The 140,093-nt window shown below is 42.9% G+C and overlaps 2 protein-coding genes and 1 long non-coding RNA gene across 8 annotated transcripts; 2 read left to right on the top strand and 1 right to left on the bottom strand.

Moving 5' to 3' along the window:
• Nucleotides 1–9,250: 9,250 nt before the first annotated feature.
• Nucleotides 9,251–14,755, bottom strand: RPS14 (ribosomal protein S14). The gene is made up of 5 exons (XM_020964257.2): nt 14,663–14,755; nt 11,301–11,451; nt 11,032–11,193; nt 9,729–9,805; nt 9,251–9,369 (listed from the first exon to the last, which is right to left on the bottom strand). Exons 2-5 carry the CDS (start codon nt 11,447–11,449, stop codon nt 9,302–9,304), a joined length of 456 nt encoding a protein of 151 aa, XP_020819916.1. The 5' UTR covers nt 11,450–11,451; nt 14,663–14,755; the 3' UTR covers nt 9,251–9,301.
• Nucleotides 14,756–14,873: 118 nt separating this feature from the next.
• LOC110192855 (uncharacterized) lies at nt 14,874–26,590 on the top strand. Of its 2 annotated transcripts, none has more exons than XR_002320281.2 (4): nt 14,874–15,162; nt 20,350–20,561; nt 22,228–22,473; nt 24,768–26,590. It is a non-coding gene; the product is annotated as an uncharacterized LOC110192855 (long non-coding RNA). The 2 variants fall into 2 exon arrangements; XR_002320280.2 differs by having other exon boundaries at nt 24,771–26,590.
• A 10,403-nt stretch (nt 26,591–36,993) lies between these two features.
• On the top strand, nt 36,994–99,659 carry NDST1 (N-deacetylase and N-sulfotransferase 1). Of its 5 annotated transcripts, XM_020964318.2 has the most exons (17): nt 36,995–37,207; nt 42,344–42,542; nt 54,949–55,144; nt 62,983–63,885; nt 69,096–69,578; nt 70,338–70,425; nt 75,229–75,383; nt 77,303–77,488; nt 77,965–78,093; nt 79,887–80,069; nt 81,085–81,181; nt 82,495–82,618; nt 83,449–83,623; nt 83,936–84,106; nt 87,214–87,323; nt 88,802–88,904; nt 92,096–99,659. In XM_020964318.2, exons 4-17 carry the CDS (start codon nt 63,373–63,375, stop codon nt 92,213–92,215), a joined length of 2,637 nt encoding a protein of 878 aa, XP_020819977.1. In that variant the 5' UTR covers nt 36,995–37,207; nt 42,344–42,542; nt 54,949–55,144; nt 62,983–63,372; the 3' UTR covers nt 92,216–99,659. The 5 variants fall into 5 exon arrangements, with proteins under 5 accessions (XP_020819980.1, XP_020819977.1, XP_020819976.1 ...); XM_020964317.2 differs by lacking the exon at nt 42,344–42,542 and having other exon boundaries at nt 36,995–37,693; XM_020964316.2 differs by lacking the exon at nt 42,344–42,542.
• The last annotated feature ends 40,434 nt before the right edge of the window (nt 99,660–140,093 follow it).

The following is a 140,093-nucleotide window of genomic DNA, read 5'->3' on the forward strand; positions in this document are numbered from 1 at the left end:
CTCCTTATCATCCTGGTCTATTCTCCACTGAACACTCCAGCTTCTTTAATGTCCGTCCTAAGGTTGTCAGAACCTATAGATGTGGTCTGATCAGGACAGGGGCAAGCAAAAGTATCACCTCCCTCATTCTGAGCACTTTTCCTTTTTTAAGGCTAAGAAGGAGCTAAGTGACATAGTAGAGATAGTGCCAGAACTGAAGTCAAAAAGGCCTGATTTCAAATCTGACCTAAGACAATTACTAGCTGTGTGATGCTGGGCAAGTCACTTAGCCCTGTCTGCCTTAGTTTTATCATCTGTAAAATGAGCTGGAGAAGGAAATGGCAAACTATTTCGGTATCTTTGCCAAGAAAACCCCCAGTGGCGTCACAAAGAGCTGGATACGACTGATTGATTACCAATGTTGATGCATGTTGACCTTGCAGCCCACCCACTAAAAACCTCGAGGTGTCTTCGATACGAGCTGTTGTCCAGCCAGACCTCCCCTATTCTGTACTTGTGAAGTTGGATATCTAAACCCATGCAGAGAACTTTACATTTATGTTTAATCACTTTCATTTTATTAATCTCCCCTTATAGCCTATCTGGATCTTTTTGGGTTCCTGTCATCTAGTACAATAGTTATTCCTCCTAGTTTTGTATCATCTAGCTAGGTGGTACAGTAGATAGAGCCTGGGCAGCCTGGAGTCAGGGCAACCTCAGTTCAAATTCAGCCTCAGACATTTACCATGTAACCCTGGGCAAATCTGGTTTTTGCCTCAATTTCCTCATTTGTAAAATGGGGATTATAATAGCCCCTTCCTCCCAAGGTAGTTGTGAGGATCTAATAAAATAACACTTGTAAAGCCCCTGCCATGTAGTAAGCACTATAGAAATGTTGACTTATTATTATCTACAAATTATGACTCCAAGTCAGCATCAACGGATTAACAACTCCTTTTGGGGTCTGGCCTTTCAACAAGTTCAGAATCCTATATTGGAAACTTTATAAAATGTATTACGGAAATCTAACTTACTATGTCTACCCTTGATCTACCATTTTAGTTACTCTGTCCAAAAAAAAAATTTTTTTTGATGTGACATAAAAGATCTATTCTTGATGAAGTCATTTTGTTTTAGTGAGTGCCACTTCCTTCGGAAACCATCCCTTCAATATTATATTCTGAAATTTTGCAAGGAACTGAAATCAAGCTCACTGGTGTAGTCTGCAGATTTCACACTTCCCTATTTTGAAGAACTGGCAACGTTTGCTTTTCCCTAGCCTAGTACTAAGCACCTCTCACCAGGGGGTTCACCCAAGACATTCCTGAACTTAATGAAGGGCACTTATGTGTTCTTCGCATTTTTCAGTTCCTGGCTACCATTTTTCTTCTATCTTTCCTCAATTCATAGAACATTTTCCTTGGAAAACAGAAGCAAAATTAATTTCATTTCTCCTTTTCGTTGTTGTTTATCATCCTCAGTCCTAGGCCCACCAAGTAAGAGCCCCGTGCCTTGTCTTGTCTGGTTTTCTTCTTGCCCCTAACATCAATAAAACCAACAAAAAAAACCCCTTTTTATCATCCTTAACTTTCATCTCCAACCTCGGCTTATTCTTGCCTTTAACGTTACTAGAGGACCTCATAGCTGTTGTGGTTCAATCAGGTCTGACTCTTCATGACCCCATTAGGGGTTTTCTTGGCAAAGATACTGGAGTGGTTTGCCATTTCCTTCTCAGCTTGTTTTACTGATGATAAAATGGAGGCAAACAGGGTGAAGTGGCTTGCCTAGGGTCACCCAGCAAGTAAGTGTCTGAAGTCAAATTTGAATTGAGGAAGATGTCTTCCTGACTTCAGGCCTAATATTCTATCCACTGCACCACCTAGCTGCCTCTCTTTTAAAAAATGCTAGCTATATATAAATGCTAGCTATTAGCATCATCTATTAGATGGCAGTGGATAGAGTGCTAGGCCTGGAGGCAGGAAGACTCATCTTCCTCAATTCACATATGACCTCAGACACTTAGTAGGTATGTGAGCCTGGGCAAGCCACTTAACCCTGTTTTCCTCAGTTTCCTCAACTGTAAAGTGAGCTGGAGAAGGAAAAGGCAAACCACTCCAGTATCTCTGCCAAGAAAACCCCAAATGAGGTCACAAAGAGTTGGACGGGACTAAACCGATTCAATAACAATACTTTTTTAAAGGCTTGCAAAGCACCTTACAAATTTTATCTCATTTTGTCTTCATAACACTGGAAATTGGTGGCATTATTATTTCCATTTTACAGATAAGGAAACTGAGGTAACTTACGCAGGGCCACACAGCTAGTGTCTGAGACCAGATCTGAACTACCTAACTCCAAGTCCAGAGCTCTACCCACTGTACCACCTCGATACTGTTGTTTTATATCTTAAGAATTTCTTTCCTGAAAGCTTCCTATCACTCCTGGGCTAACTTCCCCTGCAGAATTTTAGGCCCCTGGATTCTCTCTAACCCTTTATGGAACACTTTGAAGTCCATTCTCCAAAAATTTAGGCTGCATGTCGGATTATACCCAACTTTCCTCTTTATCACAAATTCTCAAATGGGAAAAGAGAGAGATCCCTTTTCCTCAAAGTCCTCCATCCTTTAATCCTGTCTTCTTCCTTATACTTTGGGGCTGGGTAATAGTGTATTTAAATATGTGAAGATTTTGTCTTCCTGCAGTAGAAAAGTTGGCTTCTCTGTACCCCGTGTTCACTCCAGGAACTCCTGCCTTGGAACCAGGCAGCAATGATGGGTAAGTCAGTTGCTTTAGTCACTCACTAGACTCTTACTCCGACTATGATCTAATTCACCAGCTTTGAGATTTCCTCACCAGATGTCAGACCACCTAGTCCAGAAAGCAAGCAAGGGCAGTACTTAACCCTTTCATGCCTGGGCATCCCAGCCACCCGGAGGCAGCTACTGTGATGATTGGTGATTGCCTTAGTTATCCTTTTTTTCCACCAGCTGCCAGTGCAGCCCCAGACACCTCTCCCCTTTCCATTTTTGGAATCTTATACAATAACACCAAAACTGGAAAAACTATAAAAGCTGTAGTCAATACAATGATGGTTCACGATTCCAGAGGATAATCCAGAGACACATAATTTGTTTTGCATCACTATGAATTGTTACAAGAAATTCCCTCTCTTTTTAGTATGGTTGGGAGGGGAAATAGATTACTGGTCGTTTAAAAAACAGGGTGGAAGGGTTGGGGGGGTGGTTTGCTACAAACATAAAATATTGCACATTTTGTACTAGGTCACTGTATTAATATAACATATTAATATATAACAATATAATAAAATATATTTATAATATAATTTTAATTGGGGGACAGTGCCTTATTTCTTTGCCTAGGTAAGTTCCATCAACAAGATTGTCACCATTCTCCTTCTCTCTCCCAATCCTAGTTGAATTTAGGTGAGGCTGAGAGAATAAATAGGTTCCCATGGGTACCTTTAAATCGGGGGAAAGTGTCATTTCTTTGCCTAGGTAACTTCCGTCAACAAGATTGCCAGCATTCTTCCCTCCCAATCCTAGTTGAAATATTAATTAATTTATTTCAAACAAGATGAGGTGATGGGGTTTGGTGGTGGGAAGCGCACAATTTGGCATCAGCCAGCTTGGATTTGAGTGGCTCCACCACTGCCTTCCCTCTGGCACTCTGGCCAAATTATTTAACCTCTTTGGCCTCAGTTTCCTTATCTGTAAAATGAGGATGTTATAGATGACCTGTAAATTACTTCCCGGCTCTAAAGCTATGGTCTTGTGATCCAAATCTAAACACCGTTCCATCATACAAGGCCCCCTAAATTCTGGCTTCCACTTGTATCTCCCCAAAATCCTGTACATGCTTTTCTTGTGTGCTAGTCAGACTATTTTCCTCACTAGGACCTGAGCAGAATGTAAACCATTCTTCCTATAGCCTAGTAAAACATTTTTTAACTTTTTTTTTTTTGCAAAATATGTGTTAGTAAAGGTATGCAATGTCACTTGATCTTTTTATCCACCTGCTTAGGTTCAGAACACAATCTCTAGGGAGTCAGAGAAGATTTTTCTAGCTTGACTTCTAATCCAGCTTCCTTCCTTTTTCTACCCCTCCCCCCCAATCTTCCAAATCCTCCCCACCCACACCACATCCCCCACCTCCACTTCCCAGAAAACCCAGACTACAGAACCCCAATAACCAATGAACATTAGATTGATTAGTGATGTCATAAATCGTTAGGTAGAACCATTTCTGAAAGGCTCCTGATTTCACAGATGATCTCAGAATGAACAGAGCAAACCTGCATTTTAGGTTTAAAAATTTTTTTCCAAAAAAAATGTGCAATGTCTTCTCTAGACTTTAATTTATAACTGATAGATCATGTTATAATTAATATGTAGATCATATAAATTAAATTAGGTCTTATGAATCTGAGTGTTCACACTATAATTAGTTTTGAGCCCAGGCTTGGGATTTAGCACACCTAAGTAATGCAGTCCTTTCCCCTCTCTGGGTCTCAGTTTCCCTTATGAAAAATGAAATTGTGGTGTCCAAGGACCCTCACAGCTCTGGTTCCATCATTTTTTTTTTAGTATAGTAAGTGGCGGATGGGTTTTTTTTCTAAATGTTATGTAACCTATTCCCTTCTTTAAGCAAACATTTATGCAATAAAAAGAAACCCTTTAAAAATCTATTTTTTCCAATTCTCATATTCATAGGACATAAACAATGTATACGCCCCTTACTTATCCCTTGGTTTTTTTTTAAGTCTTTAGCAGTTGGTAGATTAAAAATGGGTGAAGATGGTTTGAGGCTGGACACAGATAGGAGGAAAGCTGGTCATATATTGAGCCTGGAACGGACTTAAGGAGTCACCCTGGTAACCGTGGTATTCCAGCGATCTCCTTTCTGTATGCAGGCTCAAAATCATGGGGGACTTGCACAGATCGTGACTTCAGCTGTCTGTCTGGTTATTTGGTAGAGACTCAACCTTCTGAGCTTCCCAAGCACACCAACTCTTTCGGCTTCTCCAAAACCCCCCATCTGCCTGGCTACAGCTGACGTCATACCTATCGAACTCTCTGATTGACTAGCCACAGAAACAGATTATTTGGGGGGGTTACTGTCTAAAAGCGCTAGCTTGCAGGCGGGGGTGAGGGTGGGGATTCTGTTTCCTTTGCCTTACCTCCTAAAAAGGTCAACAGTACTTTTGTGTGGGGTTGGAAGAATCCAAGGCTCCACTCACCATCCTCTTATTTCCCAAACCAAGTGATCACTGCCTGGCTACCAAGCTCCAATAGAGGAAAGTTTCCTCTTTAGAACGTGAACTCCTTCAGGGCAAGAACTGTCTCAGCTTTTGTATTCGTAACCTCAGCACTTACCACAGCACAGGCAACCTAGTAAACTCTTAGAAAGTGCTTTGTAATTCATTTGTACTTTCCCAGTTCCTAGCACAAAACCTTGCACTTGGTAGGCTTAAGAAACATTTGTTGGATTGAATTTAATTGAATCAGGCATAGACCATCAGTTCCTCTCACCAGTTAGAAAATGAAATGATCATTAAAACAAGGATTTCTTTGCACTGTTATGGCTGAGGGCCATCAGTACAAGTTATCCTTATCCTCCTCCGACCACCCCATCACACTACTCTCCGGCCCAGCCTTAACCACCAGATGGGTGTTGCCTCAGTCAAACTGAGACTTGTTAAAGACCTTAGCTTAAAAAGGCCAAGATCAAGAAATTCCACTAGATCCGGGACCCTGCTCAGTCCTCTTGAGCTATATTTCACCACTGGACCCAGATGGCTCCAGAGGAGAAAGTAAGACTGGTGATTTGGTACAGTCCTCTCTCACTACAATCCAATTCACTTGCATCACCCTGATGTCGTGTCTTCTTCGAGAAGGGAGGACAAACAACTGTCATTCGTCCACACCAGGTGTGTGATATTTCCCAAACTCATCATTTATTTGCCTTCTCTCCCAGGGGGGCTCTAGCAATGGCCTCCAAAGTGGAGTACACGCATCCCAAGAGCTGGTACAAACACTTTGTTAAATGCACAAGACGATCCACTGGGGTACAGAAAGAAAACAGAACTATTTTATTTTTTAACCTAAAAGTAATGTTCTTATCAATACTTAATATACAGATTGTCTCTGGAGCACTCATTTAACTCATATTCCTGCAGCCCTCACTTAGTCCCTATCTCACGTTATGTTTCCCTGGGAAGAGGGTGAATTGCACAACCTAAGAGGGAGGGGTTGACGCTATGCCTTCACTTGTTCATTCCCTTTCATTGTATTGTAGTTCACATGTGCCTGACTATGTGGATTTTCAGATATCACTTTGTTTTAACTAAACTATCCCTTGCAAAATGAGTTAAGTGGCTGAAAAAGATTCCTGCAAAGAAACTGTGGATTGAAGCACAAGTAAACCAGAAAATGGCAGAGCTGACATTGTACTCCAAGTATAAGCATTGTCAGCCAAATTACAAAGTAAAATTAATGACAAGATCTAACAAGTAGGCCAAAGCCACCCCCTCAAAATCATCTGGAAAATACATTTACATATTTCATACATTTAACAACAAATCTTGCACTAACAGCATATTGCACTTTGAGATATTAGCTAATAATATCAGCTATGGGATGAAACCATAATTAGCAAGACACTTAAAAACTATGCTTTTGGTTCATTTGTTTTCAGTGAGGCAATGGGGTTAAGTGACTTGCCCAGGGTCACACAGCTAGTATCATGTGTCTAAGGCCATATTTGAACTCGGGTCCTCCTGACTCTAGGGCTAGTGCTCTATCCACTGTGCCCCCTAGCTGCCCCAAAATTATGCTCGTTACCAAAGATGTTACCTAATTCTCGCTGGGAAAGGGAACAAGCATTTTACTAAGCACTATGTATTAAATACTTTATAAATATTATCTGCTTTGATATCTGTGCACCTGAGGAATCTAGAAATAGAATTTTGTAAACTGTTTTTAAAATCTTCCAATTTTAGTGGGTTTTTGAAACTATTTGTTTAAAAAAAAAAGCAGCTTGGTTACATAGTAAACAGTGCCGAAGTCAGGGAATTCTGAATTCAAACCCTGTCTCAGATGCTTGCTCAGATCCAGGGCAAGTCTAAAAAACCTTTTAGTTTTTTACTAGCTGTGCGACCGTGGGCAAGTCACTTAACCCCAATTGCCTACGGAAAAAACCTTTTAGTTTTATATATATATATATAAATATGTATAATACATACATTTCTAATAAGATCAGAAACAATGAAAATGATATTGCTACTAATAGCTGACATGGAGATAGGGCTTGAAGGTTTACAAAGTGCTTTATACATTCTTAGCCGAATGATGAAATTGAAAAAAAGTACTAGGATTTAAATTTGGAACCAAACCTTCAAAAATCACTGTATGAGTGTTAAATGCAGCATTATACTGCTCTTAAATTTTCTTTTCTAGTTTATAAAACTTAAAAATTGTTTAATCTACATCCCTTTCTTTATGTCTATAGCACGTGCATATGGTTTATTTACACAAGGGGATGATGTCGCATGATGGACAAATGTTTACTGACAGGGTATACAAAAGCTGAGAATGCAGTTACTGTTCTGCTTCCACAATCATTTCTGTATCTGTTGGTCTTCAGCCAAGTGCTACCCAACACGTAATTCCCAGATTTCCTCATTACCTTTAAAGAGACAGCAAATTACCATGGTAAGAACACTGGAATTGGTGTCAGGAGACCTGGATCCAAATTCTGTCTTTGACACTAGTTACGTGACCATGAGAAAATCACTGAGCTTCATTTCCCCACCTGTAAACTAGAATCGTCAGCTTCACTGGGTTCTTGCACCAAATGAGAATTTGTCTTGCAAACCTTCCAAGTGCTACATAAACACCGGCTATTGCTACCTATTCTGGCCCTCATGAATATATTTCCAGAGCCATATCCCAAGCAATAGTCTCGTCTCTAAGTTTCAGTGATACCTGAGATCAACTGTATGTACCTTCTTACTTTAAAATATCAAGTTCACCTCAGGAGTTACCCAATCTTTGTGAATAGTTTGCATTAACTACATGAGCTTCTCTTCTTTGACACCCTTAAGCTAGTTTCCTTCCATGGGAAAAGAACAAAGCTAATCAGCCCACACGATGATTAAACCAATGTAGACCTTGTTCTGACCACCTGATTTTAAAAGTTAATGAGCATTTATTAAGTGCCTACTACATTCAATGAATTGGGGACCCTAAGAAAAGGTAAGTCTCTGCTTTTATGGAGTTTACAGTATAAATTTAATGTGGATCATGTACCTGTGACATTTCATAAAACATTCTGATCCTTGCTGTTGGTCTACCTCTCCCTTCACCCTCAAAATGAGCTCTCGAAGTGCCTCAATATTCTTCAGCGTCCCACACCTCAAACTGTGAGCTCCCTTCTAAAGCCGGTCCAGAGTTCCCTGCAAGCAGGACCCGAGTCTGCTCCACTTTGGTAACTTACCGACAATATATAAATTACTGCCTACAGTGTGGGATGGCAGTAGTGCAATCCCTGCCACTTGATCTCTACCACCCCTCTTCAATCCCACCTCTATTTATAGGGTTAAGGTGAAAAGGTGAGAAGAGTGCTTTCTTCTCTGGACATTAGTTTCCAAAACAATAAAAGGACTAATAAGCTACTCGAATTTTGCATTTTAAAACTGCAAGGAACCTTAAAATATAACATTTCTCTAGTGTTTCAAGGATTAAGTAAGATTCCCATTTCATCCCTTATAACAAACCTTTATATAGGTTTCGAGACCTTTTGGATCATTTAATCCAATACTCATTTAGAGATGGGCCAGTTGAAGCCAACAGGAAACACGTTACCATGGTCACAATAAATCTTCATAGGAATTTATTCTGGTTTGCTGGGGTATAAAATACTCACAGCCTAACATAAGAACAGCATAAAAATGTTGGGCAATGTAAAGATCAACTTTCAGATTACGATATTCAGCAATGCAGAATATAATTTAGGGATTAATCCAATAGGTAGAAAGTACTACTAAAGCACTGATTTCAGTCAAGCAATCCTGACTGCTCAGGTCTTTATTTGACCTTATATTCGTGACACTACTGCTAAGCCTCTTTCCCTAATAACACGCCCAGGACACGGCCCCTAAGCCACAAATAGAATCCTTGTGAGACAAAAAAGGGCACACACGTGAAAGCATACAGCCTCAGGGAGAGTATGCCATTTGAGAACACCAGAGGCAAACAGACCAACGGGACACTTTTATTGACAAAAATAACCCAGCAGACAATATTCACAGACGGCGACCACGGCGACCACCCTTTCTTCGAGTACTGTCAGAGGGGATTGGAGTGACATCCTCTGTGGAAAGGGAGAAAGAAAACATCATGTTCCTGGGACCTCATAGTACTAGGAAGTTTTCAAATACATAATGACACAGTATTAGAGCTGTAAGACACTTCAGAACCCTCCAAAATCGGTTCTACCACAGAGCAGAGAATAGCAGAACTAGGTCAGGCAAAAAACAAACAGAAGCCTGCTGAGAAAAGGGGGCAAAACGATTATAGTGATGAAATGTCACGTGATACTCCTTGGTAGGGACTGTCTGATCAGAAACCAGCACCTTCAACAGCTATTCACCTCTCTTTGAACAGAACTACAGGTAATCTAATCAAGTTCCCTCTGCCTTCACTGTAAGCTAGAAGAAAGAAATAACTCACCAATCCGCCCAATCTTCATTCCAGAACGTGCCAGTGCTCTCAGGGCGGACTGTGCGCCAGGGCCAGGGGTCTTAGTCCTGGAAAAAGAGTCATCAAGTCAGAAAGAGTTCCTTGATTTGTCCCTGGACTAAAAAAAAATAAGACTTAAAACACTTATCACCGTGGGCTCCAGTTGTATGTGCAACATTACAGAGCATTTCAATTAGAAGGGACCGTACATACATTGTCTTTGCTCCTCACAACAACCCAGTAAAATAGGCGATTGTTACAAGGGAGAGTCTGATCCCTATTCTATGGATGAGAAGGTGAAGTGCTGAGCTTTACACTAATAAGCTACATGGTCTTAAGCATATTGGACTTCCTGTTCCCTGCTTTCTTCACCTGTAAAATAGAAATCATAAAGCCTATCCTTGTTTCCCTCAAGGATCTGTTATAAGGATCCATTGAGGTGACCGTAAAAATGACCTGAAAAATCCAAATCCCTACACAGCTTCACAAGATGATTGATCTTCTACCAGCTTTCCTCTGATGCCTTTTGGTAGCACAGAAGTAAAACAAGGTTCTGAGGAAAAATCAAAGGAGCCACATACGTCAAGCTGGAATAGTGTTGACTCTATGTCTCCACTAAGTCAAGTGCTGAACTTTCTTATTTACCACCATTCTAATGGAAAACCACACACAACTTTAAAGGTGGGAAGGTGCCTAAGCCTTCAGCTACAGAAAGCACTTGTGCCAACGCCCAATAGGCCCAGCACACCTGCTGGAGAGGCTCTTCTCCCAGGCCTCCAGAGCAATGCTAGATCAGCTCTCCAGGGCTGACCTGAAAGCCAGAAGGAAGAACAGAAGCCTCTCCCACCCAGTGCTTTCCTTCCTTCCGGGATCTTCGTCTACCATCCCCAGGGCCAGAGTCCTTTCTTAATATACATTTTAGAAGACCCAGCCTCATGCTTCCTTAGTATTAACCAAACTAGCTGCATCTCCAACACAGCTCTGAAAACCAGCTGAGGCACCATGCAGGACTGTCTGGGCAAAGGTTTGTCCCAACGGAAGCTTAAGTAGAGACATTTCCCCTACACCATGGTGCAGAAAATAAACCTGGCCTGGACGTATATCAAGGGGACCAAAGTTTGAACCCTAGGTCTTTTGCTTGCTACCTATATAGCATGGAGCAATTCACTAGCAAGTCACAATGAAATTAGTGGGAAACTTACCAGCAGTGGTGTGACTTTTTTTTTTTTAAGTTTTCAAGATGGCCCTCTTTCTATGGGAGCACGCCATCTCACCAATACCAGGGAACACATACCTATTTCCCCCCGTGGCCCGAAGTTTGATGTGAAGGGCAGTGATGCCGAGCTCTTTACATCTCTGGGCGACATCCTGAGCGGCCAACATCGCAGCATAGGGAGAAGATTCGTCTCTGTCAGCCTTGACCTTCATCCCACCAGTTACTCGGCAGATGGTTTCTCTGTGGACAAAGACGCCACCGATCATTAATCCAAACAGAAACTCATGGTTTCATGTAAGGTGGGAGACAGCCGAGATTCTCAGTAGGACCTTTATCTAAATACTCACTTGCCAGAGAGATCAGTCACATGGACAAAGGTGTCATTGAAGGAAGCAAAGATATGGCAGACACCAAACACGTTCTCCCCCTCTGCAACTTGAGGTCCGAGGCTGATGACCTGTTCTTCCTTCTTTTCCTTCCCCTTGCGAGGTGCCATTTCTGAACAAGAAAGATACATTTTCAAACATGCAAAATACAGGCCAGGTTTATACTTGTAGTTCCATAGACTATAGGGTTTCTTCCCCTAGGACTAGTTGATGATTGAACATTTTCACTTATTTCAAAAACATACCAGATTGAGGCAATGCACATTTAAACTACACGCTAAAAGGGAAATCAGGTTGTGGTTGACCCTCCACACAAAAGCTAACAGGTCAAAAAATGAAATGCTCATTTTAAAGTGGCTATATATACACCAGCCCTTTCATATAGTGGGGGCACACACTTCTGAGTAATGAAGTGTAGAAAACTTAAGATTCCTAGACTGAGTAAGCACAAGACCTGAGTCTGAATCTTGGCTGTCACTAGTCACAGGACCTTTTAAACGGTCACTTCATGTCTGATTTTCAGTGTCTACTTACTCCATTGGAAAAAAAGAGATGATGTCTTACATACTTGTGAACTATTAACTATTAATAAATTGCTGGCAAAATTCTTTACAAAGTTGCTTATTTCACCTAGGTGAAAAATATAAAATCAATGATGTTTTTAAAAAGCTTCTAATTTGCAATCCTTCTTCCAAAAGAATGAAGTAAATAGCAGTAAAAGAAAAAAAAATCTATATAAGTCTGGAAAACACCCGAGACTTCTATTTTATAACTGGAGAGATTGAGGCCCAAGGAAAAGCTGTGATCTTACAGGTCATGAGCACCTAGGTATCTTTACCAGACAACTGCTTAATAAAAGAATTCCCCCCTTCCTTAGTTGTTCCCACCCTCAGTACCAGCTGCCATGACAGTGGCCCAATTCTTCAACAAGAGTCCCTGCCCTCAATATGCTCACATTTTTAAAATAAGATATTTAGATAATTATCACCGTCTACAATTCACAGCACTGGGTCAGGAAACAAGCACAGAACAACAGCTCATGATTAAATGCCTTTGGCTGCCATAAGAGTTCAATTCCAAGAAGTGGTGGGTAGTAAAAAGATTAGACTCAGGCCCACTTCTGAACCTGCCTCCCTGAAGGGGAGCTGATATAGTCTTACATAAAAGGTGAACCAGTATTATCTGCTAGACTGGGAGCTTCCCAAAGGCAGAAACTGTCTTATTCATTTTCTCCATATCCCAGACTAGGAAAGCACACAGGCTCATCAAGTTGCAAAGGATCTAAGAGATCACCTAGTCTACCCTAGTAATTTTACAGATGGAAGCTAAGGCCCACAGTTTAAGTGATTTACCCAAATATGCACAGGTAGTGACAAGTCTGCATCTTCAATCCTCTGAATCCAAATCTAGTGGGTTTTTTCTACTTTATTTAGCTTTCCTCCTTTCACAGAGGTGCAAGGAGTAATTTTCCACAGCACCTCCAAAACCCTAATAGTTTGATCAGCATACTGCTATTTTTGCAGAGCAGCTTGTCTAAGAAGGGATAGAGCACCCCACTCCAGGTCTGAGTGGTTTTGCACTTCAAACTGAAGTACTAAGTTCTTGCTGGTCCATAATAAAATCCAACCATAAACCACAGAATGATTGCTAGTATCTGAACTCCTAGGGAAAACACAGCAGCTGCCACTTAGCGTTGTGCTGTCTTTCCTCATTACCTGAGGTAGGTAGTACAAATATTATCTGTGTGTTTCAAATGCAGGAACAAAGTAGGGCTTAGAGGCTCAGTCCTCAGCCAGTCAGTGGGAGAAAGAGATCTCTATTTAAAAAGTTGGAAAAAACAGATCCAAATGTATATGCCATTTCTCAACTGATAAATGGTTCAAAGATAGATAGTTCTCTGAAACCCAAGCTTTTTTTAACAATGAGAAAAAATACTCTAAATCACCACTAATTAGAGAAACACAAATTAAAGCAATTCCGATTCCACTTCATACTCATCCAGAGCAGCAAACATGACAAATAAGAAAAACAATAAATTCTGGAAGGGCTGTAGGAAAAAAGATACTGCGCTGCACTGTCGGTGGGCCTATTAATAGGTCCTGAAAAACCTGGAAAACAATTCGGCACTTGACACAAAAAATTACTAAGCAATGACCCAGCTACACCACTGCTAGGCCTACACAAAAATGAGAACCAAAAAAAGAAAAACAACTCAAAAGCATGTGGAAGTGACAGCTGATAAATCAAAATAAATTAATAAAATTTTTTTTTAAAAAGGTCCTTTATGGACAAAAATTTATGGCAGCTCTTTCTGTAGTGGCAAAAACCTTAAAACTAAGGGATGCTGCTCAATCAAGGGAATGGCTGGAAAACCAGTATGAGCGTGATGGAATGATTGTGTAGAAACAGATGCTTTCAAAAAGACAAGGAAAGACTCAGGTGAACTGATGCTGAATGAAGTAAGCAAAAGCAGAACAATTTATGATATTATCATCAATGTTATAAAAAGGAACAATTTGGAGACATTTACAAACTGATTACAAATGAAATGAGCAGAACCAGGAGAATAAGTTAATACAGTAACACCAATACTGGAAAAACTGTGAAAGCTGTAGTCAATACAACGACCATTCATGATTCCAGAGAATAATCCTGAGACTCATTAATTTGTTTTGCTTAACTATGAGTTGTTACAAGAATTTCCCTCTTCTTTCCAATAGGGTGGGGAGGGAAAATAAGATTTCTGGTCATTTAAAAAACCGAGGGGGTTGCTTCAAAGGGGAAATGTTGCACATTTCGCACAGGGTCACTGTATTAGTAGTTTTGCTTTGTTACAAGAACCCTCTCAGGAAGAGTAATAAGTGTGTGTAATGTAAAACGCACACAGACGTAAGTTGGGCTTTACTCAGATTTCTTCCAGCACTGATATTGAGTACAAAAATCCCCCTTTCCACGTGTTATCCAGAGAACTAAGTCGCGCCGCCTCTGCTCCCCGCCCCCGGGTTGCCCCACACGGTCCAACAGCCCTGAAGGTCTCCCTGAGCCAGGGTCCCACGTCCCCCAACATCGGAGCCGGAGACCTCCCCTCCCCGCCTGACCCCAGACTCCCTACCCGCACCCCCCCGCTTCCCCGGTCGCTCTCCTCCCCGGCCCCAAGGCCCTCCTTCCCTGCCCGTCCTCGGACCCCTCGCCCTCCTCCCCAGAAGAGCGCGGCGGCGGTGAAAGGGCACAGCCCCAGCTTCTCTCCTAAGAGGCCCCCGGGCCCAACCAAGGCTCCTAATCAAAGGATGGGGACCGATGGTGAACAGGCCGCAGCTCCTTACCTGCTCCTCCGCCTGGGCCGCCAACACCGGAAAGGGAAAGCAGACAGTCACGGGGTCCGGGGTCACCTGCGATCACCCGGAAGTTGTACCTCGGAGAAAAGGAAGTGAATGGAAGAGCTGAATTTTTCGCATTTCCTGAAGACGAAAGTAAAACTTACATTCTAAAGGGACAAGAATAATTTGTCGGACTTCGGGAAAAGGTGAAATTTTAAAAGATTTGTCGATGTTGTTTTATAACGTCATGGGGAAGAGGAAGAGGCGTGTCTCAAAATGGCGGCGTCCAAAGGACGACATCGAGACCGTTTTTCAAGATGGCCGCTTCCGTGCCTAAACTGGTTCTTCCGTACATCTCCCCACCTCCCCCAACTAGAGGGGAGCTAGCGTGTTTAAAACCTAAAGCAATAGAGGGGGAAATTGTGATTATTATAGCTAACAAAAATAACTCTTTTGTATAATTTCTTAATGTCTACAAAACAATTTCTTCCCAGCAAACCTCTGAAGTAAGTAAATTTTTTCTTATTATATCCATTTTGCAGAGGAGGCCACTTGAAGCCCAGGTGGAGAAATTAGCTGCCCAAGGTCACACAGCTAACAAGAGTTAGAGTCAAGATTGCAACTTAACTATACATATCTGCATTGGTAAAGGAGGTTTTCTCATAGAGCCTTCCCTCTACCAATGAAATCACGTGTCTGGGCCAAAAAAGGGATTAAGGAGGAAACTTCTAAATAACAATTGGTGAGGAGGGCAGGACCGACCTCACTGGGGGTAATAGTCTGGGAGCAAGGTTAGGGGGAGGGGGAAAGGGGAATAACCAATCAATAATCAATCAATAAGCATTTACTGATCACCTACCAAGTGTCTGGCACCGTGCTAAGCGCTTCACAAATGTTACCTCAATCAGTGAACATTCATTGAGCCCCAGAACTAGTAAATACTCTGTTATAGTGGGAAGAGCCACAGACTGGGGGTAGGGGGGGTGTGGCAAGGTCAGATGACCTAAATTGTAGTTCTTGCTCTGCAATTAACTTTCTCTGTAAGGTTGGACAAATTATTAATCGTCTTCTGGCCTCAGTTCTTAAATAAGTGAGGCATCCTAGATCATCCCTTAGGTGCTTCCAGCCTGGCGTTTTGTACACTAAGGGACTTTTCAGTGTCCTGTACTAAAAACTGTGAGGGAAACTGGGAACTCACATCCTAGGGCCATATTTGAAAAGTATGTTTCCTTTCTGCCCCAGGATTGTCTAACCATAATGCCTGTCCTTGGTCCTGCATCCAGAATCACACAATTCCCAGAAAGAACAGTCACCATTCTCTTCTCTCTTTTTAATCCTTTCCACTTCTCCCCTCTCCCCCCCTCACCTCCCCCTCAAGCCAATGTCAATTCTACTCCCCCAACCCTTTCTTCGTCTCTCCTCTGTCCCAGGCCCTTTGCCTTTACCTCCTTCCCCATTAGCTGAAACCCCTCCTTCCTTCTTTTTTCAGACTTTCAGTGGCCCCTGGCTTTATTAACCATTTCTATGGCACCTTTGTCCCTCAGTCTTCAGCCTCATTAATCTCTGAGAAAGGGCCACTGGATGTAATGGCTGTGGGGCCTTGTGATCCCAGAGTCCATCAGTGTGATTTGACCAGGATAAGAAACTGGGTTCCTGCTGCAGCTCCTGGCTCCCCTAATGCACAATGAGGAGCTTTTGTTGTCTCTTTATCATTTTCCCACTCTTAAATAGGGACATTCCCTAAGGCTTTGTCCTCTGCCCTCTTTTCTTTCTACTCCCTCCTCTCTTCTCCTGTGGTTTCAGCTGTCACCTCTGTCTAAGACTTACAACTCTTTATCTCCAGCTACAACCTTTCCCCCAAACTTCAATCCCCTATTTCCATCTGACCACTGGCATCACCAGGCCTTTCAAACCTAGTATGCTACAAACAGTTGTACAGCTTCTTGCATATACTAGCCTCATCTTTTAATTTCCCTGCTTCTGTTAAGGGCATTACCATCCATCCCATCCTTCCACAGTTTCCCAGGTGTAGAACTTCTGAGTTATCCTTAATTCTTCATTTTTCTGTTAGCCTCTATATCCAACTGGCTGCCAGGTCTTATCTCTCCCAGCTTCACATCTTTTGTACTCATCCCTTCTTCACTTACACACACTAGTTAAGACCTTTCGTTACCTCTCACCTGGATGATTGCAATAACTTCCTAATTGGACTTTCCCCTTAAAGATCTCCCCTTTCTAATTTATCTTCCATACAGCTGCAAACTTGGGAGAGCAATGGTAAGGCACAGGTCTAACCATGTCACTTCCCTGCTGCTAGGCAATCCTACTATACCTGCCTTATCAACTCACTAGCCTACTGTGCACTGTGATTTTTCCAGACTTTTTCATCCAACCCTCAAACCTCCGATTATTCCTCCTCTCACTCTTACTCAAGTGCCCTCTGTCACTTTTTTCTCCTTTACTTCTTCATGGAAAAGTGGCCTTACTCCTTACCAAGGCTAACCCTTATATTTGTACAAGTAATCCATTCCATCATGTTTCCCCCAACAGATTAATCCCTCTGTCCATCCCCACTCAGTTATTTCCAGTTTCTCCTAATTCACCGACTCACTGGCTCATTCCCTACTGCCTATAAGCATGCCTCTGTTTCCCTATCCTTAAAAAAAAAACCCTCACTTTATCCTTCCATCCCTACTAATTGTCATTCTATATCCCATCTGCCCTTTGCAGCTAAACTCTTCGAAAAAGCCATCTACAAGAGGTGTCTCTACTTTCTCTTTCCACTGAAACTCCTCTCTCCAAAGTTACCAATGATTTTTTAGTTGCCAGATTCAATGATCTTTTCTCAATCCTCATTGTCCTTGACCTCTCTGGGGTCTTTGACACTGTTGATCACTCCTCCTTGGTACTCTTCTTCTCCCTAGGTTTCAGGGACTCCACTCTCTCCTTGGGTCTCCCTCTATTTTTACAATTGTTCCTTCTTTCTCCTTTGTTGGATCTTCTTCTAGTTTATGCCCTCTAACCTAAGGTGTCCTTGAAGGTTCTCTTTTGGGCCTGCTTTTTTTCCTCTTTACCACTTCACTTGGTGAACTCACCAGCTCCCATGGATTTAATTACCATCTCTATGCTGACGGTTCTCAAATCTACCCGTCCTGCTCCAATTTCTTTGCTCAGCCCCCATTTGCATTTCCAACTTCCATTCAGGTATCTTGAGTTATATGTTCAGTAGACATCTTAAACTCAAGATGTCCAAAGTGGAGCTCATCTTTCCCCGAAAAGCTCCCCCACCCCCTGCCACCTTCCCTATTACTGTAGAGGACATCACCATCCCAACCTAGAAGGCATCCTCAATTCTTTGCTCTTACCCCCAATATCCAATCTGTTGCCAATGCCTGCCAATTTCACCTTTGCAACATTTCTCAAGTACTCCCCCCACCCCCTTTCTCTCCTCTGACACCGTGTAGTGCAGGTCCTTATCACCCCATACTTGGACTATTGCAAGAGCTTGCTGGTAGTCTGCCTTCCTCAAGCCTCTCCTCACTCCAAACCATTCTCCATTCAGCCCACAAAGTGGTTTTCCTAAAAAGAAGGTCCAACCATGTTTCTCTCTCTCTCTCTCTCTCTCTCTCTCTCTCTCTCTCTCTCTCTCTCTCTCTCTCTCACACACACACACACACACACACACACACACACACACACACACACACACACTCCACCACCACCACTCAGTACACTCCTATGGCTCTCTATTGCCTTTAGCATCAAATACAAAATCATTTAGTTGGCACTCAGAGCCCTTCCTAACCTAGCCCTTCCTACCTTCCCAGTCTTCTTATACCTTACTCCCAGCTAGGTACTCTTCAATCCAATGATCCTGGCCTCCTGGCTGCTCCACAAACATTTGACTCCTCAGAGTTCCAGGCATTCTCTCTGGCTGTCTCCTGGGCCTGGAATATTCTTCCTCCTCTGCTCCAATGACTGACCTCCCTGACTTCCTTTAAGTTCCAGCTCAAATCTCTTCTCCTATAGGAGACCTTTCTCAACCCCTCTTAATTCCAAGCCCTTCCCTCTCTTCATTCCTATTTATCCTATGTATATCTGGTTTGTACATATTTGTTGGTTGTCTCCCGATTAGATTGGGAGCTCCTTGAGGGTAGAGACTATCTTTTGCCTCTTTTTGTATCCCCAATGCCTAATAGGGTGACTGGTAAATAGTAGGCACTTAATAAAGGACAGCTGGGTGGCAAAGTGGATGGAGCACGGGGCTTGGAAACAGGAAAACTTATCTTCATGAGTTCAAATCCATCCTTAGACACTGGTGTTGACCCTGGCAAGTCACTTGAATGCTGTTTGCCTCAGTTCCTCGTCTATAAAATGAGCTGGAGGAGGAAATGGCAAAGCACTCTAGTATTTTTGCCCAGAAAAACCCCAAATGGAGTCATGAAGAGTCAGACATGACTGAAAATGGCTGAACAAAGGTGCTTAATAAATATTTATTGATTGATTGATTTAAGATGCAGCTTAGGTACCATCTTCATCAAGAAGCCTTTCCTGGACCACTTTCAGGGCCACTAGATGGCGCAGTGGAAAGAAAGCTGGGCCTGGAGTCAGGAAGAACTGAGTTCAGATGTGACCTCAGATACTAGCTGCGTGATCCTGTGTGAACCTCTGTTTGACTCAGTTTTCTCATCTGTAAAATGGAGATAATAACAGCACCCACCTCACAGGGTTGCTGTGAGAATCAAATGAGATGATATTTGAAAAGTGCCTGGCACCTGGTAGGTGCTTTATAAATGCTTATTTCCTTCTCTTCCCCTTCCACTTCCAAATGAGTGTTTTCCCTGAAAGTTGTCACTTTTACAGGACACACACGTATTCCATTAGTGCACGCAGTGCTCTACACGTTGTTAGAATAACGCTGGGACTCTCGGAATGACCATTAAGACAAATCTTGAGGCAAAGAAGGGAGGAGACTGGGGAGGGAGGTGATGAAGTCACTGAGCGAAGTCGAGCTGTCATCCGCTTCACTGAGAATACTGCCAGACTGTAGAGCAAGGGTATGCGAGAAGCCACCAGACTGGAGACGCCCCGGCAAGGCTTCCGGACATGTCCCTTGATGCCAATTTACTATTTACTGCCCGAGGACTCTGGCTTTAGTCTTTTCCCTTATCCTCACACCAGCAAAGCAAACTTGACACATACTGAATAACAAAACGACAACTTCTTGATGTTGTTCAAAAACATCTATTTAAGGAGATAAAGAACAGCAAAGATAAGATGATTAAGAGACATATCTTACCCTCTCTGGACATCAGTGTCAAATAAGGAGGTCAGACCACATGGTCTGTAGTGACCTTGAAAGCTTTAAGACCTAAAATCCTATAAGTCTATTTATTAGAATACATTATATAAACTTAAAAAGAAAGAGAGAGAGAATTGGGGAATTCCAGGGAGGCATATTTCAGGTCAGTGTAAGGAAGAGCTTCCTAGCATTCAGCTCTCCAACAATGGCAGAGGTTGCCTCATGAGATAGTGAGCTTCCTGACATTGAAACTCTTCCGAGGCTACATGAAGGATACTGTAAAGGGGACTCTTGCTCAGGTATAGGTTAGAGAAGATGCTTGAGGTCCCTGCTAATCAAAATTCTTTAACTCTAAAGGTTTCTCGTGTGTTATTCCTGTCTCTTCATCTAGGAAGGAAAGGATGATAGAAAATAAGTAGTGCCGTAAACATCTATTTCATTTCTACTTTTGCTACCAAGGAGGATGATCTTTAGAATGCGAAAGATGGAAGAAAGCTGGCTTTGAGGACATCGGAACCTAAGGTATATGAGGAGACGATGAGAACACACCTAACTGCCCACGGTGAATTCAGGCGGCTAAGCCTGGATGTATTCCATCCCAAGGTGAGGAGGACCCAAGTGATTGGTTAATATGATTGCTGGACGGTGATCTTTGAGAAATCATAGAGAGGAGGAGAGGTGCTGGGAGATAGAAGAAGGATAACTTTTATCTTACTTGATCCTCACCGCAACTCTGTGAGGCAGATGCTAGTATTATGCCTACTGTACAGATGAAAAAACTGAGGCACAGAGGCAGTAAATAACTTGTTCAGTTTGAAATAGCCAATTGTAATTGGTGATATAGGACTGAACCTGGGTGGGTGGGGGAAAGATGGGATTAGGGAGTCATCTGTCCATAGGAGTTGATGGAGTTACTGAGAGAGAACATAGAGGAATAAAAGAAGAGGGCCCACGAAAGAACCTTAGGGTAAACCCACAGTTAGGGGACTTAATGTGGATGACGAGCTGGTAAAGGGGATTAGTCAGACCAATCAGGAGCTATACCAGGAAAGACTGGTATGAAGAAAACCTAGGGGGAAGAAAGTATCCAGGGGAGAAGGTGGTCAGTAGTGTCAAAAAGAGGTCAAGAAATATTATGGTTGAGAAAAGTCCTAATTTCCATCAGATTCGGCAGTTAAGGTTGAGCATTGGTACCTTGGAGAGAGCACTTTCAGTCGAGTGATGACAAAAGATTGATTGCAAAGGATTGAAGAGTGAGTGAAGGTGAACGGTGCATGTAAACAACTTATTTTCTAGGAGAAAGGGGGGATATATGCTGAATGTCCTTTCCTTGCCCTCCTTCAAGAATTCACATTTAACAGACACTTCATACCACTTACTGTGTATAAGCCCCTATTGATGCAAAATAGAAATGGCATCACCTGTCAAGGTAGTGGAGTTGGAACGCTCTTTGTTCCCCATTGCTACTTACAACCTCTCTGGCACCAACACTCAGTAACCTCTTCTCAATCCATATTTACCACCCAGTCAAGATGCTCGTAGCTGCTATCTACTGACCATGAGGACATTCTCCTTAATGAGTTCCCTGCCTGGCTCATGCTTTCTCCCCTCCTTCCCAGTTACTGCTCTCCTACTAGGGGACTCCAACATACGTGTTAATACTCCCTCAGACACTCTAATCTCCCAGTTCTTCAACTTAGGTATTTCCTGCAACTTACTTCTTTACCCTACCTCGGCTACATGCAGAGATGGTCATACTCTTGCCATCACCTAGAAATGCTCCATTTCCATGTTTATGTACTTTGAAACTCCCTTATCTGATCACAGCCTGTTGCCATTCCATTTCTCCCTTTGCCTCTACACCCTGCTTTTTGTCTTTGCCCTGCCCTTTATTGTGACCTCCCATCTCTCAAGTGATGAGTTTTTCCCCATGCCTGCACTAGCTACAGTCTCCTTTCTTCCCCAGTCTTCACATTTGCTAAACTACAGCTGTCCCTTCCACCTCTCGACTTTCCCCATTGTGGTTTCCATATGTGGTGGGTTAGCATAAGAAGTTAAATGGGAATTTTGGGGGAGTTTTGCAGAAGCCACAGATGACATACAAAGGCCAGTAGATGATGATACAGATCAGCAGATGCACAAAAGTTTAGAAACTCAGAAATGTATAAAATATGTGTATGATATTATATAATATCAACATATTTTATCCCTTAGTACCATAATTCTCTGGTATGAAGGGAGGGCCAAAAATTTTATGCGGGTTTTTCAGATCGCCAGGGCATCATGCCCCTAACTCCCTCAATGTGGAAGGGAGAACTGTCGTTCAGCTCCTCACTGTGCTCTTCCCTCGAGATCATGCCCTGCCAAACCTTAGACTTGGATGAATCCTAGCATCTGATGCCTTCATCCCTACATGTGCTGCTGAACAGAGTTGACGAGAATCACAAAACCATGCTGACTGGGTCCAGTACAAATTTACATTACATAATTTCAATTGGATGCTCATTGCAGCAAGGTAAACTTTATACGTCTCTAATTGATTCACTATCCCACTTACCACATACCTTTTCTAAACCTTTCCGTTTTTCCTCAAACCCTACCCTCTCAGTGAGAATCTTATCTCATATTTCACTGAAAATATAGAGGCCATTAGCAGAGAGTACCCTTATGTACTCTCCTCATCTCACATCACTGAGATGCTGCCACTTCTCTTTTGCCCATCTCACATGAAGACCTTGCCCTTCTCATTGCCAAGTCTAATCCCTTTTAATGTGATCCCATTCTACCCCCTTCTCCAGGATATTGCTCTCTCTATCATTCTCACTCTCTCAATAATCTTAAACCTTTTCCTATCTATTGATTGCTTTCCTACAGCCTACAGATACACCCATGTCTCCTCCATCTTCAGAAAGCCCTCATTTGAGCTATCCATCCCCAGTAATCATAGTCTCATATTTGTCTTCCATTTTATAGCTAGACTCCTTTTGGGCATTTATAAGTGCCTCTACTTTCCTCATACTCTCTTCATAGTCTCATATTTGTCTTCCATTTTATAGCTAGACTCCTTTTGGGCATTTATAAGTATCTCTACTTTCCCTCCTCATACTCTCTTCTTAAATCTCTGTAATCTAGCTTCCAAACATGTCATTTGAATTGAAACCACTCTCTCCAAAGTTACCAATGATCTCTTAATCACCTAAGCTAGTCGCCCTTTCTCAATCCTCATCCTTCTTGATCTCTTTATAGCCTTTGACATTTTCTATGACCCCCTTCTTAATACTCTCCTCTCTTTAGGTTTTCATGACTCTGCTCTCTCAGTTCTTCTCCTGCCTCTCAGACTTTGTCTTCTTAGTTTCTTTTACTGAATCTTCTTCCAAGTTCTACTAATTAACCATGGATATCTTCCAAGGCTGTGTCCTGTATCTCTTTTCTTTTCCCTTTCTACTTTTTTAATTGGTGATCTCATCACTCTCATAGACTCAACTTTTCAACCATAATCTCTGTGCTTATGATTCCTAGATCTACTTGTCTAATCCAAACTTCTTTCTTGGCCTCCTGTCTCTCCAACTTCCAACTGGACATCTTGAACTGGATATCCTATAGACATCTTAAACTCAACATGTTCAAAACTGAACTTGTTATTATTATTTACCAAAAAACCCTTCCATTTTCCCAATTTTCCTCTTCCTGACAAGGGCACTGCCATCTTCCCAATCTGCCATCCTCAGCTCCCCACTCTTACCCTGTTCTATATTCCTGTCAGTTCTACTGTCATAGTATATGCCCCTTCTGTCCCCTGACATTACTGCTGATCTAGTGCTGGTTGGAGAGAATTCCAAAGCCAGAGATAGGAAAAATCATAAATAAAGGATGGCACAGTGGATGACGCAGGGATGGAGAGAAGTCTAGTTTGCTGAAACAGACAGCAGGTAAAAAGGAACAGTGTGAGATGAGGAAGAAGGGAACAATCATTTATGAAGCACGTGTTATGTGCCAGATACTGTGCTAAGAGCTTTTACAAATATTATCTAATTTAATCTTGACAACAGCCCTAGGAGGTAGGTGCTATTAATATTCAACTGAGGCAGACAGAGGTTATGCAACTTCCCCAGGGTCACTTAAGTTAAGTGTCTGAGGCCAGATTTGAGCTCAGGTCTTCCTGACTCAAGGCCCAGCACTCCACCCATTGTCATTTAGCTACCTCATAAGATGAGGCTGGAAAGATAGGCTGTGGTCTGATTATAGAGGACCTTAAATTTTAGGCTGAGGAGTTTGACCTTTCCAGTACCAAATTGATGATCCTTTAGGAAATATAGAGGCCTGGGGGGGGGTGTAAGAATAGGGGTGATATTATGAGATGTATGTATCAAGGTGATGTCTGTGGGAAAGATGGGAAAGATAGATTGGAGATTAGAGATAGAACGACTGGTTAGGAGTCAATTATAGTATGTGAGGGAAGAAGTAATGAGGACCTAAACTGAGGTGATGGCAGTAGGAGTAGAAAGGAGGGGCCAGATATAGGAAATTGTGGTAGTAGGATCAAGAGGACTAAACCAATTTATTGGGTTAGCCTGATCAGGGACAGTTTACATGTTGTATGATTCCCTGGGGGCTGCCTCCAGTATCTTAAACTACTATATTAATGCATAAAAGGGAGTTTTATTTCTAAGAAGCATGTCTAGAAGTAGGTTTCTATGCATAACGTCAAATCTGTCATTATTTACAAAGGCAATTTGAATTCACAATATAATATTCAGTTCTAATAATTTAAGACAACCCTGTTCTCTTTCTCTGCTCTTTACTCCCTAGTAGAACATAACCTCCCTGAGGGAAGAGGCTGTATAATTTTTTATTCTTGTGTGGAGGCCTGGTACATGTGCACACTACCTTCTATAGGATCTCTCTGCCCTGTTCCCAGGAGCAATCCCAGGAGAATCACTGTGTCACATGAGGGACAAGTGCCTTGGAGAGACTAGAGCATCTGTAGCTGACTGAGATCAAATAACTGTATGTGAAGGAGCAGGCTGTTTGGCTTCAGCTTGTCAAAAGACCTGTCATTGAAGGGTGTGAACAAGCAGTTCTCAAGAGAAGACGTGCAAAGAATTCACAACCACATAAAAGATGCTCCAAATCACTAATCGTAAGAGAAACATAAACCAGAACAATTCTGACGCTTTGCCTCACGCTCTGCAAATTGGTAAGAATGACCCAAAATGGCAACGGTCAATGTTGGAGGAGTTGTGGGGAGAGAGGCACCTTCATCCATTGTTGGCAGAGCTATGAAACCTTTTGGAAAGCAATTTGGAATTATGGAAATCAAGTGACTAAAATGTCTATACCCTTTGAACCAGAGACTCCATTACAAGGAAACCACTGATAAGAAAAAAGTTCCTATGTGCTCCAAAATATTTATAGCAGGCCTTTTTGTGGTAGCTAAGCATCGGAAACAAAGTAGATGCCCATCAACTGGGGATTGGCTGAACAAATCATGGTATATGAACATAATGGAATATTACTATGCTGTAAGAAATTATGTGTGTCAAAATGACTAACATGGAAATGTGTTTTACATGATTGCACATGTATAACCTGTATTATTAGACTGCTTACTGTTTCAGGGAGGTAGAGGAGAAAGAGGGAGGGAGAGAATTTGGAACTCAAAATTTTTATAAAAAAGAATGTTAAAAATTGTTTTTACATATAATTGGGGGAAATAAAATATTATTCAAAAAAAAAAAGAAATCACATGTGTGGTAAGAAGCAGAGAAGCGTAGAAAGATCTATATGAATTGGTACAAACTGAAGTAAGCAAGGCCAAGAAAACAGTATACACAGTAACTACAACAATTTAAATGTTAAGAATGACACACCAAAAAATTAAAAAGTAAATAACAAAATTATAAAGATAAAGTGGGTACTCGAAGAGATATGAGAAGACACCCAATCTACTTCTTCACGGAGGTGGGAGGTCCACAGATGTTACACATTGCACATGTTTGTGGACTTTCTCAATGCTGACTTTGTGCTGACTTTTTTTTTCTCTCTCTCAAAAAAAATTGCTATTTGTCGTATTGAATGACTCTGTGAAGGGGATTATGATTTTCATTTTCAAGGAAAAAGACTGAGATGGGGAGGAATACATGTGATAGTATGTGATGTAAGAAACAGAAAATATCAGCAAACATAAAAAGACCTGTTAGTTTCAGCTACAGTATCTTTGCCTCATTTGACTCTGGGGCATCTCAGTTCCTTCTTCATTCATGGTGTCAAGTGAAGGGAATGGGGTCTCTGACTTTGAGAGTTTTGAAAGGTAAGGAGAACAAGCTATAGGATTCCAGGACTTTGAAGCCCAAGCCAAATGTTTCCGCCAGCCTCTCATCAATGTCCAGAAAGGCAAGGAGCAATCTTCCAAAGTGACATTCTGGACACATACCAGCAAAAGCTGAAATGAGGACTAATCCAGAAGAGATCCTGCCTTTGTACATGAGCTTGGTGGAACCAATGTGCTGTAGGAACTGAGTTAAGTTTAGGCGAATGTGGCATAGAGAAGAGTCTGCCCCCAGATATCTGGTTGGAAAATGTGCTTTGTTCTTGCTATATCTCTGAAGTAAATATCCCTTTGTAAAAGCTAATTGATGTTAAATGGAATTTTGTTGGGAATCACTGTCTCTTAATAGTAAGGGGAATAGAGCTGGTGGGAACTCCAGCAAGTGACCATAGAGAAGAGATACCCTGTCCCCCCCCACGAGGCCTGAGGGGAGATGTAGTTGGGTAGGCCCTGAGAAAATGGGGCCAGACAACTTTATGGCATTCATGTCCTCACAGAGGCATAAAACAGAAAGACATGCATTTGCTGAAGGTATTTGTCACTGTAAGGAGATTCAGCGTAAGTTAAAGTCAAAGAGAGGCTCCTTTCATATTGTGAAGTCTTCCAGCTATGCCTGTTTGCAGATCTCTTTGTGTTGATTGCTTCAATCAATAGATCGATCAAACAATCACTGGAATTTATTAATTGCTTGTTATGTTCCAGAGCCTGGAAATACAAATAGAGGAGCTAGAGAGTCCTTGACCTCAAGGGGCTTATGGGATATAACACGTTCACAGAGAAGTAAATATAGGATGTGTACAAAATAAATATGGAGTGATTGGAGGAAGGTTGGGGTCAGGGGAAAAACAACTGTGAGCATCAGCAAAGGCTTGTTGAAAGAAATGGGACTTGAGCTAATTCTCGAAGACAGTTAAAGATTCTCCAAGGTGGTGGTAAGGAGAGAGAGCAATGCAAGCATGGGGATGGCGGGGAGGCAAGAGAGGCAACATCTTGTACTGGAAATAGTTAATTGATCAGTTCGATTAGATTGGAAAAAGACTATGTTGACAGCTGGAAAGATAGACTGGAGTCAGACTGTGAAGGACTTTAAATCATGAATACGGTAGAAGAGTTTGTATTTTATTCCAGAGGTTATAGGGAACCAATAAAGCTTCTTCCATAGGCAAGTAACTTGATCAGTGACTTTTCTTTAGGAACATAAATTTGGCAGCCATGTGGAGGATGCTGTATGGACAACAGATTAGAGAGGTGAAAGCCTAGAAGCAGGGAGACCACCTGAGTGGCTATTACAATAGTCCAAGTGAAAGGTGCTGAGGGGTTGAACTAGGATGATTATGGTGTGAGTGGAAAGAAGAGGGTGTATGCAAGAGAAGTAGAGAAGAAAGAATGGGAAAAAAAACCATGACAACTTGGGCATCAATACCCAGAATGTTATAGAGGCTCCTAATGAGATATATAATCATTCAAGAGTGTCTGGCTTAACCATCCACCTGGGAAAAACTAAGTGGATAAAGATGGTGCCTATTGTGAAAACAACACTTTAAGACTTCAGAACTCTGATCAATGAGTGACCGATCATGACTTCAGAAGATTAGTGAACTATTTCTCCTGCCTCCTGATCAGTCAATAAGTAAATAAACACTTACTGAGCACCTGCTATGTGCCAGGCACTGTGCTAAGTGCTGGGAATACAAAGAAGAGCGACAGACAATCTCTGCTGTCAAGTTGCTCCCAATCCAGTGCCTCACTGCAGCATGTGTTGATTTGTTTAGCTGTATATGCTATAATTGGGGACTTCACTGTGTGTGTATGTGGCGTTAGTAATAGTGATGTGAGAAAAAGAAAAGAACATCAGTAAAACTCTGAAGTGTATCGATTGTCTTGTTGTCCAGATATTGATACGTAATCGATTGGAAATCAGAATATGTATCAGAAAATCACAGAACTTCTGAGCTGGAAGGAACCTCAGAGGCTATCTAATCCAGTTCCTTCATTTTACAGATGAGATAACTGAGGCTCAGAAAATTTAAGTAACTTGCCCAAGACTTTGCAGGTAATAAATACCAGAGGGAGGATTCAAATCCAGATCCTCTGACTCCATTACCAGTGCAGTTTCTGCCATACTACATTGGTCCATACACAAAAAAGAATCCCCACAGTAACACAAGTGGTCATCCAGTCTTCTATCTATTTTCTTCCCTTTGTGACTAATGATGTGCATCTTTGTAAGATTGTTGGCCAGGCTCAAGGCAAGGGAGAGTGAGGAATCCATTTGTGTGGCTGAGGTTCTGTGCAGGTTGTTGTTGGAGAACCTATCTATGACTTTTGCTTTACTCGTCCCCATGCTCTGCATAGAGATAGATCTATCGGTGTCCAGGGTTCCAGAAAGGACTAACATTCCCAAGCTTCTGGTCCTGTTGGCAGACTGTGGAGGGCAAATGTGTAGGAAGACGGGGAAACAAGCCTCTGGGCAGTGGTCACAACTTGCTGGAGAGGCAACAAGTGTGCAGTGAGGTGGTGTATAGAGTGCTGGGCTTGGAGTCAGGAAGACCCGAGTTCAAATTTGACTTCAGATACTCGCCAGCCGTGTGACCCTGGATAAGTCACTTAGCCTATGTTTGCCTCAGTTTCCTTATCTATAAAAAGGAGATAATAATAGTACCTCCCTCCCAGTTTGCTGTGAGGATCAAATGAGATAATATTCATGAAAGAGCTTAGCACAATGCCTGGCACATAGTAAGCGCTATATAAACATTAACTATCATCATCATTATTATTAAATTACTACTGCAATAAAATTCTGGGTTCCAGTCCCAGTTCTAACTCTGTGACCTTGAGAGGAGCTTCAGTTAGAGAGAGGTATATGGTCACACAGTATGGGCAGGTTGGGATGAGTTATGAATTGGATTTAAATGAGACAGAGTTTCACACAGTTGTCAGCTTCACTCTCTCTTCCTGAATCATCAAAATCCAGTGGCAAGACAAAAATCAAAATGACTGGTGATGGCCCAGGATGCAGCAGATCGAAGACCTTGGTGTCGCCGATGTTTGACCCAGCTCTAAGCTCTCCAAGTGCCTGCTTCAGCCTGCTTCGTGGCTGGTGGAACAAATTGTTCTCATCCACCTGTTCTGCTGGGGAAAGTTTTCATATGCTTGGGGTAGACACTCCCCTAACTCAATGACAGGCCTGTCAGTTACCCTCAACCTTGTTTAGCCCTTCTGCCAAGACACTTTACCTAGGAGGTTTCAATCGGAGTGGGGAGGAGTTGGCGAATTGTAATAGTGATGAGAAACAGAAGAAATGAAAGAAAGGAGTAACAATGAAATGTTAAAAAACAACAGAAGAGAGCCGAAAGAAGTTCAGAAGGGGATTGAGAAGCAGAATTTTTTTTTATTATGTTAAATTTAATATGCAAACTATGCAACAGAAGTTCACATTTTCATATGCAATCTTCTTTGTATATTCAAATCTTGATGTTGCAGTTCATAATAAAAAATTTTAAAAATTTAAGTTACTTTATATTCACCTTACAGATACTTTGCTTGTATGCACATACATTATTCCCTTTATAGAAGGTAAACTTCTTGAGTCCAAAAACTGTTTTTTAAAAAATTTTTACTTTTACCCCCATTGGCTAACACAGTACCTGGCATATGTTAGGAACTTAATAAGTACTTGGTTGATTTGATTAGAAGTTTTCAAAAGAAGAATTGCAGAGTATAAATAACCATTTGAAAACATGCTCCAAATCATTAGTGGTAAGAGAAATGGCAATTAAAGCATTTCTGAGGTTTTCCCTCACATTGTTACATGTCTTGTTTTGTCTTTTTTTGTGAATGTTGGGAAGACAAGAACACTAACAAATTATTGGTGGAGCTGTAAACTGGTCCAACCATTCTGGTTATCAGTTTGGAATTATGCTAAGAAAGTAACTGAACCATTCATATCTTTTGGCCCATTGCTGAACATATAACTTAAAGAAGTAAAAGACAGAAGCAAAGGTCTAATATATAAAAAATAATTTAAGCAGCACTCTTTGTAATAGCAAGAATTAGAAACAAAATGGATGCCTGGCAATTGGAGAATGACTGAAAAAAATTTGACATAAGAAATGTAATGGAATATTATTGTACAATAACAATGTTTAATTAGCCTTTAAAGTTCACAAAGTGCTTTACCAATATTAGCTTATTTTAGCCTTGGAACAACCCTATGAGATAGGTGCTATTATTATCTTCATTTTACACATGAAGCAAATAAGACAGATGGTAAAGTTACTTGCCCAAGGTCACATAGAAATGACAAGGAAAACAATATACATAACGATGGAAATAATGCAAATGGAAAGAACAGCCACCACGAAACAAGTGAAACTAAATGTTGCAATAGTATGAAGAATAAGATTGGTCCCAAAAAAGAAATATGAGAAAATAATTTCCCCCACTCCTTTGCAGAGGTTGAGGTCCATCTGCAATATGGACTAATGGATATGGCATAGTGCCTATAATGTCATATTTTAGAAATGTATTGATTCATTTTGCTAACTCTAAAAAAAATTGTTATAAGTAGCAGGAAAGTTATTGGAACCAATCACCCCACCCTTCGTATGAGGTATAGTGGAGCAAGAAGGATCCTGAGAGAATTTAGAGAAACGTGGGAAAATTTGTAGGAACTGATGTACTTAAACCGAAGAACAACGTATGAGATGACTGCAACGATGCGAATGAAAAAATGACTAAAAGTGAGCCAAACCCTGAGGGATTTAAAAACCACTGATGACCAAGATTTCAGAGGAATCACTATGGAACATGCTGCTCATCTACTGACGGAGAGGTGATGGACTCAGAATGCAGAATAAGACTTCTGTTTTTGTTTTTTGGACGTGGCCAATACAGGAATTTGTTTTGCTGGAATATACATGCTTATAGCCGGGATTTTGTTTCTCTTCCTCAGTTGGAGGGGAGAAGGTGGGAGGGAGATAAGAAGGATTTTCTGTGATGGAAAAAAAATTAATTAAAACAATTATGATCCCCAAGAACAGATAATAAAATATGTTTCTGTCTTCACTATAGTCAGTCAATAAGCATTTATTAAGTACCTACTATTTTCCAAGCTGAAAAAGGGACAGGACTTACCAGGACAAAATATTGTATACTACATTGTATACTATTATCATATATGTTTATATCTTCTCGGCCCTTTGAGGCTAAGATCATGTGTAGTATATCAGATGTGTTCATTGTATTTAGGTGGTGCAGAAGATGGAATCTGGAATTGTAGTCAAGAAGACCTGAGTTCAAATCCTGTCTTAGACACAACTCTAGTTGACTCCAGTTCCCTATATGCCCTGGGCAAATTTTTTAACCTCTCCTCGATTCAGTTTCCTTATCTGTAAACTAGAGATAATAATAGCACCTAACTTGTGAAGATCAAATCAGATAACACAAAATGTTGTTACTGTCATTGTTATTTGATGTTTTTTCATAACTGCTTTTCTTTGTGCAAAGGGAAGGTTTATTTTCCCCTTAGAAATGAGTGTGATGTGAAAGCAGAAGGCATCAAGAGCCTCCATGTTGAAAAAATCAGGAATTCCTTAGTAGATGCAACATTGGGTCAGCTAGGTAGCACAGTGTGTAGAGTACCCAGCCTGCAGTCAGGGAGACCTGAGCTCACTTGTGGCCTCAGTCACTTCTTAGTTGCATGACCCTGGGCAAGTCACTTACCCTTTGTTTGCCTCAGTTTCCTCATCTATAAAATGGAGATAATAATAGCACTTAGTTCCCAAGGTAGTCCCCACGAACAAGACACTCTATCGATTGGCTCTGGGCATTTTCTCTGTCTCCCATGCCTGGAATGCTTTCCCTCCTTATCTCCACCTACTGTCTTCCCTGGCTTCCTTTAAATTCCACCTAAAACATCGTCTTCTCCAGGAAGCCTTTCTCACCCCTTCCTAAGCCTAGTGTCTTCTCTCTGTTAATCGTTTCCTGTTTATCCTGTCTCTAACTTGTCCATGTCTGTATTTGTGTGTTTGTTGTCTCCTCTATTCGATTGTGCGCTCCTTGAGGGCAGGGGCCTCTTTTGCCTCTTTTTGTGTCCCTGTTGCTTAGTGTAGTGCCTGGCATATAGTAAGCTCTTAATAAATGTTGATTGATTGATTGTATGATAGTCAAATGGCTATTTAGGCAGTAGGTGCTGTTTAACATTTTTATCGATGACTTGTTTGTCCAAATCACAGATGACACAAAACCAGGAAGGATGGCTAAGAACAGGATGACAGAGTCAGGATCCAAAGTGATCTGCAGAGGCTAGAATAAAGGAAGGAAATAAGCATTTATTAAGTGTCCACTATGGGTCAGGCACTGTGCTAAGCCCTTTTTACAAATATGCTATTTAATCCCCACAACAATCCTGGAAGGTAGGTGCTATTATGATCCCCATTTTACAGCTGAGAAAACTAAGGAAGACAGAAGTGAAGTGACTTGCTCAGAGTTACCTAGCAAGTTTAGTCTGAGGCCAGATTGGAACTCAGGTCTTCTTGACTCCAAGTCCAGTACTCTATCTGTTGTATCATCTAGCTGCAATTGAGTTGGGTTAAATTAAGATGAAATAAGCACAATGTAAGGTGTTAACGGTTCAATTTTTAAAAATCAGCTTCTCCAGTACAACATGTGGGAAGCATGACTCGAGAGCAGCTGATCTGAAAAAGATCGAGGGGTGGGGTTAGTAGACTGCAGGTTCAACATAAACCAACAGTCTGTTATGGCAGCCCCCAAAGTGAGGAGGCTTGGTACCCAAGACGAGGGAGGTCATGCTCCTACTACTCCACGTCTGGAGTACTGTATTCAGTTATTGAAGGATCCTGGGAAGGATATTGACAAGATGAACATCTTCCAGAGGAAGACAGCCACAATAGTCAAGGGTCTTGAGATCATGCCATAAAAGTACCAGGAGAAGATGGAATAGGTGAAAGTGTGAGGTCTGACACCTGAATTCAAACAATCAACTTCACCAGCACCACATATGGGAAGAGAAGGCCTGGAGGGCAAATGACACTTGTTATCAAGTATTCCAAGGTCTGTCATGTGGGAGAGCGGACTCAGATTTCCTAAGCTTGTCTCCCGAAGGCAGAATTAGGAGGAATGGGGAGAGATGTTGAATCAGAGGCAAACTTCCTATTAGAGCTGTCCCAAAATGGGGAAGGCCTCAGGAGGTGTGGGTTTAAGTGGAGTCATTTCAAAGAAACATTAAGCATATACTTTTTGCCAGGAACTGAGGACACGAAGAAAAAGCTGGTCTCTTCCTTCAAGAAGTTTACGTTTTAATGGGGGACTTCCAGAGCTCTTCAAGCAAAGTCTGAGTGAGTACTTGCAGGATATGTTGTAGAGGGGATCCTTGTTCAGGTATAAAGGGGGCCCGATGGCCCTTGAGGTCCCTTCCAATGCTGAAATTCTATGATTCTGTGCCTACTTTAAGGATTTATAAGTCATTTTCTGATTAATAGAGTTAGAATCCCTTAAAATAGTTTGTCTCTTTAGGTTAAATATTTCCTTAACCTCATTTGAACTACTAGTTCCTAGCCAGTCTTTTTCTTCTAAACCTATAATAGCATAAAGACAAACTTTAGCCCTGCCCTCATTCTAATCAGCTAATGAGTAGGGTCTGAATTAATGAGGCATTACTGTGTTAAGTAATAATACTAACTGGATTCCTTTTTGCTTTAGGGATTCAAATAACTCATGTTTACCTTGTACACTGCAGGGAGTAAGGTGTAAGAAGACTGGAAAGGAGGGAGAGGGCTAGATCATGAAGGGCTTTGAACTCTAAGCAGAGCATTTTGTATTTATTCGTGAAGGCAAGAGGGGGCCCCTGGAGTGTATTGACTGGGGGTGGGGGGGTTACATGCTCAGACCGGTGCTTTAGGGAAATCACTTTAGTGATTGAATAGAGGATGTATTGAAGTAGGGAGTGACGAGGCAGGCAGACCCACCAGCCGGGTTATTACAATAGTGAAGGCAGGGTGATGAGGGCCTACACCAGAGTGGTGGCAGTGTCAGAGGAAAGGGCTGGCATAAAGGTCAAATCAACAGGCCTTGGCAATAGATTAGACATGGAGGGGTGAGAGATAGCAAGGAGTCAAGGATGACTCATAGATTGGGAGCCTGAGAGGATAGTGATGCCTTTTACATTAATAGGGAACATAGGAGAGTCAGAGAGGGTTTAGGGGGAAAGATAACGAGTTCTGTTTTAGATGTCTACTGGACATCCATTTGAAGATGTGTGAAAGAGAGTTGGAGATGAGAGATTCAGCAGAGAGGTCAGAAGAGAGTTTGGGGCAGGATAGATCAATTTGAGAATCATCACTAGAAAGATGGTGATTAAATCCATGGAAGCTGATAAGATCACCAAGAGAAATAGCATAGAGGGAAAAGAAAAGAAGGCCGAGGACAGAACTCTGAGGGACACCTACAGTGAGAAGGTGTGATCTGGAGAAGGATCCAGCAAAGAAAACTGAGAAGGAGCAGTTAGATAGGTAGGAGGAGAACCAGGAGAGAGTAGTGTCCTGAAAAGCTAAAGAGAAGAGAGTACCAAGGAGGACAGAGTTATCAACGGCATCAAAGGCCAAAGAGCTCAAGGAGAATGAGGATTGAGAAAAGGCCATTGGATTTGGCAATTTGAGAAAGAACAATTTTAGTGGAATGGCCTAGGTCATTCTACTATCGACATTTTAAGTGAACACTGAATTACAGTCTAGTAACCCTGGTTTTTTTTTTTAAGTCTTGCTTGACATCTTGGTGTTATGCCGCCATTTTTTTTATCACTTTAAAAAAATAAGATATTCCTAAAACATTTTTTAATCAAAGTCAAACTGAGTGGCCTACAGTCTGAATACTCCATTCTCTTCTTTTTTAATTGAGACATTTGGCCTTCTTCAATCTGGTAGCTTCCCTCCTGTTCTCCAAAATCTTTTAAAAAAATTACTGACAGCTCAGCAGTCACATCTTTCAGTGCTTTCAGTACCCAGGAATATTTTTCTTTTGGCCTCTTTCTTGGATTTTTTTTCCCCCGCTGTGAATTTCTGGGTGCCTCGATTGCCATCCTTCCTACTTGTAGCTGCTCTAGCTTGGTGAATATACATGCATAGGCAATCTTCCCCTTCCCCTTTCTTTTCCAGTTTAAAGTATCCTTGCAGATAAGATAAAAGGGTATCAACAGGATGATCATATAGTTTGGTGGATTCATAGCTAGTTTAATGACTGCCCCTCCCCCCAAAAGTGTTAATTAATCGACGGAAATCTAGAGGGAAGTCTCCAGTGGGAGCTGTAGAGTTCTGTGTTTGGCCCAGCCACGTCAACATTTTTTTTTTATGCTTATCAGATTTTCACATCATAGGCTCATAGATTTAAAGTTGGAAGTGACCCTGCAGGTATGTTATCTAATCCAGTTCTCCCATTTACCAGATGAAGGAACTGAGACAGAGAAATTAAGCGACTTGCCCAAAATCATACAGGTTGTAAATCCAATTCAGTAAACATTTATTAAACGCCTACTGTGTGCCAGGCACTATACTAAGCACCAGGGATAAAAAAAAAAGAGGCAAAAGTCATTCTCTGCCCTTGAGGAGCTTACAATCTAATGGATAGCAGATCCAGAATTCAAACTCAGTTGTCTGGTGACAACTCAAAGCTGGGAAGGATAGTGAATACACAAGATGGCAGAGTTGGGATTCAAAATTATCTCAATAGGCTAGAATGATAAAATGAAATTTAGAATACCAGAACTGGCAGGAACTTTGGAAATCATGGATTCCAGCCCTCTCCTGATATGTGAATCTCATCAGGTGGTCTTTCAATTACACCCAACATTCATTGAAAGTTTACTGTCAGCAAGCAGTGTGTGGCACTAAGCTCTCTGAGCTTATAGAGAGTATATAGATTATAGATTCAATCACAGAAGGGTGAAAGTTCAAGGGTCTGAATGTCATGTATTAGCTCACAATTATTTCATTGGAAAACTGATTGAAAGAACTAGGCGTGTTTAGCATTTATTCCTTTTTCCCACTTCCCATCTCTGAAGTAATCTCTGCAGACCAGAGAGAGGGTAGGTGCCTGGAGTTAGATAGAGCCAAGAACAGATTCCAGAAGTCGTAAACGGCCCCTATGCTGAGTATTTATTTTCAAGAAATGTTGCTCTCTTGTTGTCCCTGTGAGTCTGGGGTTGCTACTCACTCTGCTTTTACAACCTTATGGCTAGTCCAACCGGTGCTTCTTCTGAAATCCTTCGCTTTCTTTCCCTCCGGTCCTTTTACTCTGGTCTTTATATGTTAATTTCACCCTTTCTCCTGCCCCTTTCCCTTTTGCTCTAACTTTCCCCTCTTCATCCATTGTATATGTGGCTCCCACTCCATTTAAAAACCTTCCCTCCAATACTTGTACTAATGGTCTTTGTTCGACTTCATCCCTTGTGGATCCTCTTTCTGGCTTTTCCAGAACGGTCTTCCGGTGATAAGCTTTCTCTGACCCGAAATAACTTGTTAGTTTAACTAAAAACTCAGGTTGGCTTTTCCCGGGGTCAGCAGTTACTGCGGCCCCGGCCTGTCCTTGGCCCCGGCCATCGCCCTGGTCCCACATCTGACAAGCACCCCCCTTCCCCCTTCCCTCCCATCCTCCCCACCCCTTTACTCCCCTCCCCTCCCCAAATCCGCCCCCAGACAGGGGTCAAAGGCAGACCCGAGCATCACGTGTTCGCACAGCACCACAAAACGGCGAAGAATCCGCCTTTGGAGTCAGAAGATCCAGTAGGAGATTCCGGAGTCCTGCTGGGCCCCGGGGTCGGAGACTCCCTGCAGAATCGGGGCTGAAACCTCGGGAGACCTGCGGGATCCATTCCCGAACGCCAGAAGCGGGGCGCGTTCCTAGTTGGGTAGGGAAGCTCTTCTGGGGGAAGGCGGGGAGAGTTCCCCCTGCGCTCCGCGTGCGCCCTATTGTGTGTGAGAACCCCCAGGCGCTAGCCCCCGGGGAGCAGCAGACCCAGGACCCTCACAGCTCCAGCCCAGCCTTTGCCTTCCCAGGAAAACTTCCCAGCCCGGCCTGAGGGTGCCCTGCTTAGGGACCGGGGGCTGGGCACCGGGAAAGAGGAAGGAAGGAAGGAGGGCGGGCTGGAGGAGGCGGTGGTGGCGGCGCTGGCGCTGCGCTGTCGGGGAAGGGTTACCCGTGGCGGGGGCGGGGGGCCCGGGGCCGGTGCTTGCAGCGGGGCCCGGCCCAGGGCTTAGTCGGTGGTGGCGGCGGCTCCAGCCCGGGTGTGCACGGCTCCCAGCTCCTGGGGACGCGGCTCGGGGGCACGGGGAAGCAGCGGCTGCAGCTGTCTGCGCCCTCTCCCAGGGGCGCCCGGAGCTCGGCAGAGCAGCAGGTAAGACGCGAGCGGGAGCCGGGGGCCCGGGGAGCCCTCCCCCACTCCCTCGGCTGGGCTGAGGAACCCATGCAGGCCGCGCAGCCGGAGCACGAGCAGCCTCCGCCGGCCGGGAGCCCCGGGCTCCGGTGTGTCCCGGCCGGGAGGGGCCCAGATACCGGGCCCCGGGAGGGAGCGCCCGGCCCCGGGCGGCGAGGGGGGGGAGGGGTTGCAGGGCTGGAGACAAAGGGGAGGGGGCTCCCCGGGAACGGAGCTTCCCAGGGAAGGGGGAGAGAGAGAGAGGGAGCGAGATGCAGGGCCAGGGCAGCGGCAGCTGGAGGTCACAGATAATGTCACTTGTGAGGAATTTTCCCCACCCCCCTGGCCTCCCTCCCCTTACCCCCTCTCCACCGCCACCCCCCTTTGCCTCCTCTCCAGAACAGGGAAAACTTTTGTCTTGTGTGTCCCAGCTTCGTGGAAAAGGAATGGGCTCCTATGGCAATGCGGCCCAACCGGTTTTCCCCCCAATGGCCTTTTCCTTTTGGGAAGACAGTGTGCGCACTGCTCCCCAACCTCCTCTCCTCCTCCCTTCAGAACCCTTGGGAATGTATTACCCTTTTATAAGTACTGGTTCTTTTTCTGTTTTTTTTTTCTATTTTGGCAGTGAAGGTTAGGAAAGGGAAGAGGTCCAGGCCTCGTTGAGCACCTTCTTAGGCTTCAGTGACCCTTGGCTAGGGGTCTCAGGAGTTGGACTATTTGTTCTTTGGCCTGGGGTTAAGGAGACTACTTGGGATGAATTTAGTTAAATTCCATAAACATTTATTAAACTCCCACTAGGTGTAAAGCCCTATGCTAGTTGCTGGGGGTAAAGAGGTGAAATCAGACTTAGTCTCTGCCCACAAGGATAAATGTTAAACTTAACAGTATTTGACACCATTCACCACCTTCTTCTCCTGAATACTCTCTCTTCCTTAGACTTCTGTAACACTGCTTTTTTTCTTCTACCTGTCAGATTACTCCTTTATTGACCAGTCCTCTTCTTGTCCTCCAGGGTGTGAGTACCCCTAAGGCACTATCCTGTAACCCCTCCCTACTCTCTCTTTTGGTGATCTCAGCAGGTCCCGTGGATTTAATTATCGTCTCTATGCAAATTATTTCCAAATTTGTATTAGCCAGTGGCTGTAATCTCCCCTTTTCACTTGAATCCTGCATCACCAGCTCCAACTGCTTTCTGGATATCACCACCTGGATGCTGTGCTTGGCACGTCAGTCTCAACATGTTAAAAACTGAACTCTTCATCATTCTCTCTTAATCGTGCCCTGACTTCTAACTTTGAGGTTTATTTTGATGGCACTACCATTTTCCATTTATGGAGTCTGGAAAAGCTGGTATTATCTTTGACCCTTACTTGTCCCTCAGATCGAATCCTTTAGATTGTACCTTCTCCAAATTTCTTATATTTGGTTTCTCTCCTGCAACCTTTGGTTAAGCCCTCACCACCTCTTTCTTAGACTATTGTAATAGCTTTGTAATTAACTGGTCTCCTTGACTCCAATTCATTTTTTACAGTTGACAAAAATCTTTCTAATGTATGGATCTCATCTAATCATTTCTTGTCTTAAACTTTCAGTGGCATCCTGTTGCCTCTAGATGAAAAATATAGACTCCTTAGTTTGATACTTCAGATCTTCCAAAATCTGCCTTCGGCCTTGCTTTCCAGCTTGAGTTCATGTTGCTCTCCATTATATATACTCGGCATTTTAGCTGAACTGGACTGCTAGCTGCACTTTGAACTTGATTTGCAGTCTTCTGCCCCCATGCAATAATGTTGGCCATTCTCTATACCTGGAAAGTACTTCCTTAACTCTGAGAATCCATCTCTTCCCTGCAGGCTCAATTCAAATGTCACCTCCTCTTTGAACTCTTCCCTGATTCTTCTATCTCGAAGTATGCTCTCCCTCCTCAAAATTTCCTTTGGTCCTATTCCAGGGTCTTTGCTTTTTACCTTTTACCTTACACTTTCTTTTGCATTACACATTTGTCTGTATGTGTTATATTCTCCCCCAAATGGATTGTAAGCTCCTTGAGGACAGTGACCAAATCATTTTAAAATCTTTGTAATCCCCAGGCTGGAGTTGAGCTGAATCTAATTAGGCCCAGAATAGCAGTTCCTCTCTGGAAGTGTTAGTAACAATTGTTCATATTTTTTTTTGGCCCCATTTTGCTTTCCTATCCTCACAGGTATATTGTGTCAAATAAGTATCGTTATTGCCATTTTACAGATGAGGAACCTCCTCACAAACCTTACCTTTTTGCTTTATATTGTCCCAGAAGTGACACTGAGTTTTCAAAAGCCCAGCCAGCGAAACCCAGATCCTATACCAAGCTGGAGAGGTTCCCAGTGTAGACCTGTAGACTGATTTTGCAATCTGAGCTAAGTTTACATAGAGTCTTTGCTTACAAGTTGACCATCATCAGCTGATGGGAGTTTTTTGACCTATTGTAACTCACGAAGACAGTTCTACTGAAGGGCTGAGGAGGTGGGGATTGACTTGTCGGGGGGAGAGAAGAGATGTGTAATTTACATTTGTGGAAGGACTTACATGCTGGGAAACTGAGACTCAGAGAATTGAAATGACTGGCTTGGGTGACTGGAATTTGTCTTTGGTCTTCAAAAACAGTATTCTGTTGTCCCGAATACCTTGTGGTGCCTCCTGTGTGGAGAAATAGCCAGGTTTCCTTTACTATCGCTACTCCCTTCCATTGTAGGAGCTCTGCTTAGGTTCAGTATATTCTTGGATCTCTAGAAGAATGGATAAGGGAAGTACTTGAATGCTTTGATTATCAGTGCAGTTAACAAAACAAACATTTGCAGAAATGCTCGTGTGTAGTAAGAGTAGGTCAAGCTCCGTCTTCAGTGATCAAGATCCCCGGATAGCTAATGAGTTTGTAAACGAGGGTTCTGCAGGTCATCTTCTTCTGAGGACGCCTTTCTTCCTATCTTCAGATTAGCAGGGGGCTATTAACTGACTTACTGGTTTGTAATTGTTGCACCCATTTTGTAGCTGAGAAGAAAGAGAGCTAAAGTATAGAAATTCAGCTTAGGCAAGAAAATAGATCAGCCACTTGTAGGGCAGAGAAGGGATTTTAGCAGCTTCAAACACCCTTCTCTTCTGAAAGGGGCTGCTTGAGGAACCTGTCAATGCCAACGTGAGCTCTTGGTCAATGAAAAGGTACTTGACTGGGCGGATCAGGACAGATTTCTGCCTTTGGGTCTCAGTTTCATGGTCTGTACGATGGACTAGATGAAATCTGTAGTCTTTGTAGCTTTAAAACTTTTAACAAGCATTTATTAAACACCTACTATATGCCAGGCACCGTACTGGGTGCTTTGCAAATATTATCTCACTTGATCCTCTTAACATAAATAGGTGCTATTGTTATCCTCAGTTGAGGAAGCTGAGGCAGACTTGCCCAGAGTCACACAGGGCTCTGCCCACTGAGCATGATTACTATTTGCGTCTGGTCCTAGGCATGGGTGTCCACATCTCAGTTGAAAATGCATTTAAGGTTGAAGTCTGACTGCTCTTTGAGGTGGAATTTTCCTTTCTTAGGATTGCTTAGCATTTGAAAGGTTGGAGATGGAGGATGAAGATGAAGGAATAAGCTGACCAGTTTTGAACACACCACTGTGCTGCTAACTTAAGCCTTGAGTGACACCAGCTCCCTTAGCCTCCTCTTCGCTCTGATTGTAGGGCTGTATGGTGGAGTGCCAAACTCCTCCCAGTGTCTTCTTTTATAGAGTGCAGAAACTGGACTTCAGCTCACTCCACTTTGCTTCTGTTGTTCTTTCTGCTTTCACCTCCATGGAACCAGATGCTCACTCCCCAGGACCCCTCTGCTGTCCCATCCACCCCTCTCCCTTCTGCCTCCTTCTGTATGTTGTCTCCTTCTTTACAATGTAACCTCCTTGAGGGTAGGGATTTTTTTTTTTTTTTATGAAATGTATCTCCAACTCTTAGCAAGGTGCCTGGAACATAGTAGCGCTTAGCAATTGTTTATTGCATTGATAGAAATCTTGATGTAGTTTACACATATTCTCTGTGGCATTGTGGATAGAGCCCTGGACTTGGAATCAGGAAGACCTGAGACACTTACTAGCTGTGTGACTGAACAAGTTACTTAACTGCTCTCTGCCTCAGGTCTCTGATCTGTAAAGTGAAAGTGACAAAGCTCCGACCTCCTAGGGTTGTTGTGAAGATCAAAAGAGTTAACATATGCATAATGCTTTTAAAACCTGAAAGTGCACGGATGCACAGAAATGCTAGCTGCTGTTACTAGTTGTTACGTTCTGGCATCCCTGGACGGTAGAATGGTTCTTTGCAGGTTGCTTGGTCTGTGGTCAGAATGCCTGTTGAGATGTTCTTGGGTGTCATAGGTGAGAGAGAGCCAAAGCAAGAAAAAGCATGAGGTGTCTCGCAAGTCAGGTGTGGCTTTCAGGAGACAGCGGCTCAGGTGTAATGAGATCAGATGAGATGATATTTGTCAGGCACTTAGCATGGTCCTTGGCTTAATCAGTTCTGGTTCCCTTCCCTCCTCTGTCTCCTGCATTAGATTTCTCCCTTTACGTTTTTATGAAATGAAACCTAAAACTCTTCTTCATTTTGCAGATGAGTAAAATGAGGCCCAGAGAAAGGAAGTAACTTTGCCCAGGTCACAGAGCTGGGCTTGGCATCTTCAGTCCTTTGCCTCCAAGTCCTGCTTTCTTTCCGTCGTGCCACTTTGCCTCCCCGTGGAGGTCATCTTTCCATCGTGCAGATTGTAACTCTTCCTCGTGGAAGAGTACAGAATTCCTGCTCACGCCTTCTCGTAAGTTCTCCAAAGAGGATTCAGCTAATGCGCTGAAGATCTTCCCCTGGTCCTTGTTGTACCTGAGGGGTGCCAGTGGGGCACTTATGTTGTTCTGTATCTCTCATTTTTACTACATTTCCCTGCTTTTCTGGTCGTGTGTGTGTCCTTGATATTGTCTTACCTACTACTGTTCAGGCTCATGTCACTGGTACTATGCTACAATTTCCTTAGGTCTATCATAGGTTTCTCCCTTGCATTTTAGATTACTTGTAACTTTTATTCTTCTGAGATTGTGATAGTCGGTTTCAAATCTTAATAGCACCGTTGGGAGAATATTGGTATAAAAAAAGAGGAATTTGAGACAGCTGGTAATGCAGTGGATAGAGTGCTGGGCCTGGAGTCAGGAAGACCCCAGTTCAAATCTGGCCTTAGCTCTGTGACCCTGAACAAGTCACTTCGCTTCTGCCTGCCTCAGTTTCCTCATCTGCAAAATGGGAACTATAACATCCCCTACCTTGCAGGGTTGTTGTGAGGATAAAATGAGATAATATTTGTAAAAGCGCTTCGCATGGTGTCTGACGCGTAGTAGGTGTCATAGAAATGCTTGTTTCTTTCCCCTCCCCCGTTGGAGACATCGAGGAGTTTGGAATCACACTCTCCTAAATGTCGTCCAATCAGATCTCTTTTTCCAATTTACTGTCAATTTGTAGTACCAGTTCAGATTGTAAACTTTGGTGTGAGGAAATGAGGTATGGTGGAAAGTGGGCTGGATTTGGAGTCAGAAGTTAGTCTGTCATGTCTGATTCTTCATGATCCCTTGTGGGGTTTTCTTGGCAAAGATACTGGAGTGCTTTGCTATTTTCTTCTCTAGTGGATTAAGGCAAACAGAGGTTAAGTGACTTGCCCAGGGTCGCACGACTAGTGAGTGTCTAAGGCTGGTTTTGAATTCAGGTCATCCTGACTTCAGGCTCAGTGCTGTATCTGTTAAGCCACCTACCTGTTTCCTTAGAATCAGGAAGACCTAAGGTACTTATCCAGAAGACCTGGATTCAAATGCTGGTTCTGTCATTTACTACTTGTATGACTTTAGGTAAGTCATGTAACTTTCCTGAGCCTCGGTTTCTTCGTCTGTAAAATGACAAGTTTGGACTAGATGATCCTGAAGGCTTCTCCCAGTTCTAAGTTTCAGTTCATAGACATGGAAAAAAGACATTTAGGGATACCTGAGTCTTCTCAGATTCCTTAAAACTCTAAATCTGTGATCTTGTGTACTTGATGGACTCTCCATCCCATCATTGCATGGCCAGGGAAATAAGTGTTTCTCATCTATTCCGTTTTTTCACTATGGTTTATTAGACAAATCATTTTTGCATTGGTTGGATTTTAGCACAGGCTTTGTAGTGTTCTAAGCCTTGATACAATTGGTCCAATGCCACCTATGGACAAGAACATTTAGGGTAGAGGTGTCAAATTTGGAGCCTGCAAGACTCTGGAATACTCCTGGAACCAGATGAAATGGAATTGAGAAATGTTTAACAAAATAAAAATGCAACATAAATAATGCTAGTTTATGGCTTTCTAAATCATTATTGCTTCCCCCCCCCCCATTTCAGTTTGACATCGCTGATTTAGAGTATCTTGCAATCAGATTGCATAGAATATTTTTACAAATATGTGGGCTGGAAAGACCTTTTCTTACTGAAAGCCTTGTAGTGTGTTAACAACGATAATTCACATTTATATAAGTTTTAGTTTATAAGTAATTTCTTCAAATTTTTTGAGGTAGGTTGTGTAAACTGAACCAAGGGAGGTTAAGAGAGTTGTCCAGTGTTTATAGTGTTAGAGCTGTGTCTAGGTCCAAATTTTCTGATTGTGAATCTCTCTATTTTACCACCACTGTGTTCCTCATCTGACAATTTAATGTTCATTCATTGAGCTCTAGGCCCTGTTTCCTCCCCCCTTACGTTTCTCTCTCCCCACGGATCATCTGAAAGCATTTAAATTCCTTTCTGTGCTTCCTAGGGGAACTGAATTGGGAGATATAATGGTGTTTTGGAAAAGGACTGGCCTGACAGTTAGGAGGCATGGCTTTTAGTCTTAATTGTGTCATTAATGCATTGTGTGACCTTAGGCAACTCACTTCCCCTTTCTGGGCTCAGGCTGTCTTTTCATCTGTAAAATGAAAAAAGAATTGGACTAGATGCTTTCTAAGGTCCTTTCTATCTTCTTTGTTCTCAGGTCCTGTTTCCTTCTGAGTAGTTTTTTTATGTACTTTTTGGTTTTTTTGCACTTAAAAATTTTTTTATCTTGATTTTTTTCAGTTTACCTCTCTGGGTCTCAGTTTCCTAACCTGTAAAAGAGGAGTTTGTTTTGGGCGACTTCTAAAGTCCTTTTTAACTCTTAAATCTGTGATCCTCTGAACCTGTGTCCCTTCTCCTTTTCAGAGATTTTTAATTGCTCCCTGTTGCTCATAGAATAGGAATTCTTTATTCTACCCTCTGAGGTCCTCCTCAGTTGGCCTCAGCCTCTCTCAGGAACCCTATTACCTGTGACTTCTGTTTGTATACTCTGTGTTCCAGCCAACATGAGACTGCCTCCCTTGCCGGATTCTCATGCAGCTCTTTCCTATCTATATTTTATTGCTTGTGCTTGGACTTCCTTCATATCTTTCAGTCCTTTTTTGGTTGTCTGACTCTTCATGACCCATTTGGGATTTCCTTGGCAAAGATGCTGGAGTGGTTTGCCTTTTCCTTCTCTCCAGCTCATTTTACAGATGAGGAAACTGAGGCAAAGGAGGTTAAGTGACTTTCTGAGGGTCACACGGCTAGTAAGTGTCTGAGGCCAGATTTGAACTCAGAAAGATGAGTCTTCTGACTTCAGCCCTCTGTTCACTGTAGCTACCCCTCTTCATATTTTGAAATCCTTTCCTTTCCAGTGCTGCCTCTTCCATGATGACTCCCCTTAGAACCCCCAAGTATAAGTGATGTCTCCCTTCTTAAATATATCATACTACTCTGTTTGAAGCTCTACTCTGCTCTTATTTTGTAACTTGTATTAAAGCAGAGTATTTTTCTTATTCGTGTTTGTAATATTGCAGGCTCATTTGAAGATAGTAGTTAAGGAATTTTTCATCTTTGTATCCTCATTGTCCTGTGTAGTACATAGCGTATAATAGGCATTTAATAAATATTCGTTGAATTGAATTAAGACCTGACCTGGGTCCTTGGGAAATAGGAAGGAAGAATGAAAAAGGACATTCTGCAGATGGAGATGAAAGCAGCTTTTTGGGCGGACACAGACTAGATTAGTTTAGATGGAGCAGAGGCTTGGCAAACACTGTTAGTAGAAGATGAGGTAAATTGAAACCTGACTGTGAAGGGCATTGAATGCTAGGATAGAAAATTTTATTTTGTTGGCTGTGGAGCAGTGTTAAAGGTTAAAAAGGAAGGGGATATCATACACTGGCATTGTTAAATCAGGAGGTATAGAAGGAAATGAGGCCCAGAAATGTTAAGTGATTTCCTGGAAACTGCATAGCAAATGTGTGAATGAATCTGGACTAGATTTCAAGTATCTTGCCTCTGAGGCCAGTTTTCATAGAAGAGAAAGAGGAGAATGGAGAAGAATCTCTTGGCTGGGAGGTGCCAGTACAAGATGATACTCAATTTGGTAGTATCCTGGGCAGACACCAGAAACTGGTGTAGGGTCATTGAATGTCAGAAGTGGAAATATACAACGCTTTTGTCAGAGGTGGAGGGTATCTTTGAGACCATCTTTTCATTTTCTAATGGAGGAGATTAAGGTTAAGAAGAAGAGGGAAGTAACTTGTCCTCCCGTCTCGTTTATGGAAGAGCCAGGATTAGGATCCATGGCTCCTGACTCCTAGCCTGATGTTCTTTCTACGGCACTACAAACCTCCTCTCGTCCCCAGCCTCCTCCAAGCAGAGACCTTCCCCATTTGCCATTCTTTCTTCTTTGCTCCTTTGTCTTGGGCCTTGGGGATGTGGTGGGGGGAAGATACCTGTTTTAGGAAGCATGCCACCACCTTCCTGTCCATGGCGATTTGGGCTTATTCAATCATAGGGGGCCATTCAAAACCTGCCACTTATCACACTGTTCCATGGCCCAGCCTCGTGTGTATCTCAGTTTTGGGAGGAGCCTAAATTAAAAGTGACAAAGCCTGCTTGGTGGCTTAGTTGAAGTTTTCCTCTTGCAGGCCCATGTGGGTTTCAGGTGTGGCAGTTTTGACCCAGCAATGCCAACTCCTCACCTGCTTAACCTGCTTCTTTTTGGACCTTGTGCCATTGGGCTTGAGGGGCCTTAGCGTGTGTGCACAGCAAACACAAACAAGAGCCACCTGAAGCAGTGCTTCATCAATTTCCATGAGGCTCACAGCTGGCCATTTCCCAGTTCCCCTCCTGCCAGATTTTCAAGTCCTAGCACTCTGCATCTGTTCCACTCTATCTAGAGGCCCCTGAGCCTTATCCTCTGAAAGGAGCAGAATACTCCCTTCCAGAGTCCTGAGCTCAAGCTCCTTGAAAAGCACAAAGCATATCTCTGTGCAGTGTTGTAGCCCAGAGTCCCAAATGCAGTTCAAGAAAAAGATGACAAGATGGGAGGCCAGTAGGTACCAGGAAGAGTCAGGAGACTTGAGCTGTAGGCTTTACTCCTCAACTTTGGGTAGATTTCCACCCCCCTAGGTATCAAGTTATTTTTTTCCTCTGTAAAATGAGGGTTTGGATTAGACTAGGTGATCTCCAAAGGCACTTTTAGGCCTGTCACTTGTTTACGGTGGGACTGTGAGGGTGCCAGGCTCTGGGAACAGTCTGCCATATAAGCCTGCAGTTTGAAATCCATCCCCTTGATTTTCCACTCCCTCCCTGAATTCTTCCTTGACTTCTCCACTCTAAACTTCTCTTTTTCAGTGACATATGAGTGGCACCTAGGCTATCTCCTTAAAATTTTTTTTCCATATTGGCCATGTCCAAAAATGTGTATCTTGTTCTGTATTCTTGACTCTCTCACCTGTCAGGAAGTAGGTCACATTCTTCATCAGTGGTCCTCTGGAATCTTGGTTGATTAGTGGATTGATCAGGGTTCCTAAGTCTTTCACCATAGACTGACATAGACTGTCTTCTACTGGATTATGAGTTATGGTCAGCCAGATGGCATCCATTGTTGTCTTGAACCTTTCCTTGTCCTTCTATCTCTAAATCAGTGATTAAGTCAACACACCTTTGTTCAGTGCCTGCTGTGTTCCAGGTACGCTGGTAAGCCCAGTGTGATCCTGTGGGCCTTTTAACCCAGTCCTAGTTAGGGTTCTCAGAGGGCAGAGAGATCTTGTTTAGGATATTAGTATTCTCCACTGTACCCTGGGCACCATAGTAAATACTTAGTAAAACTTTGTTAAATTTGGTTTGATGGATAGGGAAGAACCTGCCCTGAGCTGGTGTCTGGGATGGTGGGGTGGGGTAAGTAATAAGGGTTGGGAGAAGAAATGAGTTCAGGTCTTCTCATGAAGGTAGGTATTCCTGGAGTAGGAGAAGCTGGCATATCAGCCTTTAAGTAACATCTGCCCAGGCACAATCACAGCTTTTGCCAGGTTCACAGAAATGAATCATGATGGAAGAGAAAAAGCCTTTGGCAGGGAGCCATGAGACTTGGGGTCTCCTGGGATCCAGTGTTTGCCAGTAAATGACCGTGTGACCTTAGACTGGTCACTGGAAGCCTTTGGCTTTAGATTTTCCATCTTTAAAATGAAGGGCTTGTATTAGATTGGTCTCTGAAGACCCTTCTGGTTCTGAGATTCTCCTCTTTGGGTGTCAGTTTTTTCTACAATGAGAGGGGCTGGGATAGGTCATTTCTAAGATTCATTCCAGCTCAAAGACTTCCTGTGGTAAGGACAAAATTCATTAAGATTTTGAGTGCTTCATGTGTAAACTATATCAAATTGCTTGCCTTCTCGTTGAGGGGGCAGAGGAGGAAAGGGAGGGAGGGTGAGAATTTGGAATTCAGCATTTTAAAAGATGGATATTAAAAGTTGTTTTTACATGTAATTGGGGGAAAAAGACAGTTTGGAAAATAGGGGAAAAAAAGAATTTGACTGCTTCCTGGTTACTGAAACACTATCAGATACACAGAGCAATGATAAGACATGAAACTGGAGGTTCTGACTGTGTGGTTGGAGATAAGTCTAAAGCAGGAGGGGAGAACCTTTAGCCTTAGGGCCATGTGTGGCCTTCTGGGTCCTTAAGTTTGGCCTTTTGACTTGGATTGAATCCAAAGACCGCACTTAAGGACCTGGAAGGCCACATGTAACCTTAAGGCCACAGGTTCCCCACTCCTGGTCTAAAGTGTTATTATAGGATAGTATATGCTGTCAGAATTGCTGAAGTTAATTGTACAAGCTCAGAGAAGGGAATGAATGAGCACTGGGCTGGAGTGCTTAGAGAAGTCTTCTTGGAGGTGGGAGGACTTGGACTGAGCTTGGATTTGCAGGTTGAGCCTGGTTTTGCAGGCCTCAGAGCCAGGAAAGTCTGGGATCAGGTCTTTGATGCATATGTACTAGATCACCCTGGGCCCGGTGTTATGGTTGTAATCTAATTCCCATTCCTGTGATTTGGAAAAAGAGTGATGAATGAAGTGGGTATTCTACATGGGGGGAATGCTTTGGAGCAACAATACAGAATCAGGAACGGGCATAGTTTGAGGGGCAGGTAGGGAAGGAGACAGGTGTGCCTGTTTAGAGCAGAGAAAATATGTTTGTTAGAGAGGAGAGAAAAATAGGTAGAGAGTAGCTTTCTAGAATCTTAGCTTTGAAAGGGACCTTAGAAAATCATTAAGTATAGTTTTTGAAATATTTTGCACAAAGCAAATCCAGGATCAGGACAGGTCTCCACACTTCCTATGTGATCTTTTACCTTTCTACACTCCTGGTCTCTCGTGTGTGTGTGTGTGTGTGTGTGTTTGCAAGGTTGTGTTAGGTCTGCTTATGTGGATGTAGGCATGAGACTGGGTTTGGTAGGACTTTGCCGTTCTCTAAGATTGAGGAGTGGTCCACTGTAATACTCTAGCAAGGACGGGTGTGTGCCTGGAGATAGGGGTGCTGTTGTTCATTGCATTAGGGCAAGGAGCAGCCTAAATGGCTGCCAGCCAGATGGGGAGGGAGGAAAGACTGAGAAGGAGGGAGCCCAGTGCTGAAGGAAATCATGTATTTTCCAAGCTCTCTGAGGATACTGGAAACAATGGGGGAGTGGGGAGGACGAACTATGAAAAGGACCTGATAGTGGGGGGGATGGGGAGGTAGGGAGGGAGAGGGTGGGGAAGAAGGGAAACAGACTCTTGGACTTGGCTTCTGTTTCTTTGAAGGATGTTTATGTAATTTCCCTAGAACTATAGGACATGATCTCCTGTGCCCCTGTAGGGTTCTACTCAGTGAACAGCTGTCCTGAGCCGGAGCCTCCCTCCATTTCCTACTGAGTTCCGTTTTTCTTTGCTCAATCACACTGCAGCGGTTGGGAGGGGAATTAGTAGGCTGGGGAAAGCTCAAGGCATCTCTGCCTACTTTTGCAGTCAAGAAATCTGAGATCAGAGCGTGGCAGAAGTGGACGAGACCTTAGATGTCATCTAAATCCAAACCCCTCCATTTTACAAATAGGGAAACTGAGGCCCAGAGAGAAGTGATTTAAGGAGAAGAGATTTACTCAAGGTTACACGGGGGGGGGGGGAATTAGGAAAAGAACCCACATATCCCAGTTCCCATTCCAGTGGTTTTTTTTAACCCCCTTCCCCATTAAATTAGTTTAGTAAGATGCACGTGTGAGGAACTGTCGGGAAGCATTTTAGAGATGATGAGTCGCCATCTCCTAAGCTTCTTTGGATCCCCCTCCCCCAGTTGTTAAAGATCTCTTGAAATTAACACGTATTATTCTATATGTACTTTGTAGTCGTTTGTGTGCATGTTGTACCCTGGCCCCACCCACACCCAGCAGAACATAAGCTCCTTGAGGGCAGGCATTCTTTCTCATTTGTGTTCACATCCCGGGTACCTTATTTTTAAATTGAATGGAGAGGCCACTAGAAAAGGCTTGAAAGAAGTTGTGAAGCACAGGCCTGACTCAGAAGATGAGATGATAAGATGTGCCTCTCGCCCTTTTGCAGAGGTGGAGGGTTCACATTGTGCAGTGCATTGATTTTCAGACTCTTTTGATGTTATGATCAATCATGTAGATTCCCCCCTCCCCTTGCATTAAAAAATACTGTTTGTTGTGGGATGACTCTCTGGAAAGGGGAGGGGAGAAATTGCGAGAGAAAACTGGGCTTGATGTAAAAAATCCCCAAAATACATCAATGAAAACTCATTTTTAAAAATAGGGAAGACTTGGAAGATAGAGAACAAGAGGAGAGAGCTCAGTGGAAGGCATGCATGCCTAGGAGTTAGAGATTTTTTGGGGGAGGAAATTCTTCAGGTGGCTAGAGAGAAAGTGCTTTTAACTGCTGGGTTCTCCAGGTCTTCATCGCCACTCCCTTCCCTGCTCCCACTGGCTGACTGAGGCCTTCTGGGAGGTGTCAGGTTAAGGATGTGAGGCGTGTGTTCTCAGCCTTACCCCTCTTGCCACAGTTCCTTACCTGGTGCCTTTTTTTTAAACTAAGTTTTTAATTGATATCTTCTGTTTCCTACATCATCATTATGCCAAGTATCCTTCTTCCTGCATCTCCCAGAGAGCCATCCCATATAAAAAATAGTGTATTTTAAAGAGGAAAAAAAATAGCACAGTTGGTCAATTAAAAAAAAGTTTGAAAATGTGCAATGAATTACACCTGTGGACCTCCCACCTCGAAGAAAGGGTAGGTTGGGGGTATCTGTTCATCTCTTCGTTTGAGTCTTGCTTGATCTTTATGATTTTGTTACATTTACTTTTGATTTACTGACGTAATTCTTTCCATTTACGTTATGGTTACTGCATTTATTGTTTCTTGGCTTTGCCGACTTCTGCATCAGTTCATATAGATCCCATGTTTCTCTGCATTCATCGCACACACATCATTTCTTACAGCGTAGTAGTATTCCATTTACATTCGTGTACCATAATTTGTTAAGCCATTCTTTGGTTTTGTTGAGAATGAAATCCACCTGCCATGGTTCTACTCAGGCACCACCTTCTCATAATAGTCATTATACTTGCTAGCACTGACATAGCGCTTTAATTTTTGCAAAGCACTTTCCATAGGGTATCTTCGTTGATCCTCACAACAGTCCTTTTAGGTAGGTGCTATTATTCTCTCTTTTATAGATGGGGAAATTGATACTGAGCAGAGTTAAGTGATTTACCTAGAATCATATCACTTGTTAAATGTCTGAGGTGGATTTGAATTCAAGTCTTCCTGACTTCAAGTCCACTATACTATGAATTAGTCTTCTACATGCGTCCTTTCCTGATTTCTCTCCCACCTCCTCCCAAGCTACAGGTACCTCTCCCCCAACGTGCATTTATTTTGTATATAGTTATGAACACGTTGTCTGCCCTGATAGGATGTGAAGGCTTTGAAGGCAGGAAGTTTCAGCTTCATCCTTTATTCTCAGTGCTTAGCAGAGTGCCTGGTTTAATGGATTGATTGACTGACTGGAGAAGTGTTTTGTGGTGTTCTGTTAAATTCAAGATCCATTTCTTAAGTGTATTAGGTCATTGTGTTATGTCCTAGAGTCATAGGTCATAGGTCTAGCTAAAGCTGGAAGAAGTTCAGAGGCTAAATCTCTCATTTTACAGATGAGGAAACTGAGGCCCAGAGAGATTCAGTGTTTTTGCCCAAGGCGTATAAGTATTAAGTCAGAGGGAGGATCTGAACCTTTCTGGCTTTAAAACCAATTCCTTTTTCAGGGTACCTTGCTACTGCTCCAGGGAGAGTGAAAAATGAATGAGACAATCCCTGCTCTCATGGACTTTACATCTTGTAGGGGAAATTCTATGAACTTAAATAACTCCAGCGGTAAACAGAGCAGGATAAATGCCTCAGAATTATAAAATTCTATATGAGATTGGAAGATTGTCTCTGCCTGTAAGGATCAAGGAAGGCTTCCTGGAGTGGAGGTGGCATTTGAGCTGGTGAAGAATGGGTAAGAATAGGTAGAATTAGAGGTAGAAAGGATTCCAGGTTGAGGGGCTTGTGTGAACCAAATCACAAAGATGTTTATAGAGGCCACTTTGGCTAGGGCAGGGTAGGTGTTAGAGAATATCATGAAATAAGGCTGGAAAGATAAGATACAGGGCTTGAATACAGGCGAAGGAGTTTGGACTTGATTCAGTAAGCCATCCATGGAGAGTCACTGAAGGTGTTTGAGTAGGGGAGTAACGGGATTAAAACTCTAGATTACCAAGATTTATCTGACAGTTGAGTAGGATAGTGTGGAAAAGCATAGGGGGTGAAGCCTGGAGTCCAGGAGACCAGTTGCAATATTACTCCAGGTGATTGGACCTTAATTTAGGGGAGAGGTGGTAGGAATAGAAAAAAGGCGGGGACAGAGATGAGAGACACTGCCCGGTGGAAACTTGCAGCCACTCTGACTCCCCACATTGGGTTGGCAGCAGACCTACCTGTTATGGTTCGAGGTTGGTTCCAGTGATTTTTTTTTGAACTCATATGAGAACAATTTGTGAGGGGAGGGCCAAAAATCTGTTTGCTTGTCCTTGTGGCAGTCCTTTGCCTTCCTGACCCCAGATGCTGAGGCTTCAGATATACTGCATGTCATTTCCAGGGCAGCTGGGAGCTCTGAGTCACATCCAGGGGACATGGAGAGCTGGAGCAACGGGGCTATTGTCTGTCATGAATTCCATTATTCTCTGGGTGTCTCTGCCCTCCCCCACTCCCAGGCTAGAAGAATCTGCAGAGAATAAACCGGTACCAAATCATAAATCAGTGTGCACAAATGAGACGTAGCCCATGAGACCCAGCAGAATTCCTGCCCACCTTTGTTGTTGTTCAGTTGTTCTTCAGTCCTGTCCGACATCTTGTGATCCCTTTTGGTATTTTCTTGGCAGAGATACTGAAGTGGTTTGCCATTTCCTTCTCCAGCTCATATGACAGATGAGGAAACTGAGGCAAAAAGGGTTAAGTGACTTGGCTAGGGTCACACACCTAGTAAGTGTCAGGCTAGATTTGAACTCAAAAAGGTGAGTCTTCCTGACTCTGAGCCCAGAGCTCTCTCCACTGTGTCACCTAGCTGCCCTGCCTTTATGCTTTCCAGAATCACCCAGCTGTCTTCTGATTGTCTTTTCCCTGCTTCACCCCTCTCCAATTTCCCTGGGAATTGGAGGCCATTTGGATATTTCTGAATTTCCACACCAGCCTCGGGGAGCAAACCTGGGCTTACTATCGCATTTGAGGAGGAAGAAGCATCAGGATTAGTATAAAGAGCAGCAGTCTTACTGTGGGCAGCCAGAGATCTGGGTTTGAATCTTGATTCTGCTGTTAAATTGCTCTGTGATTCCAAGCAAGTCACTTCCTTCCTTTGGGCCTCAGTTTCCTTTCTTGGGCAGTAAGGAAGTTGAGCTAGATGTTCCCTGTCATCCCATTGGTGCCCTGACACTCTATGTTCTCTGGCTACCCTTTGAATTAGGATAGTCTGTGTTCTAAGATATGTGGAACTCTGCAGAACATCTCATGTCTTAGAGGCCTGTTGGTTTTTGGTGAATCTTGGGGGTAGGGGAAGACGTGATAGGGAAGGGAGGGAGCCACATGATTTTTAAGGGCCTGAGTGCAGTCCCTTCCTGGTACTGCTTTGCAAATAGCTTTGTCACTGAAGCCTGGGTTATATAACCAGCTGATCCCGACCTGGCAGTAACTGGAAGAAGATTTTTCTGTTTCATTCTCTCTCAGGCGGTAGAGACTCCCCCAACTCTGCCTCTAAGCCTCTTTGGCAGTTGCCTTAGATAACTTGTTAGCTGGCCTTGGTGATAGAAATTGGACCCTAGCTATTCTGCTACTGCATTTGTTTAATCTCATGGTTTAACAGGCCCTTCCTTGTCCTGCTCGTTTTTGTTGGAACAATGCAAAAGTATCTGCAGCCTGTGTGAGGGACAAAGATGTTTATCAATCCCTCTGGAAAAAGCTCCCCCCACAACACACACCAAGCAGCAGGCACGAAGCCTGTTTTGCTAACACGTGACTGTCTCCCAGCCTTTCCTTCCCTGGGAGTTCCCCTGATTTATAAAGGGGCCCTATTTTCTTTCCTGGAAGCCCAGCTACTTGAGAAACCAGCCCTTATACCAGGAGTCGGGGGGCCTGGGTTCTAGCCCCAGCTCTGCCATCCAGTCCTGTGTGATTTAGAGTAAGTCATTTCCCCACATTGGTTCTTAGTCTTCTCTATAAAAGGTGATGGACTATAAGATAACTGAGGTTTCTCCTTGATTTTTTTCTGTTTTATCAGTTTGCAGGAGTCACCTGCTGAGGCTGAAGGTAAAACCAGAGCAGAAGGTAAAGCCAACAGGTGGAATTCCAAGGAATGGAACCGAGGCACAAACAGTCGTGCTCCTAGCCTGGGAGGAAGGATGAACTGACCAGTGGCTTTTATCTTCTCAGCTCCCCTTTAAGCATCTTGATGAAATTCCAAGCCACTTGTCCAGGTATGAGGAGCAATGCATGGTAGGGTGGTGATCATGAGTTTAGTATCCCCTTCCCACTTACACAAGACAAACAAGGGGGGAGAAAGGGAGGGGAAAGCAGCCCCGGCTTTCCCTCGGAAGCAAAGGACAAAGAGTCCTTTTCTGTTCGTTCTCATTGTCCTAGGAGTTATCACAGCTGTCCTCGGCTCCCATGCCCTTTCAGTTTCTAGTTCACCATGTAAATGACTTGGGAGACCAGAAGGGTCCATCCCTAATCCCCACCCATGACTTGCCCACGGTCATATTGTAGACATGCTATATTTGAATTTAACAAGGCATTTGATGAAAGCTCTCATGATATCCTTATAAGCCAAAATGTAGAGTTGTAGACAGACATGTATACCATTAGGTAGACTGAGAACTTGTTGAAAATAACTAGATGCAAAGAATTGTGATTAATGGATCGATGTCAACCTAGTAGAAGGTCTGTAGTGACCTATAAACAGAGGTCTGGCCTTGTCTCTATTAGTGTTTTTTGAGGAAGGTATAATGGCACAAAATCTGTAGATGAAACAGTGATATAATGAGATGGCTAATAAATTGGATGGAGAATTGGGATATAAAAAGATCTTGGCCAAAGCAAGGGGCCAAATCTTATTATATATGATTAGATAATATTCCTCTTATTTGATGAAATGTGATAGGGACAAATATAAAGTCCACACTTGGGTTCAAAAAAATCAACTCCTTACTATAAGATTGGGGAATGGGTGTCTAGGTTGCAGCTCCCGTGACAAAGATTTGTGGGTTTTCATGTTCTGCAAGCTCAACGTGAGTCAACAGTGTAACAATAGCCAGAAAAGCTCACAAGCCCCCAGGCTGTGTTAGTAGTGGCTGAATGTCCAGAACCAGGAACGTTATTGTCTTGCTGTGCTCTTCCTCGGTCAGATCGAGGTCTAGGAGCCACTAGTGAGGAAGGACAGGTAAAAAAGAAGTCTGAGTGGTGAGGTTTGTAGAATGATTGGGTTAAGGAAGGAATGAAAGGTGTTTATCCTGGAAAAGAGAAGCCTGGGGAAGTGTCTTCAACCGTTTGACGGTATTTTGGATGGAAGAAGGATGAGATATGTTTGCTTTGATGCCAGAAAAAGAACTTAAAGTAATGGGTAGAAATGCAGGGGTACATTTCAGCTCAGTGTGAGGAAAAACTTAAGAGAGCTGCCCAAATGTGGAATGAACTGCCTTAGGAAGAATTGAGGGTCTTATCATTAGAGGGCTTTAACCCTAAAAACCAGATGAATCCTTTTCTGGGATGTTGCAGAGACAGAATGATGGAAAGAGCCCTTGACCTGGAGTCAGGGAATCTGAGTTCAAATCTCATCTGTGATGCCAACTGACTGTGTGTTCCCTTGTTGCCTTCAAATATGAGAGTCTACATGAGTATTTTACTGGTTTCATCATTAATTGATTTATAGGATTGAATCTTTTTATTTTTTTTTTAATTTACCAAGCATTTTTTTCCTTTCTCCTACTTCACCCACTGGGGGGAAAAGAATGATAATAATAGCTAACATTTATAAAGCACTTACTGTGTGCCAGGCACTGTGCTAGATGCTTTATGAGTATTACCTCGTTTGATCCTCAAAACGACCTTGGGAGGTAGGTACTATGATTATCTCCATTTTATGGATGAGGAAACTGAGGCAAACAGAAGTTAAGTAATTTGCCCGGGGTCATACCCGCAGAGATATTAAGTGTCTGAGAGTGGATTTGAACTTAGGTCTTCTTGACTCTGGTCCTGGCACTCTATCTGCTGCACCACTTAGGTGCCCCAGGGTTAAAAAAACCTTGTTAACAAATATGCATGGTCAAGCAAAATAGTTTTCCATATTGATGAATTTTATATTTTAGAGCTTGAAAGGGACTTTAGGTCATTGAATCCAACATCTTATTTTATAGATGGGGAAACTTGGGGAGGGGGAAGAGTGACTTTCCCCAGGTCACACAGTGAGTAACAGCCAGTCTCAGAATTCAGGTCTTCTGGCTCCTCAGTCCAGTGTACTTACATTCTTCCATGGAGTTCATTAATGAATAGCATCCGCAGGAAAACTTAATCTTCTAGCATTGCAGGCTTTTTCCTAAGATGGGGCCTGATAAGAATTGGAGGGGGTTTCCAGGCTCCTAAGGCATACAGAGGGACAGCGCAGGGTGGGAGCCCAGTTTGCGGTGGCAGCAGAAAGCACCAAAAGGTGACAGATTTCAGTTCAGTGCTCTTTGAGTGTGTGCTTGGGTCTTTGGCTCTGGGAAATCACAGGACTATTAAAAATGCAGTGCTGCTTACTTCTTTTATGGTCTTTGGGGTCCTGGAAAACCCCTTGTCACAGTTAGCAAAAGTTGTTTTAGGGGAGGTAAAGTGCTTGTAGGGGTGGGGGCAAGTTTCAGTCCTCCTGCTCAGCTCCCCCTTCCCATCCTGTCTCCCCAAGTACTGAAGCAACAGGGTCTGTTGGACCACAGTTCTGGCTCTAATGTGGATGAGTTTCTGGACTCCTCTTTGGAATGTATGTTCACAGTTCATTCTAAGTATGAAACAGAGTCTAGGACATAGACTTTGGGCAAAGTCACTTCTCTGTGAACCTCACTTTAAAAGATACAAAGGATCATAGAAGCCAGAGCAGGAAGGAGCTGCAGAGGCTGTCTAGTACATTTTATAATTGAGGAAATTGAGACCAGAGGCAGTTAAGTGACTTGCCCAAGGTCACACAGGTAGTATCAGTAATGGTTAGGTCTCCCAATAGCACTGTTTCAGTATTAACAAGTTGGTTGCATATGTATCATTAAGGATATTTGTAATCCAAAAGTGGGTGAACCAGTCATGTAACAAAAGCAAGGAATAACAAAGCCAGAGCTACATCCACAGCTTATTAAAATAACCAGGAAAAGCTTGTCATTGAATTTGATGGGCTCTCTTTGTGGAAGATTTACAGAAGGGTATGGGCAAGAATCAGAGAAAGGAGGAGGACCTGAATGGGATATAGTCTACACTGGAGAGGATAGCCCTCTTAAGCAGTAGAGGATCTGAGGTTGACTGAATAATGTTTAAGGTCTAACATTCTGGGGATTCTAGTTCTGTGTAGGTGGGATGATGGGACTGTGTGAGGCAGGCTGTGTCCGTAGGACCATGGAGGCCGACACTATAGTAGTGTATATGTGTGTGCGTCTGTTTTTCTCCCTCATGCTGCTGGCTGTGGTGATAATTAAAGCTTAATGTGTAATCTCTCTGTGCCAGTGACTGTCTCCTTGCTTCGAGTTTCCAGGCATCAACACTAAAACCCTGGTTGTCCTTTCTCAGTTTGTAGCCAAACAGATCTTCTGTGATGCCTGTTTGGACCACCTTTTCACCTGGTTTCTTAGGAAATGTGCCCCATGCCTGGAGGTGAAGGGAGGCTCTCTCCACATGGTGTAGAAGCCTGCTTTCTTCTTGGTTTTCCTGGGAGGGTGAAATTTGAGTTTGAAACGGTCAGTAGACCAGGGAAGTATGTATGAGACCTTGTGTGAATCTTCTGAGGTCTGTAGCAGTGACAAGTCATAGGATTTCAGGCTGGAAAGGACTTTAGAGATTATCTAGTTAAAACTCCCTGGTTTTCCAGGTGGGGAAAATGAGGATTGCTGGTGGGGAGAGGAGGACCAGTAAGTGGCACTCCCAACTCTGAAGGCTTTCTTACTGAAGACCCTGGTCCCCGCCCCTCCTTTCATTGTCGAACAGGTCCTTCCTAGCTCTGAGCTTTCTTCTACTCTCCTTTGGGGGCTAGTTTAGGATGACTAATTTCGCTTTTCAGGAGATGTTTGCCTCATTTTCCCCTTTCTCCTTTCCCTGAGCCCTGCCTGACTTGATCCAGGCCTGAGTAGGGAGGGACCTCCTATCTAGGCTGTGTGTGTGTGTGTGTGTGTGTGTGTGTGTGTGTGAGAGACAGAGACACAGTGTCTGTCTTTGGGGATTGTCCACTGCCCCATTCCCCCTTGTTTCTGGGTACAGGTGATGGATGGAGGACCCTCAGTTAATGATACTTGTCCCAGATCTTGTGGCCTCCTCAGTTTTGTCTTCCCTCTCCTCCTCACCCCCAAACCGAAGGGTTTCTGAGTACATTGCAGGGAGGGGCTGCAATAGGGCTAAGTTGTTGTTGGGTGGTGTTGTTGTGTTTTTTATTTATTTATTTTTTGTCTAGGGAGGAAAGGTATTCTGACTGCCCTGGTTACTGGGCTACTTCCCCAATTTTCAGGGTTGCCATGGTGTCTCCGTGGACATGGGAGCGTCTCATTCATTATTGCCGGCACCTTGTCGGGCAGATTAGGGTCTAGGGGGCAGAGAGCAGATCAGTCAGGCTCACTACTGAAAGCTAGTTACCCATTTTGTCTTTTTCTGGCTTTGCCTGGGGACTGGTGGTTGATGTGGTTGGTATTTCACACTGAGAGAGATCTTGCAGTGCCCTCCAGGCTCGTGGATAGCTATACCCTTTCCTCCTTACACAGCCTAGCTCTGAGGCTACCTTTGGGGTAGACTGAGGCACTTAAGGGTGAAGCCCTTATAACTGCAGCTGTCTCAAGGAGGCAAAGTGGCAAGGTATTAAAAGGCTCTGACTTTCCAGTTAGTGATTTAGCCCCCTATACCACAGTGCCTTTGGTAGGTGGGTGTGTTCAAGGCAGGCACCCTGCCCAGCCCTCTATTGGGAGCAAGCCATTTAGTGTGGGATTCGTGTGTGTGAGGGGGAGGGAGGCTGGAGCTGGAAAGAATCCTGCCTTCCTGGGTGGTCAAGGTTTTGTTTACAAAACAACTGTGTTCCCCTGCCTCCTTCCCCATTCCAGGCTTGGCTTTACTAAAATGCTTTTCCCTTATCCTCCCTCCTGATGAGTAAGGGAAAACCTGGCAACTTCTGTATCATTGACAGCCCTGCCCCTCCCTCCCACATGCAATTAACCTGGATAGGACTGACAGGATTAGGCAGGAAAAGTAATCAATTAGTTTTATTCTGAGAAGGTGGATGACATTAATCTTCTTTGCTGGGGAAGGGTTGTGAGGCTCTGCAGTGTTAATGGAAAGATATGAATTGGAAATTGTGAGACCTAGATTCTAGTCCCTTCTCTGCGATGAATTAGTCAGTCAATAAGCATTTATTAAGCACCTAGGACAAGCCAGGCACTTTTCAGAGGGCTGATCCCTCCTTATTTACAGCCCTTCCTCCCTCAGCTCTTGCAGACTTCTGGAGCTCCCTCTTTCAGTGACTGGGATGGAAAAGCCGGGTCCTGGGGATGAATTCTCAGGAGGTAAAGGAGCATAACCTAGGACTTGACCTAAAGAGCTTCTGTGGACCAGCCTGGGTGGAGGAGCAGCAGAGGCCTGGTGCTATCGGGAACGAACCTTAACTAGCCCTGATGGCTGCTGACCCTGGCTGGCTGGCTGGCCAACTGTATACGAAGCTTGTGGCCAGTTACTTACTGGAGATGTGAGGCTTGACCCTGTCCAGTCAGAGAAACAGTTGCCTGTTGAGTGATGGAAGCCTGGAAGCTAGCCTCTCAGAACATGTAGGAGGAATAAATGCTTTAGCTCCCCCACTCCCTCCCCACCCCCAACTCACAGGAAGGAGAAAGAATGCTAGACTTAGAGCAGAGAGGCTTGGGTTTAAATCCTGGCTCTGACAAAAGTATACGAGTCCAGTGTAAGTCAATTAAACTCTCCCATCCCCCCACCTAGGGATAGTCACCTTTAGGCTAGTTTCATTAGAATGTAAGTTGTTTCACTTGTGTCTTTGATTTTTCTCGAGCTTGATGAGTAGTAATGATTATGCATTACTTGGCCCATAGTAATAACAGCAGCATGTATATAAGTCCTTTTTCAAGTTACCTTTGTTATCTCATTTAACCCTCAACAAAGTTCTGTGTGAGTGTGAGGTTGCTTGGGTGAGTGAGTGAGTGTGTGTGTGTGTGTGTGTGTGTGTGTGTGTGTGTGTGTGAGAGAGTCGCAATTTTACAGATGAGGAAATTGAGGCAAACCTAGGTGAAATGACTTGACCAGGAGCACATAGCTAGAAATTGTCCAAGGAAGGATTCACCAGTCAGGATGATGCTATCTGCTGCACCACCTAGGTTCCTCACTAAGCACTTAATAAATGTTTGTTAATTGATTACCGTGGGGAATGTACTTCATTATCCTTAAAGTGTCATAGAAATGTGAGTTGCAGTGATTATGTTCCCTTTGGTATCTGCCAGGTGTCCTGGCAGATGTTCTGTCTCCACCTGTAGAGAAGAAGTCTGGTGGGAAGCTTGATGGTACCACCAACCTTCTTCTCTACAGGTGGAGACAGATCTTGGTGATCTTTGATAATCCTTCCAACGTCTTCATAGCATCGTGTAAAGGGCATCATGATGTAGGTGTTTCAGATGGCCTGGGTTCTGAATATTGTTTCTTCTTCTTGAGCTGTGTGACCTGGGACAAATATTTGACTTCTCTGGCTGGCAGCATCCTTTTCCATTGAGAGGTTTAACTATGTGGTCTTTTCCAGCTTTGAATGCTGTGAACCCCACTCCCCTTCTCTGGGAGTGCCTGGAGGGAAATGGAAGGGTCCCTATATAATATAGTGTAACATTCTTTTTATAGTCTCTCACAGGTTGGAAGTAAGATTGTTGATTAAGCCCCACAAAGATTCAGTCCTTCAAGGAAAGTCAGTCTCTAGTGGGAGCCAGATTTGGACCAAAGTGATACTGTGCCTGTTTGGAAAAGAGACATAATCTTCCCACTTAAGACAAATGAACCAAAAAAACCACCTTTCCCTATGCAGAATCTGGGGAGGGGGGCAGGCCTTTTTGGAGATAGGTCTGGATGTCAGTCCCAGGCCCCAGAGTCTGTCATTTTCCCATCCCTTTCCTTAATGACGGAAGGTGCCAGTGACATGACTAAATGGTGCTTTTAAGGACTGTGAAGTTTAGGGTTGGGAAAGGAGAGGCAGCTTTAGTGAACAGCTCCTCAGTAGGGTTGCTATGTGATTGGGATGGGTACTTGTAGCTAAACTTACCCAGTCAAGTGGGGGGGGTGCTTTAAGTTAGGTGGCACTGCAGCTCAGCTCCTTTAAAAGGGGAAGCCCTGAACATGAGGTATAGAGAAGAGAAAGGGAAGGTAGTATTTTGCTTCTGTGCCCCATGGATGGGGCAGCTAGGTAGCACAGCAGATGGAATGCCAGGCCTGGAGTTAGGAAGACTCATCTTCTTGAGTTCAAGACACTTGGCTTCAGACACTTACTAGCTGTGTGACCCTGTTTGACTCAGTTTCTTCATCTGTAAAATGAGCTGGAAGAGGAAATGGCAAACCACTCCAGTATCTTTGCCAAGAAAACAGCAAGTGGGGTCATGAAGAGTTAGAAAATACTAAACAACAGCAAAGCTGCAGGGATACTTCTGAATCCTATAATCATCTCTCCGTCTGTCTCTGCCTTGGTGCCTCACAAGGTAGCACGCGCCTTAGGGTTCCCTTTGCCAAACTGCAGCCTTTTGGTCTCGATCCAGGCATGTATCCTAGGAGGGATGGGGTCCCAGAAGAACTGTAGTAGATGTCAACAATTCCCCCAAGGAGTTTTCACTGGTCATGCTTTTTCCACCAGCTGTATGACCATGGGCAACTCACATCTTCCTTTGAACCTATTTTCCCATCTGTAAAATGGAGTAGTAACACTTCTATTGTTTCCTTAGTGCTTTGCTTTAGAAACTAAAATGCTGTGTGGACTGTGACCCTTTTTCTTCCTCTCTGACCTATGTCTACCTGCTGCTTTGCTGCCTCAGTTTCAGCTAACTAATTTGATTACTTTTCCCCCTCCCAGAGCCGGCTTCCACTGCCACCGCAGGCCCACCTGGACAGCATGAAAGCCCTTTTCTGCATCAGGGTGTCCCTGCACCCCTACCCAAGGTTCCCCAGGAGGCACTGACGCCCCTGGGCCAATTCTGCTCTGCCCCGGGACTAGGAGCAGATTTGCCATGGTGACATAAACAGGGCAAGGAGGAAGGAGAACAGCTCAGTCCATGGACCACCCTCCCTGGTGGGAAGAAAAGACACTCTTAGTCCCTGCTCATCCCTGTGCACAAACAGCTTCTGTTATTAATTATTTTTAATTTATTGCTTTGGATTGAATTCTTGTTTTTCTTCCTGTGAAAAGAATTGGGGGGGGTGAGGGTGGGGGGAGGTGGTTGCTAAGCAACATTGAGGAGCCAGGATGACCATCCCCCTGTGCCCAAGGAGGCTTCGCAGGCAGGCATCCCCTCAGACCGTGCTGCTCCTGCTGTTTGCCTTCTGCCTGCTCAGCGTTTTTGTCTCCGCCTATTACCTGTATGGCTGGAAGAGGAGCCTGGAGCCCTCAGGTGAGGTCACTGGGCCTGACTGTAATGAGGAGCCCCAGATCACTCCATCACGCCTCCTCCCCCTCAAGACCCTTAAGGTGTCCTCGTCCTCACGAACTGATGCCCTTGTGCTGGTGTTTGTGGAGAGCCTGTACTCCCAGCTGGGCCAGGAGATTGTGGCCATTCTTGAGTCCAGCCGGTTCAAGTACCGCACAGAGATTGCCCCCGGGAAGGGGGACATGCCTACTCTCACAGACAAAGATCGGGGTCGTTTTGCGCTCATCATCTATGAGAACATCCTCAAGTATGTCAACCTGGATGCCTGGAACCGGGAACTGCTGGACAAGTACTGCGTGGAATATGGTGTTGGCATCATTGGCTTCTTCAAGGTAACTGGGTTTGGAGAAGAGATATCCCGTGAAGGAAGGGAAGGGAAGGGCTTGGGCAAGCTAGGGATGTGGAAAGAGGGGTGTTTGGTGCTGTGTCTTTGGCCAGGTGTCTTGGGTGCCTAGAGGGGGTGCCCCGGTTACCAAAGTGTTATAGGTCAGCCTTTGGCTGAACCAGTTAGCATTTTTCTGTTCTCTAGCCAGTCTCAGCTCTTTATCTCAGTCCTGGCCCTTGCCAGAAGCTTAGGGGAGGGGGGAGAGTATTTGCCTTAGCCAGCTGTCTCATAGATACCTGCGATGAGTTACAAGAGGGACTGAGCACCATCTGCTAGAGATACATACAGTTCAAAGCTTGCATCCCATTTAGGGTGGAGTCAGAGTGCTATCTTTGGATACAAACGGTGGGGCGGTAAGGAGGAAGCCACCGTGACCCGCCTCGGGAGCCTAAGCCCTAAGTAAATCATAGGATTTACTGCTGGATGCCCCTAACGGCATTTTCCAGGTTCAGTAGAAGACTGAATCAGCAGGTTCTAGGATTGGGGTTTAGGAGTACAAACTTCACAGAAAGCTGGCCCGAGCGCTTTCAGGTCTCTGAAAAATAGGGCTTTGTTGGTTTGCTTATACCATTAGAGAGGGCGTGACCTGTCCATTTTACAGATGAACAAAGTGAGGCTCGGTGAAGTCACACTGCTGAGTCCTGGTCCTGTGTCTCTTGATCCAGTGGTCTTTTCCTCAGAGCTTGAGGATTGATCTAGAATTTTGTGGAGGGAACAAGGAGGAAGGGACCAAAAGGGGCCAGGCACTAGGGAAAGAGAAATTTTTGCTAGGCTGGTGGAGCTGTCCGAAATAAGATCTCTTGTCTGGGTTAGCAAATGAGATGAAATACACAGAATGCTTTCCAAGCTTTAAAGTACTTTATAAATAGTTGTAATTACTGTCGTTATTGTATGGAAAGCGAGCTCATTGTCCCTCCCTGAGCGCAGGTCCTAGTGATTCTGTTGTTGTCGTCTGACCTTTGTTCTTGAAGAGGACCATGACATCAGGGAGGTGATGCCATGGCATCGAGCGAATTGGATTTAAGTGAGGCAGGGCTCTGCAGAGGCACCAGCCTCACTTTCTCCTCCAGAGCCATCTCTGGGTCCAGTGGTGAGATATAGATCAGGATGACTGGGAATGGCTTCCAGTGATTCTGTTAGTGGGTCAGCAGGACTGGAGGAGAGAAGGGGCTTATACAGGGTGTCCCAGAAGTCTTAATATAGTCAGTAAGTAAACTTTTTTTTGGGGGGGGGTTAAGGCAAATGGGGTTAAGTGACTTGCCCAGGGTCACATAGCTAGTGAGTGTTATGTGACTGAGGCCGGATTTAAATTCAGGTCCTCCTGACTCCAGAGCTGGTACTCTATCCACTGTGCCACCTAGCTGCCCCTAAGTAGACATTTATTAAGCATCTCTTATGTGCCAGGCACTGTGCTAAATAGCACAGGGGATATAAAGTTAGTGCTGTCAAGGAGCTCACAGTCTAATAGGGGAGACAGTAGGCAAACCACTATGTACACCCAAGCTGTAGATGGGATAAATGGGAGAAAATGAGCAGAGGGAAGGTACTAGAATTAAGGGAGGTCTGGAGAGGTTTCCTATAGAAGGTGTGATTTTAGCTGGGACCTGAGCAGAGCTAGGGAAGCTAGGAGGTAGAGATGAGGATAAGAGCATTCTGGACATGGAGGAAAGCCAGTGGGAGGGAAAAAACCCTACTACATTAATTGTTTTGAGACACCCTGTCTATCTAAGGAAACACCAGTGAGTAGATGTGCAGGAGGATAGGGGAACATCTGGCTATAGGGTAAGATAGACAGAGAAATGTGGCAGTCTCAAGGGAGGAGGAAGGCAATTACTATTGGAGGGGCAAAATGGTCCTAGATGTATAACACAGCAGAGAATATGAAACCTTTGGTTTGAAAGAAGGAAAAACATATAACATACTATGGCTATCAAGACTGCCCTAGGGGTCTGTTTTGGGGTGGGGACAGTAGGAAGGAGAGATAAGCAGCTTCCATCAGTGGAAATATTTGAGCAGAGGCTGGGCGACAACTTGTCCGAGATGTTCACAATGTAGTAATTTAGAGCTGCGAAATGTAGTGAAGTTCAGCTCTCTGCACTCTCTGACTTTTGTCCCGCCTGGACTCGGAGCTATCCTGTGCAATTAGCTTAATCAGAGACTGCCCTCTGAGTGTGGGAGTAGGGTGAGACTGTACCAGGAAAGTGAGAGAGAGAGCACACGAGTGCAAAACTGCTAACCCAGAAGTGAATGATTCCATCAAATACAAATGCTGGGAGTTCCTGGGGTAGTGGAAGCTCAGGTTTCCCTATGGCCAGGAGAGTTCCCCATCCCCATCTCCCTTATCACAGCCTCTAGAGCTGAACGGGGTTTTAGAGACTACCTGCCTCCATTACGGGCTCCTTTCTCTCTCTCTCTCTCTCTCTCTCTCTCTCTCTCTCTCTCTCTCTCTCTCTCTCTCTCTCTCTCTCTCTCTCTCTCTCTCTGTCTCTCTCTCTATCCCTCTCTCTCCCCACCCCTCCCCCCTTCCCCCTTCATTTTATTGAGTAGAAAACCTAAGCCCATCAAGGGCAAATGACTTGCCAAGGTCACACAGGTTAGATAGGTTAGAGAGTTGGGTTTTGAACCCAGTAGTTTTTTCCACTATAGCATGATACTGGCTTTCTGGTAGGGGTCCAGTCTCAAGACCACTTCACTTTTCTGGAGGAGCCCTAATGAGCCAAGAGACAGGAAGATTAGGAAAGTTCGTTTAGGCTGGTAAAGGGTGACCTCACATGGTCATCTGAAAGAGTCAGAGCTCTTCCTTAGGCTGTGGGTCAGGGCTGCAGGCTGTATCATTTTGCTCAAGTGTGTTGACTGGTGGCCACTATATGTCACGACAGGCTGTGGAGCAAAGCTGGAGCTGACCACTCCTGGGAACTTCAGGCTACTCTTTGATCTAATGGAAGGATCAAGAAAATAAGTTCCCAAAGGAATCCAGTGCCTGTAATTCCCAAGTTCCAGCTCGATGTTGGCTTTTATAGGCAATGTGAAGGTTTGAAGATCATAGAGGGACTTTAGAGATTATCTCCTCTCACTCTCACATTTTACAGGTGAGGAAACGCGGGTCCAGGGAGAGGAACACTAGTGTGTCATAGCCTGTCAAGTGACAGGTCCAGGTCCAGACGTCGGGTCCCCTGACATTCGGTCCGAGACTCTTTTCATTGTAGTCTCTAAACAGTGTTGGATTCCAAAAATATAATCTAACCCCTCACCCCCATGATTTCAGGAGCCAACAGTCAAATTGGGAGGGACAGCGCATACAAACACCTAACTCAGTTAGGCGGTGTGTGAGAAGTGTAAAGAGGAGCATGTGGAGACTGAGTGCTATAGAGAAGGTCAGAGAGGGGAGAGGTTATTGTGGAATAGTCGGGGAGGGCTTTCTAGAGGAACTAGGGCTCAAGCTGGACCTTGAGGTCTGGAATAAAGGGGAGAAGAAGGGGCGGCACTCTAGCCGTTGGAAAGAGCATGAACAGCAACCCAAGTAGAGGTGAGCAAGGGGATGAGGTGTGGCTGGATCAGTGAGTAGACCTTTGTGGCTATAGCGGAGCATGTGTTTGGAGGAGAGCTGGGAGATAATATTGAAAAGATAGCTTGGCACTGGATTCTTGAGGCCTTAGAGGCTGCATGGTTTGGAGTTTACCTCTGTGATCACAGAAGTTTTTAAAGCAGGAATTGTCTTGGGAGGTTGTAAGTTCATTGTTAACTTGAGGTGTTAAGACTTCTGGTTGAGGACATTTTAGAGGAGTTTCATTTATCTGGCTGGTTTGAACTGAATGACGTTGGAGGGCCCTGGCTGCAGGGGCCATCACCAGCATAGACATACTTGGCTTGTAGCACAAGGTGATGGTACGTGTTTGGGAGCTCATATGTGTCCCATGCTGTGATTCCTCAGAGGCAGATGTTCAAAAGGCATTAAAAATGTTTAGCTGTGCAACTTCGTCTAAACACTGGGACTAGCTGGATCACAGTGCTGCACCTCGCATCTCGGGATTCCTGCTCCTCATGTTCCTCCTCTCTTTCCCAGCTCTGTTTCGTTGTGAGGAGTGTAAACACATCAGAGGGGTGTGGCGTGAAAAGTGCTGGGCTGTGTTAGGAGACCTCAGCCTGACTGCAGTTTCCTCGCTCTTCAGAGGCAGGCGAGTCAGATTCTCACTCTGAGCTTCAGTTTGCTCCTTTATAAAACGGGGATAAAGGACTACCTATCTCACAGGGTTGTGGTGAGGCTCAAGTGAGGTAGAGGAGTCTCCGTAATCACAGGGTACCATATAAATTCCAGCCATTATTAAGTCAAGCCAGGTGGCTGCGCAGGGCACAGTGGTTTGGAGGGTTGCCAAAAATGATGCCTTTGCACCAGTTTTTGGGTTTTGTTTGTCTGTTTGTTTGTTTTAGGCAATTGGGGCTAAGTGACTTGCTCAGGATCACACAGCTAGTAAGTGTCAGATGTTTGGTCTGAGGCCGCATTTGAACTCAGGTCCTCCTGACTTCAGGGTCAGTGCTCTATCCACTGCGCCACCTAGCTGCCCCCTTTGCACCAGTTTTTGCCTTTGCCTGGAATGCCCTCCCTCCTCACCTCTGCCTCTTGGCTTCCGTCAAGACGTAACTGAAATCCTTTTTTCCACAGGAGGTCCCTCCTGCTTTTCCCACCTGCTAGTGCCTTCCCCCTCTGAGATTTCCTTTCATCTACTCTGTATATATCTTGTGTGTACCTGGTGATTGACGTGTTTTCTCCCTCTTGGAGCGTAAGCTTCTCGAGAGCAGGGACTGTGTTCTTTCCTGGTCTCCCCAGCTCGGAGCACGGTGCCTGGCACACAGTAGGTGCTTAATAAATGCTTGTTGACTGTTTCTGGTAGCATAGTGGTGTATAGTACAAAAAGCATTGAACTTGGAGTCAGGATGTCCTGGGTTCCAGTCCTAGTTCTGATGTTTACTAGCTACCTGAGAAGGTTTCTGTGAGGAGAACCTTTATAGACCTTTAGAACTTGACCTCTCTCAGCAGGTGCAGGTGGTCATCTTGCCAGGGGTGCTGCCAGACTCCTCGTAGTTATGTGTAAGGCACATAAATAAGCCGGTCACTGTTATCTCTCCTGTGTTCCTCAGCTATTTTCTCCTTCCCAATAGGCCAATGAGAACAGTCTGCTGAGTGCTCAGCTCAAGGGCTTCCCTCTCTTCCTCCATTCGAACCTGGGCCTGAAGGACTGCAGCATCAACCCCAAGTCCCCACTGTTGTACGTGACCCGGCCCAGTGAGGTAGAGAAGGGCCTGCTGCCTGGGGACGACTGGACCGTCTTCCAGTCCAACCACTCCACCTATGAGCCGGTGCTGCTGGCCAAGACCAAGTCGGCTGAGTCCATCCCCCACCTGAGCGTGGGGGCGGCCTTGCACACCACGGTGGTGCAGGACCTGGGGCTGCATGATGGCATCCAGAGGGTGCTCTTCGGCAACAACCTCAACTTCTGGCTGCATAAGCTGGTCTTTGTGGACGCTGTCGCTTTCCTCACTGGCAAGCGCCTGTCGTTGCCCCTGGACCGCTATATCCTGGTGGACATTGATGACATTTTTGTGGGCAAGGAGGGCACCCGGATGAAGGTGGAAGATGTGAAGGTATGAATGGGGGCCTTGGCATCTGAACCAGGAGCCACCACATTAGCCTGTGAGGGAGGCCTCCTGAGAGACCTGTCATTGAATGGCCCAGGCCAAGGCATCGTTTGTGTATTTAAGTCAAAGGGGAGACCCTGATGGGACCCTGTATGTGCATTGGGTGTTGGAAAGAACGTTGGAATTAGGAGGCCTGGATTCTAGCTCTGGCACAAAACTTGTCAGGTGACCTTAGACAAATTACTTCCCCTCTGGGGGGCCTCAGGTTTACCCCAGTCCAAAACTGGCTAGCGGGGAGGGGTTGGGTTTGTAGTAGAGAATCATTAAGGGATCTTTAAATTCTGTGATTTAGTGAAATGTCACAGCATTCCCATCACATTGTTAGGAAGTACACCCAGCTGTTTTACCTTCTTCCTTCCTGCCGTGCCTGAAGCCCCTTCCCTCCGGTGAAGAATGCAAGTTGGGACTCCTCCTGCAGGATAGCACTCAGTGGGGGCTGGGTTAGGGGAATTGGTTTTCACACTAGGTTCTTTTACTGACTTTCTGTGCATTGTCCATTCTCTCTTGGGGTCATTATTTTCCCCCGCCTTTGGAAAACGGAAGTAGTAGAGTCTGAGTTTGAGTAAACTCTCAGGGCTGTGGAAAGGACAGAAGGAAGACAGAGTGCCTGTAACCAAGACTGGGTGGTGGGAGTGAACCCAGTGAGCAGCTGGGTGAGGGGGCAGGAGTAACTCTCTTGTCCTTTCCTTCTTCTCTGTTTCCTAGGCCCTTTTTGACACTCAGAATGAACTGCGCACACACATCCCAAACTTCACCTTCAACCTGGGGTACTCAGGGAAATTCTTCCACACGGGTAAGTAAGTATGCTAGAATGACCTGGCCCATGAGAACCTCCCTCACGTGTACCTTAAGCCTACTATCCCTGAGTGGTTGGAAGTAGGGTGTAGGCATGTCCAGCACTTTACATCCCCCGCACTAATTTCAGCTCAGCGTGACAGGAGGATATCCTTGTACTGGCCTGAGATCTGTTCAGTTCAATGCCTTATGCTTCCTTCTTGAGCTGAGCTGATGCCCCACACCGTGAATCTGCATTCTGTGAGCCCTGGAAGTCGTGGGCTTCTAAACGCCCCCTTTCTTATCGAGTGGGTCCCAATGTGGATGACGCAGCCTTTTAGAGTGGTTCTGGAATTGAGACAGAGATTGAGGCTCCCTGTGGATTCTCTTCAGATGGGAAATCTGAGAGGGAGGAGCAGAAGTACTTGACCAGGAGCCCGAGTGGATTCTAGTCCTGATTCTGTCCCTAACTCATGGTGTGTGACCTTGTGCAATTCCCTTCCCTTCCCTAGGCCTCAGTTTCCCCATCTCTGAAATAAAGGTGTTAGGCTCGGTGGTTTTTGAGGTCCCTCTCAGCTCTAGCATTGTAAGCTCCTAATCTGGAATTCTACATAGAGAGACTTTTTATGCTTCTGGCATACAAGAGTCCTATTAGAAGCCCTGCTGGCTTACTCATGGTTATTAGGGGGAGCAAACGGGACCTGATTTTCCTTTGCAAGGATCTGTTCATTCAGGCTTTTGCACAGCAAGCCATGTGGGCTGCAGAAAGGTACAGTTTTGTGGCTTGGCTTTCCCTGGGCTGTTGTCTCCCTTTTGGATGTCTTTGGATGGTAATTACTGTGTTTGCTTAGATTGAGGAAGCACTGGTCTTGTTAAGTGCTTGCCAGTGGGCGTGTGCGCGTGTGTGTTAGAAAGAACTGCTTCTTAGGTCACTTTAAACCTCACTTAAAACAAACAAACAGATTTGTTTTGATATCTTTTTGTAATACCTAGATTTCCCACTGTGTCCTCCCCCCTATAATAAAGAGTAATACTAAATAATAAATAATATGAGTGTAATAACAAAGAATAAGAAAGGGAAAAAATGTCCTGCAAAACTAAACAATAGAGCAAAAAACCCTGGTGTTATATACAGTATTCTATACCTATTGTTTCTCCCCCCACCCCCTTCCCAACCCCCAGCCAAAGAAGGATTTGGAGGTGGAGATAAACCTTCCTTTCTATCTTCGGGACTGACATCTGTCAGGTGGAAAGCAGCTAAGGAGAAGGACAGAAACTTTGTGAAGGGTTTTAGTCAGTGAGACTCTTAGTAAAAGGGTAAAGGGAATCAGGAAGACTTGGGTGAAGTCCTGCCCCGACACACACTGACTGTGTGACCTGGGGTATCATTAAACTCTCAGTATCCTGGGCAACTCTGAGGCTCCGAGGTGCAGAAAAGGTGCTGATCTGCTGTGATAGAGTGTTTTCTCATGGGGGATTTCATACATGAATGAAATCTGAGGTCTGGACCAGAATAAAAAATGTAGTAGAAAAAGAGGGAAGGATGATTGCACGTGTATAACCTGTATCAAATTGCTTATGACCTTCTCAGGGATAGGGGAGGGAGGGGGAGAATTTGTATCTCAAAATTTAAAAAAATTAATGTCAAAAATTGTTTTTACATGTAATTGGGAAAAAATAAAATATTATCAAAAATAATGAAATTAAAAAAGAAAAAAGAGGCAAGTCCTGGAGTCAGACAGACCTGGGTTCAAGTCTGGCCTTGGATAAATAGGTTTTGAGACTCAGGACAAGTCACTTGACCTCCTAGTCCCCCTGTCAACTCCTGACTATAAGTTGTAAAACAGCTGCAGCTCTGTGTTGGTAAGATAATTTCCTATACTGATTAAATCATAGAACTAGATCCCCCAGCAGTAGGTATTTGAGTAGGAGTTGTCTTTTTAGGCTGATTGTGGATTACTTGGCAAGAGACACAGATAATGAAATAATCACTGACATGTGAGCTGCAGCACGCATCTAGACGTGTTCCTGTGCCACGTATTTGACCTCATCGGTGCCTGCTTTGCTGACCTCCTCTGGCATTTGGGACCCAGTTAGATGTTAGAGGGGAGACAGTTGTAAATTCTTACTTAGAACAGACCCCTGAGAGGTGACTGGGGAAGTTGGGTGGAGGAGCCTATTCCAGGGCATGATGCTGATGCATGCTGGGAAACGTGTCATGGCAACAGATTACAGAAAGGCGCAGGGAGAAGGATGGCCTTGAGATGTGACAGGTATCGCTCTCTCCCCAAGGAAGGTGTCGGTGTAGGCATCAGCAGTAAGAGGGGGAAGTTGACTAACTTGGGGATGAGGGAGAGGCAGAAGAGGCCTGACGTTGGGTTTTCTGAAGGGACAGAGTGAGACGTAGAAGGGGGGATAGACTATTATAAAATTACAGAATCTTAGAGTCATAGACTAATAGGATACAGAGAGACCCTTGGTCATTTTAATCTGGCCTTCTTTCCAGTGTAGGAATATCCACTTTTTCAAAGTATATTTTTCCCAATTACTTGTAAAAATAATTTTTAATATTCATTTTTTAGGAATATCCTCTTTCACATCATTTTTAGGGTCATCTAGCTTATGCTAGAATACTCCCAACTATGGGCAGCTCACTCACTTTCTCACAAGGCAGCCCGTTGGCATCATTGTTGGATGGCTCTAATTGTTAAGAAAGTCTTCTTTTAAAAAAAAAAAACTCTTATCTTGAGTTAGAGAATGTACAGAGAAGGGCAGCCAGGATGGGGAAGAGAGGAGAGGGCTCAAGGCTGTCTTCAGATATCTGAGGGGCTCCCTCACGTAGAAGACAGGGATTAGAATTATTCCCGTTGATCCCAGAAGTTGGAACGAGGAGCAGTGGGTGGGAGCTGTAAAGCGACAGAGCGAAGCTGGAGGAGAGGAGAAAACCTCCCAACAATCAGAGCCGTCCAGAAGCAGAACGAGCTGCTTCACAAGGGGAGGGCGCTTTCTGTCCTCAGGGGTCTTCAGGCAGATGCTGGTCTAGTGTGGCATGGTGGGGATTCATCATGGGCCAGGGTTCCATTGGGTGGTTGCTGAAGTCCCTTCCAACTCTGAAAGTCTGTGATTCTGTACATCTGCTGCCCTCTCACTCTCACCTGTTATTCCTAGTTATACCCCTGGGGGTGATGCAGAAGTTCAAAATTCAAATGAAATCTGATCCCTCTAAGAGGAGAAGCCTTTGGATATTTGGCAGTGGTGACCACATCTGCCCCCTGCTGACTCAGGTCTCCCGTTTGCCAGCTGTACATCCCTCGTCCGTTTCTTTGATGATGTATTTCCCAATCCTCTATCCATGTGAGTCCCCTTCCTGGATACTTGCCAGGCTGTCGGTGTTAGCGCGGGATGCCTCCATCTGAATCCAGTGCTGCAGTTGTAGTTTGACCAAAAGCGAAGAGCAGACCAATCCGCTGAGCTCCCCCTTATCTTGTAAAATCCGCACAGTGGCTCTTTTAGTGCCTCGCAAGATGTCCTGAGCCTTTTTTGTTTGTCTGTCACGTCTCACTATTGGCTTACAGTGTTCCCCCACCCCACCCAGTACTCAGTTGACTTGACAGTGGGTCCCTTGGGGATAAGCTAGTTCTTTTGGTCCTTACAGCAGACGCGCTTCCCTGGGTGCAGATGTTGCTCTGGCAGTCTTGCCGTAATCAGGTGGTGGGGAAAGGTGTTGCTCTTCACCTATTTTTAATCTCAGGAACAAGGGGTTAGTGCCTGTTGTCTGTCTGTGTGCACTGACCAGAGGTGACTGATCTGTGCCTCAGCCAGGTCTGTTGGTGCTGGTGCCGTCACCTTGGCATCAGCCCACACCAACCCCTGATTTTCCAGCAAGTGTCAGGAGTTTTTTCCTGATGCCCTGCTCCCAGTTGTGGTGTTTATATGTCTTCGTAGACAGCCCCATTTGAAACCTCAAAGGCAGATAGAACCTGATGAGAAAGGCAGATTTTGCAGGGAAAGAAATCTTAGACTATATTCCCAAACCAAATAGGGATGATTTGGGGGTTATCTTTGCTTTGGGATGTTTCCAGCTCCTCCCTACCCTTTGAATTAGTATGGGTAATTAAAAATAGATTCTGTTCCATAAGCACTGTTATTCAGACTATCCTTTACCTCTGATAGCAGGGACATAGGAGGAAGCATGGTACAATGGAAAGAATATTTGCTTTGGAGTCAGAGGGCCTGGGTTCAAATCCTATCTCTGATATTTGCTACTTCTATGACCTTGAGCAATTCACTAATATAGTAACAATAATAATAATAGCTAATATTTATATAGTGCCTACTTGGCAGGCTCTGCGCTAAGCGCTTTATAAATATTCTCTTGTTTAATCCTTACAACAACCTGGGAGGTAGCTACTGTTATTGTCGCCATTTTACAGATGAGGAAAATGAGGCAAACAGGTTAAGTGATTTACTTGCCTAGGGGTTGCTTGGCTAGTAAATATCTAAGGCCATATTTGACCCTCTGAGATCCCTTCCAGCTCTAAAGCTGTGATTCTGCTTTAAAAAAAATTCTCTTTTAAAATTCATATCTTTATTCATTTGAAAAATAGTAATACATATAGCATGCTGTATCTTATTTAGTCTTTTCCCTTATTTATGGGGTTTTGCAACTCTGTCCCTTTCTCTCTATCCCACCGTGGTCCATGGTCTACAGTTGCCATATTGTGAGCTTGATCTTAAGGCTGGCTTTCCTGGGCTTTGTTGGGCTCACATACTCCCCCAGTGGCCAGTCTGGCTAGGGCATGACATGACATGACATCACCAGGTACAGATGCTGAGGACGACGGTGACGACCTGCTCTTGTCCTATGTGAAGGAGTTCTGGTGGTTCCCACACATGTGGAGTCACATGCAGCCCCACCTTTTCCACAACCAGTCTGTGCTGGCTGAGCAGATGGCCCTCAACAAGAAGTTCGCTGTCGTGAGTAAGACCCCTTCTCCGGGGTGGGGTGCTTCCTGGCCCCTTTCCCTGCCCCCTCCCCACCCCAGCCCTTACCCTGCTCCTTAAATACTGCATTCAGGGCACGTACTCAGCCTTGCTGGGTGAGACAAAGGAAAGAGATGCAGCCTCTGCTCCTAAGTTTAGCTGAAGAGGGAAGATCCACACTCATTTAACAGTGGAGATGAGTCCAAGACAGTGTGTGAGCAGATATCAGGGTGAATGAATAGATAGCTGGATGAGTTCCATAGAAGGAGAGAGGAATGTGGGATTGGGGTACTTCTTGGGGGTGGTAGGGCTTGGAAAAGGGGTGAAATTTGATCTTTTCATTTTCGTGGGAGGGAGAAAGTAGAGAAAATAGATTTGTTTTGGATTTAATAGATTGCTCAAACATATTAAATATACAGTTACAACTGTTTATATGCAGAATATCCAAAAGAGTTTCATTATTCCTTTTATCTGCTATTGGTTTATGTATAACTGGGGGGGCATTTTAATTTTTCACGTTGTGTGTCTGCCCCGCACCTACCAGACACTTAAGTGGCAGGATCTGAGTCACCTTGTATGTCCAGAGATTGCCATACAGCTCTGGTTGGACTTAGAGCCTTGAGGGCTGGCAGTGTCAGGCTCAAGGGAGCCTGGGCAGAGGTGGCAGAGGATTGGTAATTGTGCCATCCCTCCCCCTCCCCTGCTTAGGCCCCTTGCTCTTCTTCCTCATTAGCCATCCATTGAAACAGGCTCTTCTGTTCTCCCCGCTTCCAGTTTTAGATGACCAATTTAAAGTAATCCCCTGGGTTTGCACTATTGCTAAATGCTGCAGCCAGAAACCTTTCCAGTCTCCTTTGGAAGCTATTTGACATTAGTGTTGGACAAGGAGGGGAGACAATGGTGGCTTAGAACTCCAGGAATGGGATTTTCTAGAAACTCTAGCTCAGAGCCAGACCTAAAGCACTCCAGCACAAACAGGCTCTGGGTTGGAGAGAATAAGGATGGCAGAAGGTCTGCAGTCAGGTCCTCTTCACAACTGGGGGCAGGGGTGTGGACAATGAACCCCAGAATTGGTCTGTGTGTGTGTGTGTGTTTGTGTAAAAATAAATATAAAAATAAGAGAGGTTTGGTATTCATCCAGTCAATCACTGATGGGATACATAGAATATTTTAAATGGCATCATGATAGAGTCAGGTGGGTTAGGGAGGGTACTGATGGGTTGGAAAATAGAATATCAAGGATAGCTTTCTGGATGGGATGTCTCTGTGATGTGGCCAGTTGAAGAATTTGGAGGGCCACAGTCAGAACCTTGATCTGGGGTTTGACTGGAACCTTTTGGGAGGAAGTAATTGAAGGAGCAGATGTAAAATGAGACTGGTATGAGGCTAATGAGATTAGGAGCTGAGCTCAATCCAGATGTGAGGCAGGATGTGCGATCTGACCCAGGAAGCTGTGTCTGCTTCAGACCTGAAGCTAAACCAGTTTTCCAGGACCTGAGGAAAGACTCCCCCCAACTCAGAAACATTCCTTAGGAGAGGCAGAGAGGGATACATTGGAAAGCCCTTTGGTTCTAGGGACAGAGGACCTGGGTTCAGATCCTGCTTCTGACGTTTACTCCCTGTGTGACCTTGGGCAGGGCACTTAACTTCCCTGAACCTGTTTCCTCATCTATAAAATAAAGAGGAGTGGGCTAGACGGCTTTTGAGGTTACTTCTAGCTCTAGTTCTGTGAGCTTATGTCTATGTTCTATCTCCTCAATTTGGGGGAGAAACCCGTCACCTCCCTGGGCTTGGTGTGCAGCTACTAAGAGTCTCAGTCAGCTCCTCAGTAAAGGGGGAAACAGGCCTTCAGGAAGAGGGTCTTCCCAACGGCATGTGCTCACTGTCCTCCCTTGAACGGTCTCTGTTTTTAGGAGCACGGGATCCCTACCGACATGGGCTATGCCGTGGCTCCCCACCATTCTGGCGTGTACCCTGTCCACATGCAGCTTTATGAGGCCTGGAAGCAGGTGTGGGACATCCAGGTGACCAGCACAGAGGAGTATCCCCACCTGAAGCCTGCCCGTTACCGCCGTGGCTTCATCCACAATGGGATCATGGTAGGTTAATGGGGATTGCCTACTTCCTTTGGCTGCTAGAGGCTTCAGACCCTCACAGGGAGGCAGGTGGGACTTTTTGATAGGTGATGTGTCTGGAGTCAGCAGCATCTGTGCTCTATTCTTCACTGTTATCCTAGAACTCTGTCCTGGGCTGTCAGTGGTAATGAGCCCGTTTATTGGGGCATAGAAAGGGTTGTCCTGACTGCTTGGGGACCTTCCGTGGAGAGGATTCTGCTGGGACGTCTGCTGTTTCTGCCACCTCGTCCCTGGGCACTGCCAGCCTGGATGCCCCAGCCAGTTCAATAGAAGGCCCATGCTTGGTCCACTCCCATTGGGAAAGTGGTTACCTTGATGGGCTTACAGGAAAACCTTCCACCATGGATTGTCCTCTGTGGCCCCCTCTGGAGACTTGGTGTTTTTGTGCCCCTGCTAGCAGGGTGCTGGATGCTTTTCTTCCCCTCCCTTTCCCCACTTAGGTCCTCCCCCGGCAGACCTGCGGCCTTTTCACCCACACTATATTCTACAATGAGTACCCCGGAGGCTCCAGCGAACTGGACAAAATCATCAATGGGGGAGAGCTCTTCCTCACTGTGCTGCTCAATCCTGTGAGTATCAGCCTCCTTACTGCAGCGTGATGGGGTCCTTGACAGCCCCAGTTCTGTCTGTGGCCGAGGCAAAGTGGGCCCTGTGGGCTTCAGCGTAGGATGGACATAGTGCTATGTATTAGAAATGGGTGGGCGAGTCAGTTAAATTCTCTGGTCCCTAATTTCCTCATCCCTAACATATAAAATACCATAGATAATAGTAATACTTGCCGTTAAAAAAACAAACCAACCAGAACTGAAATTTCATAGGTCTACTCTAGGAAATTTCCAATTTGTGATCTCACTCTACCAGGGCAGAGCTTTAGCAATTCCTTTGTAACTTAGTCTTAGAGAGCTGCCTGGGGCACTGAGAGGCTAAGGAATTTGCTCAGGGCTGCCCAGGTGGCATGTGTCAGAGGTGGGACTTTGACCTGCGGGTGCCAAGGCTGGCTCTCTTCACTGTACCTCTCAAGCCTCGCCTTATGAAATTCTGTAACTTATGTGTATAACATATGTGCACAGGCACACACATACGCACACACACGTACAATACACTGATCTCTCTTTTCCTTTAATTTGTCCAGCTGTCTGTTTCACTCATGTCAACATTTGGTTGAAACATACTGTCTCGGATTCTTCTCTTCCCTCACTGTAGTGTATATTCATACACACTATATATATTTGTGCACGTGTAATTGTACACACGTGGAAATATGTGTGTAAGCATGCATGCTTATACATATATGCACGTGAGTATAGGTGTATGCGATTAGGATATGTATGTGTATAAGCATATACATGTGTGTATGTATAGTGTATGTATATATGTATGTGTATTTGTGTGTGTATAAAATATTTGAGCTATACATATATATTTTGGTTTAAGGAATTTAAGGAATAATTTTGTAATCCTTGCTCAGCAGTCTTACTCATGGGATTAGCTTTGTCTTTTCTGCTGTAGTGCCTGGCACACCGCCGTGCTTATTGACTGATTAGTAAAAGGTGTAACTCAATGCCAGCATGTCTAGGGCTCTTTCGAGGCACTGTGTTCTTTGGTTATAGACTTTCAGAGCCATAAGAGAATCTTAAGAGTATAGAATTTCAAAGTTACTAATGACATCAGAACCTAGAACATCAGAGTTGGAATGGACATTAGAGATCATTGCCATTACTTTTACTATTTCCCCTTGTAAAACATTAAATATGAAATTATTTAATACCAAAGTATTACAAGTGGCAGATTTTTTAATGTTAAAAATTGTTGCTTTATTTTGCCCCCAAATTTGGTTGACTTGTTCCCTTCGTCCCCTCATACTAGGAATATTTCCTTTTATCAGCCCTTCCCTGGTAAAGTAGTTTACTTTTAATCTTTAAACATTGGACCTCCCTATATTGCAGGACACAATCACAGTGTCATTGACATGGGAGCTTAGACCCGCTTGTTTTCCTGCGTGGCCTGGTTTGTCCCTCCTTAGCCTGCCACAGCAGTGCTGACTTGAATGAGAACGTCCGATAAGGAGGCCTCACCCAGTACACCTCAGAAATTCCACAGCTCAAGAGAACCGTCAGCCTCAGCCTTTTGGGTAGCAGGGATTGTGGGGTGAACCACCGTGCCTGGCTCCAGGGTGTCCTTCTTAGTCTGGGAAATTCTTATCTAGTCCAGTACCCTGATTGTAGAATCAGAGGGGAAATGACTCCCCTGCTGTCAACCAGCTCGTGAGCTGTTTGTCTTTGGCACCCTTTGGGGGTGGTGGGAGTGCCTGCCCCTCTTGCTGAGAGAAGTTTGCTCAGCCTCCCTTCGCTGCCTTCACCAGATCAGCATCTTCATGACCCACCTGTCCAACTATGGGAACGATCGTCTGGGATTGTATACCTTCAAACACTTGGCGCGCTTCCTTCGCTCTTGGACCAACCTGAAGCTGCAGACGCTGCCGCCAGTCCAGCTGGCTCAGCGATACTTTCAGATCTTTTCTGAGGAGAAGGACCCCCTGTGGCAGGTAGGGGGAGTGGGGCTCAGGGTCCCAGGATGGGAGTTGGTACCGGTGAGAGGGAGAGTTACAGAACAGGACAAGGGGCATCCCCCCACCCCCATCAGTGTTGGCAATCTCAAGCTCCAGGTGCATTTACCCACTGCCAAAGCCAGAATGTACGTTCGCTGAATGAGCACTTTTAAACAGCAGTGTTCTGGGCTCTGTGCAAGATGCCAAGGTAAGTCAGATAGTTGTCAGGCTCTCGGTACTCACAGTTGGGTATTGGGGGTGAAGGGAGGAGAAAAGGTCACTGATACCAAGCAGAATATGATAGGAGTGGAACAAACTAGCAGTTCAAGGTGTGGAACAGAAGTTCTTTCTTTTTTTTTTTTTTGTATTTTGTTAGGCAACGGGGTTAAGTGACTTGCCCAAGGTCACACAGCTAGTAAGTATCAAGTGTTTGGTCTGAGGCCGGATTTGAACTCAGGCCCTCCTGACTCCAGGGCCGGTGCTCTATCCACTGCGCCACCTAGCTGCCCCGTGGAACAGAAGTTCTTAAACTGGGATCTGTGAACTTAAAAAATAGATGTGTGTGTATGTTAAACTATATATTAATATATTAATTTTATATAACTTTCTATTTTAATTGATTTCTATTATAATCTTACTTATTTTATGCATTCGAAAGCGTTATTCTGTGAAGGGGCCCATAGGTTTCATCAGAATACATACATACATACATATATATACACACACACACACACACACACATAATATATTCATTATTGTGAGAGTCTTATATATTTTATATAATATAAAGCTTTCAATGTAATTGGTTTCCATTACAAGCTTATGTATTTTATGCATTTAAAAGCATGACTTTGAGAAGGGATGATAGACCTCATTAGACTCCCAAAGGGGTCCGTGATACCCAAAAAGATTAAAAATTACTGTTGGCGTAGAGGGTTACAAACCTTTGGTGTAGGTGGAACAGAAGACGGAGTTTGCCCCTCTCCTTGATGTTTGTCCCCTTGCTTTTAAGGATCCTTGTGAAGACAAGCGGCACAAAGACATCTGGTCGAAGGAGAAAACGTGCGACCGGTTCCCCAAACTCTTAATCATCGGACCCCAAAAAACAGGTATGCGTCCCTCTGTGCCCCTGAAGCCTGGCTGGCTCGGCTCCCATGATGCTCCCTGTGTACCCGGGACAGTCATGAGAGGATGCGGCACTTCTCTGAATCGCAGTTTGTTGACTGAGTCTGCGTGCACTGCCCAACCTGAGCAACAGCTCGAGCCACCGTGTACCGAGCGCCGAGCTAAGCACCGGGAGAGAGGGTGCCTGCCCTCGTGGGGATTACCATCTCAGAGGGGAAGAAGACAGACGCAGACAGCTACAACTGGCGGTATTACACGGCAGGTGCAGCGGACAAGTACAGACAAAGTGCTGTGGGAGGCCTAAGGAAGAAGGTTTTTACCCAGCGGAAGGATCAGGAAAGGCATTCTGGAGAAAGTCGTAGAAGAACCAATCGGGCGTGTTTATTGAGACAAAAAAATGTTACTTTGAAATAAAAATTCCCATCATCCTACCTCTCATTCTCCTTACGGGTGGAAAAAAAATTCACTCTGCCGATTGATGCAGCCTGGCCCTTTGGAGTTTGCTCAGGTCCCCAGTCCTTGTAGCATTGAAGGGTGGGGGGGATCTCACGGGGAAAGAGGGAGACGCACAGTCCTACAGACCGAGGGCGCGGGCGAGCCTCGCCGCTGGAGCAGGAAATCACTCGGCTGGTTCAGGGGACGTTTTCTCTGGGCTGTGGAGTTTGTGGAAGGGGATCGTGTGAAATAAGACTGGGAAAATGTAATGTGCCAGGTTGCGGAGACCCTGAAACACCAAGGGGAGACTCTCGAGCTTTACTTGGGAGACAGCTGGAGCCACTGATTTTTGAGACTGGATAATGGCTGGGAAGTCTCCTTCTAATCCCCCAGGAGTATCTTGGTGTAAAAGGGAGGAGCTTTGCTCTGGGAAGAAACCTTTGGAAGTCCTTGCTGTCCTCTTGAGTGACTGGCTGCCTCGAGGTGTTCTCAGTGTACTATTTCTTCTCAAATGCTGGGGAACTTTCACTGCAGCGTGATTCCCTGGAGCCAGATCTCTGTGTGTAGCCATGAGAATGAGCATGTAGACATGTAGTAAGAAACTAGAGAGCATTTAGGGGTACTTAGCCTTCGGTCCAAAGGGGTCCATGATACCAAAAAAAAAAAAAAGACCCATGATCTAGTATGAGGAAACAGATGTAGAGAGATGGGATTTGGTCCAGGTCATACTGCTGCTTAGTGGTGGAGTGGGAACAAGATCGTTGGTCCCCTAATACCTAGTCTTCTCCCTAGTATGGTGTCCTCCCTTCTGTATGCTACTGCGGAGGTCCGAGGACTACCCCTGTCTCCTCTTATCCTGCAGGCACCACAGCCCTTTATTTGTTCCTGGGAATGCACCCCGACCTGAGCAGTAATTACCCAAGCCCAGAGACCTTTGAGGAGATCCAGTTTTTCAATGGCCAAAACTACCACAAAGGCATAGATTGGTGAGTGGGGCTTTCCATCCTTGTTGGCCAGCTTGGGGCGTCAGATCGGAAGCCCAGAGTTGGTATCAGGAAGCATCTGGAAGCTGTTTACACACGGATGGGGTTCCTGTTATAGACAAAAAGGGGGCAGAGTTCAGGCAAGCTGCACAGAGACGGGGCCCTATCCCCCAGAGGCCGAGGTGGTAATGCCTGGGTCTTGGGGGCTAAAACCATAATAGCAAGAGAAGCAGTGATGTCTGAAATGCATTCTTGGGCCAATATAGTAACTGAGCAAAGATATTCTTTCCCCGAGTGCTTGTTTCGGACGCCTCCCAAGTATTTTATTTGGTTAGTATCCCTGGGGCCATCGTGTAAGGAGAGTGTCGGGAACCTCCATGGCAAGAGAAGTCAGAGTAATCAGTCAGTGACACAGCTGAGAGGTGACCTCAGGTCTTTGATGTGGCCCAGCCAGGTCTTATCCAGTGAAGTTTCTTAACTTCTTAATCATTTCCTACTTGGCCTGTCTCTGAACTGCCTCCAGGCCAGAGGTGGGGATCCTCCCCTGAGTTCTGACTTCCATCCCCCAGGCCAGAAGTGGGATACCTTGGCCATATAAAATTCTTACAATCCCACCACTCCAGCCTTCCCCCAAAAGGAATGGATTGGGAAGCGGACATGGTGGGATTCCCATCAAGCCCTCTGGAAGAGAAAATGTCTCCCAGCCCTCATTCTCAGGAAAGCCCTAGAGCCAACCTACGGCCCTCGTGGGACTGCCGTGGGGACCCAGTTCTTCTGGTCGTGCTCTTATTCTTCCTGTCCAGCTTGCATCTCTCTCTCTGGGCCCTGAACAGGTACATGGAGTTCTTCCCTATCCCCTCCAACACCACCTCTGACTTCTACTTTGAGAAAAGCGCCAACTACTTTGACTCTGAGGTGGCCCCTCAGCGGGCAGCAGCGTTGTTGCCCAAGGCCAAAATCCTCACCATCCTCATAGACCCGGCCGACCGAGCCTATTCTTGGTATCAGGTGAGCCGTGCACCAGGGGTTGCCAACTCCTTGGGAAGGGTGTCGGGAAAGCAGTTCTCTGAGGGTTTGAGTTATTTTGTACAGTGGGGGGCAGTGTTATTTCTCGAGGCTGCTTTCTGCCTAGGGTTTATAAAGAGGAGGAAGGAGGACTTCCTGCCTCCTCTTCACCCTCTGTGCCTCCTGGCTCGAATGTGATCTCTCACCAGGAGAAAGTAGTGGTTGGCTTAGTTTCTGTCACAGCTGGTGGGGGTGTTCCAGGTCCTGGGTAGGAAGAGTGGGCATTGCTAATCTGAGTCTCTTGCTACCCCACAGCATCAGAGAGCCCATGATGACCCGCTTGCCCTGAAGTACACCTTCCATGAAGTGATCACGGCAGGGCCTAATGCCTCCCCAAAGCTGCGGGCACTTCAGAATCGCTGCCTTGTTCCTGGCTGGTATGCCACCCACATTGAGCACTGGCTTAGCGCTTACCATGCCAACCAGGTACCCACCCCCTAGGTCCCTCTGGCATAGTACAGGAATCAGGGTTAGTTTTTACATAGGTGAGGTGATTCAATATGAATTTCAGGACGCAGTCCCCAAATATTTCCCCTTTGTATATCATCATGTCTCCACCAACGGAGATTTATGCCTTTGGATCTTGAAGGACTTTTGATTTCTTATTGAAAAGGGAGCCCAAGAGCATAGGCAGATTGGTTGTCTTTGGACAGTGGAAGGGTGGCTGATTTTGGAGGTACCTGAGCATTATTATCCCCCTTCCCTCCACCCCCTTGACATTTCTAATAGACAGCTAAAACTCAATATAATCCAAAACAGAACTCAGTGTCTTTTCCCCTAAACCCTCCCCCCTTCCTTATTACTGTAGAGGGAGGGCATCACATCTTCCCATCCTTCAGGCCCACAACCTAGGAGTCATCTTGGACTCCTTACTGTTTCTTCCTGCCCCGAGCCCCCTTCCCCCTCTTAGCCATGTTGTTGTCAAGACCTGCTGGTTTCACCTCTGCAGCCTCTTTTGAACACGTCGTCTTCTCTCCTCTGACACTGCCACCACTCTAGTACAGGTCTCGCCTCCCTCCTGGATCATGGCAGTAACCTGCTGGTGGGTCTACCTACCTCAAGTTTCTCCTCTCTGCAGTCCATCCTGCATTCACTCACTAAAGTGATTTACCTAAAATGCAGGTCTAAGCGTGTCCCCTCCTCCACACAGACTCAATCCAGTGACTTCCTGTAAGTCCCAGCTAAAATCCCACCTTCTATAGGCAGCCTTCCCCAGCTGCACTTAATTCTAGTGCCTTCCCTCTTTTAATTGTTTTTTTATGTATCCTGTGTACAGCTTGCTTTGTTTGATATTTGTCTGCATGCTGTCCCCCCTGTTAGATTGTAAGCTCCTTGAGGGGCAGGTCCTGTCTTTAGTATCCCAGTGCCTAGTACATAGATAGGCACTTAATAAATGTTTATCGGTTGGTTGATTTGTAGCCTGGCATCAGAAAGCCCACAGCGACCCATTTGGTCTGAAGTATGTCCCTCGGAAGAATCACTTCCTAAGCATTTGCCCTCAGTTGTCAGCTGACATCATTGGGAACCAGAGCTTTATAGCATGGGACATAGGGAGACCCTGGGGGGCGCAGGATAGTTGGCAGGGGCAGTGGGAGGAAAGGTAAGCTTCACTCTTTAGCCAATTTGGCGAGCTCCACTGAGCCTTTGCCTGTTTTTGAAATATCTCTTTCTTTCTCCTATAAAGAAAGCCAGTTAGCACAGTGATTAGAGTGCTGAGCCTGGAGTCATGAAGACCTGAGTTCAAATCCAGCCTCAGACACTCCTTAGCCGTATGACCCTGGGCAGGTCACCTTATGCAGTCTTCTACTGTAAAACAGGGATAACAGCAGCACCTGCCTCCCAGGGTTATTGTGAGAACCAAATGATGTAATATTTGTAAAGTTCTTAGCACGGTGCCTGGCACTAGTAGGTACTTAATAAATGCTTGTCCCCTGATTTTCCTCCTTTTGTTTCTCTCGACCCCTGTGTCCCGCTCCTACGATGTACTTGTGCCAACATCTTCAATTATATTGGTGTATTTTCCCTCAAAGAGGGGTGTTAGCCAGCTCCAAGGGGTGCCTCCATTCCCCTCCTGAAGCATCAGCTCCATCAGGTGTTTCATAGTCATACAGATAAGTGCAGGAAACGAGCAGCTCCCTGCGCTGTTCCTCTCTAAGGGCCTGGATGCCTGGCCGAAAAAGGTTTCTTAACCTGAACAAGCTAAGGTATGAATTTGCCTGTGTCTGCTTTCCTAAAACTTCCTGCAGGACACATGGCCATCTCCGCCTTCCTCAGTGGTCTAGAATTAGAGAACCGGTTCGTTCAGTCTCAGAGGGCCTCTGATCACCAGTGAGGCTTAGTTGATAATGTACTTAGACTTGGAATCAGGAAGACCTGGGTTCAAATCCTGCTTCATATATTTAATAGCTTTTGTGTGTGACCCTGGGCAAGTCACTTAACCTCAATTTCTTCATCTGTAAAATGAAGCGGTTAGACTCAATAACTTCTAAAGTCCTTTCCAGCTCTAAATAATAATAGCTAGCTTTTATGTAGCAGTAAGGTTTACAAAGCACTTTATAAACATACTGTCATTTGATCCTTATAACAACCCTTGGAGGTAGATGTTATTATTATCCCTGTTTTACAGCTGAGGAAACTGAGGCAAAGAAGTTAAATGACTTGTCCAGGGTCACACAGCTAGGATCTGAGGCTGAATTTGGACTCAGGTCTTCCTGACTCCGGGTTTAATGCTCTATCCACTGTGCCACCCAGCTGCCTCATTTGATACAGACCAAGGACCTCTACAGAATTTCTGAAATTTCTTTGCAAGTTGTCAAGTCTTGCCCCTTTGGAGCTAAGCAAAATATAGCTTAATCCTTTTTTTTTTTTTACTTGACAGCCCTCCACATTTTTGAAGGCAGCTTTTGTATTCCTCTTAGGTCTTCTCTTCCACATGATATTTATTCTCAATTCCTTCAGCTAATGCTCCATTACATGATTTCAGGTGTATCCTCTCTTGTCTTGGTCTCCTTCCTCTGTGAAGTTGGGAAGGGCCTTAGTTTTTTTGTTTTTTAAAAATAAAAAAAAATTATTTTCAGTTCCAAATTCTCTCCCTCTTTCCATCCCTTCCTCTGACCACCTGAGAAGGCAAGAAATGTGATACCCATTGTTCATATCAAGTCATGTAAAGGGTTTTTTTTTTTTGGCAGTTGGGGTTAAGGGACTTGCCCAGGGTCACACAGCTAGTAAGTGTCAAGTGTTTGGCCTGAGGCTGGATTTGAACTCAGGTCCTCCTGACTTCAGGGCCAGTGCTGTATCCACTGTGCAACCTAGCTGCCCCTAAAGCATATTTCTACATAGCCAGAATGGCTCTGGTTTGAAGATGAATCTAATGGGATTGTCCATTTGGGAGAAAGGTAGCCGACCCAGTCCATTTTGAGAATTTGCAGCCAGTACCCTTCTCCCTGCCACAACTGGTCACACTGACCGATTATGGGATAGGGAGGGGTGGGGTGGGACTGGGCCATACAAGAGTCCCCTCACTACTCTTCCAGATCCTGGTGTTGGATGGCAAACTGCTCCGGACCGAACCTGCCAAAGTGATGGATACCGTGCAGAAGTTCCTCGGGGTGACCAACATTATTGATTACCATAGAACTCTGGTGTGAGTGTTGTCCTAACTGCAAAGCCCGAGGACCCTTCTGACCTGCCCTCCCTCGTCTGCTGTGCTTCGGTGTCAGAAGCACGTCCCTAAGCTCTGAAGCCAGAATCGCTGGACCCCACTGGCCTCTTTAGGATAGGCATTGTCCCTCATGTGCCAAGATGCATAGCTGTTTCCTCGGCAGGAGCGTCAGCATTCATAAGCAAATAAATACAGTAGCCTAGTGTTTGATGAGCCCAAAGATCCTAGCTACCAAAGTAAAAACTCACTATTTGGCAAAGACTTCTGGGAAAAAATGAAATCAGTCTGGCAGAAAGTGGGCGTAAACCAACATCTCATACCATATACCAGGGTAAGCTCCTTTGCAGGAGCCTGTGGGTGGAAGAAAGACTCCCGTCCCATCTGGTTTCACATTTACTAGGGTTCATCTCTCTTCTCTGCATGTATTGTTAAGTGTAGTAAAGCAACCTGGAGAAATTCCAGTAGTTGGAGCCAGGAAATCTGGATTTTAGTTGTGCCACTGACTCGCTTTGGGACCGTTAGTCTCTGGGCCTCAGATTCCACATCTGTAAAATGAGAGGGCACGGAGGTATGATTTTTAAGGCTCTTCCAGCTCTCATGTTCTTTGATTCAAGGTCTCTTCAGCTTATATTGAGAAGATGTGCCATTTGTTTTTATATCACTTTATGCATCTCAATTTATCCCTTTCTTCCTTTTACCCAACTCAGAGTGCCATGTCTTTTAACAAAGAATAAAAAAGAGGTGGGTAAAAGAAAAAAACAAACCAAAAACAAAAACCAAAACAATTTAGCAAAACTAACTAGCACATTGATGAAGTCCAGCAGTACATGCAGAGTTCTACATCCATAGCTGCCCCATTGCTCCAAAAATCCCATCAATTTTTAAAAAAGAAAAGTCTGTCTTTGCAGCTGAGATGCTATCAGCCCAGATCTCTTCAACACTTGTGAGTTTTTCTTCCATTTTTGGTTTAAATGTTTCTGTAATCCTTATTTTTGGGGACATTTGGTGTCCATTCTTCTTCTATAGGTTTGATCTGTCCCTAAAGATACTGTAATTTGTAAACCTTCTAGGTATATTACTATCTTCTCTTCTAAGATGATGATGATAGCTGCTCATTTTTCTGTAGCATTTCAAAGTTAACAGAGGATTTCCTCACAACCCTGTGAAGTCGGTAGTACAATTGTTCCCATTTTACAGATGTGAAAACCAAAGCCCAGAGAAGTGAAATACCTTGTCCAAGATCTATAGCTAGTAAGTGACAGACCCAAAACTTGAACCCTGGCCTTTTTACTTCCAACTCCAGTGCTTATCACACAGATTGCGCCTGGTTTGTCTCTGTAATGCTGAAGTGCTCCGCCTGTCTCTAGGGACCTAGGTTTGAATTGTACTCTATATAAGAAAATGTCTGTCTCATGGGGGAGATGTGTTGAGTGGAGTTAATGTATTCTGTCTCCTTGTAGGTATGATGCAAAGAAAGGATTCTGGTGCCAGCTGCTTGAAGGAGGGAAGACCAAGTGCTTGGGCAAAAGCAAAGGCAGGAAGTACCCAGAAATGGATTTGGATGTAAGTAGCTGGAGCTGCTTCTTTGCCCCAAATTGGCTGGCGTGGAAGGTGACGGTGTAGCTAGGTCCATTCAGGTCATAGGGACTTGTAGGGAAAGGCATCAGACTTTCTGAAACAAAAAGTTTCTTGAGTCTTACTGGAATTTCTTGGAGATTGTATTCATCTAGAAAGGCTAGTACAAAAAGAAAGACTATACTAGTTTATGCCCCTAAACATACCTCTGCTCTCCTGCCCCTGGGCTTTCTGTCATGCTAATCTTTATGCCTTGGATGCTTTCCCTTTGCCCTTTTGCTTTAGTATTCCTGCTCGTAGGCTGAGGCCCAGTTCAGCTGCCTCCTACCTCATCAACCCTTCCTTCAAATCTTCCTTCTCCCCACTATGAGTAATGGTCTTCTGCTTGGGTTTCACATAGAAGCACTTTATTCTTTTTTTCTGTATTTTTTAAATTTTATTTTGATTTAACAATAATCATTTCCATAAGTTTTTGAGTTTTAAATTTTTCTCCCCCTCCCTCCCCACCTTCCTCCTCAAGATGACGGGCAGTCTGATAAAGGCTGTAACTATACATTCCTATTACCATATTTTCACATTAGTGATGTTGTAAGGAAGAATTAGAACCAATAAGAGGAACCACCAGAAAGAGGAAACAAAACTCCACAGAAGAAAAAAAGTAGCAAATAGTATGCTTCAATCTACATTCATACTCCATAGTTCCTTCTTTGGGTGTGGATGGCATTTGCCATCATGAGCCCTTTGGAGATGTCTTAGATCCTTGCATCGCTGATAAGGGCTAAGTCTATCAAAGTTAATCAACGCACAACGTGGCTGTTGGTGTGTACAATGTTCTCCTGCCTCTGCTCACTTCACTCAGCATCAGACCATACAAGTCTTTCCGGGTTTTTCTGAAGTCCACATGCTCATCATTTCTTTCTTTTTTTTTTTAAATTTTATTAATTTATTTTGATTTATCAGCAATCACTTCTATATGCTTTTGAGTTGAAAATTTTTCTCCCCCCTTCCTCCCCCCTCCAAGACGGCGCACAACCTGATATAGGCTTTACATTTACATTCCTATTAAACATATTTTCACATTAGTGAAGTTGTAAGTAAAAATTAAAACCAATAGGAGGAACCATCAGAAAGATGAAACAAAACTCAACAGAAGGTAAAAATAAGTGATAGCGATTTGACTTCCATAGTTCTTTCTTTGGATGTGGACAGCATTTTCCATCCGGAGGCCTCTGGAGATGTCTTAGATCCTCGTAATGCTGAGAAGGGTTCAGTTTAACATTCTTAGTCATTGCACAATGTGGCTGTTATTGTGTACGAAGTCCTCTTGGTTCTGCTCACTTCACTCAGCATCAGATCATATAAGTCTTTCCAGGTTTTTCTGAAGTCAGCCTGTTCATCATTTCTTATAGCACAATACTGTTCCATTACATTCATATACCACAACTTGCTCAGCCATTCCCCAGTGGATGGGCATCCTCTCAATTTCCAATTCTTTGCCACCACAAAAAGAGCTGCTGTGAATATTTTTGTACATGTGGGTCCTTTTCCCATTTGTGTGATCTTTTCGGGATACAGTCCTAGAAGAGAAGCACTTTATTCTGCACCCTTCTAACAAACTTATCACATAGTAAAACACTTTTAAGTGCTTACTTTGTGCCATGTACTGCACTGAACTTTGGGGATGCAAATAAAAACAAGCCAGAGCTTGTATTCTAATAGGGGAAGAAAATGCATGAAGAGGGGCCAGAGAAAAAAGGGTGGGGACATGAAGCTAGGCATGGTTTCTGGAACTGGTTGGCAATGGGGTGGTCTAGTCTAGGACAAGATAAAGTAAAAGCTCATGTGTCTAGCGCAGATTCCAGGGGCAGAGCCTAATTTCTAGTGGGAAGAGGAAGGGGAGCAGTATGGCCAGAGTTCAGGTGGCTTGGTTTAGAAATGGCCAGGAAATATTGTGAAGTATTTTGCAGACTCTGAAGCACCACATAGAGATGCTAGCTATCATCATGGTCATCATCATCGTTGTCTGATTATTATTGTTGTTGTTATGATTCTTGTCATCCTGTTAGACTATAAATTCTTGAGGTTAGGGACTGTATCGTTAAAAAATTTTGTATCCTACCCAGTGACTACAACAGTAGTTCTGTGCATACATTTGGGGGGTTGTTGAACCGTTTCAGTCACGTCTGACTCTTTGTGACCCCATTTGGGACTTTCTTGGCAGAGATACTAGAGTGGTTTGCCTTTTCCTTCTCCAGCTCATTGTATAGATGAGGAACTGAGGCAAACAGGGTTAAGTGACTTGCCCAGGGTCACATGGCTAGGAAGTGTCTGAGGCTGGATTTGAACTTGAGGTGATGAGTCTTCCTGATTCTAAGCCCAGTGCTGTATTCGTAGCGTCACCTAGTTACCCTGTTGATTTTGATGCCCCAGTTTCTATGGTCAGATACCAAAAGAAATGCCAGACAGTCTCTACCCCTAGGTAACTTTAAAATTCATTTGGGATAGACAGCCATGGCATGGTGGATAGTCAGAAAGACCTGGGTTCAAGTTCTCCCTCTTACACGGATTGGCTTGGTGGTCCTGGACAAATCTCGGTCATTGCCTCAGGGTGTTCTCTGAGCCTGTAAATGTAGAACAGATACAGATCAGCCTTGTGGAGGGAGTTTCCTTATTAGGAGTTTCATAGAATACCAATGAAGTCACAGACCCAGTGGTCCAAAAGAATCCAGTTAGGGCTCCAGGCAGAAAAAGATTTGTTTTGTTGTTCAGTTGTGTCTGACTTTCCATGACCCCATGAACTGGTCATGGGGTTTTCTTGGCAAAGATGCTGGAGTGGTTTGCTCTTTCCTTCTGTATGTCACCATTTTAGATGAGAACTGAGGCAAATAGGGGTTAAGTAACATGCCCAGGGTCACCTAGCTAGTACATGTCTGAGGCCACATTTGAATTCACATCTTCCTGACTGCAGGCTTGGTGCTCTAACCACTGCACTACCTAGTTGCCCACCCCCACCCCCAACTCCCACAAAAAAAAAAAGCATAGTAACCCTTTAAAAGAAATAATGTATTGCTAAGATTGTTAATAGATCATGGTATCCTGAAGGGTCTGGGATGATTAAGGGAGGAAGAGGTGGCTTCTGAGTAGACCACTGATATTTTGGTTTCCCTTTCTTGTTATAGTCACGAGCCTTCCTAAGAGACTATTACCGGGACCATAACATCGAACTTTCTAAGCTGCTGTATAAGATGGGCCAGACGTTGCCCACCTGGCTGCGGGAGGACCTCCAGAATACTAGGTAGCTGCTGCCATCACCATGACCAGAGTGAGCATTCATGATGGCCAGGGAGCCCCCAGCCTCACACTGAGCCACCCCGGGGGTGTGGAACATAGCCCAGAACTGCCAAGCATTTCTGAGCAGTACCCCACCAAGGCCTGACCTGGGAACGGGCAGAAGATCCCAGGGCAGCCGAAGAGAGCTCCAGAGCCTCCCCCAGGCAAGGCCTACAGCCAGGCACGTGGCCCCAAGCACTTCCTGTTCGAAGCTTCCCTGGGTGTAAGGTTGCTTCCCGTCTGTGTGATGCCGCAGCCTTGTGAGAGGGATTCTTTACTACTCCTCACGGTGCCTCTAGGCACTGTCCCCTTCCCCCAGGCAGGGCACTCCCTCAGTATTAATCGCTGGACAGTGAGGGGGGTGGGGCGGGGCAGGAAGGATCTTTTGCTAGACAGGATGGAGGAACAGAACACACCCCTGTCCATTTCAAAAAAGGCCCTTCAGAAAGGTAGGTCTGGTACTCAGAGCTAGTTACCAGGCTGGACTTAAGTCTGATGGCCTCCAGAGAGTTCTGGAGCCCATCTGATCAATACCTTCCCCTCTCTGTCCTTAAAATGTCTTCGGTACCTACAGTATCTACTCAGTCCCCAAGGGATCTTTCCAGGGGATGTTTTTAACCCCTCCATCCTAACATCCTGACTCCTAGGACCAGGTCCTGGAGTTGTCCCAGAATACTTACCCTAACTTCTTGACCCATATCCTTTCCATATCATCAGATATGACTTACGTGGTGTTTTCTGTGGTAAAAGACTGAGGTGACCCCAGGGTCCAGCTACCAGAACCCATTCCAGTGTACATAAAATGTTCCCTCTAGCCCCGAGCAAAGGCTATGGGCAGTGAAGATGGTGCCTACAGCCCGGTACCTCTGCCTCTGTTCCTGCTTTGAGCAGGCTGAGGCTTCCCGGAGAACCTTTTAAAACCTCTCAAATACTAAAAGCTGAAGTATTTTAATATTTTGGTTTTTGTTTCTCGGTGCCAGAGTTTGTACCCTGATTACTGGGGCTACACTGTGTTATTTTATATAAACTCTCTCTGTCTGTTATCTCTCTCTGTCTCTCTCCCTCCTTCCCCCATCTGTCTCTTATCTTCCTCCCTGTTTTTCTCTCTATTTCTCTTCCCCCTTTCTTTTCTTGGGTTTGTTTTAATCCAGCTGCTACCATAATCAAGGTGGCAGGGCATTTAATCGGTGGGGTCAGAAAGGTAGCATTTGCTACCAATAGCTCTAAGGGAGGGGGACAGTTTCTCTGTCTCACCCTGAGGCTGCCTGATTTTTATCTCCTGCAGGCAGCAGATAAAATCAGGGAGGAACAGATCCTCTAGGCTGGTGTTTATCACACTAGGCTATTATCCTGCAGTTGCACAGCTATATATATATATATATATATATATATATATATATATATATATATATATATATATATATGAAAGAAGGAGAGAGGAAGAAACAGGCCAGACTTCTACACCAGTGCTGTGTGTTTTCAGGGATCTGGTGTTCCTGATTTGTGTGTCTTTGTTACCTCAGGTTCCTTTTCCACCTGGGGAAGTCTTGTGTGCTGCATAAGTTGCCTGAGGTCTTGGCCACAGAGAACATAGAACGGTTTTCGTAAGGATGACTATCACAAGGTCTGGAACCCCTGTGTTCTTGACAACCCCTTGGTTCCTCACTATTCTTTTGGGTACACCTGTGTTAGAGGTCATGAGGCCCTGGCAGTAACATCAGTGTATTGATCATCTAGAAGATTGGGAGAAGAGGCATGCGTGGGACCAATATGAATGTATAGGGGGCTAGGGAAGGGGAAAGTGCCGCTGGATAAGCAAGAGAGCCCCACGCCCGTGTAACTGGGCATCTGCTGGCAGAAACAGGATTCTCAGCATTAGTGATACTAGATTCATCATGGCTCATGTTTCTAGTTCAGCACCCCTGATCATCTGGCCCAGCTGGAGAAATGGAAACTGGAGAGTGTTGTAAGCTTAGCAGATCAAGGCAAGCCAGAGACCTTAGGTTCCCAGCGTGGGCACTGTCCTTCTGCGGCCCACCAAAGCCCACGTTTTTGGGGCGGGGGCCCCAGTCAGTTGGCCCTTTGCTGTAGTTGACACTATCCCTGTTTCGGTGGGAGATCAGGTCAATGGATCAGACTCCTAGGTGAGTCTGAGAGCCCTCCCATAGCAGCAGTAGGTCAATTCCTGAGTCACCTAGGAGGGAGGGCCTGCAGATGACTGTATGAAGTCTGAGAGTAGGATAGAACTCAGCAACTTCTGCCCTGAAAAGGGCAGTCTTCAAAGTCTTGTGTCTGGGGATATGTGGTGGGAGATGAAGAAAGAAAACTAGTGGATAGTAACTTAAATCCAGGCCTCTATCCTTGATAGAGAGAAGCCAGGAAGCAAAAGACAATACGTTTCCTCTGGGAGGACTTTGAACATACAGAGTGGGTAGAGGAGATGATCAGAGTGGTCCTTAGTACTAGCCAGAAGGACAGGAAGGAAGAGGAAACTCAAAAACATGAACTGCTTGGGGCAGAATTCTCTCCTACCAAAACTGCTGCAGAAACTGGAAAAGTTTGGCAAAAATAGAGCCTGGTGGCCCACATCATACACCACGATAAATTCTAAGTGGGTAAGTGCCCTAAAAAAGATAACATCACAGAAGAAAAGAAACAGAGTCAAGTAGTAGAGCAAGCACCCTCCGAAGTGCGCGTTTACACATGCAGGGCCAGAGGGCCTGGGCAAGGCCGGGCAAGCTGGCCAGCAGTGTGCAGCTCAGCTCTGTTAAAGGCGCAGGGTGTTACCTTCTTCCCGAGAGAAGCAGGGCCACGACGGCATGGGAGTGGCGGGATTGGGCAAAGGAGGGGCAGAATGGCCTCAGCCAGTTAAACTGTAGGGGCTGGAAGACCACACTTCCTATCAGTAGCTCTAATGAAGTTATTATGCTCTCATTTTGAGCCTGCACATACACAGTAGCATGGGTAAGTAGAGTCAGAACTGGTATGTGTTATTATCTGGGTCTGGTCTGACTGGGAAAGAGAGAGAGGTGAAACCGGGTGAGAGTTCTTCATCAAAAAGCAATGCAACTTCTGGGGACTCGGGCGTTTCTTTAGTGGTTTTCCCTAGTGTTCCTCTGTGTGGTGTTGGGAGTACTGTAGGACCCTCTCTATGGGTGTGACCAGACAGCTGCAGCTGTGACAGACCACCTGACCCCTTGCCTATACTCTAGAGTGACTCTGTGTCAGAATTCATGGGACCCCGATGCAGGATAGCTCCTATGCCTGGATCCAGATCTTTCTAATATGGAGGAGACACGATGGAATAGAAGGAATACATTGGATGTTTGGGAAAACACTAATGAAGCACTCCTGGTGAGCCTTCCCCTTCCCCTCAGGGTGCAGTGCCAGGTGCCAGGAGACAAAAGCCCCCAAGTCAGTTTGGAGGAAGGGAAGGGTGGCCAAAGATGGCGGGTCATCTGCAGAGTGAAGTCTTCTGCTTTCTGGAAACCTGACCACGTGACAGGTCCATGTAGCTCAGATGTTGGCTAAAGAAATAGGGATGTGGTGATTAGGGGAAGGTGGAATAGGGTTGCAAAGACTGATTCCGGCTTCAAGATCTGTGGAGCCAGAGCTGAAAACCCAAGATAGAATGGGATTCTCACCCAGTGCCAAATTGTTCGGATGATTACAGCTTTGTCGTATAGTTTGAGATCTGTTACTACTAGGCCCCTTTCTTTGCCATTTTTTGGGGGTATTTTGATATTTTTTGATTGATACCCCTTGATATTCTTGACCTTTTCATAATAGGATCCTCTAAAAAAGACCTACTCACCCCATCTCTTCTTTAACTTGGTGCTAGAGTGTGGGATTTACCTAGGGTCCACAATTGCTGTCTCAGTGGGCAGAGATGCCTGTTATTGCCTGTCTTGCCAATGACAGGCATATTGGTATCTTTTCCAGCCAGAAATCTCGTCTGGGCATTGGGCTGAAGGAAGACAGCTGACTGCCTTCCTCTGGTCTGGTTGCCCTAGGTTATCAGGGGCAAGTTTATAGGCACAACTGATTGGCCCTTCCAGGTGTCACACACTGCTCGGAGTCAGAAAGCAAGCCGAAGTGGTGATGTCTTGCAAGCTCACTTTAGATAGCAGCATCTCTAAGCTGTTTACTTTTACAGGAGTCAGGTATCTCCCCACCAATCCTAACCCACTTGTAAAACTGTGAAGCGACTCACCGTAGTGTTCCCATCACCCCCACCTAACCTGCACCACTGCTAGGTTCATTCCTTCACTAAAGTCCCAGGGAGATCATTCTGGCGAAAGCTGTAAGAAAGCCCTGTTGGGATCATCTTGTACCATCACCTGGGCCTCACTGTTACTTTTCAGGTTCCCCTCCCTTCTTATTTACAAAGCCAGACAGAAAGAATCATTCCTTCCAGGCCAGGATTCCTGTATATTAGCTTTTGTTGTCCCAGACTTTGGATTCTGTCTTGGACCTCCCTCCTCTGAAGGGTTTCTCAGCCTCAGGCTTCTGTGCTCCTGCCACAGTTCTAGTGCATTCTTGTCTAAGTTAGAGTCCTAGGGGTGTTAGAATGGAGATAGGCAGAGAAAGTATAGTTGTAGGCCTGGCTATCCAAGAAGACATTCTTTAATTGTAGAGAGCTACTTGAAGGAGGGAAAACTCAAGTGCTTGAGCAAAAGCAAAGGTGGAAAGAACCCAGAAATGGGACTGGATGTGACTAGTTGGAGCTGCTTCTTTTAGATGCCATGCTGGTGGGATTTACCCAAACCCGGCTGCTCTGGGGGTTGAGGTGGCAGCAGAGGCTGCACAGTTGTAATTTCCATTTGAGTCTAAAGGCAGTAGGCAGTGCGGACCTGGGAGGGGAGGATAATTTGTTGGCGTGGCTGTGGTAGCCCTTGCGGTGGAAGGCAGTCCCAGCATTTGGGTGGGAAGCTAAATGATACAGGGCCTGTTGTGGTTTTGCTGGGACATGCTAGAGACAGAAGAGCTGTGCTATCAAAGCTAAGAATGAAAACTGAGATGTGGGCCAGGGCAAACTGTGCCGCAGTCAGACTAAGGTCTGTGATGGGATAGGGCGACGTGAGCTCAGAAAACTTGGGCCGTCCTAAGGAAGACAGGCTAACCAGGATCCTGGTGGCTGCTGCTGCTGCTGCTCTTCTGGAGCTGGAGAATTCCACCCAATAGGAGCCTGAACCTGATGGAGTGATGTCATCGTGATTAGAGCCTTAACAGTGCCTCTGCTGGTGGAGGAAAGCCACAAGGATAGAGCAGCACGATGCCCTTCTGCCCTCAACTTATGCTCAGGCCCCTGTTGTTTTAGCTGGGAACTTGAAGGTCAAGATAGTAGGTGCAATTCATATTGCCCTTGACATAAATGGCCTCCTTAAATTCTGTCCTTCCAAATCTCCCTACTGTAAGCACGTCTCCCCCAAATTAGGAGCAGGGTTGGGGAGCCAAGAGTAGAGACTCAGGAAGTTGTGGCTTAGTTGTATGGCTTTCATCGGCACCATTCAGATTCTGCGTGATGTGCATTTCCATCGTCCCCTTCATAGGTTTCCCAGTACTTCTTCTCTCCCCCAAGTTAAGGCATCCCTAAGGAAAGGACTCAGCCTGGCAAGAAAGCATCCCATCTTAGTGACTGGTACCATCAGCTGGACTTGAGAAGAGTATGGCCCTGTGGTAGCTAGTGATCGAAGCTGCCCTAACCACGACTGAGATGCCTGTACTCAGTGCAAAAGACCAGCAGAGCCACATGGAAGAGGTCTGGATAGGTTAGAACAGTGAGAACCCATATTAGAATTAGATGGAGAGCCTTGATCCACAAAGGCAACTTCACAATTACAGGGTTGGGGGAGGGGGGCCGGGCAGAAAGACGTATTGATGTGGGGAATAAGTGATGCAGAGGGGAGGCCCATCCCTACCCTAAGAGCTTTAAACTCATCTTGAAGAGGCCTCGGAGCACATCGGAGGGAGTGTAGCTCTCACTACAGTGCTTATCTTTGCCTCCCTCTGCCTTTGGGCAGGTGGAAGCCACCATCTTGGAAGCAGGCCCCTTCTTTATCAATAAGCCTTCTTCCTGCATTAGGAGTTAGGTTGGCAGACTCAAGCTCTCTTCCCAGCCCTGCTAGAAATCTGACCTTGAAGCTCTGGCTGCCTCTAAGACCGAGGGTCTTGTTGCCAGCACATGGGTTAACTGTCTGTGGGTTATCTATCGGGGTTGCTGCTGGTGCCAGTCCTCTTGTAAGTAAACATTTATGAAGCACCTGCTCTGTCCATAATCATGGTCCTGGTACAGCTTGGGAGAAAGGTGCAGAACCTCGTCCTGCCCGTAACAAAGTCATAGTCTAGTAGAGGAAACACGTTTAAGAAACCAAAATAACTGCTTACACAGTGATAGTATCTGCTTAAAGTATCATATGAATGATCCATATAGTAAAATCTAAACTGAGGAGGGGGAAGTGATACAGGGCAGAGGCAGTTTAGAAAGACCTCAAGAGGTGGAATTTGAGCTCTTAGGACATTCACAATGGATAGAAGTTTAGGTGGAGATGAAAGGGAAGGCATGGGGGTGGGACAGTTGTAAAGGTTAATGTGCTTAGGAAAGGGAAAGAGAGGGGGAAGGAAATAAATCCTCAGTGCATCTTTCTGCCTTTGGTCCAAAGAACTAGCCAGAGTTCCCAGAAGAGGGGATTTCCCATTGAGCTTGAATTCTACCCACTTGTGTTGCCTTGAACTCAGGGAGAGCCTGGGAAACATTTGCTTTGTCCCTTCACCTTTGGGTTCATACTGGCTGGAACAAGGCATAGTCTTCTCACATGAATAAGAAATGAGGAGTCTGGTCCATGGTTTCTGTATGTCTTGCTCCTCTGGGCCTTGGGCAGGAAAAATAGGGAGTGGGAACTCAGGCAATGGACTCTTAGTAGTCTGGGTGAAAGGAGCTACATTTTCTCACTAGAAGGCTTCCCCCATCCCACCTCCCTTCTCTCTCTTTCTGGCTCTGGTTCAATGACCCTTACATATATCCAAGAAGAATCTGGGGTGGGGGGAGCAGAAAAGGTTATGTGGAAAGTGCAAAAAAGACAGAGGTTTATACAGCTCTGTTTTTATTATCTCTCACCTCTCCCCTTTTGCCAATTTTTGAGTAGAATCCATGTCTCTTCCTAGAGAGAGGAAGCCCGTAGTTGGGATGTGGAGGGAGGGGGGAAGGGGGAGGAGCAGTGTTACGGGAAAGAGAGAGAAGGATCTCTTCCCATGTGGGGGGGATGGGGGGCAGCGTCGAGATAAAGCTCAACCCATCTCTCCTGTTTCCTCGTGCTCTTATACCAGCCTTTTGGTTTCATTGGAAAAGAGAACCTTCATCACTAATGTACAATCTGGAACTAACTGCTAATAAAATGGGATTGTTTGTATTCATTTCTCTGGGCTGTTTGTTCTTCTTTTTGCCAAGTGATGTTTGAAAATAGAGATTTCTCATTTTTAGGGATTTCCCATTGTTAGTGGGTTTACTTTAGATATATGTACGCTGTAGAGGGGAGTGGTCACTTGGACACTCAAAAACCTTTTCTTTGGAGTTTTGGGAAATGGTATTTGTAGTACTTTAAATCTGAAGATAGAAATGTCACAGGAATTCATAGGATTTCTAATGAGCATGCATTAAGAAAGTAAGTGCAGTATCCCCAAATGAAAGCTGTCAGGTAGACTGGATGCTGTAATGGAAAGAACCTTGAACTGGGATCATGAATTCTGTGTTCTGGATTCTGGCTGTGTCACTAAACTGGCTTTTAAAGGTCACAAAGCCATTTCAGATTGCTGTAAGCCACACTGAGGGGCATGGTGGCTCAGGTCTGTAACCCCAGTGAGGAACCAGTCATCCTCCCTCTACCTTTCGAGTATCCCTAGATATGTACCCGGGACAGTGAAAAGAGCTCTGAATTAGGAATTGTAAGACTTCGGTTCCTGACTGACACTCATTAGGACAATCAGCAAGTCATAGAATCATAGACTTTTTTAAAAAGACAGTTTTTGTTCTTATACCACCTACATTTCTCAGTGAATACCTTCTCTCAACACCTCCTAGAAAGCTGTTTCTTTATAACAAAGAATAAAAAAAGAGGGGGGAAAACAGTTAAGGAACTAACACTTGGAAAAAGTCCTACATCCATCTGTATGATTCTGTACCCATGCCATATTTCCCCACTTCTCTGCAAAGGAAGGAGAGAGCTTCCTCCTCATGTTGTTTCTTTGGTACTCAGCTTGGTCATTACAATTTCATAACATGCGGTTTAAATTATTTTGTTCTTTCAATTTACATTCTTGTAGTTGTGTATGGTTTTCTTTTTCCTGCTTACTTCACTGTAGATCAGCACCTATAGCTTTACCTACTTCTTGGTATTCATCATATTTCTTATTTCTTGGTTTGTTTGTTTTGGTTTTTTTTTTCTTGGTGAGGCAAAATAGGGGTTAAGTGACTTGCCTAGGGTCACACAGCTAGGAAGTATCATATGTCTGAGGCCGGATTTGAACTCAGGTCCTCTTGACTCCAGGGCCGGTGCTCTCTTCACTGCACTACCTAACTGCCCCCTCTCATGTCTTACAATAGAGTAGCATTCCTTTCCTTTAATATACCGTAACTTGCTGAACCGTTACTGCCTGATGAATTATAGACTCTTAGAGCTGGAAGGAGTTTTAGAGGTCATTCAGTCCAGTCCCTATCATGAATAACATAAATAGGGAATCATCCAGCATCCTTCTTGAAGAGTTCTAGTGATAGGGAGCTTCACCGAGCAGCCCATTCCACTGACAGGCGACCAACTGATGACAAGAAACTCCTTCTGTTAAGCTCAGATATGCCTCTTTATGTCTTGTCATTCGTGGTACTAGTTCTTTCTAGGGCCAAGCAGAACAAAACTAGAACTCCTTCCACTGGAAGGGCCTTCAGAGAAGGCCGACATAACCACTGGTATAAACTAGATCTTCTTTTCAGGCTAAACATTCAGAATCCCTTTAACTTTTGAGAAGAATATAGATTCCGGCCTCCTGGTCCCAGGCATCCTCTTCTGGACACCAGTGTCCTTCCTAAAATGTGGTTCCCAGAACTGAACACGAGACTCCATGCGGGATGTGCCAAGAATAGAGGGCAGTGGGCTTATCTCTCCTGTGTTCTGGACACTATAGCTTCGCAGTAGTCCTTTTGTCCTGTACCTACTCTGTTGACCCATCTTGTGCTTATAATCACTAATCCCCCAAGGGGCTTTTTCATGCTAACTTTTGTCTAGCCAGGTCTTTCGCTTCCTGAATGTGTACAGTTGATCTTTTGAATCCTAAGTTGCAGGACTTTCCTGGGTCCAAACCCATAAAAAGTGATGAAGGAAAATGAGGATATTTGGGGGGCATCCTTCAACTTTTAGGCTGATGTCAAAGAGGACAACCAGGTCGTTTCATAGCATGTCCTTTGATGTCTTCTTCAGAGGTAGAATCCTGGGGTATAGGGTGGGGTTTCTTTTTTTAGTTTTAAATGTGATCTTAGAACTTCAGATGCTCTCAACCAAGCAGGCCTAGTGAGAAAAATTCAGTAGACTTCTTTGACTTTTTTTTTTTGCTTGCTTTTGGGGAGAGAGTTTTATTTATTTATTTTTTCATTGTTTTTATTTTTTAATTTTTTTTTCCATATGCTTTTGAGTTGAAAATTTTTTCTCCCTTTTTCTCCCCCCCTCACCCTCCCCAAGATGGCGCACAATCTGACATAGGCTTTACATTTACATACCCATTAAACATATTTTCACATTAGTGAAGTTGTAAGTAAAAACTAAAACCAATAGGAGGAACCATCAGAAAGATGAAACAAAACTCAACTGAAGGTAAAAATAAGTGAGAGCAATTCCACTTCCATAGTTCTTTCTTTGGATGTGGACAGCATTTTCCATCCCGAGGCCCCTGGAGATGTCTTAGATCCTCGTCATGCTGAGAAGGGTTCAGTTTAACATTCTTAGTCATTGCATAACGCGGCTGCTATTGTATACAAAGTCCTCTTGGTTCTGCTCACTTCACTCAGCATCAGACCATATAAGTCTTCCCAGGTTTTTCTGAAGTCAGCCTGTTCATCATTTCTTATAGCACAATACTGTTCCATTACATTCATATACCACAACTTGCTCAGCCATTCCCCAATGGATGGGCATCCTCTCAATTTCCAATTCTTTGCCACCACAAAAAGAGCTGCTATGAATATTTTTGTACATGTGGGTCCTTTTCCCATTTGTGTGATCTCTTTTGGATATAGCCCTAGAAGTGCTATTGCTGGATCAAAGGGTATGCACATTTTTGTAGTCCTTTGGGCATAGTTCCAAATTGTTCTCCAAAATGGTTGGGTCATTTCAAAACTCTACCAACAATGTATTAGCGTTCCAATTTTCCCACATCCTCTTGGGGAGAGAGTTTTAAAAAATCCACCGTATTGCTAGATATATGGCCCATGGGGATCAAAGACAAAAAATCAAAAGAGAAAAAAAGAAATGGCCCATATTCCCCAAAATATTTATAGTAGCACCTTTTGTAAGAGCAAAGAAACAGAGTTGAGTTGGAAAATGGCTAAACAAATTGTGGTACGTAAATGTAATGGAATATTAGTCTACGAACACTTATTGAGCACCTAGTGCCAGGTACTATGCTAAGTGTTGGCAATACAAATAAAGGAAAAACAGTTCCTGCTTTCAAGGAAATCATATTCTAATGGGGGAAGACAGCATACAAGCCAACTATATACATACAAAATATACAGAGAGTGAGAATGATAAAGAAGGACCTTGAAGAAGGCAGAATTTGAGTTGAGACTTGTAAGCAGCTAGGAAAATCAGGAGGCAGAGATACTGAGGAAGAGCATTCCAGGCCTGGTGGACAACCAGTGAAAAGGCACAGAATCAGGAAATGGGAGTTTTGCTTAAGAGGGAACAGAAAGAAGGAGGATGTCAGTGGATTACAGAGTATATGGAAGATAGTGAAGTTTAAAAATAAACTTAAGAGGTAGGAAGGAGCTAGGTTGTGAAGGGCTTTAAAAGCCAACCCCAGGATTTTAAGCCACTGACATAGATTGAGTAGGGAGGCGTCATGATTGGACTTGTGCTTTAGGAAGATACTTTGGTGGCTCAGTAGAGGATGTGAGAGAGAAAATATGTGAAAAGATATGTTTTTGAAGTACATCAGTGAAGGAAGGGGTGAAGAGAACAGGTACTACATGAACCTCACTCTTGTGTGGTATATAAAGGAGGGCTTAATACAGAATGTTTGGCTTAGTAATAATACATTAAGCAAGGAAACAGAACGGGGAAGAGAAAGAGTAGAGAGGCGTTTAAGAGGCAGACTTGAGTCCTAGGACTGTACAGAGTGAGTAGATACAGGAAGAGCAAACTTCATTTTCTGGAGAAAACAGGAGTGGGATCAGTGGTGCATGGAGAAGGGCCACCTCTCTTCATTTGAGACCAGAGTGAAGGAGAAGGCAGTGAGGGAAGATGTCTGAATAAGGTGAGATGAGAGGAGGAGCTCTTAGTGAATGGTTTTGACTCAGAAAACAGAAGACGATGGTAAAATGGATTAGAAAACAATCCAGAGGCAGCTAGGTGGTGCAGTGGATAGAGCACCATCCCTGGAGGCAGGAGGACCTGAATTCAAATCTGGCCTCAGACCAAACACTTGACACTTTACTAGCTGTGTGACCCTGGGCAAGTCACTTAACCCCAATTGCCTAAAAAAAAAAAAGTTTGTTGTAAGGGCCAGCTCTCTGGGAAGAGCTGGAGGAGGGATATAGGGAGAAATCTCAGTCATTTAAAAAGAAAAGATATCAGTAAATTTTTATTGAAAAAATACTGGCCAAGAGAATAGGGAATTGGCAAAGAGATTGAGACAATGAGTAGCTTCAGTAAAGTTGCAGGCTACAAAATAAACCCTCAAAAATCAACAACATTTCTACATAATAATCACAAAATCCAAGAAGCAATAATAGGGTGATCCCATTCCAAATAATTACAAAATGCCTAAAACATCTGAGGATTGACCTACCAAAAAACTTGTGTGCGTCCAATTACAAAATGCTGCTTAAGGAAATAAAGAACTTAAATAACTGGATGAATATTCAATGTTCATGGCTAGGCTGTGCCAATAGAATGAAAATGAAAATATGACCAAAGTTAATTAACACTTTTAGTGTTATGCCAATAAAATTATCAAGAGGATACTTTTTAGAACTTGACAAAATAATAACAAAATTCATTTGGAAAGACGTAAGATCTAGACTATCAAGAGAAATGATGAAAAGAAGTAGGGCTGAAGTGGAGGAATACACTCCCAGACCTCACAGTATATTATAAAGTAGCAGTCATCAAAAACATCTGGTATTTTAAAAACAGAGAGATAACTAAGTAGGACACACTAGACAAGGAAGAATCAGAAACAATGACATTCAATAACTCAGTATTTTATAAAGTGGAAAACAGAATCCCTTGGAAAAAAACTTATTTGATTAAAAAAAAAACCTGCCAGGAATACTGGAAAGCAAACTGGCAGAAACTAGACTTAGACCAACACCTTATACTATAGTCCATAATATATCTAAGTGGATATGCAGCCTTTACATTGAAGATAATACTATAAAAATATTAGAAGAGAAGCAGATCATATACCTTTCATAGTCATGGGTAGGAAATGTATTCTTAACCAAAGAAGAGATAGGGACAATTGCATGTACTTGAGTACATGAAACTGAAGAGCTTTTGCACAGATAATATTAACGTATTTAGGATAAGAAGGGAAGCAGTTGAATGGGGGGAAAAAAACAAACTTTGTTTTAAATATCTCTGATAAGGGTTTAGAATCCAAGACATATAAACATTATCTATCTATGTATCATCTGTCTTTCCATCTTTCTCTCCCTTCCTTCTTTCCTTCTTTTCTTTCTTTCAACCTATTAGTTTTTTGTTGAGGTAATTGGGGTTAAGTGACTTACCCAAGGTCACATAGCTAGTAAGTGTCTGAGGCCAGATTTGAACACAGATCCTTCTGACTCCAGGGCTGGTGCTCAGCCAAGAGCTCCACTAACTGCCTCTGTAAGTCATATGTTTTTGAAAAGGATACTTAAAGGATCTATGAAAGTCAGCTAAGAATTAATTTAAACAATTAACAACTATAGCAAAGTAGCAGGTTCCAAAATAAATCCACATATCATCAATCTTTCTGTATATTACCAAGAAAACTAAGCAGGAGGAAACAGAGAAATTCCACTCAAAATAACTAGAGACTATGTGAAATAGTTGGGTGTCTACCTACTAAGACACACGCTGGAATTATAGGAATATAACTACAAAACATTCTTTAGAGAAATACAGAACTAAGGGGCAGCTAGGTGGTGCAGTGGATAGAGCACCAGCCCTGGAGTCAGAAGGACCTGAGTTCAAATGTGACCTCAGATCAAACACTTGACACTTACTAGCTGTGTGACCCTGGGCAAGTCACTTAACCCCAATTGCCTTAAAAAAAAAAAGAAATATAGAACTAAATAATTAGTATCCATTACTCACAGTTGAACTGGATTGATATATTAAAATGACATAATTAAAATTTATTTATTCAAATAAACTGTCAAAAGAGCTACTTTATAAAGCTAAAACATTGTAACATAATCTGGAAGAATAAAAGATGAAGAATCTCAAAGGTAATAATGAAAAAAATGGAAGGAAGGAGTCTTGGCAGTACCACATCTCAAATTATACTATAAAGCAGTAATTATCCAAACTCTTTGGTACTGATTTAAAAATAGAAAAATTGACCAGTGGAATAAATTAGATACACAAGAGCCGGAAACAAATGAACATAGCATAATTTTTGCTAACACTCCTCCCTCCTCCCAAATTCCAACTACTAGTGAAGATTCATTATTGAACAAAAACTTCCAGGAAAACTGGACAGTTATCTGGCAGAAATTAGGTTTTTAGATGAACATATCACACCACATACTATGATAAGTTCCAAATGGGTGCAAGACTTAGATATAAAAGGTGACATCATAAACAAATTTTAAAGTAGCAAAGAAAGAGATACTTTTTTCCTACTATGGATAGGAAAAAGAGTCTTTGGCCAAATGAAGACATAGAGAGATTCACAGGAGATAAAATGGGTAATTTTGATTATATAAAACTGAAAAACTTTTCCACAAACAAAATCAATGTAATTAAAATGAGAAAGAAAACAGTTAACTTGGAAAAAAAAATCTCTGTAGCAAGTTTCTCTGATAAAGTTTTATCTAATAAAGATAGGCAATTGATTAAAAGATATAAAAACAAGGACCATAGTCCAAAAGATAAAAGGTCAAAGGATAGGAATAGGCAATTCTCAAAGAAGAAAAGCAAATTATCAACAACCATATGAAAAAATCCTTCACATTCCTAATAATTAGATATATGCAAATTAAAACAACTCTGAGGCACCAACCACCTCACAGTCATTAGATTGACCAAGATTACAGAAAAGGAAAATCACAAATGTTGGAGTGTATGGGAGAAAACACATCTGCACTATTGGTGGAGTTGTGAACTGATCCAACCATTCTGGAGAACAATTTGGAACTATGTCCAAAGGACTATAAAACTCTGCATAACCTTTGATACCAGCATTATCACTGCTAGGTCTATACGCCATGGAGACCAAAGAAAAAGGAAAAGGATCTATATGTACAAAAATATTTATGACAGCTCTTTTTGTAGTAGTAAAGAATTGGAAACTGAAGGATGTCCATCAATTGGGGAATGACTGAACAAGTTATGGTACATTGATGGAATGCTGTTGTGCTGTAAGAACTTATGAAGGGGACGGTTTCAGAAAAACCTGGGAAGTCTTATATAAACGAATGCAAAGTGAAATGAGCAGAACCAGAAGAGCAATGTACATAGTAACAGCAATGTTGTAAGGATGATCAGCTGTGATCGTCTTCGCAACTGATCATCATCAGCGTAGTAACTGATCCGTACAAGGGAGGATTTAAAACATTCTCCTGGGGTGGGGGGGGGGTGATAGTAACACAAAAAGAAAAATAACATTAATAAGCATTTTTTTTAAAAATGCCTAGAAAAAAACCTAGAAGGTTCTTCAAAGGGAAACAGACAAGCAGGGCAGCTTTAGAACCAATGGACTGAACTAATTATATGATTTTTAAAAATTACTGAAGTTAATCACTATGGATGTTCTTTCTTTTGCAGAGTTAAGTGACCTGCCCAGGGTCACACAGATAATAAGTATCTGAGGACAAATTTGAACTCAGGTCCTCCTGACTCCAGGACTAGTGCTTTATCCACTGCCCTATCTGGCTGCTCTTAGATGCTTGGTTTTTTAATTCAGTTTTATTTTCAGTTCCAAATTCACTCCCTCTCTCCTGTTCCTTCTTGCTTTAGCCACGCCCACACACACGAAAAAAAAGAAATAGAAAACAATCTACTTTATTCTGTACTAAGTCCATTGGCTCTCTGTCTGGAGGTGGATAGCATGTTTCATCCTAAGTCCTTTGGAATTGTGGTTAATCACTGTATTGATCAGAGTTACCAAGATGTCCAGCCGTTCCTCCAATTGATGAGCACCCTTTCAGTTTCCAATTCCTTGCCAACACATACACACACACACACACACACACACACACACACACACACACAAACTACTATGAATATTTTTTTGTACATATTGGTCCTTTTTCTCTTTCTTTGATCTCTTTGGAGTTTTGGACCTACTAGCAATATTGGCGGGTCAAAGCGTATATTCAGTTAATAGCTCTGTGGGCATAGTTCCAAATTGCTTTCCAGAATGATTGGACTAGTTTACAGTTCCACTAACAGTACATTAGTGTACCTGTTTTCTCACAGCCCTACCAGAATTATGATTTTCCTTTCTTTACCATCTTAGTCAATCTGATGAGTGTGGGATGATACTTCAAAGTTGTTTTAATTTGCATTTCTCTATTAGTGATTTTTAAAAGGTATGGTTATTGATAGCTTCAATTTGTTATGAAAACTGCCTGTTCAAATCTTTTGACCATTTATCAAGTGGAGGATTGCTGTTTTTCTTGTAAATTTGGCTCGCATGTTTGAGAAATGAGACTTTTATAAGAGAAACTTGTGAAAAAATTCCTCCCCCCTCCAGTTTCCTGCTTTTCTTCTATTTTTGTGTGTTTGTTTAAATCTTTCTAAAGTAATCAGAATTTTCCATCTTACCTCCTGTGAACCTCTCTTATCTCTTGTTTAGTCACGAACTCTTTCCCTGTCCATAGCTCTGACACATAATTTCTTCCATGCTCCACTAATTTGTTTATAATGTCACCTTTCATGTCTGTATCGTATACTCCTTTTGAGCTTATCTTGGTATTCAGTGTGAGATGTTGGTCTATAAGTAGTTTCTTTTAGATTATTTTCTAGTTTTCTCAGCTATTTCTGTTGAATAATGAGTTCTTGCCTCAGTAGCTGAGATCTTTGGGTTTATCTCACACTAGATTACCATGCTCGTTTGCTTCTGCATATCGTGTACCTAATCTCTTCCACTGCTCAATCTCTATTTCTTTCATTGTTGTTCAGTCATGGCAGTCATGTCTGACTCTTCGTGACCCCATTAGAGGTCTTCTTGGCAAAGACACTGGAGTGGCTTGCCATTTCCTTCTCCATCTCTATTTCTTACCCAATACCAAATTGCTTTGACAATTGGAGTTTGTAGTGCAGTTTGAGATCTGGTATTGATAGGCCCCCTTCCTTTCCATTTTTTTTTTTCAGTTTTCTTGATATTCTTGAACTTTTGTTCCTCCAGATGAATTTCATTACTTTTTTCTAGCTCTGTAAAGTAATTCTTTGGTAGTTTGATTGGTGTGACATTGAATAAGTAAATTAATTTAGGTAGTTTTGTCATTTTTATTATATTGACTTAGCCTATCCATGATCAATTTAATATTTCTCTAATTATTTAGAACTTTGTGTGAAGAGTGTCTTGGAATTGTGTTCAGAGTTCCTTCCTATGCATGTGTCTTGGTGGGTAGACTCCCAAATATGTCATACTGCCTATAGTTATTTTAAATGGAATTTTTCTTTCCATCCCTTCCTACTGGATTTTGAGGGTAACATGCAGAAATGCTAATGGTTCGTGTGGGTTTGTTTTGGTACAGAATAATCCTTAATAAAAGGATTTGTTCTGTGAAACTTAGACTCAAGTCAAAAGGCTGTACCCAAAGACCTGGAAGGCCACTTCTGGCCTTAAGGCCACAGGTTCCCCACCCCTGGCACAGTTTTCCTTATCAGTTTTGACTCTCCCTGGTTTAGGTATCAAGACCATATTTTTGTCATAGAAGCAATTTGGTAGGATTTCTTTATTTTTTTCAAATAGCTTGTATAGTATTGGAATTAATTTTTCTTTAAATGTAGAGTTCACTTGTAAATCCTGAGTATTTTCTTTGGGAGTTCACTTGTGGCCTGTTCAATTTCTTTTTTCCAAGATAGGGTTATTCAAGTATTCTATTTTTCCATTCTGTTAATCTGGAGAATTTATGTTTTTGTAAATATTCATCCATTTCATTTAGATTGTCTATTCTATTGGCATATAATTAGGCATATTATAACTTAAAATAGCAACAGCAACAGCCAAGCTATATGAAATGGAGATTTGTGGAATCATATATAATATTGTTTGTACTTATTTGTACATAGAAATGCTTATTTTTTAAATTTTTGTCAAGTTCAGAATTGCAAAAAATTAAAAATTAAAGCAACCACAGCCAAAAGTGTTCAATTGTCTTTTACTATCATTGTAACACAATCTCTAAGTAAGAATTCTCTCTGTCAATATAGTTATTTAAGGTATCTCCTATGTTTTGTCTTCTAATGTTTTTCATGGCATGAACTTTTATTTTTAATCCATATATACATTTGAGGCTTACTGCAGCAGATAAGCTAGCCTAGATGGAGCAACAAGGCACCCTGAGAGAGAGATTGGAAGTAGTATGTTTCAGGCAAGTCAAACCACCACCATCCCCTTGATCACCATCTTCCCTCAGATATCGATAGAAATAGACCAGGACCCTGAACCTGAGAGCCTTGGGAATAGCAATGCCACAGCTTTGTCACTGAAGACCCAGAAAAGAAAATTCTTGCCACCAAAGTCCTTGACATTGTAAGACAGTTCAACATCAGAAACTAATTATGATTTTGTCAGTGGAAATTACTTAAAGAAGAGACATTACCATCTGCTTTACTGCTGTACCCTAAGGACTATGGGACCTTTCCACTTGTCTTGCAGCTGAAACTTTCCATATGTAATGTCTTCTTCATTAGAATGGGAGCTCCTTTAGAACAGGGTCTGACATGTTTTTCCATTTGTATCCCCAAAGCTTTGCATGTACTAAGTACTTAAAAATGCTTTACTCATTTATTCATTTATTTATTCATATGCTATAAGGTATAAAATAATTTTTGACAGACTACTTTCTAGTTTTCCTAAAAGGTTAGGCCAAATAGGGAGTTCTTAACCCCAAAATTAGTGTCCTTAAGTTTTTGGTACTCTATACAAGTATGTTAGATTACTTCTGAGTCTTGTTTACCTAATCTGTTCCAAAATTTTCTGTTTTTTAGCCAGCACCAATTTGTTTTGATGATACTGTTGCACGGTTTGAGATCTGGTATTGCTAGGCTCTATCTACTTCTATTTCTACTTCTTTTTAAAAATTATTTCCTTTGTGATTCTTAACCCTATGTTCCTTCAGGTGACTTTTTATTTTGCCTAGATCAATAAAATACTTGATATTTTGATTGGTATAGCATAAAATCTATAAATTAACATGGGCAGTATTATCATTTTAAAAAATATTGGCATGGCCCAACCCTGGGCAATTAATATCTCTCTAATATTTAAGTCTTTCTTTATTATTGTGTAACCCTGTGTTTTCAGCCAACTCTGAGGCATTTTGTATGAGACTCTCCTAATTGCTTGTGGAGAGATAGACTTTGGAAGCTGAAACATGTAGGAGAAGCCAGCTCCTCATGTCCCTATTTTCCAGATTGTTTCCCTAAAGACTTTGAAGAATTTCCTTTTTGGTGATATTGGGGTCTGTCTCTTGGTTTGAGCTGAGATAGCTTGCTCCCAACAGGAGAGCCCATTTACTCTTTGCATCTTTTGGTACAACATATCTGATTTATGTCTGTTATTTATTTGGATAAATGGTTTTGCTTTCAAGTCATTATTTTGCAATGGTCTTTTGTGTAACTAGTATTTGGTGTGAAGGAGTAAAACTGGTGAGTGTCAGAAACTAGGAAAGTGGTTTTTTGTTTTGAATCAAAATTGTGCTCCAGGACCAGAAATGTTTATGGGAAAAGAAAGTTATAATTCTAGTCCAGCAACCCTCTTAAAAACTGAAAAAAAGACCACCCAGCCTCATAGCTCTTCTTCTATTCCCCTCAAGGCAGGAATTAGTCTCCCTTGGAGAGTGATGGCAACATTCCAGAGACACCTAACTATACCTTCTACCAGCCACATTTAGAGAACCCATGTGAACATAACATCTTATATGAGCACACACACATTATACATGCACCCCTTACATCTGTAAGAAGTGTTTTGTAATTGTAATTAGATATGTCCTTTATCTGCCTTAGTCAATAGGCAGGATATTTTATACATGCTGTAGTTACTTTCTTTTCTTTTTTTATTGTAAATAGTATTTTATTTTTTCTAATTATATATAAAGACAATTTTAACATTTTTTTTCTCTTTTTTTTTGGGGGGGTGGTGGTGAAGCAATCAGGGTTAAGTGACTTGCCCAGAGTCACACAGCTAGTGAGTATCATGTGTCTGAGGCCGGACTTGAACTCAGGTCCTCCTGACTTCAGGGCCAGTGCTCTATCCAATGCACCACCTAGCTGTCCCTTAACATTCATTTTTAATAAAATTTTGAGTTTCAAATTTTTCTTCCTCTTTGTCTCCCCTCCCTCCTCCCTAAGATGGTAAGCAATTTTATATAAGTTATATGTATGCATTATACATGTACATTTATGTAAACATATTTCCACATTAGTTATGTTGTGAAAGAAGAGATAAAACAAAAAGGAAAAGCCACAAAAAAAACAACAAAAAACAACAAAAAAAGTGAAAATAATATATTTCAATCTGCATTCAGACTCCATCAGTTCTTTCTCTGGATGTGGATGGCAGTTTCCATCATGAGTCTCTTGGAGTTGTCATGGATCATGGTAGCTAAAAAGAGCTAAGTCAATCATAGTTGATTATCACACAATGTTTCTGTTACTGTGTACAATGTTATCCTGATTCTGCTAATTTCACGTGGCAGGCCCTGAAAATTAATGACCGAAGAGTCACAGAGGTAATGCCCCAATTGTTAAATTTGAAAAACAAAACAAAACAAAAAAGGTAACAGGCAAAAAAAGTAAACCAAAAAAACCCAGTTTTTATTCTGTTGGAGGAGGGAAAACAAACACATGCCAAGGTCCCATCTAGGAGGAGTCCCAGTGTAGTGAGGCTCAGCCTTAATACATGTAGTAGTGGCTAGGCAAAGACACAGGCAGTGAGCTGTAGCTGTGGCAGTAACGGGGAAACAGCAACGGTGAGACAAGTCTGATTCATAGTGGGGTTTCGTGACGGGAACGTGGTTCCTGCAGGTGCTTGTCTGAGCTCAGGGACCACATGGGGGTGATGGGAAACAGTTCGGGGATTCTGCTGCAGCAGAGCCCCTCCAGAGGGTGAGCGCAAAGGATCGGTGTTATGCCAAGCTCAGGGCACAGCTTGCTGGCTGGGCTTTAGCTCTGGAAAAGAGTGTCTCCTAATAATAAAAAGAGAGGGATGGTCTTGGCACGGGGATCCTGACACTTGTATCAGTTCATATAAGTCTTTCCAGGTTTTTCTGGAGTCCACCTGCTTGTCATTTCTTAAAGCACAACAGTATTCTATTACATTCATATACCACAACACGTTTAGCCAATCCCCAATTGATGGACATCCCCTCGATTTCCAATTCTTTGCCACCACAAAAGGAGCTGCTGTAAATATTTTTGTACATATGGGGGCTTTTCCTTTTTTTTTTTTATTTCTTTGGGATACAAACCTAGTAGTGGTATTGCTGGGTTAAAGGGGATGTACGGTTTTATAGCCTTTGGACACAGTTCCAAATTGCTCTTCATAATGGTTGGATAAGATCATAACTCCACCAACAGTGTGTTAGTGTCCCAATTTTCCCACATGCCTTCCAATATTCCTCATTTCCCTTTTCTGTCATATTAGCCACGATACCAGAGCAGCCAGGCTGGCTCCTTCATTTTGCAGATAAGGAAGTGAAAGACCTTAGCTTAAAAGGGCCAAGGTCTCCCACTGCATCCCTGGACATCTCCAGGCATCCTGATCTGTGTCTTGCCACTGGACCCGGATGACTCTGAAGGAGAAAGTGAGACTGGTGGCCTTGCACAGCCCTCCCTCCCTTATGTCCAGTTCACTTGCATCACCTCCCTGATGTCATGGTCCTCTTCCAGAATGAAGGACAAACCACAACAACTGATTAGCTAAGCTGACAGCTGTGAGGTGGCACCTTCGAGTTATTTTCACTTCTGTTTCTCTAGTCAATCGTGATTTAGAGCATATCATGAACAAGCAGTTTTCAAATCAGAGAAATGTAGTTACTTTCAGTGGGATTTCTTTGCTTCTTCCTGATGATTTTTGTTAGTAGCATGCAGATGGCTGATCCTTTTTGTGGGCTTATTTCATATGCTGCTACTTTACTGAAGTTAATACTTTTTGGTTAGCTTCTTAGTTGTATCTCTGGGGTTTTTTCTGTAAACTATTTTAGCGGTAGCACTCACTTCTGGGGCCAGGGAGTTTGACCCATCCTCTTGCTGATATCCACCCACTCTGATACGGAAACTCTTTCTGCTGTTAGTCAGCTCCAGCTAAGAGACATGTGTGCTCCTAAGCTCTCAGATTCATAAGGTTGCCTCCAAGGATGTACGTTGCTATCTCAGGATCCCTGTTCAGTCACCTATGCTCAGGGAAGGAAATATGAAGCAGAAAAGGCAGCTAAGGGCCTAGGATCCGTTCATTTACTTAAGCTTCTGCTCTACCATTTTTTTCAGCCTCTAGGGAAAGGTTCAAAAGGGTCCTGATGTGAACAGCCAAAGGAAAGAGATGGTAAGGGCAAGAGGGAAGAGTCTCTCCTTTGAAGGTCCACTCTGTGGGCCACTCTTCCTGTCTTAATAGCTGATGGACTCTGAAGCAGGCAGCCTTCACTACTTTAGCCATCCTGGGACAGAGGATCAAGAGACCTCCCCAGAATTTATTGCATTACCCCAAAGTAACAAGCTCATTAGGTTTGAGTCTTCTTTACCCCAAGGGAAGTGGTCAGGGCACAGGCAGGTTTAGTATTCCATGCATGCGGTGTGCTCTAGCCAGAAAAAACCAAAGGACCTGCTGTTTAGTTCCCATTATGCTATCATGGCATCTGCTCCATCGGTTTCCTATCACCTCTAGGTTCAAATATGAAGTCCTGTTTGGCATTCAGAGTCCTTCACAATTGGCTGCCTCCTGTCTTTCCAGTCTTCTTACACCTTACTCCCCACCACATACTCTGCAATCCCATGACCCTGACCTCCTTGCTGCTCCTCAAACAAGACACTCCATCTCTTGACGCTGGCCATTTTCAATGGCTATTCCCTCAAATACTCTACTTCCTTATCTCCATCTCCTGGCTTCCCTGGCTTCCTTCAAATCCAAGCTAAAATTCTATCTTCTATTAAAAAAAACTATAGGATTGTGAGCTCCTTGAGGGCAGGGATTGTTTTCAGCCTTTCTATCTATCCCCAGCATTTAGCACAGTGCCTGGCACAGTAGTCCCTTAATAAAAGTTTTTTGACTAACTGCAAATTTCGGTAATTTTCTTTCTTTTTTGCTTGTTCTCTCAATTCTTTTTTTTTTTTTACTTACTGCTATAGCTAGCATTTTTGGAGCTATATTAGTAGCAGTTGCACCTACCTTTCTAGTCTTATCTCATACTGCTGCCCTTCACAAACTGCATTCCCAGTTATACTGAATGACTTAGTTTTCCCTCAATCTCAACATTCCATCTCCTATGGCTTTATGTTCATTCCTGCCATCCCCCACGCCTGGAATGCATTCCCTTCCTCATTTCTCCATCTCATAATTCTTAGCTTCTTTCAAGGCTCCATAGATATCACATCCTGCATGATCCCCCCAGTTAATGCTTCTGCAGTCCCCAATATTCATTGTACTATACTTTCTTGGTGTGTTTAGGTTGTATTCCCTCCCCCCTTTCCTGCCTCCAAGTAACATATGAACTCCATGAGGGTGAAGACTTTCATCTTTTTTCTTGGCCTTCTCAGTAACACGTGCTTAATCATATTATTTGCCCGGTTGAATTTATAACACCACAATTAAACTAGGCTCAAAACCTCACTGATTGTTTCTTCCCTCTCCCTCATGACCCACGTCCATTCAGTCACTAAATGCTACCAATTCCAAATCCATGATATCTCTCCTGTTTCTTCTTACCTGGACTATCTTCATAGATCTGACTAGTGTCCTTCCTCTGGGTCCCTTACACATCTGCCCAAATTATCTTCTCAGTGCAAAGGTCTAACCATTTCATGCTATCTTTAAAATTCTTCAGTGATTCCATATTACCTGTAGGATAAAATGGAAGTTTCCCAGCCTGGCAGTTAGCTTTATACAGTGTAATTCTAAACTTCCTTCCCACCTTATTTCACGATTCCTCTTCAAGGGAGGCAACTTCTGTTAAACCCAGCTGTTTCTCTAACTCAACATGCTGCCTCCAATCTTCTGCGTATTTGTGCAGTTCTTTCCCTATGCTTGGAATAGACTTTCTCACCTTTACTTTTCTAATGTCACCTTCTTCATGAAGCCTTCTCTGACCAGCCTGACCTCCCCTCAGCGATTGTCATCACAGCCACAATTATTCTTTTCTTTCCTCAAATTCTCCTTGAGCACTTTGGCTCTTTCCTTTGCCTAGGCTTCACGGAGGAGGTAGCATCTTACCTGGGCTTTGAAGGACAAGAAGTCTGAAAAGAAGGGATAGCCCTTCTTCAACGGTGTCTGATTCTCCTGTGTTTATTCTTTCCTGATCTAAGGTGAATGAATGGACATCTGAAGATGGAGGGGACCAGGTTCTATGCTCTTGTGGGCTTCAGAAAGTCAGAGGCACCATCAGGGGTCTCCTCAGCAGCCAAAGTTGGTAGCAGACCACAGGAGTGATAGCAGCAGCAGCAGCAGCAGCAGTTTGGTCAGGGGCTGGCCCTAAGGAATTCCTGGCTTTACCCATCCCAGGGGTGGGGCGGTGATGGTGGTGGATCAGGCACTAGAGACACCGAGTTCTAGAAGGAGCTGGCCCAGTGGAGCAAGTGACCACTAATTCATCAGCTTCTGTCACACCCAGAAATGAACTTAGGAGGGATTCCTTGGTTGGAGAAAAAGACTCCAAGGGCTGGGAGATGCCCCCTGGGTGTGTTCCCAGTGTGGGAGCGTGAGTACCTTCTTGCTTCACGTCTGGGCCTCCTCAAGGACCCTGGATAGAGAGGAGAGTGTGTTTTAAGCCCAGAGAGGGTTGGAAGCGAACATTGTGTATCTTTGTCTGTAACAGTGACACTTGCTGTCCTCAGTATATCCAAAGAGGGATCCCTAGGTTTGGGAGAAATATTCTTGTAACTTCTGTTCTTGCTATTCCTCCTTCTTAAATATCCCTTTGTAAAAACTAATGGAGATTAACTGGTTAATTGACACTGGTGAAGTCGGGGGGAGGGGAAAGGAAGCACACTGAATGGGGACTGGGAGCAATACTCTTAGAATCTCTAATGCCTCAGAATTCTCTCTTATGGGAAGGGGTACTGAGATGCCCTCTGGGGATCCATTAGTGGATGTGGAAGCTTTCCTCTCACCCACGTAGCTCAATGTCTTGCATAGAGGGGATAGGGAGCTGACTTAATTGATATGGTGAACTCCCAAATGAGAAACTCCCTGGACCGATGCAGATCAGTACCTTCTTTGAGGTTAAGCAGTGTCTCCAAGGTCAGAGCCAGTATATGTCAGAGTCTGGATTTACACTGAGGTCTTCCAGGCTCTGAGGCCAGTGCTCCATCCACTACACACTCCATGCTGCCTCTGGAACGTAGCAGACGCTTAGTGATAGGTGATATGGTGGATAGAACCTGGAGTTAGGAAGATATGAGTTCAAATCCATTTTCAGACACTAACTATGTGACCCTGGGCAGGCCATTTAACCACTGTCTGCCTCAGTTTTGCCATCTGTGAAATGGGAGTAATAACACCAGTTACTTCACAGGGTTATTGTGAGGATAAAATGAGACCATATGGGTAAAGTGCTTTACAAACCTTAAAGTAATGCAAATGACATCTATTACTAATAAATATTTATTGATTGAATGTTTAGTGTTTCTTATCAGCCAACAAAACTGTTAATAGCATACTACCATGTTCTACAATGAGTGATGTACTTTGCACATAGTAGGTGCTTAATAAACAGCTGTTAATTGAAAGAATGAATTCATCAATCCTGACTTAAGGAAGCACTGTGGTCTCCTTTATGAATCTCACGCAGCAAGAGCTAGTTTAATCTGGAACCTTTTGCAAACCATCCTTTAGGGTAAGTGATTTATGTACTGGCCAATCACATCTACCTAGGTGGCAGAGTAGATGGATTGTAGGGTTTAGAGTCAAGAAGAGTCATCCTCCTGAGTTCAAATCTGTCCTCAGACACTTATTAGCTGTGTGATTCTGGCCGAGTCACTTAACCTGTTTGCCTTAATTTTCTCCTCTGTAAAATAGTGAGAAGGAAATAGCAAACCTTCCTGGAGAAGGAAATAGCAAACCACTCCAGTATTTTAGCCAAGAACACCCCAAATGCAGACACGAAGAGTTGGACGCAATGAACAACAGTAGTAACAATCACATTTACCTTAGTTTGATTCTTAAAGAACCACAAAGTGTCAGAGCTGGAAGGCATCTTACAAAAGGGAGTGTCAGAGCCAGAAGGGATCTCAGGATAGAGGGTGTTCTGGAAGGGACAGCACAAACGGTCTGAGCTCACAGGCTGCCTCTGCTTCCTTTCCCTTCACTCCTCAGCTCCCTGCAGTCTGGAGTTAGACCTCATCACTCAACCGAAACTATTTTCTTCAAAATTACTAATGATCTCTTAATAATTATTTGCCAAATTATTAAATATTAAAAGCTAAATCCAATGGCCTTTTCTCGGTCCTCATCCTTTTTGAGCTCCCTACATCCTTTGACATGACTGGTTATCCCCTTCTTTTTGATATTCTTTTCTCTTTAGGTTTTTGTGGCTCTCCTTTTTCCTTATTTTCCTCCTCCATGACTGCTCCTTCTTAATCTTTTTTGCTGGGTCTTTATCACTAACTGGGAGTGTCCCCCAGTACTTTTGCCTGGGCCTTCTTCTGTTCTCTATATAGCAGTGGTATGCTGGTAAATGTTTAACAACTAACTCTCTGGGGGAAGATGCACACGCAATACACTTTTAAAAAGCTTGATCTGAGCACTGGCCCTGGAGCCAGGAGAACCGGAGTTCAAAGCCAGCCTCAGACACATAACACTCACTAGCTGTGTGACTCTGGGCAAGTCACTTAACCCCAATTGCCTCGGAAAAAAAAAAAAGCTTGATCTGCATTATTAACATCATTTTCTTCAGTCTAGACTAGGGGTGGGGAACCTGCAGCCTCAAGGCCACATATGGCCCTCTAGGTCCTCAAATGTGGCTCTTTGACTGAATCCAAACTTCACAGAGCAAATCCCCTTAATAAAGGGATTTGTTATGTAAAACTTGGATTCAGTCAAAGAGCCACACTTGAAGACCTCGAGGGCCACTCCTGGAGGCCAAAGATTCCCCACCGCTGGTCTAGACAATCAAGGAAACAATAAATCAAGCCCTGATTTGTAGTGCGTGTTGATTTCTAAAGTGTAAATGCTCACACTGAAAATTTAATAATTGGCTCATCAGCTGGTATAAGCTAGCTCTCATAAGCCCTTGCTCTCATTTCACTTGATGGTCTCATCAGTTCTCATGGATTCAATTAGCATCTCTGTGCTGATGATTCTCATCTCATCTAGCCCTAACCTTCCTCCTCACCTTCAGACTTCTATCTCCAACTACCTACTTGACATTTCTAACTCTGTGTCCCATGGACATTTTAAATTTGATATGTTCACAACAGAATTCCTTCAACTCTCACCCCTTCCTAATATTTTCTCTTACTGTTGAAGATATCATATCCTTCCAGTCACCCTGGCTCATAAACTAGATATCTTTTTAAACTCCTTTCTCCCTCTGCCCTCCCTCCCCACCATATTCCATCTCTTGCCACCCCAATGTCTCTCTTATATGGTGCCTCCTCTCCTCTGACACTACCATCATCCTGTAGCAGGCCTTTATCACCCCATGCCTAGCCTACTGTAGTAGCCTGATGGCTGAACTACCTGCCTGAAGTCTCTTCCCACTCCAGTCCAGTCTCCACTCAGCTGTCAAATCGATCTTCCTAAAACAAAGGTCTGACCACGTTACTCCCCTATTCAACAAACTCCAGTGGCTCCCTATTTTTCCCCAAGATCCAATACAGAGTTCTCTAATGGGTCTTCAAAGCCCTTCATAGCCTGGCCCCTTCCATTTTTCTCATACCGTACTTTCCTCCATATACTCTTTGATCCAGTGACACTGGTCTCCTTGCTGTTCCTCATACAAGACACCCAATGTCCTGAATTTGTGCATTTTCACTGGCTTGCCTCCATGCCTGGAATTCTCTTCTTCCTCATTACTTTTCGTGGTTTCCTTCCTTTCCTTCAAGTCCCAGCCAAAATCCTACCTTCTACAAGAAGCATTTCTTTATCCCCTGTAATGCTAGCGCCTTTCTACATCGATTAAATTCAAATTGATTTGCCTACATCTTCTTTGCACATGATTGTTTTTATGTTGTCTTCCCCATAACACTATGCACTTCTTGAGCATAGGGAATTGTTTTTTGCCTCTCTTGTATCCTTAGTGCTCAGCACAGGGCCTAGCCCATAGTAGATACTTAACAGATATTTCACTTGATTCTTAACCAGGGGACTTAGAATACTGAACACAATGCCAGAGCAGCCAAGCTGGCTCCTTCATTTTGCAGATAAGGAAATGAAAGCATAGGCAAGGGAAATTGCTTGTCCAAGGTTATGTTTGTAGCAAAACTGGGATTAAAAGGCAGAAGAAATTCACCCATTGGAAATATTTCTTCTTCTTGTTATTTTAGGCAATTGGGTTAAGTGACTTGCCCAGGGTCACACAGCTAGTAAGTGTTATGTGTCTCCATTGGAAATACTTTAAAGTTGTTGAAAGAGCCCTGAGCCAGTAGATAAGAGACTTGGGTTCTAGTCCTAGCACTGCCACTTCCATTTTCTTTTTAATATTTAAAATAACATTTTATTGATATCTATTGTTTTTACGTACTTACATTTCCCTCTGCTAACCACCTTCCCGGGAATCATGCTTTATAACAAATGTCACAACACTGGTGGACTAACCTTTTCACCCCCTAATGGGTCTGCCAACTTTGGGATCATGCTCATGGACCAGGTGTAGACCTAGAAACACCTGGGACTCAAAAAGAGGAATCAGCCAATTTTTTTTTCCCCTCTCCATGGAATGTCACTTAAAGCTTAGGTTTGGTTCATGGCTAGGTTGCTAGGTTCTCCCTACAAGGAGCTGGCATAGAAAGGTGCTCAGTGTACATCGTAGATCAGGTGTATGATAGCTATTTGTTTCCTCTATACTAAAGAAATGGTAAACATATAAATGATTCACAAGTACACATTGACAAAAACTGAAGCATGAAGCAGTAACATAATGACTAGCATACTGTGCCGAGAGACTTAATACTTAAAACATGAAAACATGAGACATTTTGTGACACTGGTAAATTTATATTTCACCTAGTTTTTGGTTCTGTACTATATTTAGTTCCCTCCAGGTCCTTGCCTACTAGTAAGCCACATCAGTGTTTGTCTTCCAAGAAAGTAGTAGATACAGGGTACCTCCAACAGAGCACACAGAACCACATCCAACTTATCAAGCTCACAGTGTTGCCTTCAAAGCTTTAAATAGACTTCCACTTCCGGGAGCCAAGAAGGCAGAGTAAGAAGTAAGTCACTCTCACCCTCCCTCATTGACCTGGGAAAGGCCAGAAAATATCGACCCAGGAAAATCTGTGAGCCAGCAAAAAGACAGGGCACAGCAATCCTGTACCCCAGGAAGCTTAGGGGATTCACAGGAAAGGCCTATCTTGCTCTGGGGGAGGGAGAGCAGTACGGGATGGGAGATGTTCCAGCAAGCCCCACCTCAGCATCCCAGGGGGAGATCCTGAGACCCAGGTTGGTGGAATGGGCAAGTGCCAATGCCAGGACCCCCGAGAGCCTCAAAACAGGAAGAAGAACCAGTAGACACCAGCTCAGAAAACGACCACCAGCGACCGAGTTCTCCAGCAGTGAAATCACCTGGTGCCTCAACACGGCTCTGGGAGGCACAACTCCAGAAGGAAAGCTCCAGGCTGACAGAAATCCACCAGCAGTGAAACATCACTGCGCAAGGCCCAGGTGACCAGAAGCCAAGCATTCAAGTACAGTGCCCAGGTGAGCAAGGAAAGATGCTTGGGTAAGTGCCCCCTTCGCTTCAGCAGGAGAACTCAACAGGTTGTTTTTTTTTTGTAAGTAGTCAGAAAATAGGCAAACACCATGAACAAAAAGCAGAAATGGAAAATGACCATAGATTCTTATTTTGCGGAAAGGGAAGATCAAGGCACAAATCCAGAAGAGGACAACATTGTTAATATACCCACATGTGAAACCTCAAAGGGGAATATGAACTGGTCTCAAGCCCAAAGCCTTCTTGGAGGAGCGCAAGAAGGATTTTAAAAGTCAAATAACAGAGGTTGAAGAAAAATTGGGAAAAGAAATGAGAGGTATGCAAGAGAGTCAGTAGCTTGGAAAAGGAAGGACAAAAATTAACTGTAGAAAACAAGTCCTTAAAAAATAGAATTGGCCAAATGGAAAAGGAGGTACAAAATCTAATAGAAGAAAACAACTCATTAGAAATTATAATGGGGCAAGTGGAAGCTAATGATTTTATGAGACAGCAAGAAACAGTCAAACAGAAACAAAAGAATGAAAAAATACAAGAAAACATATTTTACATATTATTGGTAAAATAATGGACCTGGAAAATAGATCCAGGAGAAGTAATTTAAAAATTATTGGTCTACTCTAAAACCATGATGAAAAAAAGAGCCTGGACAGCACCCTTCAGGAAATCATCAAAGAAAATGCCCTGAGGTCCTAGGACCAGAGGGCAAATTAGTCATGGAAAGAATCTACTGATCACCTCCTGAAAGAGATCCCAAATTGAAAACACCAAGGAATATCATAGCTAAATTCCAAAACCACCAGATCAAAGAGAAAATACTGTAAGCAGCCAGAAAAAAACAATTTAAATATCATGGAACCTCAGTCAGGATTATACAGGACCTTTCAGCTTGTACATTAAAAGATCTAGAGGGTGTAGAATACAATATTTTGTAAGGCAAAGGAGCTTGGATTACCACCAAGGATCAACTACCCAGTGAAACTGAGCATAATCTTTCAGGCGAGGAGATGGACATTCAATGAAATAGGGAACTTCCAAACCTCCCTGATGAAAAGACCAGGGCTCAACAGAAAATTTGACCTTTAAATACAAGACTCATGAGAATTATAAAAAGGTAAAAAGGAAAGAAAAAACAACAGCATCATATTATCAATAAGGGCAAACCGTTTACATCCCTACAAGGGAAGATGACATCTATAACTCTTAAGAATTGTAATGTCATTATGACATTTAAAAGGGGGTATACTTAGACAAAGAGCATGGGTTTAAGTTGACTTTGATGTGATGGTAAAAAATCTAATTAAGTGAAGAAAAGGGATTGTACTGGGAGAAGAAGAAAGGAGGAGGCAGACAAAGATAAATTACATCACAGGAAAAGGCACAAAAACCAGATATAGTAGAGGGAAAGAAGGGAGGGAGATGAGCATTGTTTGAACCTTACTCTCATCACATTTGGTTCAAAGAGGGAATAATATAATCAGTTAGGTATAGAAATCTAACTTACCCTATAGGAAGTAGAAAGAGTAAAGGGAAAAGAAAAGGGAGGGAGCTAATAGAAGGGAGGGCAGACTGAAGGAGACGGTGGTTGAAACGAAAACTCTACTGAGGAGGGAAAAGGAAAAAGGAGAGAAAAAAAGCATAAATGAGGGGGGAGGGGAATAGGATGGAGAGGAAGACACATAGAAATCATAACTGTGAATGTGAATGGGATGAAATCTCCCATAAAATGGAAACAGATAGCAGAGTGGATTAAGAACCATAAACCTACAATATGTTGTCTATAGGAAACACATTTGATGCAGAGGGATACACAACAGAGTAAAGGCAAAAGACTGGAGCAGAATGTATTATGCTTCAGCTGAAGTAAAAAAAATCGGGTAGAATCCTGATCTCAGACAAAGCAAAAGCAAAAATAGATCTAATTAAAAGAGTTAAGGAAGGAAATTACATCCTGCTAAAAGGTACCATAGATAATGAAGTAATATCATTGCTAAACATATATGCACCAAGTGGTATAGCAGCTAAATTCTTAGAGGAGAAGTTAAGGGAGATGTAGAAAGAAATAGCAAAACTATACTAGTGGGGAACCTCAACCTCCCCCGCTCTGAACTAGATGAATCTAACCACAAAATAAACAAGAAAGAAGTTAAAGAGATCAATAGAATCTTAGAAAAGTTAAATATGGTTGACCTTTGGAGAAAACTGAATGGGGACAGAAAAGAATATACCTTTTTCTCAGTGGTACATGGCACCTACACAAAAATTGACCATGTACTAGGGCATAAAAACCTCACAATCCAATGCAGAAAGGCAGAAATATTAAATGCATCCTTTCAGAATATGATGCAATAAAAATTACATGTAATAAAGGGTTATAGAAAGATAGACTAAAAATTAATTGGAAGTTGAATAATCTAATCCTAAAGAATGAGTGGGTCAAACAGTACATCATAGAAACAATGAATAACTTCATCGAAGAGAATGACAATAATGAGACAACATACCAAAACTTATGGGATGCAGTGAAAATAGTCCTTAGGGGAAGTTTTATATCTCTAAATGCTTCCATGAATAAAATAGAGAAAGAGGAGATCAATGAATCAGGCATGCAACTAAAAAGCTAGAAAAAGAACAAATTGAAAATCCCCAATTAAATATCAAATTAGAAATTCTGAAAACTAAAGGCTAAAACTAAAATTAAGAAAACTATTGAACTAATAAATAAAACTAATAGCTGGTTTTATGAAAAAAACAATAAGATAGATAAACTTTCGGTTAATTTGACTGAAAAAGGAAAGAAGAAAACCAAATTACCAGCATCAAAAATGAAAAGAGTGGGGGCAGCTAGGTGGCGCAGCATATAGAGCACCAGCCTTGGAGTCAGGAGGACCTAAGTTCAAATCTGGCCTCAGACCAAACACTTGACATTTACTAGCTGTGTGACCCTGGGCAAGTCACTTAACCCCAATTGCCAAAAAAAAAAAAAGTGAATTCACCACCAATGAAGAGAAAATCAAAACAATAATTAGAAGTTATTTTGCCCAACTGTATGCCAATAAATTTGACAATCTTAATGAAATGGATGTTTACAAAGATATAAATTGACCGGATTAATGGGAGAGGGAATAAAATACTTAAACAACCCTATTTCAGAAAAAGAAATTGAACAAGCCGTCAATGAACTCCCTAAGAAAAAATCTCCAGGGCCAGATGGATTTACAAATGAACTCTATCAAACATTTAAAGAACAACTAATTCCAATACTATATAAACTATTTGGGAAAATAGGTGAAGAAGGAGTCCTACCAAATTCTTTTTATGATACAAATGTGGTGCTGATACCTAAACCAGGAAGAGCCAAAACAGAGAAAGAAATTATAGATTAATTTGCCTAATGAATATAAATGCAAAAAATTTTTTTTCCTTTTGGCTGAGGTAATCGGGGTTAAATGACTTGCCCAGGGTCACACAGCTAGTAAGTACCAAGTGTCTGAGGCCAGATTTGAACTCAGGTCCTCCGGACTCTAAGGCCAGAGCTCTATCCACTGTGCCACCTAGCTACCCCTAGATGCAAACATTTTAAATAAAATATTAGCAAAGAGATTACAACAACTTCTGTGGAGGATAATACACTATGACCAGGTAGGATTTATACCAGGAATTCAGGGCTGGTTCAATATTAGGAAAACTATTAGCATAGTTGACCATATCAACAACAAAATTAACAACAAAACTAACAGAGATCATATGATTATCTCAATAGATACAGAAAAAGCATTTGACAAAATACAATACCCATTCCAATTAAAAACACTAGAAAGCATAAAAATAAATGAAGTTTTCCTTAAAATGATAGATAGCATCTATCAAAAGCCCTCAGCAAGCATTATATGCAATGAGGATAAAGTAGAAGCATTTCCAGTAAGATCGGGGGTGAAACAAGGATGTCCATTATCACCACTGTTATTCAATATTGTGCTAGAAATGTTAGCTGTAGCAATTAGAGAAGAAAAAGAAATTGAAGGAATTAGAATAGGCAAAGAAGAAACAAAGCTATCACTCTTTGCAGGTGATATGATGGTATATCTAGAGAATCCTAGAGAATCAAGTAAAAAATTACTTGAAATAATAAATTTAGCAAAGTTGCAGGATATAAAATAAACCCACACAAATCTCAGCATTTATATATATTACTAACAAAGCCCAGCAGCAAGATATAGAAAGAGAAATTCCATTTAAAATTATTGTAGACCCTATAAAATATTTGGGAATCTACCTGCCAAAACAAAACCAGGACCTATATGAACACAATTACAAGAAGCTTTTCATACAAATAAAGTCAGATCTAAATAATTGGAAAGATATCAGTTGTTCATGAGTAGGCCAAGCTAATATAATAAAAATGACAATTCTACCTTAATTAATTTACTTATTCAGTGCCATGCCAATCAAACTACCAAAAAATTATTTTATACAGCTAGAAAAAACAATAACAAAATTCATCTGGAAGAACAAAAAGTCCAGAATATGAAGGGAACTAATGAAAAGAAATGCAAGGGAATGTGGCCTAGCTTTACCAGATCTTAAATTGTATTATAAAGCAGCAATCATCAAAACTGCTTGGTACTGGCTAAGAAACAGAGTGGTGGATCAATAGAATAGGTTTGGTATGCAAGACACAACAGTCAGTGACTCTACTAATCTACTATTTGATAAATCCAAAGACTCCAGCTTCCGGGATAAGAAATCACTATTTAGCAAAAATTGCTGGGAAAACCAGAAAAATGTATGGGAGAAACGAGGCATAGGCCAACATCTTACACTCTATACTAAGGTAAGGTCAAAATGGATACACGATTTAGATATAAAGACTGATACTATAAGCAAGCTAGAAGAGCGAGGAATAGTTTACCTTTCAGATCTATGGAGAAGGGAAGCATTCATGACCAAACAAGAGACAGAGAACATTATGAAATGCAAAATGAACAATTTTGATTACATTAAATTGAAAAATTTTTGCACAAATAAAACCAATGAATCCGAGATTGGGAGGGAAGCAGAAAACTGGGAAAGAATTTTTACAACCAGTGTCTCTGATAAAGGCCTCATTTCTAAAATATATAGAGAACGAAGTCAAATTTCTAGGAATACAAGTCATTCTCCAATTGATAAATGGTCCAAGTATGAATAGGCAGTTCTCAGAGGAAGAAACTAAAGCTATCTATAGTCATATGAAAAAATGCTCTAAATCACTATTGATTAGAGAAATGCAAATCAAAATGACTCTGAGGTACCACATCACACCTATCAGATTGGCTAACATGACAAAATAGGATAATGACAAATGTTGGAGAAGATGTGGGAAAATTGGAACACTAATACATTGTTGGTAGAATTGTGAAATGATCCAACCATTTTGGAGAGCAATTTGGGGCTATACCCAAAGGGCTATAAAATTGTTCATACTCTTTGACCCAGCAATACCACTTCTAGGTCTGTATCCCAAAGAGATCATAAAAATGGAAAGAGAACCCATAGGTACAAAAATATTTATAGCAGCTCTTTTTTTGTGGTAGCAAAGAATTGGAAATTGAGGGGATGCCCATCCATTGGGGAATGACTGAACAAGTTTTGATATATGAATGTAATGGAATACTGTCGTGCTATTAGAAAGGATGAGCAGGCCGAATTCAAAAAAACTTGGAAAGACTTACATAAACCGATGCAGATTGAAATGAGCAGAACCAGGAGAACATTGTACACAGTAACAGCCACATTATGGGATGACAGACTTTGACAAACTTGGCTTTTCACAACAACGCAAGAATCTAAGACAACTCCAAACGATTCATGATGGAAACTGCTAGCCACATCCGGAGAAAGAACTATGGAGTCTGAATGCAGATGGAAGCAGACTCTTTGCTCTCCTTTTCCTTTTCCTTTTTTTTTGGTTTTATTGCTTCATCCTTGTGGTTCCTCCCATTGGTTCTAATTGTTCTTTACACCAGGACTAAAGGGAAACTATGCTTAACCTGAATGGATATGTAGAGCCTGTATTGGATTGTACACTGTCTTGGGGTGGAGTGGGGGGAAGAGAGGAAAGGGGGAGAAAATTAAAAACTCAGAATCTTATGGAAGTGAATGTTGACAACTAAGAATAAATAAAATTTTAAAAATACTTTAAATATCCCATCTTAAGGTCATTGCTTTATCACCTGTGCTCCTTCAGGGTGCCCTGCATTATCACATAGCATCAGATCCTTTCACACCTAGCTCATGCGTCCAGAAACAGCCAGGGAAGTCCCAGAAATCTATGGGAAGTGCCTCCGTTAGAACACATCACTAGAAGTAGTCAGGGCGCAGTCCTGTACCCATGCATGTTCCATATTACACCAACAATTAAAAAAGGGGGAAAAAAGAGTTCAGCAAAGTTAATCACCTGCCAAAAAAAGTCTACCATTATACACTGTGTTCTCCATCCATAGTTCTCCACCTCTGCAAAGAAGGGGGGAGATACCTCCTTATATCTCTTCTCTGGGGATGTTTGGTCATTATAATTTCACAGCATTCATTTTCAATTGTGCTTTGTTGCTCCCTAAACCCAAATTAGATTGTTGTAGTCAGTCAGGATGCTGGGAGCTTTCTCACCCTGAAACATCCTTCCACCACCCTTCATTCCTCTTCTAGCTAAGCTTCTGCCTCTCCAGACTCCACCATCATGACTCAGTTGCCTTCTCACCATGGAATGTCCCTTCATTCCTGAGGCTTTCTTGACTTAGAACATGCCTCCACCAGGCTGGCCTTAATCCCCCACTGAATTCCTGCTAGGAGCCTCCATTTTGGAAACTGGTTGAGATCAACCATGCTTTATCCCCCTTCCTGCTATGCTTCTGACTTTCTGGATTTTACCACATGTGAATCTCTTACGCCTCCCCACCTCTACTATGCTTCTTAGCTCCCTAATATATGTTTGTTGTCTTCCCTCCTTAGAATGTAAGCTCCTTGAAGGCCCTGGCTGTCTTTATTTTTACTTGCATTTGTATCCTCAGCACTTAACACAAAAACCTAGCAAATAGTAATAAATTCTTATTGCCTTGTCTTGTATATATTGTTTTCCCTGTCTAGTTAATTTTATTTTGCATCATGTTGTATAATTGTCCATGCTTCCCTGTATTTCTCATTGTTTTTTACAGCATAGTAACGTTCCTTTACATCCATACACTACAACTTGTCTAGCCATTTTCTGGTCAATGAGTATATCATTTGTTTTCCAGTTCTTTGCTACTACAAAAAGTGCTGGTATATTTGGTGTGTATAGGACCTTTCATTTTAACATTGACTTCCTCGGGATATATGCCTAACGTGGACTTTTAACCATTTTGTTCCATTATTCCAAATTGCTTTCCAGAATAGTTGTATTCATTTACAACTCCACCTTCAGTGTATCAGTGTGCTTATCTTTTTACAGCTCTTCCAACATTGACTACTCTCTTTTCTGGTCATTTTTACCAATGATGTGAGATGAAATCTCAGAATTCTTTGGGCTTGCATTTCTTTCAGTAGTGATTTAGAGCATTCTTTCAAATGGTTAACAGTTTGCAATTTTTTTTTAAAAAAAAATAGGCGATTGGGGTTAAGTGACTTATTCAGGGTCACACAGCTATTAAGTGTCAAGTGTTGTTTGGTCTGAGGTCAGATTTGAACTCAGGTCCTCCTGACTTGAGGGCTGGTGCTCTGTCCACTGCACCACCTAGCTGCCCCAGGTTTGCAATTCTTTGAGAAGTGTTGTTAATATCCTTTGATCACTTATCTATTAGGATATAGATTTTGTTCTTACATATTTGTTATTTGCCTATATATCTTGGGTATTAGGCCCTTATTAGAGATGTTTGATACGAAGATTTTTTTGTAGTCCACTACTTCTCAGTATCCTAGCTGCACTAATTTGATTTATACAAAAGCCTTTCAATTTCACATACTCAAAATACTCCATTTAATCATTTGTAATTACCTGTATCCCTTGTTTGGAAAAGCATTCACTCCCTAGCCATAGCTGTGAAAGTTAACTGATCTGGTCATATTCTGATTTTTTAAATGGTATATTCTAATATTCAAGTCATAGTTATTTTGAGTTCGTGGTATATGATGTAAAATGTTGGCCTGAACCTAATTATTACCAAACTGTTTTCCACTTTTCCCAGAAATTCTTGCCAAATAATGAGTTCTTTCCTAGGTAACATATTTCCAGGGTTATTGTACACCAGGCTAAAGAATTAGATAATTTCAGATTCTTCCTTGTCCAGTCTACTCTACTGATCTAGTTTTCTTTCTTTTTTAAAAACCAGTATCAAATAATTTTGGTGATTGTAATATAGTCTGAGGTCTGAAAGTGTTATTCTATGTGACTAAAATTTTCTCTGTGGCCTTGGACAAGGAATTTGTCTTCAAGTTTCTTCCTTAGCAAGATAAGGTCTATGTGACCTTGGACGATAAACTGCACTTCAATTTCCTCCTCTGCAAAATAAAGAAGTTACATTGACTAAATCACCTCCAAGGATCTTTTCCTGCTTTGACGTTCTTGAATCTAAAACTGAAACTTTGCTATAATAAATGTGAAGATACTAAGGGTACAAAGTATTTACAGATAAGGTAACCACAGGTACATGGAGTAACGGCAGAGTCAAGTTTTAAAGAAAAGTCCTGCCGAGTTCCCTTGTCTGGATATTTCCATCCAGTCCTAACAGCTTACCCCTCAGTTCCAGGGCCTGCCTTCCCAACCAGCTGATACTCTTCTTCCTCCTAGCTGAGCTTCCTCCTCCCCAGTCTGCTCAGAGTATAGTGGAAAGAACAAAAGGCCAGATTAGAAAGATGGACTGTTATATTTCTGGCTTTGTCACTGACTGGCTGTGTAATCTTGCAGACCATTGCGTCTAGTGACTGGGTAGAAAAAAGATAAATATGACTACTACATCTCTGCCCTTACAGGCCTTAAGAGTTTGATAAGGAGAGCTGATGCATACATGCATAAATACAATACGGAATTAAGTGTGATTACTACTCAAGGTCCCTAGCACCCTATTCTGCTTTTTCTGGCCACCTACATTGCTACTGGGTGGCCGTTCTTTATCCTTCCAGGTGTCTCTTACATAACCTCACCCTGGTTTGACCTAAACCCAACTCCTGTTTAAAGCTGGCTTTTCTCACAGCCTAGGGATTCTAATTGCCATGAGGACCCCACTTTAACAGAAATTTAGCAGGACTCCATCTGTCTTGCTGGGTTTAGACTGAGTCCATGTCTCACGATTTCTTTTCAGGGAGATATTTACTTGGCCTCTCTAGCTTCCAGTGTGCCTGATGAGTTTTCCAGCTCTGACATTTTATCTTCTAAGCCTCCTTCTGCTTTCAAATCCTCTGCATATGGAGGATCCCTAAGCCTATCTCCTCCTTAAAACCTCTGTCCCAGTGCTGTGGTTGGGCCTGAGGCTGATGGTCTGGGCTAATTCCGAGGCCTTCATTCGGTTGCACTAGGCAGGACCAGGCAAAGAAAGGGCTTATGGGACTCTTCCTGCCTTCAATATAGATCTCTGCCATAATTCAGGAGAATGACAATATGCCCCAGGCGAGTAATTACTGCTGATCTCCTCACTGGTTGGGAAAAATGAGTAGCTTTTAAAGGATGTGCTCTTCTAGTTTGTGCTGTGGGGACTGGCCACACCCCCCTGTTCCTCTGGTGGATCCCGGACTGGTCCCCTGATCCTTTGTCCTTGTCCTTCATGCAGTCTACAGCATGCACACCAGGGGGCATCAGCATCCCAGTAATGGCTGTTTTGTACTCTGGGAAGAGCAGATGGAGAATCTACAGCCTCTGGTCTTCTGTCTGTCCCAGTGCAGGGGGCATCAATCACAACACTGGGCTAGAGGTTCTGGGGAGGAAAGAGGCTTAGGGCTCCTCCATATTTATAGGCCTTTAGAGCAGGACACTTAGAGCAAAAAACGCCACAGCAGAGCTGGAAAGCCCTTTAGAAGTCATCTAACCCAAACCCTTTATTTTACAAAGGAGGAAAATGACACTCATAAAGGCAAGGTGCCCACCCTGTCATGGCTGATGTGGGCAGGTGGGCTTCTAAGTGTCCGGGCAGTGCAAGTGGAAGCAGGGACAGATGACTGAGAAGCGTACTCTATTTTTTCTGCTCTGTGCCCTTGTACCCCAGACTTGCTTCTGGCTGAACCTGGGGTGGGTAATGTGCAATACTGACCAATACATTCATTCAACAAGAGGCATCCTGAAGTACTTCTCAGGGAACAGGCCCCTAGCCGGCTATCAGGAGTGAGAAGAAAGTCTCTGCCCTTTCAAGTGAGCACTCTGCTTAGGGCTCTTAGAGGCAGGCCTTGCAGAGGACAGAGTCCTGGGCCTCGAGTCAGTAACACCTTAGTTCAAATCCAGACTCAGATACTTTCTGCGCTACCCTGGGCAAGTCACATAATCCCTGTCTCAGTTTCCTTAACTGTAAAATGGTGATGATAATAGCATCTACCTCCTACCTCTCAAGGTAGTTGTGAGGATCAAATGTGATAATATTTGTAAGGGTTTAGAGCAGTGCATGGCTCATAGTAGGTATTTAATAATTATTCCCTTCCCTTTCTCTTAGTCTTGTAAGGGGAAATAGTTCTTCCTGGCTCTGTTTAAATTTTCCAGTAGAATTTGAGACTCTTGAGGGTGAGAACTATTTCTTTTTTTTTTTCCTTTTATTCCTAGCACCTAACACAGTGCTTTGCTCATAGTAGGTAATTAATAAATGTGTGTTGATTTGAGTTCCACCTGGGCATATGTATGTTTTGTTAGTTCATAAAGTGCCTGATATTTTCGAGTGTTATCATTTAAAGTTATCTTCCTTTATATAATTGTAGTATTTCTTTATCTGTTTGTTCATCTCTACATCATTTCATACAAATATACTGAGTGACCATATTTCTTTGAATTCTTCATATTTATCATTCCTTATGGCACAATAACATTCCATTACATTCATATGTCACAATTCATTTCATTTCCCAATTTGGGGCACACAATTTGTTTCTAATTTTGACTGTACCTGCATGAACCTTTTCATTCAGATAGAGTCTTTTGTTGTTGTTAGTAAGTTCTTTGAGAAATAAATGCAACAGTAGTATTGCTTCATTAAAGAATATGAGCACTTTTTTTTGGATGAGGAGTAACTATGATTGGGTAATACCACACAGACCTGTCAGTTAACATTTATTAAGTTCTAATTGGGCTAGAGGCTGACAATTCAAATTAAACAAAAACAACCCAACAATCCCTGCTTTTAAGGAGCTAAGGTAGGGAACACACAGACCTATGCACATACAAGATATATGCAGGATAAATTGGACATAAGTAGCAGAGGGAATGCATCAACATTATGAATGTCAGGAAAGGCTTCTTGTAAGAGATTTTGAACAAGACTTGAAAACAGGCAGGGAAATCAAGAGTCAGAAATGAAGAAGAAGAGATTTCAGGCATTAGGGACAGCCAGTCAAAATGCAGAGACTGTCAGACTTGATAGATATGTTGATTAATTTTGCTGAGCTGATTTTTCCCCTCTTTTTTATTCTTTGTCATATGGAATAGTTTTCTAGGTAAAGGAGGAAAGGAATATTGAAAAATGGAGGTGATATAACATCAAAATATATTAATAAAATTAATTTTTAAAACAATTGTGAAAAATTTTGTAAACTTCATTGCATATTTCCAAAATTTTAAAAAACATTTGGATCAATTTACGGCTCCACCAACAGTGAATGTATTTTCCTATATTCTCATCAATAGTGATTTTTTTTCTTTTCACCAGTTTTTGCAATTTGCTATGTGTGAGGTAATAACAGCATTATTTTAATTTGTAATTCTCTTTGAACAACTTTGAGCACTATTTTATTTTAGATGGTTGTGGATTATTTGCATTTCAATTTTTGAGATCTGTTCATATCTTTTGACAGGAATTGGGAATAATTCCTAATTTTACATGTTTGTGCCAAATCTCTATAGGTTTAGGATGCCAAACTTTTAGCAAAGCTATTTTGTACAAAGATTTCCCCCCATTTTGCTTCTTTGCTTTTTATTCTAGATCTTTATTTTATTTGTATAATAGCTTTTTACTTTAATATAACTGAGAGGCAGAATAGCACAGTGGATCGAGAGCTGACCAGGAAGATTTGTGTTCAAGTCCCATCTCTGACAGACTACATGTGACACTGAGCAACTCACCTCGCCTCTTAGTTTTCTAGGCCACACTCTAATACTATCAATTGCAGAGAAGGTGCTGATTCATTTTGATAGAGGGAGTTGCCTTACCCAAGATTCCCTATATCAATAAAATCAAAGGTCCAGTACTTATCCCCAACTATTATAAAAGTGCTACAAGAAATATTTTGATGCATATGAAGCCTTCCTTTTTATCACTGACCTCCCTGGGATATATGCCAGATCAGGGGTGGGGAACTTGCAGCCTTGAGGCCACACGTGGCCTCCGCCATAGGTTCCCTGCTCCTGTTAGGTCAAAGGGTAAGGACATTTTAATCACTTTCTTCTCAAAATTTCAAATTGCTTTCCAGAAGGATTAGACCAATCCGGAGCTCCACCCACTAATGAGTCTGCTCATTTTTTAAAACCCCTTCAAAACTGAATATTCTTCTTGACATTTTTTTTTTGCCAATTTGCTGGTTATATAGTGAAATCTTAGAGTTTTGCATTTTTCTTATTATGAGTGATTTGGAAATTTTTTTTGAGAACTGTTCATTTCCTTTCACCACTTATCTATTGGAAAATGGTCTTATCTATTTGTTGTCTATATATTTTATTAGAAATATTTGATACAAAGATTTCCCTCTCTGTCCCTACTCTCCTCAGTGAAATGCTTCCTTATCTGCTTTAATTTTGTTTATTCAAAAGCTTTTCATTTTCTCATAAGTCTGTTGAGAACCCAATGGAAGTGTTCAGCCCATCTTCCTAGGATCATGACCTTATCACTAATCAATGTAGCTCCATCAGCACTGAGTAGTTGAGATACATCATAGGTCTTAGGCCCATAAATAGCCTTCAAGGCATCATAAAAGTGCTTTCAATTGTTACTATCTGCATAGAATTGAATTTCATCTGCATTCTTACTGAGCTAAGAATCCTGCGTCTAAGCTTTGCTTGTGCTTTACTTTTGATGGAATTAAACGTTGCCTTCTTAGAGATGGATAAACTATCCTGCTAGTAAACCCTGTGGAGTTCTCATTTTTCATATAGCAGTTTCTGAATTTCCCCATCATTTTCATCAAATGACTCTCAAAGTCTTTCTTAAGAACTTCAGAATTGATTGTGTGACATGGGAGACACTGGCATAGGACCGCCCAGCAAGGCATGCCCTCCTCAGAGAAAGTGCTGTGCTCTATGAGCAAAGCAGAATCGAAGTAGCTCAAAAGAGATGCCAGATGTGCAGGTTTAGATGTGCTCAACCTGTGGTAGGGCATTCCGAGCTTGTATTGGTCTGATCAGCCCCAGCTGAACCCACTGTAACTTGACTCTAACATAGTGATGTCATTCTGGTCCTCTTCGAGAATGAAGACCACTAACCAACCAACCAGCTTCTCACAGTCAAAATGATCTCTGCTGAAGTGGATGGAGTACTCAGCCTGGAGTCAAGAAGAACAAGCTCACATCTGGCCTCAGGCATAGCCTACCTGTGTGACCTTGGACAAGTCACTTGGACAAGCCTTTGTCTGTCTCAGTTTCCTCATCTGTAAAATGGGGACAATAAAAGCATTTACAGGATTGTTATGAGGATCAAATGAGGTAATTGTAAAGTACTCAGCACAGTGCCCAGCACATAGTAAGGGCTGTATAAACAAACGTTAGCTATTATAAGCATTCACCTCTTACCCATAGGTGTGAAAATGACTTGATCTGATTCTCTTCTAATTTTTTAATAGTATGGTCTTTAATATTAATAATATGGTTTGTTATGCAATATTAATTCTTTTTAGCATTAGATGTTGTACTAAACCTAATTTTTGCCAGACTTTTCCATTTTCCCCAATAATTCTTGCCAAATAGAGAGCTCTTTACTAAATAATTTATGTTTTTCATTTTATTAAACACTGGGTTACTGAGTTCAATTGTTTCTGATTTTTCTCTTTCTTGTCTGTTAGATTTTTTTTCCCACTTTACTTTACCACTACTTTACTTATGATGATTACTGCTTTATAATATTATTTGAAGTCTTGAAGTCCCAGCTATGGATATTAAATATATTCCCCCCTTTTTAAAGGCCATTTATTTCTGAAAACTGTTCTAAAATTGCAATTATAGAAGTCCTGTATAGTGTATCTTGTTGGGCTAACTTTGAGATACTGAATATATTTTGTTATTTTAAATGGCATTTCTCTCATTCTTCTTCCTGGTGATATGAAGAAATGATGATTTTTTGGTGAATTTATTTTGTTTTTTGTTACTTTACTGCAGCTATTGCCTTAAATTTTGACTGATTCTCTGGGATTCTCCAGGTAAACTATCATTCAATTCAATTCAGTTGGTATCACCACATTGAGAGCAAATAGAGATGATTCTGCCTTTTCTTTGTTGATTTTTATTCATTAATTTTTCTTGTTTTACCTCTTTGGCTATAGAGAGAAGAAACTAAGAGTTACAGAAAAAGTAGCAACTTACATTGATAAAGTGAATTTCTTGACCTGGGAGTTTCCCATATCAATAAAATGACAGGTCCAGTGTCTATTCCTATCCCTAGCATTTTTACTAGTATGTTAAGCAATGCTGATGGGACTAGGCAGCCTTGCTTCATTACTGATCTTATTGAAATATTCCAGTGTTTCTTCATTATAAATAGTGCTAACTCCCAGTTTTAGATAAATGTTTGGGATCATATTAAGGAAAGGTACTTTCATTCTTATACTTTTTTCTGCTTTTAACATAGATGAGCTCTGTGTTTTGTCGAAAGCTTTTTCTGCTTCTATTGACATAATTATGTTTTTAAAATTAATCCTGTTTGTGATCATGACATTGAATATTCCTGGTATAAGTTTAACTTAATCATAATGATTTTTGCTATATTGCTATCGTCTCTTTGCCAGCGTTTTATTTTGGCATTAATGTGTATCAGCAATATTGATCTACAATTCTTTGCTTTATTTTCTTGGTTTGTGAATTAAGACTATATCGTGTCATAAGAAGAGTTTTGTGGAGTGTCTTTTTGCTTTATTATTTTTTAATTTAATATTTTATTTTTTCCAATTACACGTAAAACAATTTTAACACTTTTTGAGTTCCAAATTCTTTCCCTCTCTCCCTCCCCCTCCTCATTGAGAAGATATCTGCTGTACTCTTAAAAAGTGTTTGTGACATAAGAATTGCTTTGTAAAAGTGATAAAATTCACCTGCGAATTGATTTGGATCTGGAGGTTTTTCCATGGGATATTGTTTTTGAAATTGTGTTATTTAGGTTATTAAGTTAATTGCTCAATAGCTATTGAGCTATTTTCTGTTTTGTTATTTTGGGCATTTTAAATCTTTGTAGGACAGGCAGCATGGCACAGGGAATGGACAGCTATCTGTGGGGCCAGGAAGATGTGAATGCAAGTCATGCCTCTGGGGGCACTGGTTGTATACCACCTGTACGTCCCTGGATACATCACCTGACCACTTAGTGCTTTAGGCAACTCAGAAGACAATAGTTGGAGTTGATCTTCATTAGCACAGGGAGTTTCATCTCAGAGTTCCATCTGGGAGTTCTCTCTCATTAAAATCACTATTCTGTTCCTTATCCCTGTTTGTATATCTGGCATATATTCATCTATTTCATTTTTACCGGGACTGCTTTATTACTATTCAGTATGGTAGCTTCTGATAATTTAAAAATTTATTCATTTGTTGTGCGTTCAGTTTTTAAACTCTTGTTTGTGTTTGTCTTGTTCTTTTGGATCAAGTTACCTAATGTCTTATCTATTGTGTTAATCTTTTAAAAAAAACTAGCTTTGGTTTTTTTTAGTCCAATTGTTTCTAATATTAAGGTGTTTAGATGCCCTTAATTTTCAAAGGCTGCTTTGTGCTTGTTTTGGGATGACTAATGTGTTGGTTTTCCAGTTGTTTTTTAAGTGCATACTTAATTATTATTAGAAGTCCTTCCATTTTCTCTTTTGTTAATATTAGTGTTCGGGGTTATGCATTTTCCTCTAAGGACTGCTTTAGCTGCTCAACATGCATTTTGGCATGGTGTGTCATTTTTATTATTCCCTTTAAGATAATTTTCAATAGCTTCTATGATTTGGTTTTGGTTCACTCATTTATGTAAGTTTTTTTCCTCTCTCCATTTCTGTCAGCATTTTTTGTTCCCATTTCCTTGTTTTTGTTTCCATGTCATTTTGTACCTTTTGTTCTTATTTAGTCATTTATAATTTTTAAAAATTATATTATATATAGTCTATAAAAGACATATTTATGATATCTCCTTTCTGTATTTGTTTATGAGTTCTTTGTGCCCACGCATGCAATTAATTTTTATAAGTCCCATGGCAGACTGAGAAATACATATACACTCTAATTTTCCAATTCAGAAGTCTATCAAATCCAATTTTCCCAATGTTTCATTCACTTTTAATTTCCTTCTTATATACTGTTCTGTTGAACTTGTCAAGCTCTGAGAGAGGAACATTTAGATCACCTAAAATTAGTGTCTTAATATCTAGATCTTTTTTCATTTCAGTTAATTTTTCTGTTAAGAACTTGGTCACTGGGTAGTCTGGTGAATAAATATTTAATATTAATAATGATGTCTTTAAACTTTTGGAGTTTCCTGGCTGGTCTTGGTTGTCTACACCTGCTATCACCTTATCACTTGTCCCTTAGCAAAATGCGTGACACATTTCAGGTGCTTAATAAATATTTGTTGAGCCATTTAAAGTCATGACCGTACCTCCTGCTTTTTTTTTAATTTAGTGGATGTATCATAGATTTAATTTCACTCCTTCACTCTGAAACTACATAGACCTCTATACTTTTTAGATGTGCTTTTATAAGCATTAAATTATTTTTTTGTATGACCAACCAAATTTGCTTAGTAATAATTTACACTCAAATTCATTTCTCCATATTAAATACCAAAATAATTTTTCAGACGTTTCTAAGTCCTCAGGATTTAAAAAAATTAATCTATTCATTTTTATTTGCTTTTCCTCTTATATAGTTGTAGTTACCATAAACTATTCTTCTGGTTCTAGTCTCCCCCTACCCCCCATTTTGTATTACTTCACAAATGTCTTTCCAAAATTCTTTATATTCCTTATACTTGGTCTTAATTGCATTATAATATTCCATCATATTAATGTTTTTGCCTTTCTTTGCATCCCTAGCATTTAACACAGTGCCTGGCATAAAGTAGATGCATAATAAATGCTTTCTTATTGATTTAATGTAATATAATTAACTGAATCATTTCCTTATTGTTGAACATTTAGGTTATTTCCAGTTTTCTTTGCAATTACATATAATGCTGTTATGAAAATTTATGAAATCTTAAAACAAAGGGTTTTATTTTTCTTAATATATTTTAATTGATTTTGTTAAATGGTTGCTGTGTACTTTGTTCTCAAAAAGGACCAAAATGACATCACTATGCTAGAATCAAGTTACAGTGGGTCTGACTGTGGCTGATCAGACCGATACAAACTCAGAATGGTCTACCACAGGTTGGGCACAAATAGTCCAAGTGAACATTTGGGGTGGATTCTCTAAATTCGTGCATCTTGCATTTCTTTTGAGCTACTTCAAACTATGTGCTCTATTTTGTTAAATATTTCCATGTGTATTAAATTAAAAAATAATACTCTAAAATTGGGTTTTGTTTTCTAACTCATTCTTTGATTCAGTTTCTTTTTAATTAGTGAATTCATCTCATTAACAGTCAAGGAGAGAATCAGTGGAGAAATAGTCGAACAAACTGTGGAGTGATTGGAATATTATTGTGCTTTTGGAAATGACGAATTAAGAATTCAGAAAAACCCTACAACACTTGTATGAACTTATATAAAGTGAAGTAAGCAGAGCTTGAAGAATAGTTTACATA

Source organism: Phascolarctos cinereus, unplaced genomic scaffold (assembly GCF_003287225.1).
Source record: "Phascolarctos cinereus isolate Bilbo 61053 unplaced genomic scaffold, phaCin_HiC Scaffold_2;HRSCAF=192, whole genome shotgun sequence".
In the NCBI taxonomy this organism is placed as follows: Eukaryota; Metazoa; Chordata; class Mammalia; order Diprotodontia; family Phascolarctidae; genus Phascolarctos; species Phascolarctos cinereus.

Coding starts and splice junctions, on each gene's coding strand:
- RPS14 (XM_020964257.2), bottom strand. CDS start 11,449: ATGGCACCTCGCAAGGGGAAGGAAAAGAAGGAAGAACAGGTCATCAGC. Junction 11,194..11,300: donor GTGACTGATCTCTCTGGCAA/GTGAGTATTTAG, acceptor CTTTGTCCACAG/AGAAACCATCTGCCGAGTAA. Junction 9,370..9,728: donor AATGAAGATTGGGCGGATTG/GTGAGTTATTTC, acceptor CCCTTTCCACAG/AGGATGTCACTCCAATCCCC.
- NDST1 (XM_020964317.2), top strand. CDS start 63,373: ATGACCATCCCCCTGTGCCCAAGGAGGCTTCGCAGGCAGGCATCCCCT. Junction 70,426..75,228: donor AGGGAAATTCTTCCACACGG/GTAAGTAAGTAT, acceptor TGACATCACCAG/GTACAGATGCTGAGGACGAC. Junction 82,619..83,448: donor TACCACAAAGGCATAGATTG/GTGAGTGGGGCT, acceptor GGCCCTGAACAG/GTACATGGAGTTCTTCCCTA.